Below are 144,179 nucleotides of genomic sequence, written 5' to 3'. Positions count from 1 at the left end.
GAAATATTTAGTGATCTATTGTTTGAATTATTTGAGGAACAGATTAATTGTGCATCCAGCGCGTATCTTCTGTGCAACTTTCCCATAGCTATACAGAGGAGAGGTGTAATCCATTGTCCCACATAAGTTTTTATTTTTTTTCTCTGCCTCATTTCCTTTGTTTTTCTTTGATAATATTGTGCCTGCCATTCTAGGATTATATGTGTTCATTTAAGGCTAGGTGTGACTGGTAACTCAGGTCAGGAGTTGGGCATTGTGGGGTGGGAGTTTTAGTGTTGTATTATAATGTGATTTACTGTGTTCGGTAATGATTGCTCATGATTTTCATATCACTATTAAAAATGTTGATCACAAAAAAATAATGTAGCATGACCTTGTAAGTTGCCTTTTGTAAGGGGGTCAGCTAAATATATAGTACAAAAATGAAAATAATTGTTTACAAAGCACACATCAGATATCCACTTCTGAGAGATCATCAAATATTTTTAAAATGTGCAAGTTTCCTAAAATGATTTTTGTTGTATATAATGTGTAAAGCAACATGTTTAAATAAATGAAGGCTAAATTTTGCATCAAGACTTTGAAAATGTAGAAGTTTCTGTGTTTGGACTTAAAACTTTCAAAATTTTAAAATTTTTATTTCAAGTCATTTTAGATGCTACTAGATAACTTTGTGTAGTGTACCATTGGTAAAAATACTTTTTGTGATCTCATTAATTTCAATGTATAGTTACATTTTTAAGATAGTAAAAACGATTCAAAACTTTCTGTCTGAGCAGCAGGCAACATGCTACTGGAAAGAACAAATTATCATTCTGAGGACTTTTTATTACTGCTACATTAGAATTGCAGAGTTTGAGACAGATCGTATGCAAAAATTACTGCATTGATTAAATTATTCTTATGAAGAAGAAGAAGAATAATTTATGAACTTTATGGGACTATATACTATGTCAGTTTGTATTTTTTTTGTATGAGGAAGATGACTACTTGGAGAATTCAGTTACTTTCCCCTCCTAAAGCTGACCTTGGAATAGTATTCAACATGAGAATTTCATGCCTAACCTGGATCTGCTAAGACCTTGACCATATAATTAATTTCAAGAATGGTGGTGGGTGGGATTGTTAGATAGATAGATAGATAGATAGATAGATAGATAGATACTTTATTAATCCCAATGGGAAATTCACATTCTTCAGCAGCAGCATACTGATACAATAAATAATATTAAATTAAAGAATGATAATAATACAGGTGAAAAAAACAGACAATAACTATGTATAATGTTAAATATTAACGTTTACCCCCCCTGGTGGAATTAAAGAGTCGCATAGTTTGGGGGAGGAACGATCTCCTCAATCTGTCTGTGGAGCAGGACAGTGACAGCAGTCTGTCGCTGAAGCTGCTCTTCTGTCTGGAGATGACATTATTTAGTGGATGCAGTGGATTCTCCATAATTGATAGGAGCCTGCTGAGCGCCCTTTGCTCTGCCACAGATGTTAAACTGTCCAGCTCCATGCCAACAATAGAGCCTGCCTTCCTCACCAGTTTGTCCAGGCGTGAGGCATCTTTCCTCTTAATGCTGCCGCCCCAGCACACCACTGCGTAGAAGAGGGCGCTCGCCACAACTGTTTGATAGAACATCTGCAGCATCTTATTGCAGATGTTGAAGGACGCCAGCCTTCTAAGGTAGTATAACCGGCTCTGTCCTTTCTTGCATAGCGCATCAGTATTGGCAGTCCAGTCTAATTTATCATCCAGCTGCACTCCCAGATATTTATAGGTCTGCACCATCTGCACACAGTCACCTTTGATGATCACTGGGTCTATGAGGGGTCTGGGCCTCCTAAAATCCACCACCAGCTCCTTGGTTTTGCTGGTGTTCAGGTGTAGGTGGTTTGAGTCGGACCATTTAACAAAGTCATTGATTAGGTCCCTATACTCCTCCTCCAGCCCATTCCTGATACAGCTCATGATAGCAGTGTCATCAGCGAACTTTTGCACATGGCAGGACTCCGAGTTGTATTGGAAGTCCGATGTATATAGGCTGAACAGGACCGGAGAAAGTACAGTCCCTTGTGGCGCTCCTGTGTTGCTGACCACAATGTCAGACGTGCAGTTCCCAAGACGCACATACTGAGGTCTGTCTTTAAGATAGTCCACGATCCATGCCACTAGGTATGAATCTAATCCCATCTCTGTCAGCTTGTCCCTAAGGAGCAGAGGTTGGATTGTGTTGAAGGCGCTAGAGAAGTCTAGAAACATAATTCTTACAGCACCACTGCCTCTGTCCAAGTGAGAGAGGGATCGGTGTAGCATATAGATGATGGCGTCTTCCGCTCCCACCTTCTCCTGATATGCAAACTGCAGAGGGTCAAGGGCGTGTTGAACCTGTGGCCTAAGGTGGTGAAGCAGCAGCCTCTCCATGGTCTTCATCACATGTGATGTCAGAGCAACAGGCCGAAAGTCATTCAGCTCACTAGGACGTGATACCTTTGGGACTGGGGTGATACAAGATGTTTTCCAAAGCCTCGGGACTCTCCCCTGTTCCAGGCTCAGGTTGAAGATGCGCTGTAGAGGACCCCCCAGCTCCGATGCACAGACCTTCAGCAGTCGTGGCGATACTCCATCTGGACCCGCTGCTTTGCTGGCACGAAGTCTCCTCAGCTCTCTGCTCACTTGCGCTGTTGTTATTATGGGTGGGGATGTTTTTCCTATGCTGGTATCAGCAGAAGGATGTGTGGAGGGTGCAGTACTCCGAGGTGAGAGTGAGAGTGGGTTAGGGTGGTCAAACCTGTTAAAAAAGTTGTTCATTTGGTTTGCTCTCTTCACGTCTCTCTCAATGGTGGTACCCCGCTTCGAGCTGCAGCCAGTGATGATCTTCATCCCATCCCACACTTCCTTCATGCTGTTATTCTGCAACTTCTGCTCCAGCTTTCTCCTGTACTGCTCCTTCGCCGCCCTGAGTTGGACTCGGAGTTCCTTCTGCACGCGCTTGAGCTCATGCTGATCACCGTCTTTAAAAGCCCTTTTCTTCTGATTCAAAAGGCCCTTGATGTCACTTGTAATCCATGGCTTGTTGTTAGCATAGCAGCGTACTGTTCTTACTGTAACTACAATGTCCATACAGAAGTTGATGTAATCAGTAGTGCAGTCAACAACTTCCTTAATGTTCTCATTATGGGATCCCTGCAGGATATCCCAGTCTGTAGTTCCAAAAAGTTCTCTCAGAGTATTCTCAGCCTCCGGGGTCCACTTCCTGAATGATCGTGTGGTTACAGGTAGGACTCTAACTTTTGGTTTATAGTGAGGCTGAAGCTGAACCAGGTTATGATCTCCTTTCCCAAGCGCAGGCAGCGGGGTGGCGCTGTATGCGTCTTTAACGTTTGCATACAGTAAATCAATAGTCTTATTTCCTTGGGTGTTACAGTCCACATACTGGGAGAATGCAGGCAATGTTTTGTCCAGCGTCACATGGTTAAAGTCTCCAGCGATTAGCACAAGCGCCTCAGGGTGCTGCGTTTGTAACTTAGCAACAGCGGAATGGATGATGTTAAATAAATAAATAAATAAATAAATAAATGTTGCAGTTGATTTGAGCCTCACTTGTGAGAGTTTTGTATCGTGATGGTCCAGTTGAACGTTTTGCATTCAAAAGGCTGAAGCACTTACGGCAACATTTTAAAAAAACATCTCACTTGGAGGGTTATATGAGAGGGCAATAGCTTGCCATGTTTCAATCCAAATGAAATAAAGTGTCCCTCTAAGTGGATATTGCTTAAGTGTTTGTCCGTTCTACCATGCTTTTTAACTCACAGCTTACAGGAAAAACTTGGAGGTTGGTGGCAGGATTGGCAATCCAGCCAGTGTAAAAAAAACCTCACACTGTTCCAGTGTGGTGCTGAGGTGTCACCCATTGTACGGCTACAGTCGGGTCCCAATCTGAATGGTTTGTCATTTGGTGAGTGCAGCAACTCACTGTAACAAGTGCATGAACCCCATCCTTTGTATGCTGTGCATGTTTGCATTCAGGTCCATTAGCTATCATCTGCTTTCATCAAGTTATTTATTAACACATTCACAATGTGTGGAAAATAAGGTTAGTTTAAAAATAAATCTTTGCTTACTGTCTGCATAAAACATTAATCTATGGTTTAGTCTGAAACGCTCAGTTGGTTGTGACTAGAATGTGAGTGAATATTAACAGCGATTATAGTCATTAATAAGAAATCTTCTTAGAGAAGTCTAGCTTTAGCATGGAGCTATGATTCCTAGGCAGACTGGATCGAACACTAAATATACCATACTTTGTTTCATTTTAGCAGTGTATGATCAAAATGAATGAACTAATAAAATTATTTTTATCAGTGAAAAACATTTATATATATATATATATATATATGAAGAGGGCACCATGGCGGATGTTTGCAGACCAACCACAAGCGTTACCTGGTAGGTAACCACCCATGCAATCAGATTGTGATTCAGTCTACGAATGTCATGAATGTAAGTACCCCGCACTACCTGTACATGCCGTCAAATAAACGAACCACACGCCATGGCGCAATGTAAAGAGGCTTCGCCTCTGACGTCCGAGGTTTGATCCCCTAGAGGGGGTGCAGTGAGTGTGTATACTAATATATATATATATATATCTCCTATTCTGTGTTTATTCTCCTTTACAGTTTTCTGCATCCCGTCAGTAATGACTCCTAAAACATCCAGTAATCAATCCATCCATCCATCCATCCATCCATTTTCCAACCCGCTGAATCCAAAGACAGGGTCACGGGGGTCTGCTGGAGCCAATCCCAGCCAACACAGGGCACAAGGCAGGAACCAATCCTGGGCAGGGTGCCAACCCACCGCAGGACACACACAAACACACCAAGCACACACTAGGGCCAATTTAGAATCGCCAATCCACCTAACCAGCATGTCTTTGGACTGTGGGAGGAAACCGGAGCGCCCGGAGGAAACCCACGCAGACACGGGGAGAACATGCAAACTCCACGCAGGGAGGACCCAGGAAGCGAACCCAGGTCCCCAGGTCTCCCAACTGCGAGGCAGCAGCGCTACCCACTGCGCCACCGTGCCGCCCACATCCAGTAATCTTCATCCTAAAACTATAATAATAGATAAAATCTACCAAATTAAACAAAATGTACACACACTGTAGTTGAAGTCCTGATTTAAATGCTGAACATAGTAAAATACTTTGCTGTAAATATTTAAACATTATTTTTTAAAACAGCAATATTTTTGAGAATTGGTCAACATACACGTGCAATACCCACAAATATTTGTTATACTGACTTTTAACTAGTAAAGATTAAGGAATGTATGAAAGTATACTATTGTATTAAATTTCTGTTCTGTTCAAAATTAGGAACAATAAAACATTTTACACATTTGGTGTGTCTAATAGATAAACCAAATATTTCTAATTCATAAAATGCACACTTTTTTCATCAAGTGTCTTCTCCAAAATATGCGAGAGCAATTTGTTTCATTGAAGAGTTCCTTTATTTGACACTTCTTTTACTTCTCCTCACATCATTAAAATTGAATTAAAGAAGTTAATTGATTTAATGGACAGATTTTTTTTTTTTTTTTGCAGTAAAAACTTTTCTTAGTCATTTAAGTAAACTACAGTAGATTCAAAAAGTATTTGGACTCCTTCACTTTCTGCACACTTTATGGTGTTGTTGATTTAATTTTAATGGATACATTTTGCATTTTTTGCCTATCAACAATCCAAAGCCCGTAATCACAAATTTATTTAAAATCAAAAATTGAAATCTCACATGAATACAAGTATTCAGTTCAGTAATTTGAAGAAGTCCCTTTTCCAGCAATTACAACTATGAGTCTTCTTGGGTAAGTCTCTACATCTATGCACACCTGGATTTAGGCAGTTTATCCCATTCTTATTGTCAAGCTCAGTTAGGTTGGATGGAAAGCACCTGTAAACTGCCATCTTCAGGTCGCTCCGCAGATGTTCTGTGTTCATTGTCTCCCCAGACCATCACTGACCCACCTCCAAACTGGTCATGCTGAACGATGTTACTGGCAGCATAAGGTTTTCCATGGCCTCTCCAGACCCTTTCACGTCTGTCACATGTGTTCAGGGTGAACATGTTCTCATCTGTGAAAAGCACAGGGCGCCAGTGGTTGACCTGCCAATTCTGGTATTCTATGGCAAATGTGAATCGACCTCCACAGACAGTGAGCACAGGGCCCACTAAAGGACGTCGGGCCCTCAGGCCACCCTCATGAAGTCTGTTTCTGATTGTTTGGTCAGAGACATTCACACCAGTGGCTTGCTGGAGGTCATTTTGTAGGGCTTTGGCAGTGTTCATCCTGTTCCTCCTTGCCCAAAGGAGCAGGTACCAGTCCTGCTGATGGGTTAAGGCCCTTCTACAGCCCTGTCCAGCTCTCCTAGAGTAACGTCCTGTCTCCTGGAATCACTTCCATGCCATTGAGACTGTACTGGGAGACACAGCAAACCTTCTGGCAATGGCACATATTGATGTGCCTTCCTGGAGAAGTTTGACTACCTGTGTAACCTCTGTAGGGTCCATGTATTGCCTCATATTACCAGTAGTGACACTGACTGTAGCCAAATGCAAAACTAGTGAAAAAACAGTCAGAAAAAAGGAGGAGGGAAAAATGTCAGTGGCCTCCACCTGTTAAACCATTCCTGTTTTGGGGGTCGTCTCATTGTTGCCCCTCTAGTGCACCTGTTATTAATTTCATTAACACCAAAGCAGCTGAAACTGATTTAATAACCCCCTCTGCTACTTAACTGACCAGGTCAATATCCCAGAAGTTTCATTGACTTAATGCTATACTCTGATTAAAAAGTGCTACTTTAATTTTTTTGAGAAGTATATGTACAGTATGTATGTATGTACAGTATATGTATATATACACACACATACAGTGCATCCGGAAAGTATTCACAGCGCATCACTTTTTCCACATTTTGTTATGTTACAGCCTTATTCCAAAATGGATTAAATTCATTTTTTCCTCAGAAGTCTACACACAACACTCCATAATGACAACGTGAAAAAAGTTTACTTGAGGTTTGTGCAAATTTATCTATAATAATAAAAGGCAAAGCCCTCACTGACTGACTGACTGACTCACTCACTGACTGACTGACTGACTGACTCATCACTAATTCTCCAACTTCCCGTGTAGGTGGAAGGCTGAAATTTGGCAGGCTCATTCCTTACAGCTTACTTACAAAAGTTAGGCAGGTTTCATTTCGAAATTCAAAGCGTAATGGTCATAACTGGAACATATTTTTTGTCCATACACTGTAATGGAGGAGGCGGAGTCACGTATCGCGTCATCACGCCTCCTACGTAATCACGTGAACGTAATCACAAGGAACAGATTTACAGCACGAGTCACACGCGGGAACGAAGGTAAATGACGTTAATTTTTCAGTGTCTTTTAATACTGTGTAAGCATACATATTAAAACATGTGCAATTAAACGTGTGCATTTACGGGGTGATTTCTCAGGCTTAAAAGCTCACCTTTTATCAAACGTGGGAACAAAGGTAACTGACGTTGTTCACTGTCTTTTAATACTGTGTAACCATACATATTAACACATGTGCAATTAAACGTGTGCATTTACGGGGTGATTTCTCAGGCTTAAAAGCTCGCCTTTTACTAAAAAGGTAAATGCAAAACTATTTTCAATCAGTTTATTGAAACGCTCCCGTTAAGGATTGCAATAACATATTCGCGACATAAAAGAACGAAGTAGGGGGAAATGGAGGAAGAGCCGCAAACGGCGAAGAGCAAAAAATAAATTAAACAATTGAGAACGGAGCGAGTTAAGCATACAAGCATGTTCATAAAGGAAACAAAGCACGGTGTAAAACGTAAGTTTAAATTAAGTTTATAGAAACGCTCCCGCTGCGGATTGCAATAACATATTCGCGAGATAAAAGTTTAATGAGAAGACACGAGGTATAAACGAACCACACGCCGTGGCGCAACGTTAGGGGCAACAGTTTCAACCATTCTATGATCTGCTTCTCGCAACTGAAAGATGGCACATGGCGGATGTTAGCCGACTTGCTGACCGCAACGTTAGGGGCTTCAACTATGGCGCTGACGCCACATCTCAGTGCCAACACTTTGCAGACTCTACTTAAAAGACACGCCCTCCTCACTGGACAGTTAAAAACACCAATCAAACTAACGATGACATCAAGTATTACCCAATCAAAAGTAGGAAAGGAGGCATCTTCATAAAATGCGTGTGGGATGATTTGCATGAGACGCTGCTTTAAAAAAAAAATGATAAAAAAAATACGGGATAAATCCCGTCCAGTATTGATTCAAAACGGGACGCGCAATTTCATTCTCAAACGCGGCACGATTCCGTATTTTAAAGGACGGGTGGCAACCCTACAGGGCCAGGTAACCACCCATACAATCAGATTGTGATTCAGACTAGGAATGCAATGAATGTAATTACCCCGATCTACATACAAGGCGAAAGTCTTGCAACATTCAAAGATGATGGTTTGGGATAAGTACACCATACAACATAAAAGAGCTTATGAAGCCTTGAACCGAAAAAAGCAAGATCTCAGAGATCGTAAAAAAAAAAATAGGAGGTAATGTCGTTTTACTCGCTGTAGATTTTAGTCAAACATTACCAGTTATTCCACGAGGGAGACCAGCAGATGAACTCAACGCGTGTTTAAAATCCATGCTTCTCCCACGCTCGGTTATATGTCGCGTGTTCTCGGGTAGGTGCATCAAAAAATGTATACATTTAAGCATGTAATGGGCAAACAAAAAATTATGTATACCCGAAGGCACTGCAGTAGTACTTAATGTAACTTTACTTCTTAAATGTTAATGTTTTACTGTTTAATAATTTATACGCTTCTTATATGTTGTTCAAATTCTTTTATCAAAATACCACTGACAGCGCAATGCACGATAACATGGAGTGAATACACCATACGCATCCGCCCATGGCTGCCCTGCTGTGCGCAGATAGGAGTTGATTCTACAATAAAATAAAATAAAGATAAAAACAGTAAAACAATCATCACCCATAAAGCGTGTGTGTGTGTATATATGTGTATATATATATATGTTGATATGTGGATGTGTATATGTATATATATGTTTGTGTGTGTGTGTATTTTATATATATAAAACACAGCAACACTCATAACAATGACAACACAATTACATTGACAATCATGTTACGTTATTTTTAAAATGTTTCCTTTTTTTTTTCATAACCTCTTTAACACACTACTTCTCCGCTGCGAAGCGCGGGTATTTTGCTATATAATATATGTGTATATGTATGTATGTATATATATATATGACAGCAACACTCATAACAATGACAACACAATTACATTGACAATCATGTTACGTTATTTTTAAAATGTTTCCTTTACTTTTTCATAACCTCTTTAACACACTACTTCTCCGCTGCGAAGCGCGGGTATTTTGCTAGTTAAAAATAAAATAACTGAGAAAGCACATGTACATAAGTATTCACAGCCTTTGCCATGAAGCTCAGAATTGAGCTCAGGTGCATCCTGTTTCCCTTGATCATCCTTAAGATGTTTCTGCAGCTTAACTGGAGTCCACCTGTGGTAAATTCAGTTGATTGGACATGATTTGGAAAGGCACACACCTGTCTATATAAGGTCCCACAGTTGACAGTTCAGGTCAGAGCAGAAACCAAGAATGAAGTCAAAGGAATTGTCTGTAGACCTCCGAGACAGGATTGTCTCGAGGCACAAATCTGGGGAAGGTTACAGAAACATTTCTGCTGCTTTGAAGGTCCAAATGAGCACAGTGGCCTCCATCATCTGTAAGTGGAAGAAGTTCGAAACCACCAGGACTCTTCCTAGAGCTGGCCGGCCATCTAAACTGAGCAATCGGGAGAGAAGGGCCTTAGTCAGGGAGGTGACCAAGAACTGGATGGTCACACTGTCAGAGCTCCAGAGGTCCTCTGTGGAGAGAGGAGAACCTTCCAGAAGGATAACCATCTCTGCAGCAATCCACCAATCAGGCCTGTATGGTAGAGTGGCCAGATGGAAGCCACTCCTTAGTAAAAGGCACATGGCAGCCCGCCTGGAGTTTGCCAAAAAGCCCCTGAAGGACTCTCAGACCATAAGAAAGAAAATTCTCTGGTCTGATGAGACAAAGATTGAACTCACGTTTGGAGGAAACCAGGCACCGCTCATCACAAGGCCAATACCATCCCTACAGTGAAGCATGGTGGTGGCAGCATCATGCTTTGGGAATGTTTTTCAGCGGCAAGGACTGGGAGACTAGTCAGGATAAAGGGAAAGATGACTGCAGCAATGTACAGAGACATCCTGGATGAAAACCTGCTCCAGAGTGCTCTTGACCTCAGAATGGGGTGACGGTTCATCTTTCAGCAGGACAACGACCCTAAGCATACAGCCAGGATATCAAAGGAGTGGCTTCAGGACAACTCTGTGAATGTTCTTGAGTGGCCCAGCCAGAGCCCAGACTTGAATCCGATTGAACATCTCTGGAGAGATCTTAAAATGGCTGTGCATCCACGCTTCCCATCCAACCTGATGGAGCTTGAGAGGTGCTGCAAAGAGGAATGGGCGAAACTGGCCAAGGATAGGTGTGCCAAGCTTGTGGCATCATATTCAACAAGACTTGAGGCTGTAATTGCTGCCAAAGGTGCATCGAGAAAGTATTGAGCAAAGGCTGTGAATACTTGTGTACATGTGATTTCTCAGTTTTTTTATTTTTAATAAATTTGCAAAAATCTCAAGTAAACTTTTTTCACGTTGTCATTATGGGGTGTTGTGTGTAGAATTCTGAGGAAAAAAATGAATTTAATCCATTTTGGAATAAGTCTGTAACATAACAAAATGTGTAAAAAGTGATGCGCTGTGAATATTTTGCGGATGCACTGTACATACTAGGGGGCTCTGCCCCCTGCTTGCTATGCTCGCCCACCCCCATGTTTGGTTTACCGGATATACAATACAATACAATTTATTTTTTTGTATAGCCCAAAATCACACAAGAAGTGCTGCAATGGGCTTTAACAGGCCCTGCCTCTTGGCAGCCCCCCAGTTTCGACCCTCTAAGAAGACCAGAAAAAACTCCCCCAAAAAAAACCCTTGTAGGGAAAAAATGGAAGAAACCTTGGGAAAGGCAGTTCAAAGAGAGACCCCTTTCCAGGTAGGTTGGGTGTGCAGTGGGTGTCAAAAAGAAGGGGGTCAATACAATACAATCAACAATACATAGAACAGAATAAATCTATCCATCCATTTTCCAACCCGCTGAATCCGAACACAGGGTCACGGGGGTCTGCTGGAGCCAGTCCCAGCCAACACAGGGCACCAGGCAGGAACCAATCCCGGGCAGGGTGCCAACCCACCGCAGGACACACACAAACACACCAAGCACACACTAGGGCCAATTTAGAATCGCCAATCCACCTAACCAGCATGTCTTTGGACTGTGGGAGGAAACCGGAGCACCCGGAGGAAACCCACGCAGACACAGGAAGAACATGCAGACTCCACGCAGGGAGGACCCAGGAAGCGAACCCAGGTTCCCAGGTCTCCCAACTGCGAGGCAGCAGCGCTACCCACTGTGCCACCGTGCCGCCCAGAATAAATCCTCAATACAGTATAAAAATAAAAATTCTAGAAGTACGGAGTAGAATTTCACATTAGATGATATCACATAATATGATTTGGATTTGTTTTAAGTCCTGGAGACCTCATTCATCAAGCTGCCTCCCCCATTTTGCCATTCCACATCTGAAATAGCGCTAATCCAATGAAAGGACCCCTCATTCCCACGTCCCCATTCATCAGGGATGACTTTACCTTAGGCAGGCAATCTACAATTTAAAGAGATTGTTACTTTCTTGGGAATTGTTACATATGCATTATTTTCATTTTACTTTAAAAACTTTTGTAAAAACAATACTTGTCCTTTATTTCTGGCCACGTGCGTGGTTACATCTCTTTCTTGCCAGACATATAATGCTGCTCGTGTTGTGAAGTGGGGGGGGGGTGTGGGAGGGGCATCTGAACACACGCTAAGGATATGCCTTTGGATCATTTGCTGTCTTTCTGCTGCTTGCGAGCTGTCTTTTCTGCCTGTCGCATGTTGTTGTTTTAAGAGCTGGGAGCACATGATGCTTGTCTGCCAAAAGCAATCCAACAACTTTTTTATTAGATGTCTGTGGACTCCTTTTAAATGATGGCTCACTGCCTGGTCTCGCGTGACGTTGTAAAAACAATACTTGTCCTTTATTTCTGTCCCCGGGCGTGGTTAAATTCTTTTTTGCAGGACGTATAACGCTGCTTGCGTTGTCGGGGGAGGGGGGGGAGCTGCTGTCGCGCTGCCCTTCAATCTTTTTAAAGCCTGTACAGCCGCTGTCCTTTTTGCTACGGCCCTGGGACAATCTCTTGGGACAAAGTCTCATGTTTACTGTCCCCGCGAGATGCACCATGGCGGGTCTTTTAAATGTCTTCGGAGAAGATCACGTATCATCGCATTGCTTTTGCTTTCCAGGACAGGATTTTTTTTTTATAATAGAGAGACATATATATGGTAAATCCCTCTTTATCCAGTCAATGGAGTCTATTCTAGCAAAACTAGATAAAAGAGAAGAAATGGCCCTGGACCAGCAAAAAGCTTATCGCATAACATAACATACTCTAGTTGACTAAAAACAAAATTCAAGAGGATAAATTCATTAAGTCAGTGCACACCTACATATACTGTATAAGCATTGATTGAGGCAAATTTAGCAAAAAACTCTAACAAACCTATAAATATTGACTATTGTGATTTAAACTGATTTATATTTTTGTGTCATAATATGTTAGTTTTGAGGTGTGTTATGAAGTATCACTCCTTATCAGAAATCTTATTTTACATTTGTTTTAAATTTCTTTGTAGCTCTAACAGTATAAACATATTCTATTTCTTTGTATAGGGTCTTGTTCTTGGTGTTTATGACAAAGAAAAAGATGAAAACAGCTTAAAATTTACAGAAGCAGGAGAGGCGTTTGATAGGTCTGTCTCAGGAAGGCTTCGTGAGCTCCTAACAGTGTGAGTAAAGGAAGTCTTTTATTTAAATAAATTACTATTTTTGTTGGAATCTTTGGTTATGTTTTTCATTTTTGCACTTTGTCTCTGAGATAATAAATTATCGGCCTTATGAAATACTGATGAGATAGGTACTGCTGTTGTGACTGTTGTTCCCCAATGTATTTATCAGCGATATGCAGTAATAGTGTTGTTTCTTCTAGGGCAGAATTTAGGGTTTGTAGAAAGCATCAAACTGAATCAAACATGAGAGCAATTCTGTAAATGCAGAAATGCCTACAAGATTTTTGAGAGCAGAGGCAACCGAGGTTACTTAAAATTTACATAGAAAATGTAGAAGCAAGCCAGGAAAGTAGTGAGAGTGACAGTGTGGTTGGACTGTTAAGAAGATTTTATTGTATACTGCAGTGTTACTTTGATAGACGTCTTATCTAAATAATATGTCCTCTAAATCCTTAATTTATAGAATATTGTTTTGTGATAGTGATCTGAAAAAATTCTTATGTTAACTGTTGATGAAAATCATATCCATTGTCATTGTAGAACAGATTACATTTTTCATAGTTTAAAACAGTTTCATTTATATTTAGATCTGGACCTGCACTGACGCAGGGGAAAAGTCGCGTTTTCCATGCTGTGCGCCAGGTAAGCACTACTTTTTCTTTTTTATCTTAACTTTAGAATCAGGGTAGAATGCAAATGAAACAACTGCACAGTTAGTAATAATATCTGCTAACATACACTTGTATTAAAAAAATCACAAAAGATATGAGCAGTATATGGACTAATATGAAACAATCATATCTTCTTGAAATAAACTATTGTTGAAATCTGAGGAAACTCCTACAGATGTAAAGAGAATGTGTAGGTAAACCTTCATGGACATTGTTAGGAGTCCACACATTCTAGTAAAGAAACTGTTCCGGGACCCAAGTCCAGGTGCCTGAAGCCATGAGACAGCACCAATAACGTCTACAATTATGCCGTCTAGACGGGAATAATAATTCCAAAAAAACAATATCTATTTTGTATATTGTGGGCATGCATGGAGTTCATATAATAATGCTTGCCTCCATTTAAAACACATTTTTATATTTTATTTTCCTCTACTTTTGGAGCATGTTTTGCTGAGGTCAGTATTAAATTAATTGTGTAGTTTTTTTTATATAATTTGCTGAAGTACTGTATTACAGGTTTTGCATGAATCAATCTGTAAATTTAAGGTTAAAAATTTGCAGTGTGTTTTGCACATTACATAGCTAGTTTTTTTTTTTTTTTTTTACTCTTATTTACAGGACTTTCCAAGTGTGGCTGTTGTTGGTCTTGGTAAATCTTCAGCTGCATTTTGCAGCCAGGAAAACTGGGACAGTAAAAAAGTGAACATCCGTAATGCTGTCTCAGGTAATTTTACTGTGATCTTTTTATCTTTTACATGTTTTATCTTGTTGGAACTTGCAGCAAGGATAAATTGTAGATTTCTCTCATGTTATATGTTTTTTTTCTGATTTTTCTGAAGTTGCAATACATTATTAAAATACATTTACAGCTTTCTTGTGACATCTTAGAGCTAATATTCTCCTGTTATGTTTGGCTTTGGTATACTTTAGTTTGGTTAAAGAATGTAAACAAATATGTAACATGTATACAAGGAAGGAAAGTTTTCAGTGTGACCTTTTTAAAAGGAACAGCAGTGAAACCAAGCAAATTTTATTTACAGCGCCCTAATATATTTGTTTTAAAGTTCATAAAATTTTTCAGTGTCACTCCATTAAAACATTTTGTCTGTCCTGTGCAACCACTATTCCTAGCTAACTTGACATCATTAAAATAGCATGTCCCATGAAGATGGACCTTCACATTGAGGAGTAGGTGGCAGTAACACAGGGCCAGCAGTCACTTGTGGCACCTTTTTAAATCAAGTTCAAGCAAGTTCAAGCACTTTATTGTCATTGTGTAACACAACGAAATTACTTTTTGTGACAGCCCCGAGGTGCATTTAAAGAAAAGTCAAATAATTTCAAATATGTCATATTGCTCAAAATACAGCAGCATAAATTGTTATTGCACCTGTTAATGAATAGTTCATTACATATTCTACAGTATATTGTAATACATTAGTATATTGCACATTACCATTATAGCTTATTGAACATGTTCAATTTAAAAATGGTTCTTTGACTGAGGAGATTCAGAGTTGAGAAAGTTTATGGCAGATGGGAAAAAGCTATATTTTAGTCTGTTTGTGCGTACACGGATTGACCTAAAGCGTCTGCCTGACGGGAGGAGCTCAAACAAAGAATTTCCAGGGTGAGTTTTGTCCTTGAGAATGTTTTTGGCCCTTCTCACACAGCGAGTCTTATACAAGAGTTCGAGTGATCCATGGTTTTGCAGAGCAGCCTTTTCAACCCATACAGTGTGAGCAGAGGCATTGCCATAAAACAGAAGGGAGATAGTTCCCATCATTCATTGCTACTTTCCCCAATGACTTCCACAAATAGCAAACCAAAGCTGCATAATATGAACTGTGGATATGTGGAGCTTTTTAGTCATATAATCAATATGGACTACATTGTAAAATATTTTATACATAATCGCGCCTCAACTAAATTGGGCCTTATATTTCTTTTTTTGATATTGGACAATTACCTTGCTTCTGATTTATTTGTTGTTTGTAACTTGAGATATAATGATGTATAAGTAGTTATGAAATGCTACTTAAATTAATCCTAGTCTTTATTCATTCATTAACTAGAGATTCTCCTTGGAACAGTGAATATGATGATGCTTCCTTCTAGGAGTGAACTTTCTGGGAACATTCTGGGCCCAGCATGCACGGGCCGTGCTCATGTCTAAATGTTCATAAAAAGTGAATTTAAATGACCATGGATGTTCAGTTTAGTGTCTGCTATCTGAAAGTGGTTTTGCTTGAAGACAATTAAGGCCATGTTCATTGAAAAGCAAGGAAATAATAATTTTATTCTAATAGGAAAATACATAATTAGCAGAGCAGAAAATACATTGACTCTTGATGATTATATGTGCTAATGTTTCATCCCAAAATAGTGTATATTACCATTCATTTAATCAATCTCTTTAAAATTTCAATTAATTTTCTGACCCGTTTAATACAAGTCAGGGTCATGATAAACTGAAGCATGTCCCATAATAGGATTTGGGAGAGAAAAAAGGGAGTACCTGGGAATAAATCTAAATAGAAAATGACTGCCTAAATTTGAACTTTGCATTCTTTAGCTGTGAAGCCAAGCTATAATGCATACAACTATTTGCCAACAATTTTGATCTTTGTAGAAAAAATACACTTTGATAAAAAATATTTTAAGAATGTGTGTGTGTTTTTTTTTTTTTTTTTAATAAGTATATCTAAATTTCTGGTTCTGTTTTGGGAATAACAGTTGGGTGCCGGCAGCTCCAAGATTTGGAAATGCCTACAATTGAAGTGGATCCTTGTGGCGATGCCCAGTCAGCTGCAGAAGGAGCTATATTAGGTCTTTTTGAATATGATGAATTGAAGCAGAGAAAGAAAACTGTTGTTGCAGCACAGCTTCATGGAAGGTAAAAAATAATGGTTTTGGAATGCTTGCTGGTACAGTTCTAATACATAAATACATTTTTAAAAATTACATACAGTATCATAATGCACAATCTTGTATACATTTTATGTCAATTGATCTGTTTTTTTAAACAGATATATTCCTCAATAAGTATTTGTATATGTGTGAAGGAAATTTTATAGCTTTTTGTATATACATAGTAAAAAACATTTTTATAGGTGTGTGTATGTGTGTGTGTATGTATGTATGATTATATATATATATATTAATATAATATTGTGGGAATTATGGGTCCCTGTCGACCCCTAAACCGCAGACAACATGTTCTGACACCAGGTAAAAGTCCCAATATTAAATTTATTATAATAATAATAATGTGCACAGAGCACCTCCACTCCCACAATACTCAATAATAAATCAATAATCACAATGCAATAAACAATCACAAATCCTCTACTCCCAGCAGCTCCGTTCCACACCCTTCCAACTCGGCTCAGTCTGCTGGGGTTTCCCATAGTCCTTTTATATTCCTTGACCCGGAAGTGTTTCTGTCCCTCAGTCCATGTGATTTCATAGCACTTCCACGTCAGATGAAAACTTCTTCTTTTCTTCAGCCCGGAAGTACTTCATTCCTTCCGTCTCTGTGATTAGGGAGTACTTCCGGGCTATAAAAAAAACATTGTCCACGATGCCCTGCTGGAATTCTGGGCACCTCCATGTTGCAGGGAGGACTCCATCTAGTGGCGTGGAGGTATTGGCCGGGATAAGCTGCTGGCCATATATCACTAATATATACAGTACTGTGCAAAAGTTTTAGGCAGGTCTGAAAAAATGCTGTAAACAAAGAATTCTTTCAGAAATATAAATGATTGTTTATTGTTATCAATTTACAAAATGCAAAGTGAGCAAAAAAAAGAAAAATCTAAATCAAATCAATATTTGGTGTTACTACCTTTTCCCTTCAAACCAGCATCAATTCTTATAGGTACACTTGCACAAAGTCATGGATTTTGTAGGATTATAGTCAGGTGTATGATCAACCAATTATACCAAACATGTGCTAATGATCATCAATGTCACACGTAGGTTGAAACACAGGCATTAACTGAAACAGAAACAGCTGTGTAGGAGGCTTAAAACTGGGTGAGGAACAGCCAAACTCTACTACCAAGGTGAGGTTGTGGAAGACAGTTTCATGTCATGGCAAGATTGAGCACAGCAACAAGACACAAGGTAGTTATACTGCATCAGCAAGGTCTCTCCCAGACAAAGATTTCAAAGCAGACTGGGGTTTCAAGATGTGCTGTTCAAGCTCTTTTGAAGAAGCACAAAGAAACAGGCAACGTTGAGGATCGTAGACGCAGTGGTCGGCCAAGGAAACTTGGTGCAGCAGATGAAAGACACATCAAGCTTATTACCCTTCGAAATCGGAAGATGTCCAGCAGTGCCATCAGCTCAGAACTGGCAGAAACCATTGGGACCCAGGTACACCCATCTACTGTCCGAAGAAGGCTGGCCAGAAGTGGTCTTCATGGAAGAGCTGCAGCCAAAAAGCCATACCTCCGACGTGGAAACAAGGCCAAGCGACTCAAGTATGCACGAAAACATAGAAACTGGGGTGCAGAAAAATGGCAGCAGATGCTCTGGACTGATGAGTCAAAATTTGAAATATTTGGCTGTAGCAGAAGGCAGTTTGTTCATCAAAAGGCTGGAGAGTGGTACAATAATGAATGTCTGCAGGCAACAGTGAAGCATGGTGGAGGTTCATTGAACGTTTGGGGCTGCATTTCTGCAAATGGAGTAGGAGATTTGGTCAGGATTAATGGTGTTCTCAATGCTGAGAAATACAGGCAGATACTTACCAATCATGCAATACCATCAGGGAGGTGTATGATTGGCCCCAATTTTATTCTGCAGCAGGACAATGACCCCAAACATATAGCCAAAGTCATTAAGAACTATCTTCAGCGTAAGGAAGAACAAGTAGTCCTGGAAGTGATGGCATGGCCCCCACAGAGCCCTGATGTCAACATCATCAAGTGTGTCTGGGATTACATGAAGAGACAGAAGGATGTGAGGAAGCCTACATCCACAGAAGATCTGTGGTTAGTTCTCCAAGATGTTTGGAACAACCTACCAGCCGAGTTCCTTCAAAAACTGTGTGCAAGTGTACCTAGAGGAATTGATGCTGTTTTGAAGGCCAAGGGTGGTCACACCAAATATTGATTTGATTTAGATTTCTCTTTTGTTTATTCACTGCATTTTGTTGATTGATGAAACTAAATGATTAACACTTCCATTTTTGAAAGCATTCTTTGTATACAGCATTTTTTCACACCTGCCTAAAACTTTTGCACAGTACTGTATGTGTGTGTGTATATACATATATATGTATGTATATATATATTATATATATGTATGTATGTATGTGAATGTATGTATATCCATCCATTTTCCAACCCGCTGAATCTGAACACAGGGTCACGGGGGTCTGCTGGAGCCAATCCCAGCCAACACAGGGCAAACGGCAGGAACCAACCCCCGGCAGGGTGCCAACCCACCGCAGATATGTGTGTGTGTGTGTGTATATATATATATATATATATATATATATATATATATATATATATATATATATATATATATATATATATATATATAATATATAACTAGCAAAATACCCGCGCTTCGCAGCGGAGAAGTAGTATGTTAAAGAGGTTATGTAAACATATATATACATATCTACATATACACATATCTTTGGTTTCCTCCCACAGTCCAAAGACATGCAGGTTAGGTGCATTGCCGATTCTAAATTGTCTCGTGTGTGTGCGCCATGCGGTGGGATGGCACCTTGCTCGGGGTTTGTTTCCTGCCTTGTGCCCTGTGTTGGAAGGGATTGGCTCATGTATTTAGGATATAGCGGGTTGGATAATGGATGGATGGACATTTGTATGCATAGCCCCATTTGCCCGTTTTCGTTTTTTTTCATTCTTCAGTAATATTTAAGCAAACCCGGAGCTTGTCAGTTCAAATCCTGGTACTGACACCACTGTGTGACCCTGAGGAAGTCACTTCACCTGCCTGTGCTGCAAAAAACCAAAGTAATGTAACAAATTGTACCTCAGATGTTGCAAGTTTCTGGAATAAAGGCATAAGTCAAATAGATAAATATGTATTATACACATAGGAACTATTCATTTATTTTCAGTTAAGTCATCTGTAGCAAACCTTTATAAATGAGGGTTTCTCCTTTTTAGATAGTGCAAACTGTTTCTTCTTCATTGAGGTTTTCTCTTGGAGAGCTTTTTTCATTTCATTGAAAATTAAAGCAGCAGCTGCCAAAATATGTAGCTTTCTTATTAATTTTTCAACATTGTGTAAAATAACTTTATAAAGTAACATAAAAGGTTTAAATACTCGTTATCCTTTTACACTAAAATATTACTAAAGAGATACAAAAAAGGTAAAATGCATATGTTGTTTTTCTTTAAGGAGATTAAATATTACTGAAGAAAGGAAAAAAAAAAAACTAAAACAGCCAAATGGGGCTATGCATACGAACTTAAAAGGTTTAAATAAAACAGAAATATATACCTTTTATTTTTACTTCCTTAACTTGTGGAGGGTGTATCCTGTAGCAAAGCCCTAAGTTTTTTCATGAAAGCCCGTTTCAGTCATTAAGTCTTAAAAAGAGGTGTAAAGATATTGACAATAAGCTATGCAAACCCACCAAGACATGAAATCGTTTAAATCAAGGCGCGAGTCGAAAAACACCATCCGATACTATTAGTTAACGATTAACACATTTCTATATGTATTGTAAGCATACAATACAACTGATAATATGTTGCGCTTATTTATCTGGTGTACCGACATTTTTCCGCGTTTAACGGCTGAAATCTAACGTGGTTTGTGCCCTTCAGAATGAAAACGGTTAGCATTTACCTTTTTAATAAAAAGCGAGCTTTTAAGCCTGAGAAATCACTCCATAAATGTACACGTTTAATTTTTGATCACTTCAAACAACTGAACTATCCAGAACATTTCAGGCATACATCCAGCATTCAAACTATGTATAAAAAGCACAACTGTTAAAGGAATTCAGCATTTCTTAATTGAAAATGTTCCTTTAATCCTCAACATGTCTCAATGAGTCGTTCTGGTGGTTTTACTTGACATTTTGATATTCTGGTTAATTGTGTTTGCAGTTGAGATGTTCTTTCCTGATTTATACTTGTTTTCTCGTTAATATTTGTTTCGCTGGTGTTAGTGCTCTGATTAGAGGTTATTGGTCCTTTGATGTCTTGACGGTTTCTTCTTAGAACAGCTCCTATTACGCAATTCCGTCACATACTGGTCTATTGTTTCTCTGCTTTTCTGGAAACATGTAAAAAAAACTTGTGCCGCTCAAACGTCACATTGCGCTTTGGGTTGCAATACGTTTCGAATTTTTCAACAATTTTGTTCAATTTCATATTGTCGCCATCTTCTTCAAACTGAAAATTGTTATACACCTCTAGCGCCTCTTCACCAATTACATGTAGAAGCATAGACGCTTTAATTTTTTCACTTTTCCTATCTGCTTCAATCGCAGCAAGATACAACTCGAATCTCTGTTTAAATCTTTTCCAATTTTCAGCTACATTTCCCTTTAACTGGAGATTTGGTGGGGGCTGTAATCCTAACATTTTTTTTTGTCTTTTACTAGAACGTCTTAGCGCTTTCTGATCACGTTTTTGGGTTACTAACAGACACGCGACTCGTTCAAAAGCTGAACCTCTTCTTCACATTCCTCTTCCAATCCGCCACTTCTGACACCATGTAGTGATCTTGTTAGGTTCGTAGTTTAATCAATACACAGGATTGAAAGATATAATAACTTTTTAATAGACAGACTTTAGAGACATTTACTGTACAAGTTACTAATCGTTCTTTAGTTCACGCCCATTCTCCTACTTGCATCGGCATTCACAGGCATTACTAATCATTCTGTAAGTATCCCTTAATAGACCTTACTAATCAACTATCATTACAAAATCCAACGTGGTTTGTGCCTTTCAGAATGAAAACAGTTAGCATTTACCTTTTTAATAAAAGGCGAGCTTTTAAGCTTGAGAAATCACCCCGTAAATGCACACGTTTAATTGCACATGTGTTAATATGCATGCTTACACAGTATTAAAAGACACTCAAAAATTAACGTCATTTACCTTTGTTCTCGCGTTTGATAAAAGGCGAGCTTTTAAGCCTGAGAAATCACCCCGTAAATGCACACGGTTAATTGCACATGTTTTAACTCTTTTAGGGCGGATGTCGACTTTTGTCGACAGGAGGGGTTGAAGGCGGATGTCGACAAAAGTCGACATCCAGGGATAGAGGGCGTCAATCAGCTGTTAATAGCGACAAATCTCACTGTCACGTCACAGGCATTCCCTCTGTGCTTGGAGGAATGCTAGACTCGTTGACTCGGCAAATAAACATTGCGTGTGCGTGAGTTGCGAAATGTAAACAGGCAAGATGGCACCGACATGTGAAAAGGCAGCGAAGCAAGTGCAGAAAAGAAAACACTCGCATTATGCGCATTTGCGCATTATCGCGGAGTCGGACTCTTGATTTTTCAGAATCGGACTTTATTGGCAGTGATCAGGAGATCGAGCAAGAGAGTTAGAAGCAGGCATCAGCTGGTCAGACACCAGCCGATGCCGTGCCAGCGGATCTGCTGCCAGTTGCGTGCCTTCGCGCAGCCGATGCATCTACAGCAAGGTTCGCATGCGATAAATACACAGACATTGATCCGTTGAGAGCTGATCTGGCTACCGGAGTTTACAAGACGGCATGGCTTGCTGTTGGACACGGCAGATCACCAGCTGCTGTACTTCAGGCTGCTCTCTCCTGATGCTGCTTTTCAGCTACTGTCAGACGAGACAAACAGGTAGGCAGAGATTTTTTTTGAATCGCGGGCTGCGTTTGCATCGCATTCTCATTTTTCAAAGTGGAAACCCACAACGAAAGACGAGATGAAGCCCGCTGTGGCATTACAAATAGAGATGAGACAGAACTGGTGATATAACTTCAGGGAGCATTGGTCCAAACGTGTTTTGTCCCCTGGTGGCTTAGGTACGTGCTGCTGCAAAGTTTTATTCACTTCTGTAATAAACAGAAGCAAATCCCATGGGGTGAGCCAGGCTATAATGCCATACATAAAGTTCATAAAGTTTCAGAAGATGAAAAGAGGTGACAATATGGTTTTCATGCTGGCAGAAAACTTGGTGGCAGTGGCATGGCATGATGGCAAATGGGTGACTTGTCTCTCTACAGTACACACTAACAATATATGTTAGAAAGTGCAGCAACAGACAATTGAAAAATAGGCACCAAAGCAACACGTATTGTAAGGAGTGCAATGTGGCAATGACTGAAATTGGCTGCTTTGAGCGAGATCAGACTTTGCTGTGTAAAATGTATGTGATATGTATGTGAAATCATAGAGTATGCAGGCTCATACAACATGCAAGACAGTAACATTTGTCAAAAGTAAATATTTTTTGTTGATTTGATATGTTAAACAATTGCTTTGTGTTCTTTTTAAAAAAATTTTAGTTTTTGGAAAAATATTCAGCCCTGGGAGAAAAGAAACAAAAAAAAAATTAGCCCTAAAAGAGCTAATATGTATGCTTACACAGTATTAAAAGACACTCAAAAATTAACGTCATTTACCTTCGTTCCCGCATTTGACTCGTGCTGTAAATCTCTTCCTTGTTTTTAGTTCAAGTGATTACATAGGAGGTGTGATGACGCGATACATGACTCCGCCTCCTCCATTAGAGTATATGGACAAAAAACAAGTTCCAGTTATGACCATTACACGTAGAATTTCGAAATGAAACCTGCCTAACTTTTGTAAGTAAGCTGTAAGGAATGAGCCTGCCAAATTTCAACCTTCCACCTACACGGGAAGTTGGAGAATTAGTGATGAGTCAGTCAGTCAGTCAGTCAGTGAGGGCTTTGCCTTTTATTAATTAGTATAGATATATACACAGTGGGGCAAAAAAGTATTTAGTCAGCCATCAATTGTGCAAGTTCTCCCACTTAAAAAGATGAGAGAGGCCTGTAATTTTCATCATAGGTATACCTCAACTATGAGAGACAAAATGAGAAAAAAAATCCAGAAAATCACATTGTCTCTCACCCCGTGGGGTCAAAATGATCACAAGAACGGTGAGCAAAAATCCCAGAACCACACGGGGGGACCTAGTGAATGACCTGCACAGAGCTGGGACCAAAGTAACAATGGCTACCATCATTAACACACTACGCAGCCAGGGACTCAAATCCTGCAGTGCCAGACGTGTCCCCCTGCTTAAGCCAGTACATGTGCAGGCCCGTCTTGCTAGAGAGAATTTGGATGATCCAGAAGAGGATTGGGAGAATGTCATATGGTCAGATGAAAAAAACTCTACTCGTCATGTTTGGAGGAGAAAGAATGCTGAGTTTCATCCAAAGAACACCATACCTACTGTAAAGCATGGGGGTGGAAACAACATGCTTTGGGGCTGTTTTTCTGCAAAGGGACCAGGACGACTGATCCGTGTAATGGAAAGAATGAATGGGGCCATGTATCGTCAGATTTTGAGTGAAAACCTCCTTCCATCAGCAAGGGCATTGAAGATGAAACGTGGCTGGGTCTTTCAGCATGACAATGATCCCAAACACACCGCCCGGGTAACGAAGGAGTGGCTTCGTAAGAAGCATTTCAAGGTCCTGGAGTGGCCTAGTCAGTCTCCAGATCTCAACCCCATAGAAAATCTTTGGAGGGAGTTGAAAGTCTGTGTTGCACAGCGACAGCCCCAAAACATCACTGCTCTAGAGGAGATCTGCATGGAGGAATGGGCCAAAATACCAGCAACAGTGTGTGAAAACCTTGTGAAGACTTACAGAAAAAGTTTGACCTCTGTCATTTCCAACAAAGGGTATATAACAAAGTATTGAGATGAACTTTTGTTATTGACCAAATACTTTTTTTCCACCATAATTTGCAAATAAATTCTTCAAAAATCAGACAATGTGATTTTCCGGATTTTTTTTTTTCTCATTTTGTCTCATAGTTGAGGTATACCTATGATGAAAATTACAGGCCTCTATCATCTTTTTAAGTGGGAGAACGTGCACAATTGGTGGCTGACTAAATACTTTTTTGCCCCACTGTGTGTGTGTGTGTGTGTGTGTGTATGTATATATGTATATATATATATATATATATATATATATATATATATATATATATATATATATGTATATATATATATATGTATATATATATATATATATATATATATATATATTGCTATTTTAGACCAAAGGATTTCTTTTAGCCTCACCTAAATGATGTCGTGAATTTGAGCATGTGATAATTGTACTTTGTTTCTAACTTTCCTATGAACTTCTCACAGTCTATAGGATGATTAACTACTTCTTACCTGCCACTTCTGATGTATGTCAGTATACTCTTAGGAATGTCTTTGTATAGTCAAAGTGGATATATAACATACCATACCATTTTCTAAGCCAGCTTAATCCTGAACAGGGTTGTGGAGGGACTGGAGCCTATCCGAGCAGGCACAGGGGGAACACACTTAGGCACTCACCACACATCCACTAGTGCGAATTTAGTGTTGCAAGTCCACTTAGTCTGGTTGACTTTGAACTGTTGGGGGAAAGCAGAGCACCTGGAGTAAACCCATACAAAAAAGGGGTAGAGAGTGTGTGTGCGTGTGTGTGTGTATTTGTATGTATGTATAAACTCTAAAGTATGTGTGTCCAGTTCCTCTGAGCAATCTGGTCAGTATGGCTTTTGTGGGATTGGTCAGTTTTACTTTGGTGACTGTGGTATAGCGGGTCCACACCTCCTGTCAATAGGGCCGGTTTTAAATAATCGCTGCGCTTGCAGCTTAGCGATGGGGGCGTGGTGGTTGTGTGGCTGAAGCGGTTCCAGGGGAATTTGTGATGTGGGCGTTTCTCACCTAAGTGCACAGGTGAGAAACCATCTGCATCTGTAATTTTTCCCGGGGGCTGCTGATTTCCACAGCTGCCACATCCTCTTCATAAATATGTTCATATGAACATGTCCTGTATAATAAATAGACTGAATAACAACATGTTTGAAAATGGTCAAATCTAGACTTTTGCTCTGTTTTAATAATAATTTGTTTCAGCTGTGGAGGATCATTATATTATTATTCAGAGATGTATTGTAAAACTTCTGCCTGTCTGCTAAAGGTTATTAATAATGTTTTCTTGTAGCTCTAACACTGAATCTTGGCAGAAGGGAGTTCTTTACGCTGAAGGACAAAATTTTGCCCGATATTTAATGGAATCGCCAGCAAATCACATGACACCATCATGCTTTGCAAACAAGATCCAGCAGAGACTAAAGTCTGTGCCTGATAAAGTAGAAGTCCACATCAGGTACTTTTTATGTTTTACTACTGAACTGAGCTTTTCTCATCCAAAGCATTAAAATATGCTGGATTAAAAATGTTTACAGGTGGATGTACAAATCACATTTCATTGTTTAGCTTATGTAATTTAAAAGGAACGAAAAACACTTTAGTGCTAAAGTACATACAGACCAAAACATTCAAAATAATGGATTACACTTTTTGTAAGTACCAGCTTCAGAAATACACAGGCCTGACAAGGATATGTAATTCAACACAAACAGATATCTACAACAGGTGGAATATCTAGTACATAGAAAGAGGCAGCTCCCTTGTATATTCCATGAACAATAGGAATTCTGCTATGCTCGTATGTGCAGAGACTGCCTCTAAGCACTGCAAGCCAAACGCTTCTTGGTGATGTTGGCTGAGCTTTCTCTCACTCACCTTTTGTGAAGCTCCACCATTATAGACCTACCCTTTAATAACAACAGTTTGGATTGTAATGTGAACTGTTCAGCCTTTGGAACTTCTAATTAATACAACTGTAAACCTGCTTTATCTAAAATGGTCTTGACAGTAATAGTAGTAATTTCAGTAAGGTGAAAAGGAATTGTGTTATGCCATTCCATGCATAAAGCAATGCAGGTATAAATTATTTTTGGTGCCAAACAAAAAAAAAAAAAAAAGTTTACATTAGAATTTGCAGTGTGGTTTGTTTTGTTTTTGTTTTTTTTTAAGGTTCAAATTTCTAACCATGATGTAATGTAAAGAACTTTGTGTGCACACATTTAAATAGCAACCAAATGTGCATTTAAAGGATATATTTGTTAATGCCACATATACACTGCAGTTCTGCAAGTTACTTTGTGTTTTTGCTATCTGCACATACATTTTTATTTAAAAAAAATATTACTGATAATCTGAAAGAATGATTCAGTATATGCTGTACCCACTAAAAGTGTTTTTAATTACATCTCTTCATCATGGTTTCATTTACAATTATATTACGCTACATTATTTTGTTAATTTTGTTTATTTATTCAGTTCTTGATTTTCTGAAAAAATTAATTAAAAAATTAAACTTCAAAAATATTTCCTATTACAGAGTTCATTGGCAATGTCTTTTTGTATGTAGTGTTTACGTTTAATATTTAAATTCCCATTTAGAATGTCACTAGTCCTTTTTATTTTTAAGATTAAAAATTCAAGTTGATCTTCATATGTGTGTGGTGGTTTTTTTTTTTTTTTTTTAAAACAGGCCAAAGTCTTGGATAGAAGATCAACAGATGGGTTCTTTTCTAAGTGTGTCAAAGGGTTCAGATGAACCACCTGTGTTTGTTGAGGTTCATTACAAAGGGGCAACCAATACAAAGGCTCCACCATTAGTATTTGTTGGCAAAGGAATAACTTTTGACAGGTAGGACTAATACAATTCTCAGGCCACCTTAAAGTATATACATGTGATTTTTTTTACTTGAACCACTTTGTTACTTCAACTTCATTATTGATGAGGTGTTTATGCAGTTTTGAGTGGTTTAAGTTCAGATTCAGTATAAGTGAGCATATAGGCCTGCACATCTTCACTTTAAATACACATACACTATATACAGTATTTCTCTATGTGTGTGTTATATAATAATAGCATAATTTGTCATGGATTTTTAAAATTAAAGTTTTAAGCCTTTTTAGCAATAGTATAAATATCAATTGGTGTAAAGAAATACCACCAAATTGATGATTAAAGCATTTTATAAACCATGCCATCCACCATGTGGGGTCTCTGTATGAAAAAGTAATTGTCTCTTACTACCTGTATCATTTTAACTGCAGTGTCACTGAGAATAACTTGTAGGTCCTTCATCTGCTGAGAATTAGCGTTAAAAAAAAAAAAAAAAAAAAAAAAAAAGCCTAGAAATTCTATGTCTGGACCTACCACAACATCGTGGTTTACCAGTGATTTTAAAAAAATAGTCTTTCATCGTCGACTAAAAGTATTCAAACAGGTCTCCAATGCACCAAATACATTAAACACTCCTGACTTAAAATCGTTCAGCTCTAAGTTTATTTTACTTGTCTTCTTTCATATTGTAAAAGTATGGGAGATTTTTTTTTTCATTTTAATTAATACTATTAAATGTTCAGTCAGTCATTATCCAACCCACTATATCCTAACACAGGGTCATGGGGGTCTGCTGGAGCCAATCCCAGCCAACACAGGGTGCAAGGCAGGAACAAATCCCTAGGCAGGGCGCCAGCCCACCGCTGATTAAATGTTCATCTCACCATTTTTTCTTTGTGCATATCTTAAGCTTTGAAATGATCTGTCTTCAGCTTCCAGTGTAACATTTTGGACGTACTGTATGTTTGACCACTTATTTGTAATTGTCAGTATTACTCTTATTTTTTGTCTTTTAATAAAGCATTTATTCATCCATGTTGTATGGAAGATTATTCGTACCAAAATTAAATGCAATCAAATGTGTTAGCTACGTTGCAGTGTGATGCATATGCATGTTGGATTGAATTTCAATTTGGCATGAATTATCTTGCATAATGTAGGCCTTTTCTTTTGCATTTTAAATTTTGTTCTACAAAGATATTTGTTTTAAGGCTGCAATGTGTCCCTAAAGAAAAAACATTCCTGTTATTTGTATTACAGTGATATTTGTTACCTCATTCTGATGTGGTGTTGTGTGTTTTTTTCCTTTTGCAAATGTATTGCCATGTTTTAGTGTGCATTTCTGCAATTCCAAAGAATAGATTAAAACTAACCATGTTGTAATCCCCGTTGCCAAAAGTTTAAGGACTTGTGTTTCTTTGTTTGATCTGTCAGGGTTTTGTACTGTATCTGGCACAGGACAAACAGTGTGAGGCAGTAAACATTTGCCATAAACAATTTTTTTTTAAATTACACAGGATCTTCTTTGCTGCATATGTAATTATGTTCAGGAGGTTATTGTTTAATTTATAAAAATTACTTTGCCATTGGCAATAGATCATTAACAGTGTTCCTTTGAAGCATTATACCCCCAGATATATTGGTGTACGACACATAGTATGTTTAAAACATGATTCCAGGTTTTATATTTAGATAAGTTAGTATGGCTTAGTCTTCCTTAGAGTAAGAGGATCTTAAGCTCAGTCCTGGGAAACCGCAGTAGATAAAAGTTGTTCTTCCATCTAGTTTCACATTTACTTATTTTTACTTTCTGTTGATCTCATTGTTAAATTAACTTGCCTTTTTTGTGCTTTTAGTCAGTTTTGAGAAAAAGGTTGTTATATTTGTAAGAAATTGTAAATCTCTATTTTGTAGTGTTTTTTTCCTGAAAAAGTTGGTTCCTTATTTGTAAATTGGAAATATTTAAAATTAACAACCAACAGGACAAATATCCCGTCTTAATCTCTGTGTAACAGACACGTGCTTTACACATTCCTTAGAAAGTGTAACAAACAGCAGTTTCAGTTTTTAAGTGCCATAAAAAGGCAGACACAGAAAAATGATTGTTTTCCTGAAATAAGGCATTAGTCAATTAAAGTCAGAAGTTAGTTGGAATGAAAATCTACAGCCATATCTGTTTTCCATCACTGAGCTTTAATCATTCAGCCATTGTTTGATTAATTAAACCCTTGCTTTGTTCTCTTTTGCACCATAATTATACCTTTGTATTTATTAGTGGTGGAATTTCCCTGAAGTCTTCTAAAAATATGGATGCAATGAGAGCAGATATGGGAGGAGCAGCCACTGTTTGTTCATCAATTGTTACAGCAGCATCTCTGAAGCTGCCCATTAATATTATAGGTATGAGTTATATAAATAATTAACTTTTCCTTTTTAGTTATATTTTATGTGTTTAGTGTAAGTTTTGAAGATTGTGCTTTTGTAGCTGTGTTACCTTAGCACTTTTTATAAGATTATTTTCCAGTTTAATATTGCATTTAATATAGTTCTTGCTTTTTTGTCAGATTTTGTATATGTTCAGTTTTGTTAATTTATTTTCTGAATATATGTGAAAACTTTTTTTGCAGTAAAAAGTATAACACGTTGGCTGGTTTAAATATGTTCAAAAATTGAGGTTTTCATATTACTTATTAATTACAGAGGTGCTTAAACACCTTCATTCAGAGATAAATATTGTTTAAAGATGAAAGAGGAATTTAATCATGTTAAAATCAATCTAAATCCTGTGAACTAGCATTCCAAAGACATTATGATTGGTTCTGTAATGAGTACATATCTTCTTTGTTGTTTAAAAAAAAAAAAAAAAAAAATTACTTATAGTATTTTTCTTAATGAATGTAAATTGAATTATTGAGGACATTGAGACTGTTTTACATGTGTTTCAATAACCCAGATATTCACAGAAACCCAGTTTCAAAAATGCCATGTATACCCTTGTTCCTGTTAATCAGGGGTCTACAATCACAGTCTTGGAGGGCTGCAGTGGCTACATGTTTTCCTTCTAGCCAGTTTCCTATTTAGGACTCAGTCCTTGCTGATAATGAAACTTGGTATTTAACTGTATGCCTTGTTAGTGCTTTCATTCATCCAAGACAAATTTTAGTTACATTGTAGATCAAATGTCCTCAATTACAATCCTGGAGGACTGCAGTGGGTGCAGGTTTTCACTTCAACTAATTCCTTAATTATTACCCAACTAGTCATTTAGCCCGTTATAATAACGGGCGCTAGAACAGTAGTGCATAAGCATTAGTAGGAACAGTCTATATTAAATGGCAAGGGACTTTGACCTCATTCTTTTTGTTGGTCGTATTTTTCTTTCTTTCAGCCTTTCTTTTGTTGATGTTTACTTGCTGAGCTGACTGTTCTTCGTGGGCTGCCGCCATGTATTGTGTGTCCTTAATTTTCTGTGACAGTGATACTGTCTTGTACGGCTGTATTCAATAAGGGCGCACACAAAAAGGCGAGCTTCAAAAAGGTGACCTCAATTGAGCGCGCCTTTATTCGCTGTGCCCAATTGAGGTCGCCCTTTTGAGGCTCGTCTTTTTGTGCGCACCCTTATTGAAGGATACCGTCTTGTACGTCCGCTGGCTTGTACATCCGTAATATACCTTTAATTTTCTCTGGCGGTAATACAGGCGTGCGCGTCGGTAATATGCCTTTAATCTCCTCTGACAGTAATACTGGCTTGTATGTGGCTGTAATATGCGTCACTGTATTGTGTACCTTTTAATTTCCTCTCGCAGTAATACTGGTTTGTATTTCCATAAAACGCCTCTAACTTTCTCTGACAGTAATATCGCACCGTGCTCCGCGCATGCGCACTTCATCAGAAGACACCCACACACGGACACCTGGACGCACATAGGGATTTTATATATATATAGATTATTTACTGCTAAAGCTATATGTTTTTTGGGGTTAGTTTAGTTACATTGCCTGTTATAATCCAGAACCCTTAATTGCTTATTTTAGTTTTTAGCAGCTGCATTTATGTTTTAATTGTTGCCTGTTTTCTTAACCAGACATTAGTTTATAATGAAATGTAGATAACCAATAAACCAGCCACTCTTCACCTACCCTGTTTGCTTTTAAACTTGTGCATATGCACCATGAAGTATTTGTGTTATAAAAATATTTAGAAATAAATGAGAGGGGTATTAGAAGACCATTCAGTATAAAACTGTTCTGGTCCACAAAACACATAGGTAATGTTTTCGGAGAAGGAAACTCTGTACAGTGCAATTAAAATTTGTCTCGGATAAATGAAACCACTAACAAGGCATATACTGTAGTTAAATACCAAGTTTCATTATCAACAAGGACTGTCTTCTAATTAGGAAATTTGTTAGAATGAAAATCGGCAGCCAGTGCTGCCCTCCAGGACCATGATTGAGAACCCCTGTGTTAGAGAAACTGGGATATTGGTCTCTGAGAAATTGGGTTAACACACATATATTTCTCCACGAGTAACCTGGTCATGTGTCCTTGTAAACGTATATGGGCCCGGAATTTAATAGCAAGTGCTGGCTACTCAAATGTGCAGTTTTTCATGTGAAAGAAGAAAAAGTAACTTGCTGTAGTGCATTACATTTTATAATAAGTATAATTAACTGTGTAACATATTTAATTATCATTCTAATTAATGAGCAATGTAACTAAATTACTTTTAAAATTAATGTTCTCCACACTACTTGAGAGACACAGGCCCTATACTTCTTTTCAGATTCATGGTGGCCATTAATGATATTTAATCCCTTTTTATGATATTGAAGCATTTTGCTGAAGAAAAGTTCCTTAAGTGGATTCATACGTAAACAGGGGTTTTTAAGAAACCAGGCTTAATTAAGTTATTCACCCTATCCTGATTTTGGGTGTTCATGCAAACACTCTCTCTGCTGATTTCTGTATTGAGTTTAGTTTCATTAAGTTGTATTTTTTTCAGGTCTTGCTCCCCTATGTGAAAATATGCCTAGTGGCAAAGCTAATAAGCCAGGTGATGTCGTTAGGGCAAAAAATGGAAAAACAATCCAGGTATGCAAGCATCCTTTCAGTGATATCACATCTTCTCTGCTTTGACTTTATTTGGGTATTTAGTAAAGACTGGAGTTGAAAAGAAATTTTCTGTTCTATGGTTAAAGTTTAAGGTTTCTTTATTTAGTCATGTTTACACAAGAAAACATGAAATTTGCCTTCTCAGTTGCATCTAATAACAGACAGAATGAAATAAAACAAATAGAAACAAGAAAGGTTAAGGTAAGGCAGTTGGATAATACATATTTACACCAAAAAAAAAAAGTATGTAGCCTTTTTGCAAATTAATGTGCAAAATGACTAGTAAAATCAGAAATTTCTTACCCAGTCTCATCTTGTAGCTTTAAAAAAATAATTATATAAGGACTCCTCTGTTAATTATGTATACAGTAATCCCTCCTCCATCGCGGGGGTTGCGTTCCAGAGCCACCCGCGAAATAAGAAAATCCGCGAAGTAGAAACCATATGTTTATATGGTTATTTTTATATTGTCATGCTTGGGTCACAGATTTGCGCAGAAACACAGGAGGTTGTAGAGAGACAGGAACGTTATTCAAACACTGCAAACAAACATTTGTCTCTTTTTCAAAAGTTTAAACTGTGCTCCATGACAAGACAGAGATGACAGTTCTGTCTCACAATTAAAAGAATGCAAACATATCTTCCTCTTCAAAGGAGTGTGTCAGGAGCACAGAATGTCACATAGATAGAGAAAACAATCTCTAGCAAACAAATCAATAGGGCTGTTTAGCTTTTAAGTATGCGAAGCACCGCGGCACAAAGCTGTTGAAGGCGGCAGCTCACACCCCCTCCGTCAGGAGCAGGGGGAGAGAGAGAGAGAGAGTGTTTGTTTTTCAGTCAAAAATCAATACGTGCCCTTCGAGCTTTTAGCAGCATGTCGTTTCAGGAAGCAGCTGTACAAAACATAGCAACGTGAAGATAATCTTTCAGCATTTTTAGACGAGCGTCCGTATCGTCTAGGTGTGCGAACAGCCCCCCTGCTCAATCCCCATACGTCAGGATCACAGATAGTCAGCGCAAGAGAGAGAGAAAAGTAAGCAATCTAGCTTCTCAGCCATCTGCCAATAGCGTCCCTTGTATGAAATCAACTGGGCAAACCAACTGAGGAAGCATGTACCAGAAATTAAAAGACCCATTGTCCGCAGAAATCCGCGAACCAGCAAAAAATCCGCGGTATATATTTAAATATGCTTACATATAAAATCCGCGATGGAGTGAAGCCGCGAAAGGCGAAGCGCGATATAGTGAGGGATCACTGTATATAAGCATGTATTATTTTCTTATTCTTATTCTTGATTATTCTTGTCTAGATTTAATTTTCTATTGTTTGTTTTTAGTTATTCCTTTGACATCTTGTAAAGCACTTCGAGCTACATCCTGTATAAAATGTATAAAAATGTTTTTTGTTGTGTTAAGAACTACTTGTCCAACTTCTGTTTTGATGAGATATTCCTTCAAACTCTTTTTATATTTTAAAGGTTGATGATACAGATGCTGAAGGTCGGCTGATACTTGCAGATGCTCTTTGTTATGCACATTGTTTCAATCCCAAGGCCATTGTCAATGTTGCAACTTTAACAGGTACCCACTTTCTTAACTAATAATTTCCAATCCTTGCCTATTGAAATTGTGTGTCAGTTCTGGTTGTTGTTGTTTTGGTCTACATTTATAGATATACTTTTTATGAATTAATATAGTGGTACTGCAGAAATATATAGTTTTTTTTTTTTAAATCAATGATAATATACACTTTGTAGAATACAGATTAAATATGTTGCATATTATCCTGACTTGATAAAAATGTTACTGTTCTATTTTACAAATCTAAATATACTGTATATTTCCTGTCAGAGCTGAACACAATCAGATATAGTGCCAATGTTTGACATTGGAGTGTACCTACCTTCTCCTTGGCCAGAATTGCATTTTTTTTATTGATTTTTAAAGTTTGTCCTGTTTCACTACTACGTAGTCGGAGCCACAGGGGACAGCTAGTTATACAGTAGTGTAAATAAAAACAATATATGCTGTATCAGTAACTGTAAACAAACAATATTCACTGATCAAATATAGACTTGATTTTGCTGTTTCAATTCACTTTTCATTAATGCAGTGTTGTCTAGTATTGTTTCTTATCCATGAGCATTTAGAGATTATGTAGACTCTTGACATTAAGTCTGACACAACATTGCCAGTGTTAGGACTTGGATTTGAAAACAACATGTTTTTCTATAGTGTATTTTAATACAGGATAAGTAGCTCAAAGTACTTTACAAGATATGAGGAAAAAATACTAAGGATGAATAAATAAAATACTTATGCAAGTTTGTATTCATTTCATAAGAAGCACAATTTGTAGTATAATAAATTGATAACAATATTTTTTTTCTGCCTGTTGTCTACCTCTGAAATGTAGTCTGATCTGTAAAAATATCCAGATTTTGTGTAGTCCAATGTTATTTTACCAATTTACTAAAAGTATAGCTTGTTTCTTTTTATTTATGGTATAGTTGGCAGTATTTGTAGAGACTTGCTCTGCAACGGATGGTTTTTATTATTTTATTAGTTTTATATATTCTCATTAAAAAATACTGTATTCTTGATTTCTTAAGGTAAATATTAGACTCCTGTGCTGCCTAGTGTTCAGATATACTGTATATCGAGTGTCACTCGATATAATATTTCAGGGGTGTTAATGAAAAACTAGTGTCAAAAAGTACATTTTAATTGTTCTAGATCTAAATGGTATCTTTTATTTTTTTTTTGTAATTGTGTGGGATTATGGGAAAGCAAGCTGAGGTTTTTACTACAAATTGAACATTATCATAACAAAGCTGCCCATTTGTAATTTGCTGAAGTACGTAGGTAACCATTGTTGGTGTCATTTAAAGTCGTATGAACTGATATGCCTTTCTCTTGAATAACTTATTTTAGATATTGTTAAAACATTTAAGGTGGTTTAGACAAATGTTTTTGCTAAAACATTATGAGTGTTTTTAAAAACAAATCTGGCCAAACCAAGCATATATAGATAAGTACTGTAGAATGAAAATCTATGTGATTGCAATATTCCACCATACAAACTGGATTTTAATATGCATTGGGCATTTTACAATAGCAGATTATAGTATAGGTAGTTTGTTAGCTTTCAGGTGGGTTTTGGTTGCCCCTGAGTGCATTATGCAGGGATACTGGAACAAAGAATAGGATCCTGTGTAAAACCATGGAATGTCACCCCAAGATGCTAGAAGGCAGAAACTCATCAGTTGCCAAAATTCGTGCCGCAACTCCAAGAGAGAACCTGAGGCCAGGCTAAAACTTTTCAAGAAGGCGCCTGCAGCCTCTATATGGGGAAACCTGGGATTAGGCTGCTTATTTGGGGGTGGCCTTGGGAAGCACTATCCTAGCAGGTTGTCAGTACTTATCCAACAAATCATTTGAGGGGACAAACTTCCCATGGTTTCCCTATAGTAAGAGAAATGAAATGAAATGGTTCCAGGCCTCGGCTAAAAAGTTAGCTTAGTAGGTTAATTGAGGTGGACGTGCCTATTTACCTAATAGGCAGGCCAATTAGGCTGATATGTTTTGTTATTTATTTGTGTTTTGTATACTGTCTGTATTCATACTCCCTTGGAGTATTTTTGTTAATAAAGTAGACATTCTTGTTTACTCTTTTTGCTTCCTCAGCATGTAGGGCTGGTAAAAAGTGTCCCTTTCTTTTTAGCATTGTAGAAAGTCACGTTAGAGCATCAGTCTATATTCAATTTGTTAATGTATGTTTTAAAAACCTTGCAATATAAATATAACCACAAATCAGAAAACGTTAGGATAGTATGGAAAATGCAAATAAAAAAATTATGTGATTCTTAAATTTACTTTTGAGTTTTATTTCTTTGCAGACCGTATGAGCCCAAGATATTTCATGTTTTGTCTGGTCAGCTTCATTTCATTTGTTAATATACATTCATTCCTGCATTTCATGTCTGCAACACATTCTAAAAAAGTTGGGACAGGGCAAATTAGGGCCAGTAATGATGTAAAATAGTTAATGATGTGATTTCAAACAGATGATGTAAACAGGTGAAGCAGTACTCGCAAAAGGCTGTCTTTGCAAAGATGGGTAGAAGATCTCAAGTTTGTCAACAAATGCATGAAAAAATTATTGAAATGTTTAAAAACAATGTTCCTCAAAGAAAGATTGGAAGGGATTTGCATATTTCTCTCTCTACAGTGCATAATACCATTAAATGATTCAAGGAATCTGGAGGAATTTCAGTGTGTTAAGGGCAGGGGCACAGCACTAAGCTGAACACCTGTGATCTCCAATCCCTCAGAAGGCACTGCATCAAGAATTGACATTTATCAACAGGTGATATAACCACATTGGCAAGAGATTACTTTGGCAAACCTTTGTCAAGCACTACAATACAGAGTAAGATTCACAAATGCCACTTAAGACTTCTCTTTTACACAATAAAGCTTTATGTTAACCATGCCCAGAAGCTGCATTGACTTCTCTGGGCTCAGAGGAATCTGACATGGACCAACACACAGTGGAAACATGTATTGTGGTCAGATGTATCAGTATTCCAGATCTTTTTTGAAAGAAATGCACACCATGTGCTCTGGACCAAAGGCAAAAAGGACCGTGCAGACAGTCCAAAAGCCAGAGTCTGTCATGGTATGGGGTCTTATCAGTGCCCTTGGCATAGGTAATTTACACTTTTGTGATGGCAACATTTAATGCAGAAAGTACACTGAAATTTTAGAGCAACATCTGCTGCCTTCAAGACGACATTGTTTCCAGGGACATCCATGCATTTTTCAACAAGACAGTGCAAAATCATATTCTGCACACATTACAAAGATAACGCTGCAGAAGAAGAGGGTACGGGTACTGGACTGGCCTGCCCACAGTCCTGACCTTACCCCAGTACAGTGTGGAGAATATTGAAACAAGAAGTGCTACAGCGTCACCATACTGTCGCACACCTTAAGATGTGTTTGCAGGAAGAATGTGACAAAGTAACACCTGAAAAGCTTCATCACTTGGTATGCTCAGTGCCAAAGCATTTTTTAAACATTTTGAGAAGGAGTGCAACAGTACAAAGTGGTGAATGCTTTACAATCCCAACTTTTTTGGAATATGTTGCAGGCCTGAAATGCAGGAATGGATATATATTAACAAATGAAATGAAGTTGACCAGACAAAAATGTGAAATATCTTGGGTTCATACTGTCTGCAATAAAATAAAAGTCAAAGTAGATTTAAGAATCACTGTGTTTTTGTTTTCTGTACCATCCCAACTTTTTCTGATTTGGGGGTTGTAAAACAAGATGAATAATGCAATAAAAAAGAAAATGATAGAATAATAAAATTCAGACTCCAACATCTATGAATTCTGAGAAGTACAGATCAATCCAGTAAAACAAGGTGAAGTCCTGGCATTAATGTAGATCATAAGCATCCACTGTTTACTCTTTGAGTAACCTGACAAACAGTTTTATCAAGTAAAAATCTAAAATATTTTTATTTATTTATTACTTAAAATCTAAAACTATTAACAACCAAGAAGGACAGGAGTAAGATTTGACACACCATTGTATGTTGTGACAGAAATACCATTAATCCAGTTCTTGTGCCTGGGGCCTCACTGAAGGATGAAATTTCATCTTGCCTTAGACCTAATCCAAGATTCTGAGCATTAGTAGCCAAAATAAATAGCTGTATAATTTTTAAACAAATGGTCAATAATTATATCCACTTTCTTGGTATTTGGTCCCCAGTAATACCTTCTATACAAAATTGCTTTGTTCTCATTGTTAGGTGCTATGATTGCTGCCTTAGGCTCTGCAGCTGCTGGTGTCTTCAGCAACTCAGACTGGCTATGGGATCATCTGAGGGAAGGTAAGTACCAGTTTGCATGTGTATAATTTTAGTATATTGCAAAAACAGTGGAGAGAAAATGTGTATAGACAGCATAATGAAATATAAATGGAAACAGGTTGATTGCATCTTAATTAAATTAGAACTCCCTGTATTTATTCAAAGATTTCTTTAACCAGTTAGACATGCTTACCTTCTTACTATTTGCAATAAAAAGTAATTGTGACCAGGTATTTAATGTAAAGGAAAAACATACAAATGAAGACAAACATGGAATGAAATTAGAAAAAATAGGTTAGGATAATCCATCCATCCATTATCTAACCCAACTATATCCTAACTACAGGGTCACGGGGGGTCTGCTGGAGCCAATCCCAGCCAACACATGGCGCAAGGCAGGAAACAAACCCCAGGCAGGGCGCCAGCTCACCGCAGAGATTAGGATAAATGTTTTTACAAAATAATGGAGATGCCTTCCTAACTGCCACTGATCAGTTTAACTAGTTTTGTTTTGTTTTTCTGCATGATAGGTTTGGAAATATTCAATTTTTTATGATACTATAAATGTGAACTGAGTTGCACTGACATTTGACATCTTCCTAAGCACATTTCAGAATTAAATTAGAGAAGTCATTTTCTGGATCATCTACAGTGAAAACTACAAAAATATTTTCTGGTCTCAGCTGTCAGCAAAGGTAGTGTTTGGAAAAAAATCTAAAGGATTAACCACATTATTAAAGAGCACTACAAACATAAAAATGAAAGAAAATTATTTACTTAAATGACCTTCTCTTGTTAAAAAAAAATCAAATCATGAATTGCATGGTTTGTTTATTTAAATTGTGTAAAATTGAGGATTACACAATTTTGTTTTTTTTAATTTAAATACAGTTTGCATAATTTTTGAAGTTCCATTAATGGCAAATGACTGCTCTTTTGGTTTTTTGTGAGTTTTTTTCTCTCTATTATGAGAACAAAATATTCAGCAAACAGTTTATTTAATAAAAGAAGCTACTAGTAATAGTTTGTTTAAGATAGTAACTACTAATTTTGACCTTGCTGCAGAGATTCTGACACAAAATGCTAAGTTGATGATTAAGTCAAGTACCTGGGTTCATTTTAGTTTTCACACTAGGGGGCTCCGCCCCCTGCTCGCTCCGCTCGCCAACCCCTGGTGTTGGGAATGACAAAGAGCGTGATGTATGAATGAGATATAGAATAGTGTGAAGGTGTAGATGATGCAAATAGAAAGCAAACAATAAAGTGTGTGGCACAGTGTAAAGGTTTATTGGAAAATTTCTTTGTACATGCCGTTTAAGTGTAAAAGGTAATTCCAGGTCAGAACTTGTAAGGTCAATGAAGATGGTTATTGTCGTGATCAGAGTCAAGTTTGTCAGAGCTTAGAAAGAGTTGTGTCTCTCCAGGAAGTAATGCAATGACTTGGGTATTTATGTTTTCCACATTAATATTTTTTGGACATAATATAGTGTGTTGTGTTAAAAGGGGCATTTGGTCTAATGAGATTGCTGTTCCAAATCTGTCTGTAACTAAGTCGTCGCAGATAAAGGCTTGAGGAATTGTAATAATATCTGAGTGAAGTCCATCTGTATTGGTGAGTGTACCATCTCCCAGTTGTAATAAGCAATTGTTATGATCTGGATCTGGACATCGCATGTTTTGTACTAACTGTATCTTTTGAAAGCAATGCCAATTGTCTGCGTATTTTAAGGTGCACTGAACAATAGCTGAGCGCATGGAATGTGGAACAATAGCTAAGCACTGTCTAAAATCTCCTCCTAATAGAAGTACCTTTCCTCCAAAGGGAATATTATTATTCATAAACGTTTGTAGAAGTTTATGAATGGTGTTGAGTAAGTGAGTGGATGCCATTGTACATTCATCAATAATTAACAGTTTTGCAAGACGGATGTCACGTGCAGTGCCACTGTTAATGTTCATAGTGGATACCGATTTGTAGGATCTAATGCAGTTCATAAAGATTTCACTTTCAGGTACATCGTTAGTTAGAAGCTTCTGTAGATATTCAGGATATGAATGTAAAGGAGGCAGTCTAATTTGGACCCTTTTGATAACAACGTGTAAATTCATTACTTGTATTGCCAGTTGTTTCTTCAGGGAAGTTAAGTGAATGACAATGATTGCAAATGACATTCATTAATCCCAATGAATTTTCCTGAATAGTGGACTCATTATTGAACGCGTTGTCAGCTAACTGGCGCAAGCGTTTAGCAGGTGTCTGTCGTTGATGTCTGTGACGTGTATCTTTTGCTTGTGCCGTTTGAGAGTCGCGTCGTTGCATGTCCATTATTTGGGATGTGTTGTTTTGGAGGTGTAATCGATTTGCCTGTGCTGTGTGAGAAGCCCGTTGTAGTTTACGGTGTGCATTGTTTGTATTGAGCCTTGCCCGTTTTTGTATGTCGGTCAGTTGAGCTTTCTCTTTTTGGAGCCTTGCGTGCTTGTTTTCCAGCAGTCCAGATGCACGGTGTAGACGTCTGCATTTATTTATTTTGTCCCTTCGCTGCCGTTTCTGTATGTCTGAGACGGGAGGTGTTTCGTTTTGAACCCGTGCCTGTTTCGATGCAGTACTGTGAGACGCGCGCTGCATGCGTCCACGTTCAGTGTGTCTGTCCATTTGGGGTTCGTTTCTGTAACTGTGTTAGTTGAGCTTTGCGTTTTTGGAGCCAAGACATTTTTTCTTCCAGAGTTTGAGAAGCGCGTTGGAGCCGACGTGTATTGTTTTTTTTCATGCGGGTTCGTGTGTTTGGTCCCGTTACTCGAGCCGTATCGTTTTGTACCCGTGATCGTGAATTCATGAATTGTTTGTTCTTCAGCGTTAGAAATATGGATAAGTAATAAGGAGGATCGCACTCACTGTTAATATGGAGCCTTTTCTGCGGTTGAACGGTTAATAGTGCTTCATTGTAATGAGATCCACCTATGCTGCATAGTGTGAATTGTGTTCTGGTCCCGTTATCCGAGCCGTATCGTTTTGTACCCGTGATCGTGAATTTATGACTTGTTTGTTCTTGAGCGTGATAAATATGGATAAGTAATAAGGAGGATCGCACTCACTGTTAATATGGAGCCTTTTCTGCGGCTTGAACGGTTAATAGTGCCTTATTGTAATGAGAATCCACCTATGCTGCATAGTGTGAACATGTTGAGATGGACGTATGTTTAATACGGACGGGTTCATTTAGAAATGGGCTTGTGTGTCATTTGTTATTTATGTTACTGTGGTCGAGGGTCTTGAATCGTCGTTTTTGTGTACAGTTTCGTGTGCTTATGGGCCGTAGTCTGTCCCGTTTCGTGTCCAATGGGCTTTGTGTTGGTGCCTTGCGGCTTCTTTTTTTTTGTGTGCTAGGGCTTGTTGAAATCCTCCTCTTTGTGTGTCCCGTTTCGTGTGCAACAGCGTCTGACTCCTTTTTTCTGTGGTCTGACTCCTTTTTTGTGTGCGCGATGCCTCATTTCTTATTTTATGTTGCATTCCATCCGGTTCCCATTCTCGGTTAGTAATGTGGATTGTTACAGGGCAAAAGGAACTTGATATGTGAATATGCAAAACTACTGCTTTTACATTTGTATTGTAATATATATCACTGTTTGGCTATTTAAAATTGCATTGAAAATGTAAAATATCTGTAGTTAATATTATGTTGCAGGATTTAGATGGTCATTTCATCTTTAACATCACTTTCAGGAAAATACTTTTTATTTTTACTTACTTTCTTTATACTTCATATTCAAGAATTTAATCATCCAAAAATTCAGATTATTTTTTTTTTTTATGAATCTTGACGTTTTTAGACCTCCCCACTATTTTTGGAATTATGTGTGTGTGTGTGTGTGTGTGTGTGTGTGGTGTATGTAAACACAATAACCTGAGTACGCTTTCACTTAGGTCAACCAAATTTTGCATACAAGTATTAGGTACAAAACATAGATTTCTACCAACGTTTCAGCTATTTCCACTAACCAGAAGTGGTACTTTTTTATTCATGCAGCTGCAGAGTCCAATTTATTCAACCTTTTATAATAACTGATCAATATATTATTAATTTGATTTGATTTGTTGTTGATGGTTCTTTAATGTATATAATATAAAAATATAATCATTGTCTTGAGGTTTACTCCTCAGATATTCATCCAGATATCTGAATATATGAGAAAGTTTAGGGGAGACTACTCCCGAATATGTTTAATTAGGTAACTTCTCTGCAATTATCCTTGAAACCGTGAGCTTTCTTTCACTTGAGAGGGTGTAGTCTTCTTATTCTCAAATGGAAAAACAATTCACATGTGTCATCTCAACTAGAATTTGATGTACATTTCTCTCCTCAAGCTCCCAGTAGTATTTTTAGGCTGAAGCCTACTAAATATAGATATTGTGTACTCCAGTTGATGTAGTGCATCTCCAATTTTACAAGAAGTTTGTGTAAAAGGTATTGGTAGCTAGTTTAAAAAGTTTATAAGGTTTTCACGATTGTTCACACACCTGAAGTGGGCAGTTCCATATCACCATTATGGGCTAAGCATGACTGAGTTATGAAGTAAGCCTATCACTACATCTGTAAATGAAACCATCTGTTCCATACCTGATTCCACTAATGGTCCAGGTAAATTCAGTATTCAACTGTATACTCTATATTTTAAATTGCTGTAAGTGTAATGTATGTCTAAATTTATTTTAGGCAAGTGTTGTGACGGGAGACAGAGTTTGGAGAATGCCTCTTTTTGAACACTATTCCAGGCAGATGACAGAATCACAGCTGGCAGACCTTAACAACATTGGCAAAGATCGTGGGTCTGTATATATATCATATTTAAAATCTGAAAATGCATTAGTTATTTTGGTGTTTTGTTAATTACATACTTGAAAGATTTAATCTGTTAGTGTAGCATGTTTTTGCTAGTATTCATTTTTCTCCTTACTAATAGCAAACAGATTTTCTGCCAACAGAAGGGGGCAGATCCAGAAGTGAATTACTTAGTCTCCTCCACAATTATTGGTACCCCTGGTAAAGATAAGTAAAACAAATGTTAAAGAAAAAAAATCACCTTTTGATGAATTACTTTAATCTCACACTGAACATAACACTGAAGGAAATTTATTCTGAGAAAAAGAAATTCCTCATTAAGAAATTATTTTTAACAAAAGTACATGTGCCATGATAATTGGCACCCCTGCATTTAATACATCATATAACCTCCCTTTGCTAATAAAATGGTACTGGGTCCTATAATATCTTATAAGGTGGGAGCTTTGGGCACAAGTCAAGAACTACCCTAGGTGGACCACTGATCCATCATAGGGCTACTCTCACACACATATATGCTCCCATGTAGTGAGACCCATATTTACTGATGTTTAACTAGTATAAAATATGGATATTGCCAAGGCTGTCCACTGCATTTAAAATAATACATTTTGTATTTGTAGTTTATCCTTTAGAAAATTAGTGGTGCTACAGAGGGCTCACCTCTAGCTGCAGTGCCCACGGAGCCCAACAGGGCTGCTCCAAACTGCAACTCCCGTCATACCCTGCAGGGATCAATGGTGATGTAGCAACCCAGGGAGGCTGCCCTCTAGTGTCTCAGGAAGATAATGACCCCAATATGGGGTCCTTCCACCCAGCTGGTGTCCCAGCCACATAGTGGCTCCTGGCCATCTGTCACAACCTGTAATATATTAGCCCATTAAATAAATCGCTCTTCATTTTCTGTTTCACATGGTTTTATTCCTACTATTAGCCTATGGCTGTTCCACCAGCCCTCTGCCACTTCCATCTGAACTCTTTCTCTTCTGATGCCCACTGATAATCTACCTAGAGCATGCTTTAAAATGGAATACTTCTCTCTAACAGCCCCTGCTTATAAATACTGGCATTCAAAGTGGCTTTCCAGTTACCAGTTTGGGTTCCTCTTGTCAGGTCTGGCTATTATTCAGTGTTATGCCAATCCATATACATACATTATCTTTGTGTTATTACTATACATTTTGAAATATATATATAATAGAGAGAGAGAGATCATTTACTTTGAGTTAAAGTTATGATCAGAAAGCCTGTTTTTATTTGCCTTATGTTGTTGTTTTTCATATTTTTTAAGAATTGAAAAAAATAGTAATTTTTGAACAATTCCCAGTGAATAACTAGAAATAACACAGTGTAAGTTAATAATTTTTAAATAAGTTGAAGAATAATGCAATTTCAGGTTATTGACTTTTAATAGTAATTCTGTAGTTTTGCTCGACATTAGCTTTTAAGGTTGCAGTCTGTTAATATTGTAAAGGTGATTAACACTAGTTGACCAGACAAGTTTTAAACTTTGACATTACTATATGTTTATTTATAGGTCAGGAGGTGCCTGCACTGCTGCTGCATTTCTAAAGGAGTTTGTTACAGTTCCTCATTGGGCACATGTGGATATTGCAGGTGTTATGACAAACAAGGATGAGGTGCCCTACCTGCGGAAAGGCATGACTGGAAGGCCAACAAGGACATTAGTGGAATTGGCAGCTCGTCTGAGCAGTGATTTCAATTAGGATTGTATACGTTTGGCAATAATTGAAATATATGGAGATGTTTTGAAAATTGTACTGTGAACCTTTATTACAGATAATTGAACAGTTAATGATGTAAAATGTTTTTACTTTATTCTTTGCAATGAAACGAAGAATCTGAAAATTTTAATTATTCCATAATATCATATCAAAATTCACCCATGTTGAGGGCTTGATCAATTTCAGTTTTAGACTTGTCAAACATTTATCACTTCTTCCTTTAATAGTTAGGTGCTAACATGACATCAGGACAAGATGTCCTGTCATTTTAATTGACTTTTCTAAACCCTTGATCATTATTTAAAGAAACTAGACATATCCCCTAGGAGTTCACATGCCTTCATTTATGCATTCATACATCAGTTTTCCTAGTCTACTTGATCTAACTCTGAGACAAAAGGAGTCTAACCTGGTGGTATTCCTCAAAGCATGCTTATGACATTGAGAGTTAGCTAAATAAACCTGGCTTTATCTAGCCTAGTCCTAAAATCAATTGCTCAGTAGGTTACACTAATGTAATATGTTTCTCATTAGCTCAAAATCGGTTTAGGCAATCCAGGATTATGTGTGCACTTGTGATATTTAAGCAGCCTCAAAAAATGATCATGGCATAAAAACATGCAGATAGAAGTGTAAGATCTACAGATAGAGTGAGTGCCTGTGACTTTAACTGTGAAGCCAGTGCAGTGTACAGTGTATTATAGGAAAGCTTGGAAAGTTAGACATTAGTCACCAATCATTCTGTTTATCTTTTTTTTTTATTGATGTCAAGTAGAAGAACATATAACCGCAAAGCAGAAGTGTTTTCATCACCTGAACAAGATGTAATACATGAGTTGTACAAATCTTTAATAAATGAAAAAAGAAATATGTCAGCTGTGAAAGAGGCTGTGTGTCAGACTATAACACACTGAGTAAATATCTTAACTACATTACAGTTCTCAGTTTGTGTACTGGATAATTAAATACTAATGGTGTTATTCAAAATTAAAAGTTACTTTTGAATTGCCCATTTGGTTTATAAACTTAATAGTTTGTAAATGTCATACTTAAAGCATTGTCAACACTGTATTCAGTAGCAACGTGAATGGTGTAACGCACACTTGGCAGCTAGTGAAGATTTAATAGAATGTATTTCAGAATGAATAGAATATCACAGCCAAAAAGAAAGTTGCAGTTTCTGGCGCTGGTTTGGGAGGAGGAGAAGGGTCCTTTTTTCAAGCCTTGCTGCTGCTTAACAATTTGCCCTGGATCAGAATAACTGATGGCACAATGCAACTGGACATACCCATCAGTGTAATTTTAAAAGGTGCTTGATTCTGTGGAATGATTTTCAGTTTACATAGCCTCCAGTGGAGCTGGTGGTGCCATTATTCATGCATGAGTGCAGTCTATTGCACCTTTCACATTTGGGAAGTATAAAGTACAGTGTCTAGTATGATTTGAGGTTTATTTGTAACTAGCTATGTTCCCTGGTTTTAACCAGGAAACTTTGTAAGACAATGAGCCTCAGCTACATAAAGTGCCACTGATTAATCAGTTGTATCAGAGGTGCTATGTAATTAAGTGCTTTTCTGTATACAATATTTGTACTTTTTTTTCTTCTTTTCAAAGGACAGGGCAGTGTGGTGTAGTGGTTAAGGCTTTGGACCTCGGAGTTTATACCCTGAGGTTGTGGGTTCAAATATCATTCTGACTATGAGCAAGTCACTTCACCTGCCTGTGCTCCAATTGGAAAAACAAAAGAAATGTAACAAATTTGTATCTCTCTACATTCTACATGAGCTCCCACTTCAATGAGATTCTCAGTGAAACACACACACACACACACCATGGTTGATCGTACAAGGTATTAATTTATGGCATTTTTTTGCCTTGTTCGTTACATTCATATAAACATTTGCTGCTACTTATTGTCTGAAGTTTACTGACCTACAGTTGGTGCTTTCAAAAATTAATGATTTCAACTCCCAACTCCATGGAGTACACCTACCTGTGTATAACTAATTCTTTATTAGTGTTTGTATGTGCATATAGTGTGGAATTTTTGTGTGTGTGTGTTAAAGATATGACATAATTTAAATGTGATATTATTGGTTATTGTCATTTTTCAATGGACATTGTAGCTTTTAATGTTTTACTCTTTTATAATGAACATACCAGAATAATTTGACAGCAACATTAAATATGCTTATATAAAAAAAAAAAAAGATTTTCCAAAGTTTTTGTTTTGTGTTGAATGTGAGTTTGATGTGCTCTCCAGCCATAACACTAAGGTGAGCTTCATGTTTAGCATGGTATGGAGCAGCCCAAGATGTTTAGGTGCTTTGGTTACTGAGTGTGAGTTACCCAAATTTTCTTTGGAGGAAATGCAAAATGGCTGAAGTAAGCCAAACTTGTCAACATATATGAGGCTTGCGCACTTAGCTTGCTTTGTGGAATACCCCTGGCTGTCAAGAGTTGGAGGCGCAATGAAATAACTGTTCCAGGATTTGTATTTTTGTTATTTTAAAAGTAACATCATTGTCTAGTGGACTACTAAAGTTGTCACAGAATATAACTGTCTTTTTATCACAAGAAATCTATTCACTTTCCATATGTATGTTTTCACAGTAATCATAAGAAATATCTTTGTGTGTGTTTCATTCATACTAAGTCAAAGAAGAGAATTATAATCTGAATTTACTGATAACTGTATATTCATTAATGAAAAACAGCAATATTTGCCTCATCAAAAAAATTATGTCTTTCTAGAGAGGATTGTGTTACCAGATTTCTGTCCCTTCACTTTTAGTTATTGTAATTCCATTTTAGCAATGTAATACTTCAGGGATGCAGGAACCTTCTCCTGGACTGGGCCTGCTCACCTGGTAATGGCCCCAAAAGAAGCTACGTGAAGCTGCCATGTGAGGTCAGTCCCATCAAGAAGAGGGATGAGGGTCAGGTGTAACTTCAGTTGGAATACAGGCAAGAGTGGGACATACCTTGGCATCTTTTTTGCTCCATATTTTGCACTTTAATTTTAATAGGATGTTACTCAGGCTTTTCTTGATACTTCTACGACATGTTTAGAATTGTATTGATGCCTTAAAATTGTAATTTACTCAATTGTTTTTAACATTGATTATTAAAAATATATTACCGTAGGTTTGTATATCACAAAAATGTAAATTACTCAATGACTTGTAATTTACAAACTCTGTTTATTTTTTAACTTCCTATTAATACTGTTTTCAGTTACCATTTGCAAAGCAACTATTTCATTTGTCTTTTTGGCTGTCTGTACAGGTTCTGCACATGTAAAATTATATTACTCGCAACTATGGTAGTCTGCGCCGTGTAGCTCCACTGGAATTTAATTTAGTCTCTTCTGCTACAACATCTTCTAAAATGACTTTTGTGGCTAGACACCCATGTTTATTTTCTTACTTTTGCAAAGCAATATATTATACAAATAGCTTTCATATATTTACAAGAAGTGCCTACTTGATACTAAAACGTATATCTTAAGAAGTCCATCAAGCGTAAACGTTGTAAAGTACTAATCAGAAGTTTCTTTTTCATATAAACTTTACCATCTTGTATATTCACTGCAATTCCTCTGTATATGGTGTTGATCTGAATATGAATATAATCAGTTATTTTATAGTGCCTTCAGTAAATAAATCCATTTATAAGTTTTTATTTTGATGTGCTGCAAGGCGTTAAATATGATTTTTTCCATTGCTGAATAATGTTAAAATGAAATAAAAGATTTAGATATCTTCAGACACACTGTGGTCTAATCTTGGCAGAGTTGGTTAAAATTTGAATTGAAGAATGGGCAAAACATTCCATAATTTAAATGTTCAAAGCTGACACAAGTATACCCAAGAATACTCACAGCTGGTATAGCTGCATTAGACTGTACAAAGTGCTGAATCTGGGTTAATACTTTCATAAATGAAAAATGTAAGATGTTCCTTCTGGAGAAATTACTGTTTTAAAAATAAAAAAATGATTTGTAAATGTGCTGAATTTATTGTGTTGGTAAAGAGAAAAGAGAAATTATTTCAACTCATTCAAAATCAGTGGTATAAATAGGAACAAAGTATAAAATAATCATGGGGGCGGTTCATTCTTCCTGAGTAGAAATATATCTAGATATAGTGTACTTTTGTGTAATTGGTTCTAAAAAGTGGCATTTTCCTTGGCATGATAAAGCAGACATTGCATGTTACCAACCCTGCTGAAACAAGAATCCAGAACACTGATGGGAGAATTTGTAAACTGTCGGCAAAATCCTTCTAACATGGATTGAGTAAATGAAACAAAGCTCAGTTTCACAGAGCTGCATTCTGACAACAGTGTTGTTAATCAAGGTAAACGGAGAAATACAGTATGTTGTTGTTTTTGCCCAGTAATGTATTCTGTTCCCAAGTTATTAAGTTTATTTTAAGGTAGTCGGAAAGTAATTAAGTCTCAAGGAAAAACTTAGCTTTTACAGAAGCTCAAGAAATATTATAACAACAACAACCCTCCTCAAATACACGGAAAGAATGCAAAAAAAAAAAGATGTCACAGTGAGGCATTATAAAGGCTAATTGGTAGATATGAAAGAGACCCAGTAGCATTTCTTAACACACTTCTGCCAAATAATTAATTGCCTAAAATTACTTAATAATTGCAGTCTTCCTTTTTCAGCTTCCACCATTTGATCCTTGGCTCTGCCCTCACTCTCTCCTGTTCTTGATCTCCAATGTTATCCTACAGACCACCATCATATGCTGCCTAACTACGCTTTCCCCTGCCACCACTTTTCAGTCTACAATCTCCTTTAGACTGACCCTCCTTCAAAGAATGTAATCTACCTGTGCATCTTCCCCCACTCTTGTATGTCTCCCTGTGTTCCTCCCTCTTCTTAAAATACGTATTCACCACAGCCATGTCCATCCTTTTCACAAAATCCACTACCATTTAACCTCCTGCATTCCTCTCCTGGACACCATCCCTACCCATCACCCCCTCATCTCCTCTGTTCCCTTCACCAACATGTCGACTGAAATATACTCCAATCACCACTCTCTCTCCCTTGGGTACACACTCAAATATTTCATCGAACTCACTCCAGAAATCTTCATTCTCATCCATCACACTCCCAACTTGCGGTGCATATGCACTAACAACATTTATCAACACTCTGCCTGACACTCTTTTCACCTCCAAAACACTCTTTGACATACTCTTCCTCCAGGATAACCCCTACGCAATTTCTCCTCTCATCTACACCATAATAGAACAATATGAACCCACCTCTGATCCACATAGCCTTACTATGGCAGGTTAAAGCTGTGCTCTCCACACTGGCACAAGCTGGACTTCGCATTAATCCTAAAAAATGTTTTTTTGGATTAAAAGAAGCCAAATATTTAAGCTGCCTGGTGGGTGGGGGTACTGTTAAACCACAATGTTCCAAAATTGATGCCATCATAAATTGGCCCTGTCCGATGACTAAGAGGCAGGTTCAAGCATTTCTAGGCTTAGCGGGATACTATCGCCATTTTGTACCTCGTTTCTCTGAAATTGCCCCGCCCTTATCTAATTTAACAAAGAAAAGAGCACCTTTAAAAGTGGTATGGGATGATAAGGCTGATACTGCATTCGGTGACTTAAAATTGGCCCTTACGTCAGCACCTGTTTTGAAATCTCCTGATTTTTTTTTTCCTTTCATACCCCAGACCGATGCATCGGACACAAGATTAGGAGCCGTGTTGAGCCAATGCGTTGATGGTGCTGAACACCCCATTATGTACCTCAGCTGGAAACTGCTGGACAGGGAGCCCAGGTATGCCGCGGTGGAGCAAGAAGCCTTGGCGATCAAATGGGCTATCACACAGTTAAGGTACTACCTATTGGGTCGGGAATTTACTCTAGCGATGGATCATGCTGCTCTACAGTGGATGTCCCTTCACTGGGAGTCTAACCCCACCCCCGAGTCACTAGGTGGTTTTTGGACCTTCAACCTTATCGTTTTAGTGTTGTTTATCGTAAAGGTTCCTTGCAGGCCAACGCGGATGCTCTCTCCCATATCCACGACGTCTCGGTGCAGGTCGCCCGACCCAGTGGGTCTGGGCTGAGGGGGGGGTCATGTTACACACGTGCGAATTTAGGAGGCAGTCAAAAAGCTAAAGGTGAGTGAAATATCGCGAGACAAGGGGTTTGTCACGTGGTACTTACCTGAATCTCTCATTCTCTCAACAGGAAAACCGAGGAAAAAAAATTACATTAATTTCCGGGTTCCAAATGACCACCATGAAGTCACTTCCGGTGGCCCCATCATGACATCACATCCGGCACTATGAATAACTCCACTTCCAGTTCCTCCAAAATGACGTTGTTTCCGGCTCCTGCATTCAACATCATTTCCTGCCAACCATTTCCTCTACCCATATTTCCTTCTGTATAAAAACGCCATTTTGCTTCATATACTTTGTCAAATGTCCTAATACAGTACTTTTGATCATTTACATTGCTTACTTCGCTTTATTTTTGTCCGTTGGACAATATACGGGGACGGTCCCCAAAACTTTATCTTTGTGGATCTCTTTTCTCGTGATATTTCCACTATATAAATATCAGTGCATTCAGAAAGTATTCACAGTGCATCACTTTTTCCACCTTTTGTTATGTTACAGGCTTTATTCCAAAATGGATTAAATTCATTTTTTTCCTCAGAATTCTGCACACAACACCCATAATGACATGAAAAAAAGTTTACTTGAGGTTTTTGCAAATTATATAAAAATAAAAAAACTGAGAAATCACATGTACATAAGTATTCACAGCCTTTGCTCACGATTTTGTCGATGCTACCTTTGGCAGCAATTACAGCCTCAAGTCTGTTGAATATGATGCCACAAGCTTGGCACACCTATCCTTGGCCAGTTTTCGCCCATTCCTCTTTGCAGCACCTCTCAAGCCTCCATCAGCAGGTTGGATGGGAAGCGTCGGTGCACAGCCATTTAAGGATCTCTCCAGAGATGTTCAATTGGATTCAAGTCTGGGCTCTGGCTGGGCCACTCAAGGACATTCACAGAGTTGTCCTGAAGTCACTCCTTTGATATCTTGGCTGTGTGCTTAGGGTCGTTGTCCTGCTGAAAGATGAACCGTCGCCCCAGTCTGAGGTCAAGAGCGCTCTGGGAGCAGGTTTTCATCCAGGGATGTCTCTGTACATTGCTGCAGTCATCTTTCCCTTTATCCTGACTAGTCTGCCAGTCCCTGCTGCTGAAAAACATCCCCACAGCATGATGCTGCCACCACCATGCTTCACTGTAGGGATGGTGCCAGGTTTTCCTCCAAACGTGACGCCTGGCATTCACACCAAAGAGTTCAATCTTTGTCTCATCAGACCAGAGAATTTTTCTTTCTCATGGTCTGAGAGTCCCTTCAGGGTGCCTTTGGGCAAACTCCCAGGCGGGCTGCCATGTGCCTTTTGCTAAGGAGTGGCTTCCGTCTGGCCACTCTACCATACAGGGCCTGATTGGTGGATTGCTGCAGAGATGGTTGTCCTTCTGGAAGGTTCTCCTCTCTCCACAGAGGGACCTCTGGAGCTGCTGACAGAGTGACCATTGGGTTCTTGGTCACCTCCCTGACAGGTATAGACAGGTGTGTGCCTTTCCAAATCATGTCCAGTCAACTGAATTTACCACAGGTGGACTCCAATTAAGCTGCAGAAAACATCTCAAGGATGATCATGGAAACAGGATGCACCTGAGCTCAATTTCGAGCACGGCAAAGGCTCTGAATACTTATGTACATGTGCTTTCTCAATTTTTTTATTTTTAATAAATTTGCAAAAACCTCAAGTAAACTTTTTTCACGTTGTCATCATGGGGTGTTGGTGTGAAGAATTTTGAGGAAAAAATGAATTTAATCCATTTTGGAATAAGGCTGTAACATAACAAAATGTGGAAAAAGTGATGCGCTGTGAATGCTTTCCGGATGCACTGTGTATACGCAGGTGCTGGTCATAAAATTAGAATATCATGACAAAGTTGATTTTATTTCAGTAATTCCATTCAAAAAGTGAAACTTGTATATTAGATTCATTCATTACACACAGACTGATGTATTTCAAATGTTTATTTCTTTTAATGTTGATGATTATAACTGACAACTAATGAAAGTCCCAAATTCAGTATCTCGGAAAATTAGAAGATCAATTAAGACCAATGCAAAAAAAAGGATTTTTAGAAATGTTGGCCAACTGAAAGGTATGAACATGAAAAGTATGAGCATGTTACAGCACTCAATATTTAGGTTGGGGGCTCCTTTGGGCCTGATTACTGCAGCAATGCGGCGTGGCATGGAGTTGTCAGTCTGTGGCACTGCTCAGGTGTTATGAGGAGCCCATGTGCTCTGATAGTGGCCTTCAGCTCTTCTGAATTGTTGGGGTTCTGGCGTATTGCATCTTCCTCTTCACAATACCCGACAGATTTTCTATGGGTTAAGGTCAGGCGAGTTTGCTGGCCAATCAAGAACAGGGATACCATGGTCCTTAAACCAGGTACTGGTAGCTTTGGCACTGTGTGCAGGTGCCAGGTCCTGTTAGAAAATGAAATCTGCATCTCCATAAAGTTCGTCAGCAGCAGGAAGCATGAAGTGGTCTAAAACTTCCTGGTAGAACGGCCGCGTTGACCTTGGACCTCAGAAAACACAATGACCAACACCAGCAGATGACATGGCACCCCTCAAACCATCACTGACTGTGGAAACTTTACACTGGACCATCACACAATGTGGATTCTGTGCCTCTCCTCTCTTCCTCCAGACTCTGGGACCTTGATTTCCAAAGGAAATGCAAAATTTACTTTCATCAGAGAACATAACTTTGGACCACTCAGCAGCAGTCCAGTCCTTTTTGTCTTTAGCCCAGGCGAGACGCTTCTGACGCTGTCTCTTGTTCAAGACTGACTTGACACAAGGAATGGGACAGCTGAAACCCATGTCTTGCATACGTCTGTGCGTGGTGGTTCTTGAAGCACTTACTCCCGATTCAGTTCACTCTTTGTGAATCTCCCCCACATTTTTGAATGGGTTTTGTTTCACAATCCTCTCCAGGGTGCGGTTATCCCTATTACTTGTACACTTTTTTCTATCACATCTTCTCCTTCCCTTCGCCTCTCTATTAATGTGCTTGGACACAGAGCTCTGTGAACAGCCAGCCTCTTTAGCAATGACCTTTTGTGTCTTGCCCTCCTTGTGCAAGGTGTCAATGGTCGTCTTTTGGACAACTGTCAAGTCAGCAGTCTTCCCCATGATTGTGTAGCCTACAGAACTAGACTGGAGAGACCATTTAAAGGCTTTTGCAGGTGTATTAGATTAATTAGCTGATTAGAGTGTGGCACCAGGTGTCTTCAATATTGAACCTTTTCACAATATTTTAATTTTCCGAGATAACTGATTTTGGGACTTTCATTAGTTTGTCAGTTATAATCATCAACATAAAAGAAATAAACATTTGAAATCATCAGTCTGTGTGTAAATGAATGAATCTAATATACAAGTTTCACTTTTTGAATGGAATTACTGAAATAAATCAACTTTGTCATGATATTCTAATTTTATGACCAGCACCTGTATATATGTTGTCAAATAAACGAACCACACGCCGTGGTGCAACGTAAGAGGCTTCGCCTCTAACGCCGAGGTTCGATTCCCCGAGAGGGGGTGGCTGTGAGTGTGTAAGCTTGGATGAGCCCAGAATTAGGGCGAAACACGTTGTCGCATACTCTTTGCATTATTTGACAGTAAAAAATTTGCAACATATATATATCTCCTATAGAAAACTATATTGATGTAAACCACTTTTTCAGAAGCTGTTCTGCAAGCAGAAGGGGCTACAATGGAATATTAGGAATACTTAAATAAATAAACGTTGATAAATACTAATGAAAGTAGTAAAACACATGTTTAGGGTTGTGTATTATAAAAGGGAATAATTTAGCTCTGATGATTTATTCAAAGTTTAAAATTCTAATACGTAATACGTTTATAGCCCGTCTTTAAGGTGACTTGTTAAATGTAGGTGACTGTTTCATTTGGACATCGAGTAAACAACAACAGTCACATACAGTAATCCCTCGCTATATCGCGCTTCGCCTTTCGCCGCTTCACTCCATCGCGGATTTATATGTAAGCATATTTTAAATATATATCGCGGATTTTTCGCTGCTTTCGCGGGTTTCTGCGGACAATGGGTCTTTTAATTTCTGGTACATGCTTCCTCAGTTGGTTTGCCCAGTTGATTTCATACAAGGGACGCTATTGGGAGATGGCTGAGAACTACCCAACTTACTTTTCTTCTCTCTCTCTCTCGTTGCGCTGACGTAGGGGGTGTGAGCAGGGGGGGCTGTTCGCACACCTAGACGATACGGGGGACCTCGTCTAAAAATGCTGATAAGATTATCTTCACGTTGCTCTACCGTTCTGTGTGCAGCTTTTAAGTATGCTGCACGGGTGCTTAGCATACTTAAAAGCTCAAAGGGCACGTATTGATTTTTCTCTCTCTCTCTGCTCCTGACGAGGGGTGTGAGCGGCCGCCTTCAACAGCTTTGTGCCGCGGTGCTTCGCATACTTACAAGCCAAACAGCCCTATTGATTTGGTTTCTCTTCTTCTTGAAGAGGAAGATATGTTTGCATTCTTTTAATTGTGAGACTGAACTGTCATCTGTCTTGTCATGGAGGCACAGTTTAAACTTTTGAAAAAGACAAATGTTTGTTTGCAGCGTTTGAATAACGTTCCTGTCTCTCTACAACCTCCTGTGTTTCTTCGCGCAAAAATCTGTGACCCAAGCATGACAATCTAAAAAATAACCATATAAACATATGGTTTCTACTTCGCGGATTTTCTTATTTCGCGGGTGGCTCTGGAACGCAACCCCCGCGATGGAGGAGGGATTACTGTATTTGTTTTAATCTGACAGACTTAATCAAGTATAGCCCACACTTAAGTTTACGTCAATCCATTAAAATTAGGCGGACACAAATTTGTCTTCATATGTTCATTGAAATGTTCTTCATATGTTGTTTAATAACAATAAATATCTCATATCCAAACTGTTATGATCATTATTTTCAAAACCGCTAATCATAAAAAACGGTGGTAAAAATATACTGCACTCGACAGAATGCTATAGTGTAAGATACTGGCACTAGTAGACTACCGTCGCAGATGTACTTTACGAATATACACTTCCATTTCTTGCAGTCACTTTATCTTGACCGTCCAACTTAGAAATTATCTTACACGTCTACCTTTAGAGATTACTCCCACCTTACCTTTTAAAATATCCATAAGGCAACTGGCTAAAGTGGGACATGAATGACAAATAACGCTGATTGGAGATTTGCTGAATAAAAAGGTGATTGACCGCGACGTTTATAATTTTCAATTGGCTGATAAATGACTGACGTACATAAATTTAATATTCGATTGGCTGAAGTCGAAAATGCTATATCACGCCTATTTTACTCGGGTCTGCAGATAACATAGACATAGAATTACTAGACGCCTCATGACCAGCAGCAACGTACGTCAACGTCGCTGCCATATTGCGAGTGGCACTGCTATGGAGTCAAGTAATGGATAAAGATGCCTCACGCATGTGCTGCTTGGGATTGTAGAAACCGCTGTACGCTCCAAACCAGATCACAGGGATTACATTTCATAGGTAAAGCTGAACAGTTGTTTTGGTTTATATTTGGCCATTAGAAAATCCCGTTTTTATAATCTTAACTTAGCTACGACAGGCTAAGCTAGCAAAGCTATGCATTTATGTGCTTAAGTGAGCCTCCAAACAACGTTTTGGCTAAATGTATTTAGTCACTAACTATGTAGATTGTTGTTAGCTGTTAACATTTCTCAAACTTTGAAAGTTTCCCAAAGAAATCCACCTCAGGAAGCAGTGGGAGGTAGCCCTTAGACGGAATTTTGAGAAAGCTGTCCTGTAATGTGTGCAGTGGTAGTTTGGCTAACAGATGCTGTACCGGCATCATATATCAAATTGCTACCACTTGCCTCACATTAAAAAAACAAAGGAGGTTTGATGATTCCTTCTGAGGGTACAGTCAAGGTGGTCAAAGTAGCTGAGCGTATTATCCGACAATCGACATTAGGGCAAGGTGGTCAAAGTAGCTGAGCGTATAATCCGACAGTCGACATTAGGGCAAGCTGTCAGTGTATCTTTGATCAATCAGTTTGTTCGGGCTGAGACTGGTTCAGATGATGTGTTTTTTTCTCCAAGGAGCACATTGAGGAAACACAGTTTGAAATTGACAACCATCATTTTATGCTCATGTCTTTAGTTGTGTCCGTCTTCTACAAACTAAGGCTGCACCATATTGCCAAAATGAATACTCTCAAATTACAGAGTGGCGAACACACAGAAAAAGCTATGTAAGGCAGTTCTGTTTCATGGATTTTAGATCCTATCCTGTATATATTTAAGTAACCACATTGTGTGTGCGTGTGTGTGTGAGAGAGAGAGAGAGATTTGAGAGAGGAATGAGTGAAATGTTTTCAGAAATTAAAGCCAATTTGTACACAAAATTGTTTATTTTTGTCATTGAGTGTTTCATTTCACTGTTAAAAGAAAGACAAACAAAGGTAACTGGCAGTAACAGTGCAAAATTCACAATTGGTTTGCCAGTTTGAAAAGATAAGTTTTGAGGGTAGTTTTAAAATGTGTTATTGAATCGAGCTGACGTATATGAAAGGGAAGAGAATTCCAGAGTTGAGGAGCACCATGAGAGATGCTCGAGCTCCCATAGAACAGTCTGACGTGTGGTACAGAAAGTCGAGCTGCAGATGAGGATCTGAGTGAGCGTGGGTCTGTTGGAGATCAGTGAGGTTGTGGAGAGCTTTAAATGTTAAGAGCAGTATTTTGTATTGTATTCTGTAGTTAACAGGGAGCCAATGAAGTTGAGAGAGAATAGGTGTAATATGTTCAGTGGATTTAGAACAGCAGGTTATTATCCTGGCAGCAGAATTTTGAAGAAGTTGTAAACGATGGATACGAATTTGTGGGATGCCAGATAGAATAGCATTACAGTAATCTATACGTGAGGTGACTAGAGCATTAACCAATACTTCAGTATTGTGTTGCATAAGAACAGGACAAAGTCTAGAAATGTTTCGGAGATGGTGAAGGCAGTCCGAGAAATGTTACTTATATGGGAGGAATTATTTAATAATAATAATTATTATTATTATTTAATAATTGCCATTATTAGTGTATAAATGGATATAAATAATTGCATTTAAACGATTCGCCAAAATCTGTTGTATGTAAACGATACTGTTTTAAACGTTATTGTTTTTTCATCAGAAAACCCAGTTTACACGTTTATATGTATTACCGGTAGTTTAAATGGCACTTTTGCAACTCGCAATATGGCGTACGCGCTGATGTACCGTGTGAACTTGGCAACACAGTGAATACGGCGTCTATCTATATATATCTGTGTGCAGCAGTATCTACTTGTCTACTTGGTCAGAGAAGGACAGAAGGACGGCCGCTCCAAACGTATCCCGTTACGTCACGACCTAGCTGGTGAACGCCTACTATAGTGCTACTGCGCATGTACAAGGCTCAGTTTTAAAAAAAATATGGCGTCTTCTTTGAGTGGTATGTTTTCGGCCCAACAACCACCAGGACCATCACTTTCAGGAGCCCCTGGGCAAGCCGGTTTGTTAGCAGCTGGAAACAGAGGTCACAGCAACACTCTTGTTGATGATCTTGAGGCGTCTTTTGAGGTACCGTACCAAATAAGTGATTTAAGTTAGTCAAATTCACGACTGAGTCATCGCTGTTGCGAATGATTTTTGGATTTGTGGGTTGTGGAAAACATATTTTTACGAGAAATATATGCAATCAGGATATATCCTAATATGAATGGTAAGAGTTTTAAAATTCATACGCCGAATCCGCACACGTTCGATTTTGTTTTGTTGTAATAGCTGTTGTTAAAATTTTTTTGAGTTTTTCGTCTTTGTTCTACTGTACATTATCACTGCGCTTAGCGTGGAATAATCGAGCAAGAACTCTTTGTCCAGGTATAAACAGGGTGGCATAATAAAGTGCCGTTATTATTTCTGCTGTATCCCTTGCGATTGCTACCCAAAAGTGTAATCAGCCACTTTATTCTTGTGTAGTGTTCTCATGATTTTATACCTCCGTCCCTTACGCCGACGAAATTATGTTACCTGGCAAAGTGTCGTTATGTTAGTGTACTATGATGAACCGACGACCAATTCAGGGTTGGTCCCAAACATGTAGTAGTTATATATTAACTTAATGCGTTATTTTTTGGCAGCAGTTTCAAGTAGACTGGACTAAATTGTGTCATCCTTGGATGATGCTGCATTAAGACTGAAACCGTGTTTCACGTTTTTTTTGGGGGGAAAAAAAAAAACAGTAGTCATTGACGAGGTACTATTGTTTATGTAAAGAACCAAAGCAGTTCGAATTGCCAGCACATGATTTTCACAGAATAAACTGTTGTAGTGGTTATGTTCGTTATTTGTGTTGCTCTAAGTGATCCCATCTAGTGTTCTCAATATGATGTAGTGATATTGGAATGTGTTGTTTCCAATATGTAATGTTTACCTAAACTTAAATAGAAAATACCCAAGAACAGCAAGTAGTGCAAGAGCATGTATAAATAGCAGGAAATAACCATAGAATATGCCTCTGAGATTATGAGAGAGAGGGACAGATTGAGCACTGACAAAAATTTTAAAGTTGTACTTGATTACCATAAGTAATCACCAGTAAGTATATGTGAAATGCAAAATGACTCTGATCCTTCAACTATTTACGTTGAAAGGGACAGGGAAGAAAGAATACTTTAAAATATTACTCAGGCACATAGTCATTTTTACAATATCAGGTGTTTTCAGCAGTAAAGCTAATACTGTACCAAGAAATATAAAAGTAGGTATAAATTTAGAAAAAAAGTAAATGTAAAAACACATTTAATTTTTCACCAGTTTGTAGACTTTTATATGTTCTGCAGCAGAGATACAGCCAACTGAGTAAATTTATACAGGATAAAGTTTTCTATTGCATCATTGTGAATTTCCCATTGGGATTAATAAAGTATCTATCTATCTATCTATCTATCTATCTATCTATCTATCTATCTATCTATCTATGTTATGCAACAAGATTTTTCAACTACATTCTGCTTAGGTGTGGAAAGTGTAGAGTGTAAAAATGTCCCCCCCCCCCCCCCCCCCACCAAAACATTTCTCTCTACTGGGTTAAAGACCCCTGACATATCTCCTGACTGCTAAAGTTCTCTCCAAGTGCCGTGTCTGCAAAACTGCAAATGCTTTTATGTCCACCTCTCCAGGTAGTCCTGGCCTCCTCAGACAGGTCTTGATCACCCGAGGAGCGTGTCTGTGTCGGGTCTGAACTCGGGGGCTATACACTGAATTTCCACAATGCACCAATTAAAATAAGTATAATTATCAAGTCATTCATGGTGATGAACAATTGAGGATAGTATTTATGGAGTTCTAGCGCAAGTTTTAATGTTTGCCTATTTAAGAGATGCTTATTCTTTCAATTAAATGAGTTTTCAGCAGCACATTCACAGTCGACAGTCATTTTCAATGTTTCATTTTTTTTTCCCTCATGCTATGCCAATTTGAGAATTAATACATTGGCCTTGTTTTCTTATTACCTTTATTCAACTTGACTGTTAGGAATGCATTCAAATTCAGGTTGTACTTGCTAAAGTATTTTGTGATTATGCTTGTACAGTGGAACCTCTAGATACGAGTTTAATTCGTTCCAGAACTGAGCTTGTATAGCGAATTTCTCGTATCTAGAACAAACTTCCCCATTGAAAATAATGGAAATCCAGTTAATCTGTTCTGCACCCCAAATATATTAACATAAAAATCAATTTTCCTAACAAATAACACTGATAAATTATATATACTGTAGTCTACCTTTAATAAATAACACTGGTAAATAATATAACTGATTATTAAAAGAATCAAAACAGGTGTCCAAAGTGCAGTAGAGCATTCAATAAATCTTTAAATAAATAATCCTTAAAACAGTTGTGAAGTGGAGGTTTAAAATACACAAGAATAACAATCCTTTAACACGAGGTTAAAACGTCAACAAGAAGCAGTCTTTAAAAACAGATGACAATCCCCGGTGCTTCTTCTCTGTTAGCATCTCACCTGCTTCTCCCATGCGGGCTCTGCAACAGGCGAGACACTCTTAATGCAGCTGACCTTCTCTACACCGTCCTGCTTCAGCTGTTTGGCTCGCCTGTTCAGCTACACGCGAGCCTGCACTTGCCTGCCTTCTCTCTCTCTCTCTCTCTCTCTCTCTCTCTCTCTCTCTCTTTTTCTTTTCTTTTCTTTTACTTTTTCTCCCCCTTAACCGGCTCGCGCTTCTCTATATATGCGGGGAGGACATGGCAGCTGCAGCCCATCAGCCACAGGAACAATCATGGATGTGGGCAGTTTCCCACCTGTGCACTTAGGTGAGAAACGCAGACACCGCAGATCACCCTGCGGCTCGCTACAGCTACCACGCCCCCTCGCTAAGCCGCGAGCTATACCCACAGCCTGGCTCGTTACGCGAACCAATGCTCGTATTTAGAGCTGAATTTTTCGCTCATACTTTCCTCGTATTTTGAATTTCTCGTATACAGAGGTGCTTGTATCTCGAGGTTCCACTGTATTTTCTTCATGATATGTATTAATTTTATAATTACACATTTTAATGTTAGATGCAGTTCATTGCGATTAAGTACATACATTTATGCGATTAATTTTTTTTAATTGATTCTCATACTATCTATATAGAGAGATGTGTGAGTCACTGTCTTGCACCTCAAAACGCAAGGCAGAGTCTCAGTATTTTAGGAAAACTAGCTTTATTCAGCTTGAAACAGGAACAGTACGGTTATTTATTGTAACATGATCTACCACTCTCCTATACACAAGCACAGCGATCAGGTAGGGTGGGGTTAGTGGCCAAGTAATACTGTTCCCTGCATTTATAATGTTCCTTGCATCATCCATCGATGACAGGTGCTTACAGCGTGACTACTATCGGCTCGAATTTACTAGTGGTTGCCCCTGCAATGGGTAAGCAATTTTCCTCAGATGCAGCGATTGCGTTTCGGGATGCACTTTGGCGTGTCATCATGTTCTGGGGGGGATGCTAGGTCCCAAAAGAGTTTAGAAATCTTGCAATATATAACAATAATATTGTGTAACTGTATCATATAATGCCAAGTTGCCTCGCTTACCAACAGAAACACTATCTTCTGTTTAGTTAAAAAGCTGAAATTTGGCAGGATGGTACATTTAGGCCAGTATTTGTCCGCTAAGAAAGGTAATTTTGATATACCTGCGCATAACCTGTTCAGAGAACGATTTTAAGATAAAAAGGCCCCAAAAGATTATATAGTTCATACAGGTTTAAATGTTGGAGGTAAAACAGAAACAAAGGGAGGAAACCTTTTTTTTTTTTTTTTTTTTTTTTTTTTTAATGACCTTAATAATTAGTTCAGAACAAACTCTGCAGTGTTCCATCTCTAGATGAATTGGACATTTTTGAATATTAATTAAAACTAGGGGGCTTCGCTCGCCAACCCCCCTGCCAGCGCTATGCGCCAGCAGCTTCGCATCTGTGGATTTCACTTTTCACCAAACAACAAAACTTTTAATTCTCGTGGATAGGCCTCTTCATTGGGAAGAAACACTACTTTTCCCTGATGGCAACACAAATTAGACAATCTACAAGTCTCCGACTTAAAGTTTAAAGCCAAACAATATCTACATACTTCTGTTATATCACTTATGTCCATATATTCGATCTCTTTTCGCTTTTACCTTTTCGTCAAAATTGCATTGAATTTTGATTCCTTGTTTGGAATTATATTGTGATAACACAATGTATAATTGCCCGTGAGTGAATATCATTTCTTTCTCTCTACATGAACTGTGTCTGACAATAGCATTCACACAAATTAGAAATGATTGAACCGTGTGCGTATTTGTAAATGTTTTAGATGTGGGCAGGACTTTTCCAAATCTCTTTGCATAAAGTCTTGTCTCGTGGGGCTTGAAATTTTCTCTCACGTGATTTCACTTTTACCAAACAACAAATCTTTAAATTCTCGTGGATACGCCTCTTCATTGGGAAGAAACAGTACTTTTCCCCTGATGGCAACACAAATTAGACGATCTACATGTCTCCAACTTAAAGTTTAAATCCGAACAATACATTCAGTCTGTTTTTGCTGTTCCGTTATTTCACAGAGTAATAATTTCCGTTTGTTTGCGCTAATTCGATCTTTACTTTCATTTTTTTGAGACTTTCGAGTTTTCGTTCTTCCATTATCTCTAACCTTCTCTGCATGTGTATCTCGCCAACTTTTTTGAATTCTTTATGGCGTTCTACTTTGTCATCTACTCTTTGTCTTTTATTTCCGGCCCTGGGTGTGGTTAAATCTCTTGGCACAAAGTCTTGTCTTGCGGGATGTGAAAGTGACTCTCTGAGAAAGTCACGTCTTCTCTCTCTCTCTTCCCAAGATTTTTTTATTATGATAGAGAGATATGTTGTTGCTTTCCTATTGAATTATGGAGGGTGCATTTTGGTTCTTCTAGTTATGCAAAATAAGTCCAAGCATTAACAGTGCACCATAGGAATTCATTGTGAGCTTATTTCTTCATAATTTAGCAATTATGATGTCACCATCTGATGTAAATTTAACATTATCTGAGTGATCAGCAAATATCTTCCACTTAAAATAGCCTTAATGTTGTACAGTCATAATACTTTCAGTCACCTCCAAAATTATTGGCAACCCCAGTAAAGATGAGTTAATAAGGCTGTAAAAAAATAAATAAATAAATAAAAATCACCTTTTGGTGAATTATCTTAGTCAGTCATTTATTTTTCAACCCGCTATATCCTAACACAGGGTCACAGGGGTCTTCTGGAGCCAACCTCAGCACAGGAACGCAAGGCAGGAACAAACCCCGGGAAGGGCACCGGCCCTGCTTGCACTAAAAAAAGAGTCGATCAGCCTTTAATTAAAGTAAATTGTAAGAAAAAATAATTCCTCATCAAGAAATAATTATTTTTAACAAAACCCCATGTGCCACGATTATTGGCACCCCTAGAAATTCTTATGAACAAAGTGTAAATCAAGCCTTTTTCCATTTATATCTGACATTTTTAAATTGATTAGAGTTTGTTGAAACTTTCAAGGAGAAATTCATGACTTACTGTTTTACCAGGATATATGTATGAGGTGGCACGGAGGCCATATTCCCTGATTTATTTATCAACATGGTAAAGATCACAGGAACCAATTTAAATGAGAGAGAAGTGTGTTTACCTTAAGTCGGATTACAGCTATAGTATAAAAATAAATTGCTAATTGCCTGTAAGTTTCCATATTTATAGCTAGGGCAATAATAATAATAAAGTTCAAATCAACTGGAACTGTTACCAGCTTGCCTGGGCCAGGACCCAAGTTTTTCTTGCCCCATGTAGTGTGAGCAGGTTTTTTTTTTTTTTTTTAAATCCCCAATGATCACTGTTGGAGAAATACAGAAAAAAGTAGTATCTTGGGCTCCCCAAGTCTCCGAAACTACCATCAGGCACCACTTCCATGCCAACAGATTATTTGGAAGGTATCTCAAAAGTAAGGCTTTCATGTCATTTAACAACAAACATAAACAACTGGAGTTTGCTGAACACTACTGGAATTTTTAAACCATGTTCTATGGTCTGACAAAACAAAAATTGAGCTGAAATTCCCTATATTCTCCAGCCTTGTAAGATCTTATAGGAGACTTAGACCTGTTTTATAGGGAAAAGTTTTAAATGCAGGAGTGCCAGTAATCATGACATGTGTAAGTGTAAGATGAAGGTAATTCACCAGAAAGTGAAACTGTTTTAAAACCCTTTTTACACCTCTTTATGTGGGGTGCCAGTAATTGTGGCAGGGACCATATGTCCTAACAAAGTCAGATGCCTAGATGGCATTATTCACAATTAGCGTCCAGTGTCTGATAATTTTGGATAATTTTAATCAACAATGATATGTACGATGCACAATATTATGAAAACTAATGAAAAAATAGTTCTGTTCCTTTCCAGAAATATTAATTTTCTAGCCTTGCCTAAGGTCATCTAGAGCAGTGGTCCCCAACCTTTTTGACAGCAAGGACCACTTTAGTAGATGCAAATTTTTCCACGGACCGGTCGTCTTGGCTGATCGGGGGGCAGTTTTATACACAATTTACATAACATTTCTATTATTATTAAAGTTATTAAGCAGTTCGCATACGTTTGCAATCTGAGATTTTTCTTCTTCTTTTGCATATAACAAAGACATATGCTTTACATTTGCCATTCCAACAGATTGCACATCACAAACATTAACACTGCTATCTTTTTTTCGTGTCTGCCGTTTCGATAGGAGGGTGACAATGAGTTAAATTCCAATGGATGTTTTTCAAATGTTGACAAACAATAAGCAAAAAGTATCACTGAAAACCACAGACAACAAAAACAACAAAAATAAAAACAGTACGAGGAAAGTTCGAAGAAAGAGATTTTTTTACAATGTTTCTGTTTGGGGATCGTTGTGCAAATGTGCACAACTGAGCTGCGACCACAAAAGCATCTATTGAATGTACTTCGTAGTAACGCGATTTCTATAGACTCATGTCATATGGTGAAACTGTCAGGACCATAAAAATACTTTGTTGTAATACTCTCTCACCTCAGTCTCTCTCCTCTCTCTGCGCCGCTGCAAAGCCCCATCCGCCAAGCATTCTGAAAAGTCTGAGTGAGTCGCCGTTGCCGGCAGTTCTCTCGCGGACTGGGGACCCCTGATCTAGAGGAGTACACCATATTATTATTATTATTGATAAAATATAGAAATTCTCATTACTGTTTACAAATGTATAAATGCTAATCATAGGTATGTGACTGAAAGAATGCAGTCACTGATTATTTTATGTATTTTTTATTTTTTTTCCTTGCAATTTTCAGGCTTGTTTTGCATCCCTTGTAAGCCAGGACTACGTGAATGGTACTGATCAGGAAGAAATTCGAACAGGTAGTGTTTTGAAATGTTTTGTTTTGTGTTAATGATAATAAGTGTCATTTTAACAAATATCTTTTTTTTTTTTTTTTTTTTTTTTTTTTTTTTATAAAGGTGTTGACCAGTGTATACAAAAGTTTCTAGACGTTGCCAGACAGACTGAATGCTTCTTTCTGCAGAAAAGATTATTACTCTCTGTACAAAAACCTGAGCAAGTTTTAAAAGAGGTAAGTATGTAGTTGGATGTATTGCTGTGGTATACAATTCCTCTGTCTGTTTAGGGTCATCATTGTCATGTCAGAAGAACAGAGTGACACTCATACTTGAATGTGCTAATTAACATACACCATATAATCTTTCTCAAACCTAATGATTAGTGCATGTAACAGTCCTACCTTTAAAATTGGTCTGCTTTCATTACCAGAAAAATCACAGGACACAGTTTACAGCACTGCATCCAATTAGGAGGTATACAAATTTAGCAGATTTTGGAAAGATTGCATTCGGTATTATTCTTTCTTAGGTTGTTATGTAAACGTTTAGAGAAGGCAGCACAGATAAGAAAATGCATCAGTACCAATGATTAACACCGCACATTGTTACTAACATGTTATCAATCATCAATCTTCTTCAGTTTCTTGTTAAAAGTATTCAGTTTGTTTATATATATATATATATATATCTATATATATATATATAATACATAATCAAGCTAAAGTACCAGTTCCTGGGGTGGTTTGTCACGTGGTGGGTGTGGCAGTGCACTATATCAGTTCATTCTTCCAACCTCTCTCTCCCTCCCTCTCTCTGACTCGGTCGTGTGCTCTAAGCATCTTATTTTTGTGCCGAGTGTGAAGCTTTATGTAGTTTGCCTCATGTTTATATTGCCTTTGATGCTTACATTAAGATAATGTGTGAATGTTTTTGGGAGAGATTTTTATTTTCCTCTTCTGTGATTGCCAGGCAAATTCGTAAAGCTTAGGCACATTTGCATATTTAAAAAATAATTGTTTACATTTGAGGAATTGTTTAGTCCTCACTGAATACCATTGTAAAATGCAGTAATGCTCAGAATGTTTTGTTGTGCAATTATTTTTAAAAAGCCAGTAGATTGTATCTTTTACATTTGAATTAAATGGTTATTTTTTTTTCTTTGTTTTAGGATGTATCAGAATTGAAAAATGAATTACAGAGAAAAGAGACGTTAATTCAAAAACATCTAGGCAGAATACGTCACTGGCAACAGGTGCTTGAAGACATCAATATACAGCATAAGAAGCCTGCTGAAATGGCTCAGGGTCCACTGGCTTACCTAGAACAAGCTTCAGCAAACATTCCTGCCCCAGTGAAACAAAATTAATGATGAAAAAGGAAGTGGACTTTTTTTTTTGACTTAAACTGTATATTTTTTGTATCTTTTATATATTAAAGTAAAAAGCAAATACTTTTCCTGTGTGATGATGTTGTGTTCCTCACCTTCCTCCATTCCAACCCCAAGCTTAAAAAACAATCTATGGAACCTGTAGAATGGTGAATTAAATAGTGTTTTAGGAATTGTTTATTCAGTGTTGGATGATCTCATGTGTCAGAGACATCTTTAGACAGTCTTGCATGCACAGCATGCTTCAGATCTACTCACAGATTTTCAATAATGTTCAGTTACTGGTACTGTGAGGGCCACTCATACCTTCAGTTTTCATTTCTTGGAAGTAGTTCACGGTGGATTTTGATGTATGCTTTGGATCATTGTTCTGTTATAGAAGCTAACCTCTTTTCAGCATGCGTTCCTTGATGAACTGCATGACATTTGCATCCACAATTTTCTGATATTGAGTGGAATTCATTCTTAACTATATTTTGCGATTTTCCCTGTGCAACTGGCTGTCGCACAACCCCAAAGCAATAATGGATCCACCTGCATGTTTAATAGCTGGGAAGATGTTATTTTCATGAAGTGCTTTCCTTCTTTTCCTCCAAGTACACTACCAGTCAAACTTTTTAGAACACCTCAGTTTTTCTTCACATTTATTCAGTTGAATTGCAATGAATGACCTGAAATGGTGAAAAGATGAGCAGTAAACTGCCAGAGGTTTAAATTTAAAGTTTAGGTTGAAAAACTGAAAAAAAAAATGAAATTTCAGAATATTACAAATGGGCCTTCTTCAGGAAACAACTAATAGGTTGCAACCTATAGATGTTTTGCAACAATTAAAGTAAATTAAGCCATGCTAGTTGAAGCAAACAGTGTGCAGATGTCCCAACTTCTGTTGATTACTTTAAAACCCTCTGTCTGGTAGTGTGGTGGGAGCTGCATGCCTGCATTTTGTCTTATTACTACAGACAATGTCACAATGCATACTGTACAATAAGCACAAATGCTATACAGTTTACTGAAAGCCATAGTGAATTGTGGATTATAAACAGTAATGTACTAGAAGAACACAGTAAATACTCCAAATCCATTACTATATAACATGTCTTCATGAGGTGCAGGCATACCTGAACATATTGACATACTCATTTGTGGTTTTTATCCTGATCAATAATTCAGAAGAGAAATATTCTGTAATTTGTTATTTTGTTTTTATGTGTTTATCTGGTCCAGTACGAACACAGACAAATATAGGTGCCAACCTGGCACATTCTGCTGTATCAATAGCATTCAGTGTTTAACTGTCACTCAATAGGTTAAAATGCACTTGCCACTTTTATTTTTACTTGTATGTAATAAGAGGGAAAGCCATATTTAAACTATAAAAGATTTTTGCCTTCAAAGCTCAACTACTGTATCTTAGTCAAATTTAGTGGGAAACTTTGTATGCCTCCTACATTTAAAGCAAGGAATAAACAACACTGCAGCTCTTTCACTCTGGCCCTATTCCGTTCAAATAGTACATTATAGACCTGGTTCACTGTTACCAAATTCCTCTTCCAAAGCCAGTTAATAGTAGCCAAGCTCACAGTGCTGATATTTTAAAAGACATCATTGTCTTGAAGGATTTTCTCTTATATGTCTTTCAGGCAGAGGGCATCATTGTCCAGAACCATATTACAATAGCAATTTCCTGTTCAGCTGTAAATTTTGCCCATCTGCCACCAGCATATAGTCTTGAGTCATGAAACACGTTAGGAAAATCATTACCGACCCCTGACTCCTGCACATCCAGGTCACAACCTTTTTGAACTCTTTCCATCAGCCTACTGTTATAAATTTACATATGCCAAAAAAACATACAAGACCAGTTTTATCCCTACAGGCCATCAAGCTCAGAAATAGTTAATTTCATCCCCCCAGGCATCCCAGAGTCTTGCAGTAGTGTTCAGTGTTTATTTCAGCAATTGCACTCTGCACTTTGTACGCATATATATATATATATATATATATATATATATATATAACTTTTTTTTTTTTGTTGTGTTTATGTCAATTATATAACTTGTAAATGGAGAGCCACCAAAACCAGAGTCAAATTCCTTGTATGGGTGCGTATAAAGGCCAAAAATTCTGATTCTGATTTCAACCCTGAGACTTGAGGTTTGGAAAAGACAGAGAAAGAGCAGAGAAGACCAAGACCAATTTGGGCTTTAGCTGATGGACCCACTATAAGCTCCTCCGTTTTATTTTGATTTAGATCAAGAAAGTTATTAGCCATCCAGGATCTTAATTCAGACAGACAGTTGTAGAGTTGATTTGTTGTAGAGTTGCAGACAGGAATATAAACCTGAGTATAATCAGCATAGCAGTGAAAAGCAATGTTAAATTTCCTAAAAATTGCTCCAATAGGGTTAAGGTATATGGAGAATAAAATAGGACCCAAAATGGATCCCTGAGGAACACCATATTTAAGAGGAGCAGTAGATGAAGAAGAGGAATTAAAAGTCACTGAAAAGTGTCTATCAGTTAGATATGACCTGAACCAGTTAAGAGCAGCCCCTTTAAGCCCAACAAGATATTCAAGCCGTATCAGCAATATTTCATGGTCAATTGTGTCAAAGGCAGCAGACAGGTCAAGGAGGAGAAGGACTGCCGCATCACCTGAGTCAGTAATAAGAGAGATGTCGTTGAACACTTTCAGGAGTGCCGTTTCAACACTATGATAACGCCTAAAGCCAGATTGGTAGATCTCAAATAAATTATTGGAGTTAAGGTGATCAACCAATTGATTATAAATAATTCTTTCTAGAATTTTAGCCACAAATGGCAGTTGGGAAATTGGACGAAAATTAGCTAAAACTCCAGGGTCTAATTCTGCCTTTTTAAGACTGGGACGGACTGCAGCATATTTAAAAAATGAGGGCACAACCCCCGAACTAATAGAATCATTGAAGATGGCTAATAAGGGTGGGCCCAACACATCAAAGGCTTCCACTAAGAGACGTGGTGGTATAATATCAAGAGGACTGGGGGCTGGTTTAAGGGTGTCAATAGTTCTTTTTAGCTGTGAGAGTGAGACTAGATCAAAGGATTCTAAGACAATGTCATGATTAACAGTAGAAAGTTCATAGCCCGTTTCAACAATGCCACGGCAGATAGTATCGATTTTGCTGACAAAGAATGGTAGAAACTGGTCACATGAATGAACAATGCTATTTGATCCCATCGCAGAGTAGGGGTGAATGGCCGCATTAATTGAATTAAATAAGACCCTAGGATTCTTTGAATGACGGGATACTAATTCGGCAAAGAAGTTTTGTTTCGTTATCTTAACTTCAGCCTGGAAATTGAAAAGAGAAGTACTAAAAATCTGTTTAGAGACAATCAGTCCATCTTTTTTCCAAAGCCGTTCAGCAGTTCGACAGGCGCGGCGCAGTGATCGTGTATTTTCATTTAGCCAGGGAGCAGGTCTACCCTTATTACTGCGTATCTTGGGCGGAGCAATTGAGTCTAAAATCGTTTTACAGGAGGAATTAAATTTTACGACAGAATCATCGATACCATTATTTTGGTCATGCACATAAAGACTAGAGAAAATTGTTTTAAAATCAGATATAGGCCTAATAGAAGAATTTAAAAAGCGGGAGCAGCGTGGGGGACAGCTATTATTAGGGACATCGACAGTAATATTCAGGTCTATCATTATAGAAAAATGATCAGTAAAAGAAACATCACATAAATCAATATTATTCACTGAAATATCACGAGTTAGAACGAGATCGAGGGTGTGACCGAGAGAGTGGGTTGGCGTATTAATATGCTGGATAAAATCAAATGAGTTCAATAGTGATAAAAACTTGTTGACCAAAGGTTTCGATTGACAACAAACGTGAATGTTGAAATCACCAACAATAAGAACTTTGTCATGAGAGAGGGTGATATCAGCCAAGAGATCAGAGAATTCAGAAATGAAAGTATCATTAATAACAGGAGGTCTATAAACTACGGCAAACAGTAGAGAAGGGGAGCTGCACACTTCGAAAAGTTGAAGTTCAAAGCTGCTAAACGGACCCCTTGTAAGGCTCCGACACAATGACACAAGAACATACTTTTAAAAATAGTGGCACCGCCCTTCCCCCCGACCCCCCCCCCCCCCCCCCCCCCCCCCCCCCCCCCCTGCTGTCTTGAAATTGTGAAATTAAATCCGGTGTCCAGCGCCCATGAACCAGTGATGGAGTCCTGAGCAGGTGAAGATGGGTCATAGACGACTCGTAGGCATCGGGAATCAAAGCTCTGGGACTTGAGTCGGCGTTGTTTAACAGCAATTTCGGCTCTTTTCCCACGACGGCGGCGGGTGCGTTTGCGTCTCCGAGGGGCATTCAATTCACTGATACAGGTGAACACCGGCTTCCAGGTGAAGAAGTCAGGAGATGAATAAAACAAAGGTGGAGGTTCACAAAAAAATCCAACCAGGAGATGAAAATTGAGAGGAAAGCAAGCCAGAAAATATGTTTAGTAAAGACTCACGATCATAGGACAGTGGCCGTTGGTATAAACTAAAACATAAAAACAAAGTTAAAACATAGACTAGAGAGACAAGCAGACGGCCAGCCACACCAGTCGGCGCCATCTTTAAGAAGCATAATACAATTTAAACTTAATACAATTTGCCACCTTCGTTATGGGTTGGCCTACTTTTGCCCCTGTAAGCAAACATACACATACATACACCAAGATTCTAAACGAATAAGTGCCGTATGAATGATGCATGCTTGTCCCATCACTCCTTGTGTACCTGAGATTCCCCCAACTTGTCCTATTACAAATGACCACCTTAAAGAAATGTAATCCCTAATAGCAAAGCTGCAAGCAAGTGGTACCGCAAATAGTATTATATCATCAGTAGTGTGGAATATGGAAGAATTTGTTAATGAAATGCATTTAAAATTAAGGAGGACGTTTTGGCTTCACTTACATCACATAATATAAATGTATCAGATATAGAATCATCCATTGGAAGTATATTGATAACCCCTTCAGTAGTTTAAATTCAGAAAGGAAACGAACAAGTTAATTTCTGCATGTTAAAAATACATTGTTTGGTTTAATATTACTGTACATAATAATTGGGATAGTTAATTTTTTTGAGAAAAGAATAAGGCATTGATGGTTGTTCATATGTAACAAGTCTTTAGTTAATGTTTCAAATAAGATAAGAGTAATGGTGTGAATAAAAACTGTTATTGTGTAGGCCTTTTTTTTACTCTTTCTGTAGTTCTGTAGTTACTGTGAAAACTATTATTCTATGCACCAGTAAATTAGACAAAGCTAGTGAAAGCATAACTATGTTTTGATACAAGTAAAAAAAAAAACTCCTCACAAAACTGTACAAACCTTGTTATATGATTTATTGGACAATTCCTAGTCCATTGTATTTTGACATTATTGATGGAAATAGCTTGTTTTGTTAAGTACATTGTTATTGTATTTTATCTTATACATATGTAACTATTGTAAATAGGATGGTGGTCATATACTGTAATATTTTATTAAATAAAAGGTGTGAAGTAAAAATATGTCTCTAGTGTGGTGAAATGTCTTAAGATTGATACATTTTCTTGCTTACATATACAAATACAGCATATCGCTCATCAGTTCCTCTGGAATATGCGAGTTTGGAAATAGATCATTATTTATTCAGATATATAAAACAGTGTCATCTCTATCATCTTTTTTCCTAGTATTACAGATATTTAAGGCAACTATTAAATGTTATTTCTACACTAGAAAGTGAAATATGTAGCACCTAAATGTATTAATGCAACGCTAAGTAGTGTAATTTCTTAACTCGGTAAGGAAATAGATTTACTATAAAAGATTGCTATTTCTACACTACACAGGGTTCAAAAAGTTACATTTTAATGGTGTGGAAAATTATATTATTTCTAAAGTGTAAATTTTACACTTTCCAGTGTGGCGCCAAATGTACACTGGAAAAGTGTAAAATTTTACACCCATTGATTTGCCGTGTTGAAATCACCAAGAAGAATAACTGTCTGGGGAAAGTGAACTTAAGTAGGTTAGTAATTCAGTCAAACCAGATAAAAAAGACGCATTGTATTTCGGGAGACGATAGATAACAATAAGTGAGACAGGACCGGATTTTGTTATTAGCTTAAAAGCCAGACACTCGAAAGACAATGGACCGTCAATAGGGATTCTTTTGATGTTTATGTTCGATCTAGCAATTACTGGGACTTCTCCGCCTTGTCTTGATCTGCGAGGCTCTGTGAAATGAATGTATTCGGGAGTGGCGGGGTCACCTCCATGACAGATGTAAAATCATTTGGTTTTTGCCAAGTTTCTGTTAAGCATAGCAAGTCAAGGTTTAAGTCTGTAATAAATTCTGATAGCCGTCAGAGACAGAAGTCTTACGCCGCCGTCGCCTTGAATAATCTGCACATGGGAGGACTGAAACCCAACCTGCCTGCCGAAAGGAAACAGAAAGTGGTCCCCCGAATCCTGGTTTTCCCGGGTACCCACTCACTGGAAGCCACCGAGGAGGCATGGCATCTCACGTGTTGCGTGAAAGACGCTCTATTGGTTTTCAGGAACCGCCTAGTCCTCAGGAGGGAAAGGATGACAATCCAGGACTGACGCAGATACATCCGCAGCCTCCACAGAGACTATTCTATCCTGGACTCCTTGAAGAACTGAGGATATGCAAAGCCACCTCTCCCTCCAAGAGGTTTTTTAATGTAACCTTTGTTTTACTGCAGCCCTTGGCAAAGCCCCCTCCTTGAGGACAGGCCTTTAAAGACGGGGACCAAGTCGAGACTGCAATAACTTGTAAAAAGTAATAGAATGTGGAACACTGTATTGAATGTAGTGAATAACCAAATGTTATCATGGATTGTAAGATTGTAAAAGGTTGTGTTTTTTTATATATATTACCTATGTATATGTAAATAAGGTGTAGTAGGTAAGGGATAGTGAAAGACTGTATTAGACTATAGCTGAATACAGTTGTTTCTATTTGAATTAGATAGATAGATAGATAGATAGATAGATAGATAGATAGATAGATAGATAGATAGATAGATAGATACTTTATTAATCCCAATGGGAAATTCACAATTAGTAGTTATAGATTGTAAGACTACTTTACCCAAATATATATGTAAATAAAGTATATTTAAAAAAAAAAGAATAATGATAGCACCAGTGCTTTGCCATTAAGAGGTTTTGAGTTAAACAGTGCAATATTAGCCAGTGTGGGTTCGTAAAGCACAGATCCATGACCAGAGTTTATTTGAACATATTGCAGATTTGGCACACTGACACTCCTATTTCCAAAGCCATGAGTAGGACGGCATATTCCTCAGCAAATGCTGCCGGTGAACTTTCCATTCGCAGCCCGGCTGCGGCGGCGGCGACCTGACCCGCGATGTAAATATTTCGGTCGCCGCACAATACCATTGTCTTTTAGGACAATACAGTCTCTTTGTAACCTGTTCTGTAACAGTTGCTCCCAAACAATTCCCCCAGACTGATGTTTAATAAATTATGTTGACTTCTTTTGTAAGTCGCTTTGGATAAATGCATCTGTTAAGCAAATAAATAAACATTTAAATGTAAATCCGAAATGAGCTGTGCACACAAAAGTAAACAATACTAATGTAACGCAGAGATCTTTCCTAACAAAATAAAATATGAATGCATACAACGTGAAAAAAGTAGTTTTGATCAATAATTTTTAGAAACATTGACAATATCACTTCACTTTTCCATGCTCTCAAAGCAGAAAAGCTAAACAAACGATGACGTTATGCTCAACACCTCCCGTACCGTTTGGTAGCTATCGGCCACAGTAGAAGGCTTCTTTTCTTAATGAACATGTGACTCGATTATAGCCAACCACAGAAGACTCAGCTATGGGCTGACTAATGAGTGAATTTGTCGCTTTCAAACTGGACGCGGGGTGATTATAGACTTAGGAAGTGGTGAAAATGCTCCGATAGAGTGGGTATTTGTTGTCTTTACCCTTATTTGGTAAGTTGAAATCTTATGTGATGTTTTTCGATTGTATGAGAGTTTTAAATAATAAATATCATTGGATATAGTAACATTTTAGACGTGGTGGAAATGTCGTACGTGTTCTGTATCTATTACATCCTGAAACATATTTTAATCCGTCTTATCATCGATTTTAAACTCATCTTCAACTTCTTTGTTCTTCACTGTCTTTTCTATCGTCCCTGTGTTGCTATTCATTGCCCTTAACAGAATCTTTACGTAGTTGAATTTCGAGTGGTACAGAGATTTTCATGTATCAATTGTTATTATTATTATAGTCAATCTGTCCGTTCATTTTCTAAACCCACATATTCGGAGCAGAGTCGAGTGGAAGCTGGAGCCTATCCCAGCAAGCATCGTGCGCATGGCAGGAGTAATACCTAGACAGAGTGCCAATGCGCACACAGTGAACTCGCATACACACAAGCGGGCAGTTTAGCATGAGAGTCCATCTAACATGTCAGTGTTTTGATTGTGGGCGGAAACCCACGGGGATCTCACACGACCAGAACTCCGGGTTTTTTGTTGCGAGGCATTTATGTGAAATGTCAAAATGTTCAGTTTTCTTATTCTTTGGGAACGTTATTGGTTATTTTGATTTGTTACATTCTAAAAAAGGTTTCAGCTTCATTCCAACCATATGCAGTCGAGATATTATCAAGTTCACTGTAGGTAGTGAACCAGTTTCAAGTAGCATAATTTTGTATCCTGGCATTTTCATTTTCTTTCTGTTCGTCATTGGAATTCTTGCACAGCTCACAATCTCCAAAATGATTTTCAATACCCTTTTTAAGTCTGAAGCTAATACTGTATCATTTCCTAGATTAAGTGCTTCAGAAATGTTGTAGTATTTTTGTTTTCCCCACGTATTAGAACAGCCTGGTAGTTTATCTGGTTTGACAATATTGAAATTTATTGCAAGTGCCAGGCAGAGATTTTGGAAGGTCTAGGGCCAATATTGCATTTATTTCCCTTTCCTTACAAATTTAAACAAACTGCGTTAATAAGGAATCCAGAGTGCTTTCTAAAGATGTAGAGTTTCAATGAAAATCTGTATCTAAAACTGGTAAATAAAAAGAAAAATATTGAAATGGGCATTTGGATGGAAGACAACTGGAAATGTGTATTATGGCTAGCATCTGCGGTCCTGTTTTCATTGTTGCAGATGATACTGATATTTGGTGTGTATTTAAGGAAGAAGCTAACTGAAGACCTGTAAAGTGTTTGTTTCTCACTCTGTAGACTCTGATGTACTTACTCTCTTAAGCAGTTGTGCATCTGGTCCTTCCCCCTTCTTTTGTTATCCTGGTTAGATCAAGTTTGTCAATTTCTTCTAAGACACTAATAGCCACCTTTGTATGAAATCTTATGTTTCTTGGCGATCCTATTTTCTCTCCAGCTGTTGCCATCAGGCTGCAGATTTAGGTTTCCAAAGGTAAAGAGCAACAGGTATAAGAAGTCTTTTATTTCAAAAGCTGTAAGCATTTTAAATTCTCTTACTAGCAGGGATGCTGCTAAATATTAAATTCTGTATTATTGTATTACGTACTTTTGAAAGTAATTATTCTTCTTTGTACTGATCTTGAGTGTGTATTTATGCAATAAGATTGGTTTCAAATTATGTCTTTGTTTTGGCTCTCCGTAACAGTGTCTTCTGTTTTTGTACTTTGCTGTTGCAAACAAATTTCCCTCTTGGATGATAACATTTACCTAACCTACTAAACCTGTAGACTGACATGTTTCTTTAGAAAGCAGGTTCACTTTGGCCATTTTTGAACCCAGAACTGAACTTTAAGAATGCTAGTACCTTACAATGCAAGTAAACAGTACAACAGGTTTTAGCAGTGCAAATTCAATTACAAATGTTTCTCTAATAACCAGTTAACTTTTAAAATGAGTAAGGATACATTAAGCGAGTTTACCATTAGGACACTAAAAGAACTACTTCTGAAAAGCAGGCTTTGCAGTCATATGTGAATAAGTTAAAAATCAGTCAGTTTAAGTAGTAATAGCCATTAGCAACACTGGTAATGTCTTGGATGTATTTTTAAATTAATTTAATGGTATTTTTCTAAAAAAAGTTATACATTTTTATGAAAAACATCATAATGGCTGACACGGTACAACACCTTAGTACTATGAAAAACATGGAAATTTATGCGTGTGTCTAAACTTTAGGCTTGTAGTGTATGTCTCTGCACTGCATAGTATCCATGTTTAAAATACAATGTTTTTTCATTTCAGTGTGAAAAAGGAGTATTACTTTGGCATTCACTTGCTAAACTTGTTATATATTATTTTTTTCAACAGTACATCGAAGTTTGCACCTAAGTGAGAGCAACAGCACTTTCTTTCATCTTTGTAAATGAAAATGAGTCCATTCAAGAAGAATGGTATAATGTCATTCAAGACATACGGAAAGCAAAAGCAAAAATCTGAAAAGTGGATTTTGCCAGATAGAAGAGCCATTTTTTCTTCCTCCTCTTCAGATATTTCATATAGTTTTGAAGAAGACAAGTGTCCTGCCCATGTAAAAACGTGAGTTTATTCTTGGCCCTTTAAGAGTCATTTGCTTAATTTGTGTGTTTTGGAAATATTATTAATTATTACATCAATGGACTTTACATTAATTAACTATTGGGTTAAGAGGATAATTGAGCCCATCTTGGATTACCATGACAGGAGAGTAACAAAACTTTAAGATGAGTTAACACTAACACTTTTTAGTGTTGCCTTTAAGCAAAAATTTTTAATTATCAGGAAATGACTATTAATTTCACTTTCATAAAAGGTTTCTGATGGTCAAAAAGTTTACCTTTTGTGTCTGCCCCAAGACACCATGTTCTAAAAATGTGGAACTATGCCTTATTAATTATTATTTTGTAGCAAAAGGCAATTAGTTGTGATGTTTAAGTTGGAATTTATTCATAAATTGTATTAATCAAAATCAATGATGGTGCCTTTTTAACTTCATTCCATTGAAATTGTAACTTCATTTACACTGTTAGAGGGTTTTTCCATTAACATTATACATTTTTGCAGGGCTTTAATTGTTTTATAATATTATTGGCCCTGAATATTTGTAGGAAATGTAATTCACATTAACTAAATATTTTGTGATAGAATTTAAAATATCTTTAAGGTAGTGCACAGCATCTACCATTATACATTGTATTCTCTGACTTATACTGTAACAAAGTTATTTTATATCAAAATAATTACAGCAGAAAGTAAAATCCAGTCAAATGATGAAATTGGAATTATAAAGAGAATATTACAACTTAATTTTACCTTAATTGTTTCTCCTCAAACTATACTAGATATTTTACCAAAACATTTTGCTTTTATTCAGGAGGAAAAAGGCAAGTACTGCCAAAGTCATTAAGCCTAAAGATAATGGCAAGTTACAAGCAGGAGCAATTCTGAGAGTGAAAAACAGGGAAAAAGATTTGGCTGAGGAAGTAATCCTGCACTCCAGTTCTGGAAAAGAGAACAGAACATACTCTTCAGGTTTGACAGTTATTGACAAAAGGTATTTGTTAAATAATAGTTTTCTATGTCATTTCATTCCAGTGAGTTGTGTATTTATTTATGCTAATTTATTGCCATTGGTACATATTTTATGATCCACACTCATTATGAATACTGAATAAAGGATGGGAAATTTATTAACATTATTTCTTGCTTTGTCAGTTCATAGAAGGGTTGCCTTGACTCTTGAATGATCAAAAGTAGCCTTTGAGGGACCTTGATAGCTGTTGGCATGTTTTTCTTAACAAGCATATGCAGTTCATATAAATGTCTTTGAATTTTATAATCCAATTTTATATAAAATTTGTCCTGATTATTATTGATTGTTTTAAAAATTGTAAATTCCATCATTTGGTTTAAAAGTTCAGTAAATGAGTTTAAAAAATGTAGTTCCTTTAAGTAAAATACACATAAATAATAAAAATTGAAAAATTACTAAGATAAATGTATTTGGTAAAATATTTGAAGGCTGATACCAAAAAACAGCTAATACAAAAATTTACAATAATGCAGGAAATGACCCATAATTTATAAAATGATATTAAATGTGAAATATGTTTGAAAATGTGAATCAGTTTGAAAAGAAAAAATATTTAGACATGAGCATCAGGAGGCTTTGCGCCCTTCAAACCAAGTTACCCTAACTATTCTATAACATTTCAGTAATTATTTTCCGCTCTGATGCTGATCTTTCTGATCGTAAAATATGATAGCAATTGACAAGAAGAATTCATAATTAATTGAAGAATTACAGTATTTGAGGGTTTCTCTAGAGTGCCTCTTTCTCTTGCACGATTTAGTTCAACAACTAATCGGCACATTGTCATCTCATAACAGGCTTAAGTTTCAGTATTGATGTTTTTCCGTCTTAAAGAAACTGACACACAGACACACATCATAGAGATGTTGATGTTTTCAGTATCAGGGGACTCTAAAACATCAAGATCCGTCGAAAACCAAAGATTGAAATTTTTGACTAATCTAAAGCTTTCGCTCCTCCCTCACAGACGATAGGTTATGGTAGGAGAGGGTGCAAAATAAAAAAGATTAATTTTTTTGTAGCATCCAGCCATTAATTTTTTTAACCTACTTTTGCAGTTTACTGTTAGTTTGAAAGAGCCTATATCAGCAGCATAGTGGGCAAAGCAGGATCACACCCTGGACAGGGCATCAGTTGATCATACGGCACACTGGCATCCATACTTGTTCATCCCGACATATAAAAATCTTTCAGCCCAAAGAAGCCTATAGGCTGAAGTAATTTTAATGTTATTGATTATTCATTTAAGATTTTGAACCAAATGAGTTATACAATTCAGAAAAAGTTTAAAATTTAGTTTTGTATTATGTGCATTTCCACTCATGAGCTATGTACACTATACAATAATTACACATATAGCATGAAAAAACATAAGCAACCAACACAAAATGTAATATTGACATATATGCAAGGAAATATCATACAAAATATATAGTACAATTTTTACAGAGCTCTTTAACTCCAAATACTAAATGTCTTAGGTTAGCAACATTCTGGAAAGGTCATTCCATAGGGAAATAATGGCAGTTTCATTTGCATAGAAGAGCTCTGAAAATAGTTCCATCAAGTGTTACTGTGGTCACTGAGAAGAGAGAGTAAATGGAAAAGATTCATCAACACTGAAACAAAAAAAATATTAGAATAATTAATTAAAAAGCAATGTGAAAATTTTGAGCTTGATTTTAGCAGCTAGATAGATCATTCCAGAGTTGAGATGTCTGCATTTTCAGATTAAAAGGAATACTATATACTAGTGCTGGGCGGTATGACCAAAATTCTATATCACAGAATTTTTCAAAATTATACCGGTTTCATGGTATTTAACGGTATTTTTTTCCCATGCATGAGTGGATGTTAACCACATTTTCCACTGCAATTACTGCAGTAGACTGGCTAAGAATAACCTATTCCACTGTCATGAGAATTGTACATTGTACAAAAAAATATTTTAATGTGCACACAAGTATTAATACAGGCTTGTATGGCCCCATAAAGTGATAGTTTTCAAGGGGTTTGTACTAATGAAGAGAAGGAATCATATTGCATGACAGTTGCAGTCAAAATATTCAACCATTTTATTGAACAAATTTTGCAAACAACTTAAACTAAAATTTTGACAACATATTTTCAACATCCAAAGAGGCATTTAGACTAAGTAAAATATCCAGAGGTGCTTGTCAAAAGTTGTATTGCACTGAACATGTCTTAGAAAAGGAATAAATAGTAAATGTTTTTTGTAAACCAACTACACTTTCTGTTAATGTTAACAATCTGTCTACTGATCTGTTAAAGTGACTTTTTAAACATCATTACCATCATTAAACTACATAATATTTAAACTAATAAATAATAACAATAAAATAAATAATAGTGCAACTTCCAGAAATAATACTATTACTTCAAGCCCAGTTTAATCATACAGTATTCATCAAATAAAAATAAAATAAAACAAGTGCAACTTGGTGATGACATCTTTACCAACTGAACCATCATTAAGGCAAATTGCATTAATATGGACCTTGCTTCAAGCTAAGCTATATACATAAAAAATAAAAAAATAAAAGGCTCCTATCAATTATGGAGAATCCACTGCATCCACTAAATAGTATCATCTCCAGACAGAAGAGCAGCTTCAGCGACAGACTGCTGTCACTGTCCTGCTCCTCAGACAGATTGAGGAGATCGTTCCTCCCCCAAACTATGCGACTCTTTAATTCCACCCGGGGGGGTAAACGTTAACATTTAACATTATACATAGTTATTGTCTGTTTTTTCACCTGCATTATTATCATTCTTTAATATTATTTATTGTATCAGTATGCTGCTGCTGAAGAATGTGAATTTCCCATTGGGATTAATAAAGTATCTATCTATCTCTATCTATCTAGCATTTATAATGCTGTTTGTGGTATAGCCCTACGGCAGCGTATTAGGGCCACGGTGAAGAAAAAAAAACAAAATATATGTTGAGAATAAAGTCGACATGTTTACTTTAATCTCGATGCATATAATGAGAATAAAGTCGACATGTTGACTTTATTCTCAACATTTTCACTTTATTCTCGCCGTTTATGTCGAGATTAAAGTCAACATTTCCACTTTATTCTCATAGTTTGTCACTAAAGTAGAATGCCGTAAACTAAACATCCAAAATCAATATTTAATTTACTAGATATTGTCAAACCCTGTCATAAATTAATGTAGCACATTAAATGCTTTGTGTTACGTGTTCCCCGACCCAGTTGTTGATTGCTATGCGCTTCTTAAACCGACTTCCTCTGCATTAAGAGGAGGTGTAGGCAGCAATCGCCGCACAGAATACATTCACTTCATGATATTCCTGCTGTCTGAAAATTTAGAATGTTAAGATAAATACTTAATACTTACTTAAAGCAGGTATTAGAAATGCACAGTAGTGTGGCGGTAGTGCTGCTCCCTTGCAGTAAGGGGTCCCCAGGTGTACGTTCAGTGTAGAGAACTTTATGGCAGGTGTGACGAGGCTTCAAAAAACTGGTATGTATGAATGTGTATCGCACAGGTTTAACTTAAATATTATGTAAATGTTGGGTTCGTGATCTGGTGGTCGGTGACACGAACACAGAATTCAGTGGATGTTCTTCTGAACGGACTTTCTTTATTGCATGCGTGCTGTCTCTGTCTGACATCTACCAAACCCCCAGTTCCTATCCTTCTTTTTTATTTCTCCACATAACCAATCACCACACGATAAATGTCTTTATGAAATTAAAACTAGTTGCAAACTTGGACCACGGAGTGTTCAGAACTTAAAAAAAATCTTCGTTATACATGTTTAATTATGCCAACCATTCAGGGTTGCGCCCATCCCAGCAAGCATTGCGTGCGAGGCAGGAGCAAATCCTGAACGTGCCGCCAGCACATTGCAGGGTGAATACGAGCAATACATACACTAGCAGGGTCAATATAATGTAACAAAACCCCACATCCTACATGACTTTGAAAGGAAACTGAAGCACGCTGAGTAACCAGAAAAACATGCAAATTCAAGGCAGGGAACACCCGGGACCCCCTATCTACGAGGCAGCAGTGCAACCTTCACACCACCGTGCCCCCACATGATTAATACATGCTTTAATGCATTTCATGATGAAAATGATATCAAGTATTCATCTTAGCATTCTAAATGTTCAGAGAGCAGGAATATCATGAAATTAATGTATTCTGTGTGGTGATCGCTGCCTGCACCTCCTCTTAGAGCAAGAGGAAGTCAGTTTAAGAAGCACATAGCGATTAACATGGCTCCGCGAACACTTAACACAAAGCATTTAATGTGCTACATAACTTATTATGGGGTTTGAGAAAATCTAGTAAATTAAATATTCATTCTAAGATGAAGTTTAGTTTATGATCAACATGTCGACTTTATTCTCGTCATAAGCGTTGAGATTAAAGTAGAAATGTCGAGAATAAAACCTGTCGTCACATTATTACACAGTATCCAGGTACATTGCACAATATTGAAAAAAATAAAATAAAACAAGTACAACTTGGCTGGCAGTATTATCCAGTTGTATTGAAACAGTATTCACACATTTGAACATAATGGTCCACATCCGACCTTTTAAAATCTAAGTATCTCCAGACCACAGACACAGCTCCTTTTTTCGGCAAAAGTTCTTCTGTGTCATCATGTTCAACTTTATTGTCTGCTACAGCTTCAGTTTCAGAATGTTCTCTGTCCATTTTCACTGTTCAATACCTCTACTAACGCATTTACTCTGTTGTATGCGTGTTTAGCGGTGCAGGAATTAAAAAGGTCCCTCCTTAAAACAGTTTTCCGCTGTACCACGTTCCGAACTTTGTTTAGGCTATTCAAACCGGTGTTGCGGTATACGAAAAATCCATATCATAACAAAAATAAAAAATGGTTTTTGGTATGAACCGGTATACCGCCCATCACTACTATATACACAATGGGGTTAGTACAGTATATTATACTATAGCTTTATGATCACAGTTTTACTAGATAAAATATAGTGAAATGGATAAAATACATACCCATTCATACTTTATTTTTGGTGAGGTGTTATACTAGAAAAGACAAAGTTGCATTAGTTGATTGTGCACAAAATTTGTGTTATCTTGACTTTTTAACATGATCCTCAATGTTAGAAAATATTATTTATTGTCTGTCATATGATTTTAACATTGGTATCACTCATCTGAGATAAATATCATTCATATAAAATTAATGGTTTTCTTAATGGATTTGTTTCCTCCAGAGAATTTGTTTTTATCAGCATGAAGAAGTCTCTGACTAATTCATTAAGTAATGCACTAGGAAATGTGACAATAGGAAGACTTTTCTGTTTCTTTACCTTTTAAAATATCAGTGTGTTTTAAATATTTTCCCCTTAATTTGTCTTTTAAGATACTGTACTGTTTAACGTGTCCTAAATGTTTATTCTGATTGTAGTGTCGGAAAGAATGACAACAGTCCATCAAAACAAGATTTTCCAGTTGGAGTGGCAGAAAAAATTGTAAACTTTTCTAAAAGGCCTTTGAGGTCTTGCAGGTGGGCCTTTTTTATTAACATGTTATATAATAACCACAACAGAAAAATATTACTTGTTTAGGTCTGTGGTACTGTGTCTCTTCGGAGAATCCTTGGGTTGTTGCTGGTTTGACTTTGTGATGAATGAGCAGTTGCTCATGGAGTCCCAAATGAGGCACATTACCTGCATTGTGAGGGAGCATCAGTTACGGCACTATGGCCATGTGGCTCGATTCCCCAAGGGTGATCTAGCTCGCAGGATCCTCATTATTGAGGACCCGAGTGGCTGGACCAGGCCAAGGAGACACCCACATAGCACCTGGCTGCGGCAGATAGAGGGTCATTTCCAGAGGGTGGGACTGGACCCTGTGCCTGCCCGGGGGTTTGGGGGGGGGGGGTAAGGGGGGGTGCCAACCAGGATCCTGAGCTGTTTCTGCTTGTGGTGGGTGCGGCAATGAACTGTACCAGTGCATGCTCCCCAAACTGACCTGAACTAGATCTGTAATATTACAATTTTTTTCTGGAATTTGACTTACATTGTACTTAAATGTAGGGGTGTGTGATATTGGCAAAAAATGATATCTTTATATTTTCTGGGACTTTGACGATAATGATAATTAAAGGATATCTTGCATCTTTTAAATATGTGTTTCTAAAAGTCTTATTGATCTAGCTAGGTCTTCTTAGTAGGATATTAATTATAGCTTACTAATGAGATTAATGGAAACAACAGTTAAGGAAAATGGGTCTTATTTACTTAAAACTGTAAGCTAACACAACACATTAAAATCACCTGTCAAAGTATTACTGAGATTAAACAGTGCAAGTATGAGAACACCATTTCAAAGTGGCCTGCAGGATTTATACATTGACCAACAAACTATTGTTATATGAGCATTTTAAACAGACACTTGCCCTTGATGTAAACAAGATATGAATCCAAAGGGGAAAAATACTAATCATACCGTAAAATCTTATAATGCACACTCGTGTATAATACTGATGTTGATTTAAACCAAAATTTTTAGGTTAAGAAAGAAATTCATATATAATGTGCACCTTTAACTTTTCAAGATTTTAGGGTGGATGTCGAGTTTTGTTGATATGAGAGTTGAGGGCAGTAATCAATTTTAAGCATTGAAAAAACTCACCGTTACGGTAAAGGTCTTTGCTTGGAGGAATGTTAGACTTGTTAATTTGTGATTGATGTCTAATCCCTGCTTGTGCGTGAGTAGCAAAGAGCAAAAAATGGCATCAATCTCTAGCGAGAGAGTAAGTGAATGTGCAAAGCAAAATACTCCTATGGACGCCATTTTTCGTATATTTTATTATTTTAAATTGGACTCTGACTTGTCGGACTCCAGTTTTGTGCAAGTGATCTGGATATCGAGATTTAAAACAAAAGAGAAGTACCGGCATCAGCTGATTGTGGAGCTGAACACATTTGTGTAGCTCATGTGCCTATGGCAACATTCACCTGGAAGGACTGCCACTTACAATGACAAGAGGTACAAACCAGAGTGCATTGCACTGTGACCTTTGTCTCTGCCGCTGTAGCCGGAGATGGCAAACACACAGTGAGAGTGGCTACAGAACCAGCAACAGACCTTTTATGTTCATTTATTTGTGAAACCATTGCTTTGTGAGCTTTTCAGAAAAGGGCCAGCAGCTGCTTGCCGCTTACTCCCACCGGTGTCGCTCTCTGTGCTGCTGCAGCCAGAGACGGCTAACATGCAGCAACAGCACACTGTATGTAGCAACACATGTTTTATGTTAATTTATGTGAGGAACTATTGCTTTGTGTGCTTTTCAGAAAACAGCCCGGTTGCCGTGCGCTTTAAACAGCCCCTGACCCCGGCCCATACGTCAAACAGATTTTTTTGTTTTTGCCTGATATTTACAGGACTCTGTACTTCTGGTGTGTTGACTGTGCACGCCTATGCGCTCAGTTTATGCACGCACACTAGTCTATCCTGTTAGGTTATATGAGACAGTGAATGCATGGACACTCAAGGTGTGTTTTTGTTTGTTTTTTTGTAAAGTGAGTTACATTCTCGATAATTTCATGTTACACATCGTTAAAACAACAATTAAGATATTATCGTAAATGGTACATATCTCACAGTCTTACTTAAATGTCTTTTTCCAATGACCTAATCATCAACACATTGTAAGCTGATGATGCTTTTATACTTGTGCTTACTTGGCTGATGCCCTTATCCAAGGTGACTTACAACATTTGAGATAAAACTGGTTGTTTCTTTTTGGTTTTTCAAATTAGGACACAGGCAGGTAAAGTGATTTGGCCATGGTCACACAGTGTCAGTAGTGGGATTTGAACCCAAAACCTCAGGGTTTGAATTCTAAATCCTGAACCACTGTGCCAAATTGCCTAAAAAACACTTTCAAATTACAGTATTTGTTTTATTAAAACAAAAAGGAATAGTCTAAAGCTGCATTTTTATTAAAACAGTTTTTCTGTGGGTTACATGGACTACATGAGAGATACAGTGTTCCAAAGTATGATTTTTTCACAAATGTTTCTTTTTGTTGACTTTATTTTGGAGAGATTTTAACTGCCTTTTTCTTTTTTTCCCATGAGTGAAATTATATAGGCACCCCATGCTTTCTGTTCATGAAATACTATGTTACTTTGTCTTTTCAGCATATTAGGAGTCCTATTTCTGTGGCTTTCAGTTCTACTTCCACTTCATGACTATACTATGAATAGTTTTGTTGTCTGAATAAGTGCTTGAAAGTACTGTGAACATTTTGTGTGCATGTTTCACTTAATCAAAACCGAGACAAAGGCTTTAATTGGTTTATTAAAGACAGTAAATTCGGTTGTCCGTATGGTCTTCAGAATTACCCATTTATTAATACAAAATACTAGCTTCTATAATTGCTTGTTAAATTTCTGTCTTAAGTTTCTTTGCTGTAATTTATCTTCACGTTGATTGCTTAAATAGGTGAAACGGTTGTATGGTTACGATGAATTTACTGCAAGTGTGCAGAAAATGGTCAAAATGGAGTATGTTAAGAAAAAGGAGGAAAGGGTCACTTTGAGTGTTTGCTGTGCAAACTTTAAAAGACTGTAGTTCCTAAGCATATTGTAGTCAGAAGGCGCAGAGTCATTGAGAAACTGTAACTGATGAGTTATGCACCAGCTGTAGTCTGTTCAGTGCGTCTTCAATGGATACTATAGGGATGCAGATTGGAATACTGTTTGTAAATGAGGAATACCAGTATAGGTTGAAGTGAGTTTTAAACAGCTTGTAATTCTATTCAAATTTAAAAGTTTTTAAAACTTCATATTTAGTCCTAGTCAGGAGAACACATGAATATTCATATTCTTACTTTAGTTTTATGTTGTTGTTCTACACATGTCTGCCGCCTTTTTGCCCATAAGTTAATAATGTCAGAATACATTTCAGCTGTTTATAGATTTTTTTTTTTAACAGACCATAGATAGATTACATGACATGCTCAGGGTCATACAGTGAGGCAGAAGTAGTAACTGGTCCTTATGGTTTAAAGCTCGTTGCTCTAGCCACTAGACCACATATACTATATGGTGATGCTGAATAAATCTGCTAACTTGAAATCAGTACACAGAAGTTTTATTTAAAATTTAAGATGCATATTATTGTTTTTATTAGTATAGTATTTATTCAGCGACTTGGGAGCATATCATAAACTAGCAGGTTCAGAATGAAGATTATTAAAGAAAATCATAAGGACATTGTAGTCAGCAATGTAAAGGGAGAAAGTTAAAAATTAAGATATTTTAATAAACATTAATAAAACCAAAAGTACTATATCTGCCCCTTGGATAAATGATTGCTCCACTCTCTATCTTTTGTACACAATATTTATTATTTGTCTCTTACTATTCAAGTAAGCATCATAATATTATTTTGTACACATTTTTTTACATTAATTTATTTTTTTAACTGTTTTTTTAATTGTTTCCAAATAATATTTTTCTTCTTAGGGTTAAAGATGCAAGACTACCAAGGAGTGCAAAGCAAAAAGCATTAGATCATATTAAAATGTCATCTGGATTTGATGACGTGAAAACTGATGAAGAAGAGGATCTTTTATATAAACAGAAAACATTTCCTAGAAGCAAAGAAATCAAAGATGTGGAAAAGGTTATCCAGTGAGTATTTTCTGAAATTTCCATTTTTAACATTCTTAATATTGTACACGCCATTTAGAACTAATACAGTATTTTATGTATTATGCAAAAAACAGTTATATATAAAAATTAAAAAGCATCGCACATAATTGTGCGTGTGTCTGTGTAGTGGGGGGTGCTTAAGAACACACACACAGACTGAATTTGATGGGAAAAAATCAATAATTAAAATAACACGGAATAAGAGGAGAAAATGATTTATATTTCAGGAAGGTCACTAACTCTGCTGTTTAAGTAGCAGGAATATCTGTGTCTCCGAAGGATGTATACAGTATAGTAGTATGAGGTAATTTCTTTTAAATTACTGCTGTTTAAGCATGGAGATACTTGGTTCAATGTATTTTTATAAAGTACATTTTGCACTTAATAACTATATACTTGAATAGTTCTAAAATCAACCGTATTTTTATGCCAGATCAGTTCACATGTTATTTCTTTTCTTTTCAATGGAAGAAAGGTTTTTAATGTGCCATTCAGGAAATCGGTCTGTAATTTCAATTTTATTTAAATATCCCCACTTTATTAATGAAAAATCCAGACATGCCATTCTAATTAGTTTTCTCTCATTTAGAGTCTCCTTCTAATGATACATTGTAGTTTAAAATTGACAGTGCATGAAGGTGAATAATCCAAATTGTGAATTAAGCTTGATGGTGGTGAAATGAAATGGACAATTATGCCATCCATAAGTGAAGAACTATTTTCACCACCCAGTAAACTTGCTAAAAAAAAAAAAAACACCAGCTTCACTTCATGACATTTCATGTAGGTTTTGGTTGATGATCTTCTCTAACAATGATTACCACTCTCAGCTATACGGTCTCATAGGGTGATCGAGTACTGTTAAGTTTTTATTTATAACATCTTTAAGCTGTATAAACATTTTTATAGATACACACTTGTTCAACGATTACAGCTTCTTGGGGAAAATGTTTGATTTTTTTTAAACCATTTAGATGTTTAAGTATTTCATTTTTTATCCTTTATTTATGCAGGCTATAGAACAGTTTTTCCAAACATTAATTTCCCTTCAATTCCTTAACTCATAAAATGAGTTGCTTTGCTACTTATTCTGAATGTTAAACTGCTCTAATACTTCCACTCTATGACTCTTCTGTGCTTTTTATTGCTTCTTGATTATGTAAAACATTCTATTGATAATAGCCATATTAACGTGTTTATTGACTTCTGTTTGTTGACAGTGTATTACTACTGTACATTGTGTATTCCTGGATCATACACATTATTTTGCATCACACTTGCTTGTATCCGACCTCATTCACCAGTTATCCTCTCACTTGCTGCAATTAACATCAGCAGAAAATAAGCAATATTTTCTTTAACACAGGTTATTTACATTAACATTGCTTGTCACAAACTTGTCTCGTGTATCTGTGTAAAGAAATTTTTTTTTGATTTAATGCAAATTTACTGTAACAAGCGTCCATCAGTGGCCTCCATGTTCTTGTTGAAGTTGACAGTAAGATAACAGTTTATTCCCACTGTTACATTCATAAGTTTACTTTTATTATTAAGTGGATTTAAAAATGGATAGATCTGAATAGATTTGTAGGATTATTTCTTTATTCTATCTGTTCAGATTTAGTTCTAAACATTCTACCTAGTATAATACTTAAATTTGATTTTTTTATTATGATTTATCCATTTTTACTATAAAGTGCTTGTTTCCCACCTGATCAGTACATTGTTAGCCTGTGGCTCTTTTCCATTTGCCCTTAAAACTGCTACAGTTTCCCCATCCTTAAAAAATTGTTATGATTCATCCATCCTTAATAATCACAAGGCTGTCCTCTCCTTAGGAAAGTGTTAATCTTCTTATACAGACATGTTTATGAGACCACTCTTCTGATAGTTGATAATGACCCCCTACTATCTGCAAATACTAATGATCTCCACATTTTTCTTCTTGATCTTAGTGGTGGAATGATCCTGTAAATCATAATCTACTTCTATTACTTTTCAATTCCTATTGTTATCACAGTGTTCTCTTGGTTCATATCAGTTATGAACAACACTTCATTTCACTTGAAACACACACATTTTTAACTGCCTGAATTACTCAAGGTGTGCAACAAGGATTAGTTTTTTTGTTTGTTTTTTATGTTTATTGTAACCTTTGGCTAAATAATGCTTGGTAATAGTTTCAGTCATCACTTTTATGCTGATGACATCCAGATTTATTTTTGCAGTAAGGCTAATACTGATCTGCTACTTCACTGTCTGACAGAATTAATCTCAAACTTAAGTAAGTCCTTAAATTCTATTTTATTCAAGTGAAATTATGGTAAAATGAGAGTTGAGTTAGTTGTACGCAAAATCCATGTGTTCAAGGGTATCAGACTCTAGTAATAAATACTGATGTTGTGTTTGTTAATTGTTAATATGCTGGTTATCCTGTAATATTGATGTATTACTGGAAAAGGAAACCTGGTGGTTGAATGGGGAAGTATAGTAGAGTATACAGAGGAAGAGGGTGGTGAAGACGAAGTGGGATAGTCGGGGAGATGCAGAAAGTAGACGAGTACAAGGAGGTAAGGCGTAAGGTAAAGAGGGAGGTGGCAAAGGCTAAAGAAAAGGCGTATGAGAGGTTGGACACTAAGGTGGGAGAAAAGGACCTGTACTGATTGGTCAGACAGAGAGACTGAGCTGAAAAAAATATGCAGTAGGTTAGGGTGATAAAGGATAAAGATAAAGGATATGTAAGAGGGAAGTGTGACAGTGGCGGTGAAGTCTTTGGTAGGAGTGACGGATGCATTCAACATTGAAGTGGGATTACATCAGGGATTGGCTCTGAGGCCTTTCATATTTGCAGTGGTGATTGACAGGTTAACAGAAGAGATTAGACAGGAGTCCACATGGACTATGATGTTTGCAGATGACATTGTGATCTGTAGCAAGAGTAGGGAGCAGGTTTAGGAGACCCTGGAGAGATGGAGATATGCTTTAGAGAGGAGAGGAATGAAGGTCAGTAGGAACAAGACAGAATACATGTGTGTAAATGAGAGGGAGGTCAGTGAAATGGTGAGGATACAGAGAGTAGAGTTGGCAAAGGTGGATGAGTTGAAATACTTTGGATCAACAGTACAGAGTAACGGGGATTGTGGAGGTGAAACAGAAAGTGTAGGCAGGGTGGAATGGGTGGAGAAGAGTGTCAGTAGTAATTTGTGACAGATGAGCATCAGCAAGAGTGAAGGAGTAGGTCTACAAGACGGTAGTGAGACCAGCTATGTTATATGGGTTGGAGACAGTGGCACTGACTTAAAAACAGGATACAGAGTTGGAGGTGGCAGAGTTAAAGGTGTTAATATTTGCATTGGGTGTTACTAAGATGGAAAGGATTACAAATAAGTAAGTTAGAGAGTCAGCTCAGGTTGGACAGTTTGGAGACAGTCATAGATGAGAGATTGCGTTGCTTTGGACATGTGTAGAAGAGAAATGCTGGGTATATTGGGAAAAGGATGCTAAGGATAGAGCTGCCAGGCAGGAGGAAAAGAGGAAGGCCTAAGAGAATCCATCCATCCATCCATTGTCTCCCGCTTATCCGAGGTTGGGTCGCGGGGGCAGCAGCTTGAGCAGAGATGCCCAGACTTCCCTCTCCCCGGCCACTTCTTCTAGCTCTTCCAGGAGAATCCGAAGGCGTTCCCAGGCCAGTCGAGAGACATAGTCCATCCAACGTGTCCTGGGTCTTCCCCGGGGCCTCCTCCCGGTTAGACGTGCCCGGAACACCTCACCAGGGAGGCGTCCAGGAGGCATCCTGATCGGATGCCCGAGCCACCTCATCTGACTCCTCTCGATGCGGAGGAGCAGCGGCTCTACTCTGAGCCCCTCCCAGATGACTGAGCTTCTCACCCTATCTTTAAGGGAGAGCCCAGACACCCTGCGGAGGAAACTCATTTCAGCCGCTTGTATTAGCGATCTCGTTCATTCGGTCACTACCCATAGCTCATGACCATAGGTGAGGGTAGGAACATAGATCGACTGGTAAATTGAGAGCTTCGCATTGCGGCTCAGCTCCTTTTTCACCACGACAGACCGATGCAGAGCCCGCATTACTGCGGATGCCGCACCGATCCGCCTGTCGATCTCGCGCTCCATTCTTCCCTCACTCGTGAACAAGACCCCGAGATACTTGAACTCCTCCACTTGGGGCAGGATCTCGCTACCAACCCTGAGAGGGCACTCCACCCTTTTCCGGCTGAGGACCATGGTCTCGGATTTGGAGGTGCTGATTCCCATCCCAGCCGCTTCACACTCGGCTGCGAACCGATCCAGAGAGAGCTGAAGATCACGACCTGATGAAGCAAACAGGACAACATCATCTGCAAAAAGCAGTGACCCAATCCTGAGCCCACCAAACCGGACCCCCTCAATGCCCTGGCTGCGCCTAGAAATTCTGTCCATAAAAGTTATGAACAGAATCGGTGACAAAGGGCAGCCCTGGCGGAGTCCAACTCTCACTGGAAACGGGTTCAACTTACTGCCGGCAATGCGGACCAGGCTCTGGCAACGATCATACAGGGACTGAACAGCCCTTATCAAGGGGGCCGGTACCCCATACTCTCGGAGTACCCCCCACAGGATTCCCTGAGGGACACGGTCGAATTCCAAGTCCACAAAACACATGTAGACTGGTTGGGCAAACTCCCATGCACCCTCCAGGACCCTGCTAAGGGTATAGAGCTGGTCCACTGTTCTGCGACCAGGACGAAAACCACACTGTTCCTCCTGAATCCGAGGCTCGACTATCCGACGGACCCTCCTCTCCAGGACCCCTGAATAGACTTTTCCAGGGAGGCTGAGGAGAGTGATCCCTCTGTAGTTGGAACACACCCTCCGATCCCCCTACTTAAAGAGGGGGACCACCACCCCGGTCTGCCAATCCAGAGGCACTGTCCCTGATGTCCATGCGATGTTGCAGAGGCATGTCAACCAAGACAGTCCTACAACATCCCGAGCCTTGAGGTACTCCGGGCGTATCTCATCCACCCCCGGGGCCCTGCCACCAAGGAGTTTTTTGACCACCTCGGTGACCTCAGTCCCAGAGATGGGGGAGCCCACCTCTGAGTCCCCAGGCTCTGCTTCCTCATTGGAAGGCATGTTAATGGGATTGAGTAGGTCTTCGAAATACTCCCCCCACCGACCCACAACGTCCCGAGTCGAGGTCAGCAGCGCACCATCCCCACCATATACAGTGTTGACACTGCACTGCTTCCCCTTCCTGAGACGCCGGATGGTGGACCAGAATCTCCTCGAAGCTGTCCGAAAGTCGTTCTCCATGGTCTCCCCAAACTCCTCCCATGCCCGAGTTTTTGCCTCAGCAACCACCAAAGCCGCATTCCGCTTAGCCTGCCGGTACCTATCAGCTGCCTCCAGGGTCCCACAGGACAAAAGGGACCGGTAGGACTCCTTCTTCAGCTTGACGGCATCCTTCACCGCCGGTGTCCACCAACGGGTTCGGGGATTGCCGCCACGACAGGCACCGACCACCTTACGGCCACATCTCCGGTCAGCTGCCTCAACAATAGAGGCACGGAACATGGCCCATTCAGACTCAATGTCCCCCACCTCCCTCGGGATGTGGGAGAAGTTCTGCCGGAGGTGGGAGTTGAAGCTACTTCTGACAGGGGGCTCTGCCAGACGTTCCCAGCTGACCCTCACAACACGTTTGGGCCTACCACGCCTGACCGGCATCCTCCCCCACCATCGAAGCCAACTCACCACCAGGTGGTGATCAGTTGACAGCTCTGCCCCTCTCTTCACCCGAGTGTCCAAGATATGTGGCCGCAAGTCCGACGACACGACCACAAAGTCGATCATCGAACTGAGGCCTAGGGTGTCCTGGTGCCAAGTGCACATATGAACACCCCTATGCTTGAACATGGTGTTCGTTATGGACAATCCGTGACGAGCACAGAAGTCCAATAACAAAACACCGCTCGGGTTCAGATCGGGGGGGGCCATTCCTCCCAATCACGCCCTTCCAGGTCTCACTGTCATTGCCCACGTGAGCATTGAAGCCTCCCAGCAGAACGAGGGAGTCCCCAGAAGGTATGCCCTCTAGCACCCCCTCCAGGGACTCCAAAAAGGGTGGTTACTCCGAACTGCTGTTCGGTGCATACGCACAAACAACAGTTAGGACCCGTCCCCCCACCCGAAGGCGAAGGGAGGCTACCCTCTCGTCCACCGGGGTAAACCCCAATGTACAGGCTCCAAGTCGGGGGGCAAAAGGCCTAAGAGAAGGTTTATGGATATGGTGAGCGAGGACATGCAGATAATGGTTTTAACAGAACAAGATGCAGAGGACAGGAAAATATGGGAAAAGATGATCCTCTGTGGCAGCCCCTAATGGAAGCAGCCTAAAGAAGAAGAAGAAGACTGGACTCAATATTTACATTTGAGCCTTATATATTTTCACTTACTAATACAGTAGATCCCTGTTCTACTGTATTAGAACCTGTCTAATAATTGTTAGCGGAAACCGCAAATATTCACTGCAATTTTTATGGCTTTTTTTGTGGCAATACTGTACTGTAGAAAGAACAGAAAGCAACTGTAGAGGAAAATGCGGCTTGGGATGGTGAAAGTAACCAATAGAATTTGAAACTGCAACTCCCAGCAGTCCCTGCAGTGTCTCTGATTGGTCTTTTGCTGGGCTGTTGGGGTCAAAGGATGTCAGCGTGGCTTTTAAAAAAGGGGCCGGTGACCAAAAGCAAAAAAAAAGTTTTTGTAATTTGTGTTTCAAGTTCTTGTCTGTCTGCCTTCTCTTGGGTTACCTGTACTTATTTGTTTTGTCCTGGATCGATTTGTGTTTGGCTTCTGGATTGTCTGCCGTCTGCCTGTGTACATGAGAACTGTAAGTGGATTCATGGTCGTCCTGCAAAGAAAGTGCTCCTGAAGCCATCCACCCGTCTTCACCATTTCAGGAACTAGCGGAAGGACTATCTATTTTCATCATTACTTTTCATCCGTTGCCGTTTTTCATGATTTACTGTGTGTTTTGTTTGTGCTTTGTTGTATTTAATGTGTAATCGCCATAAGGGTAACAGGGGTGGTATCATTGTTTTTATTTCTTTCATTTGTTTTCATTACGTTCTTTATTTGCTGTTTTTACCAGTTTGCTTTGTTTATGTCTCTGTTTTTGAGTGCATGCGGGTCGGGCCAAGGCTGGTTGTGTCCCTGGAATCTCCACCATAAAAATGAATAAATCGCCGTCTTCTCAATGGTGTGAATCTTAGCGGCACCAGACCGCTACAACGTTATTCATTTCTCCTTGCTGCTGATGGACTGTGATGCATCTCCAGCCGAGTGTTTTTATGTTTTCCGTTTTGTTCCTTTTAACCCTTAAACCACCACAACCGGCTGTAGTCGTTTCCCAGTGCCATTTGCGAGCATGCAGGAGCTGATCAGTCAGTGCCATACATTCGTTGAGCAGTCAGCTCATGACCACTGCCAGCCCCTTGTGAGCAGGGGGGCTGAATACACCCCTAGAAGACGCGGACACTCCTTAAAAAACCCTCTTAAAAACGCTGATAGACTACCTTCACATTGATCCCTTACTTGCTGGGCTTACTTGCGGCTGCTCTGTTGCGTGATATGCTTCTCGCACGACGCTACGCATACTTAAAAGCCTGAACAGCACCTGTCCTTTTTGGGTGATTGCTTTGTTTCTCTCTCCTCCCCCAGGCATCCTCTGCTGCAGTTGGGGGTCCCAATCCCGTTGTGCTCCCCTATGATGTTTGCCTAATCTTTAATCGAGAATTAACTGCATACTGAGCTCGTTTTACTTCGGAAAGAAACATGTTTGTTTGAAGTGTTTGAATAAAGTTCCTGTCTCTACGATCTCCTGTGTTTCTGTGCAATTCTGTTACCCAAGTGTGACATCCTGCAGCAGTTTGCAGCCTCACTGTCCCTGGGATTGAGCCAATGCTCTAGACTAGCCTGCAAGCATCAGCGCTTACCTCTGTGTGCTTGAGTGAAGCCAGTTCAAGCACAGTTGGCTCTGTGATTTACATCCATTCATCCATTAAGCACTTGTGTTGAATTTGAACATAATTGCGAGGACGAGAAAGAAACAGTCTTATACAGACAGCACTGCCATTTATTTGTTTACAATTCAAGCACTGTGTGGCATCCATCGCGTTCATTTGTAAAAGTGTTTTTTTTTTTCCTCTCCCTTCAATGCCCTGTTCACTCTCTGATGACAATGAGATAAAGCAGCCATTAATGAGGATGGGCTTTATGCATGGGCATACATGCTTCAAAAGTGACCCTTTTTGAGACCTTGAAAATCTGGTCACCCTATAAATTACCTTCAGTGTCACATTCACCTGATATCCATAATGATCGGGGGCTGTAATAAAGTTTGCCTTTCACCTCTGTTATTCATTTGTCATAACTAAACAGCTTTACAAGTCCCACTTCATGAAAATTACTATAGCCAGACATGCTCAAGCACAGAAGTGATTATAAAAGAGTTTTATTTATTTATTTGGGACATGTTAATTGGCACTTACAAATTGTCACAGTTTGTTAATACGGAGGGTGTTTGCGTATGTGTGTGTGAGTAAGAGTGATCCCTGTTCTACTATAAAGCATGTAAAGTACAAAAAGTGCAAAGTCAGAAGTGTAAAAAGTATAATAGTGACACAAATAATAATAAAGATGGATAATGATAAAATTAAATGAATAACAATAATAATAATGATGCTAATGCAGTATATACTGTCAAAATATGTCTTTTGTGTGGTATATGTTTGAATGGGGAAACTGCTTAGGTGTATGGTCATTTACCCAACACACTTAAGCATAATGGTTTGTTTCAACAACATTTTATTCACTCGCGACATCATCAAGAAATAACATCAGGTAAGTAAGTAGATCTTGCCTGTCAACGTTCACATTTTTTTTCCTGGCTACCCCAGAAAATCATAATGAGGTGGTGCTGATTTATTTAAAGAAGGGTCAACAAAAACCCAAACACAAGCGTAACTTTCAGATTCATCAGGATTACTTTCGGTTTCACTGTCTGTTTCAGTTTCACTACCTGAAGAAAGATTCACTTCTTCATCACTGTTCATATCACCGTCAAAAGCATGCAACACCTAAGCTGCGGAGAAAAACGTTTCTAATGAGTCACCATGAGGCTATGAGAAGATGTGTCTACACTGTTGCCCAGGTAATGCTCGGGCCTGACGCTTATGTAAGACACACCTATACTGCTGCCCGAGTAACACTCGGAACTAATGCTGCTAGCACTTTTATAGCCCGAATAATCCTTGGGGCTAATACTTGCGCGAGATGTGAATTTATAGTTGCCCAGGTGACATTCAGTACTAATGCTTTTAACACTGTTTTCATAGCCCGAGTGATGTTCGGATCTAACGCTAAGCAGGTTAAATAGCTGAAATATCTCCACACTACCGAATTCCTTGGACCCTTCCTTTCAACAATGCCCTCATCTTTTGAGACTTTGAGTCCGTTGGGGTGTCTTCTTTGGTAATGCTGATTTTTGTTTTGTTAATATTTTCTGTCGTCATTTTCTCTTATCTTGCTCCCACTCCTAACATACTGGTCTGCACAGCTGCACATGTTCTGCTGCCAGCTGCTGCCACTATTACACTCAGTGCTATGTGCATCAACCTAACCTGATGTAGCTGTAACTCTGTTCTAGCCACATGATCGGTTCGGCACTATTCTCATTATCATTGGCTTTTTGTGTTGTCTGTCAAAATATGGACGGGATGAGTTCTATCGACGTTGTGTTGATCATGTCTTAACTTTTCCTCAGTAGAAATATATTTCATGATAATTATCTTTACCGTTTTATTGTCTAGCCCAAAATATATATAATCAAATTTCATATTATTCCTACTAATTATCTGTTGCAATTAAAAAGAATACATTTTCCTGTAAAATTGTGTCTTGCAATGACCAGCAACAAAAGTCAAATCACTAGGACAAGCAGAGACCCAGGCCCCTCCTGGACCCTGTGATCATCAGAGGTGTCTGTGTGCAGAGGGTGCAGACCTATAAAATACCTGGGAGTGCAGCTGGATGATAAATTGGACTGAACTGCCAGTACTGATGCTCGGTGCAAGAGAGGACAGAGCTGACTATACTTCCTTAGAAGGCTGGTGTCCTTCAACATCTGCAATAAGATGCTGCAGATGTTTTATCAGACGGTTGTGGCGAGTGCCCTCTTCTATGCAGTGGTGTGCTGGGGAGGCAGCATAAAGAAGGACACCTCACGCCTGGACAAACTGGTGAGGAAGTCAGGCTCTATTGTAGGAATGGAGCTGGACAGTTTGACATCTGTGGCAGAGCAACGGGCACTGACCAGGCTCCTGTCAATCATGGAGAATCCACTGCATCCACTAAACAGTATCATCTCCAGACAGAGGAGCAGCTTCAGCGACAGACTGCTGTCAATGTCCTGCTCCACTGACAGACTGAGGAGATCGTTCCTCCCCCACACTATGCGACTCTTCAATTCCACCCCGTGTAAACGTTAACATTATACAAAGTTTTTGTCTGTTATACCTGCACTTTTATCACTCTTTAATTTAATATTGTTTTTTATCAGTATGCTGCTGCCGGAATATGTGAATTTCCCCTTGAGATTAATAAAGTATCTATTTTATCAAATTGATCTAATGCAGGAATGTTTAAATTCATGGACAATTGTATATAGCATGTTCAAGATTAAACAGCTCAATTGATGATGATGTCTTCTTATTATTACTACTTATTTTTTGATTGATGTCTTTAATCAAGGCAACTTACAACATTTGAGATACAATTGGTTACATTACTTTTGCTATTACATTTGGAGCATAGGCAGGTGAAGTGACTTACTACTTACTCACGCAGTGTCAGTAGCAAACCTTGAACCAACAACCCCAGGGTCTGAAGTCCTAGGTCCAAGGCCTTAATCATTACACCACACTATCTGCTAATAATATTAGTCCTTGGTTTAAAAAAAAAACAAAACTAATATTGCATACACAAAGGCACTTAGTTACATAGTACTTGTGATGCACCTGATTAACCAATGGCAGTATAACTGAAGCTCATTAACTTTGAAAATGTCCTGGGCAAAGCTGGGTAACACAGTGAATAATGAATAGAGTCCAATTTCAGGTCAACATCCAATTTTTGGTGTCTGAACGGCATGGTAAAGGTTGTTTTGAATTATTCATTATCAATCCATATGGTTATGGAGCATGGGAGGATGCATTCATTGACCATTCTATAAAACTTGGACTGCGCATTTGAGCTTTTTTTGATAAGCAAAGTTATGTTTTCATCCTGACTTAGAGTGTGGTTAATAGCGGTGACAAGAAATTTAAATTATTCCACTCTTTTGATTGTGCCACAATTTAAGAGTCTTAAGTTCAGAGTCTCTCACTCATGCCTGCCCAATTTCATTCTCTGACATGTTTCTCAGAAAGTCAGAGATACTGAGGCATGTGGCATAGCTCAGGTTCATACAGAATATTTCTGAGTAAAGAAGGTCTGATAAGATTCTGGCAAATGGTGAGTGACAATTTCACAAATGAAATCCTGGGGTAAATACCCAACGAGTCCAAATTGTACAAAATTTAGAGGAGTTCAACTGATATGTTGGTAGAGTAAACAAGTTGAAGGGATGAAGAAAATCTGTGACACACTTGAGATAGATAGTAAAGAATTAGATATTTAATTGTTTATATTGTTCCTTTATATGAGTGCCACTGTTCGGTTTAGAGACTGTGCTTTCTCCCTCGTCTACTGATGGCTCGCTGGCAACACATTGCTGGCTGTGGTGTATTTTCAATTGGTTGTCATAGTTCAAGTAATTTTTGTTATTGCCTCCTACTAGTGTTTTATGACTACTTGCTTTTATCAGAAATGTGAATGATCATTTATTGTATTTTTTTGTTAAATCGTTAAGTTTTTCTCATTTGCTGTGTCATCATTTATTCTCTTAAAAAGTACTCCATAAAATATTCTTACATTCTGTGCTCAAGGAATTAAGCTGTTTTGTATATAAAATGTAGTGTTTACTAATTGCTAGGTGCTTTTGCTGTTTAACCGCTTAGGCACAAGGTGTCCCTCTGGGGAAACAAAGTTGTTTGTGTATGTTGCAGTAAACACATAAGTCAAATGAAAGCAGTAATGGTATTTTTCTTTCAAATAAATAAGTACTTTCTTTGTTGTCTGTTCTCTTTCGTTATTAAAATATGTGATTTACACACATACCCTAGGATATGCAGCAACTTCTTTATACATTGTTGCACACAAAGCTCGAGTCAGATTCTGAACACAGTTTTGACTCTATTGAGAGTGACATATTTCCTCAACGACTTGATACTACACTTGATTTGTAAGTACTGCTTTTTGTATTACTTTGAAGTGTCGAGGCATACAGTTTTACAGTTCAAGCGCCATGGGTTCAATTACCATACCTGGACACTGTCTGCTGCTCATTCCTCCCTATTTTTACTGTGCTTAATGTTAGTGCAGTGGTCTTTCAATTTCAACTTGTTTCTTAGCATACCTGTGAGTACTGATAAGATGTACTTGAGCCCCTTGAAAGTTAATGTGAGGACCCCTCCTTTTGATCAAATGTCACTGTATTACACCACTCACATCACTGTGTTGTGAGCACATGAGAGAAAGAAATGTGTAAACAGGTAATGGCTTGTTCATCAAATAACCAAACCCAACCTACAATGCTTGTTTTGAGATATTGTTTGTGCAAGAAACTAATTGTTTACAAAAAAGAACACTAGGCGTCCAAACCGGAAGACACCTTATGCTAAATGTTATATCTTTGCAGTGCAATGGAATGGGAGATCAAAACTTGGTACAATGATAGCTGACAGATTGGGACTGATTGATTACAGGCTCGTTAATCATCAAATGTCTTGGTTATATGGTGTAAAAGCCATTTTCTTGGAGAGAAATCCCTAAAGTACTATTTTATTGTGTTTTATGTAGTTGAAATTAGTGTAAACAAAGTTTTTTTTATTCCTAAAAATACTTTCTTTTAAAGTAGCATTTGAAGAATTGTACTTACTCCTCCTCAGACATTTGCAGCTCCTTTATTATATATTTCCAGAGTAATGGGCATTTACTTTTGGTTATGTAATATTGGTACAATATTTACAATAACCATGTAGGTCATAAGGGTTAAACTGAAGCATTTTATTTATAGCATATGCCTTCTAAATGTTGTTTACTTCTGTTTCATTCTGAGCACCTAAGCCTTCTCAACACTATTGGCTTTCAAATAATGCAACCTGCTTATTCTGCACCTGCTGTGCATTTTTATTTATATAGTTAGATGTTACAGAACAAGAAAATTACAGTATTTGCAGCGTGAAGATAAATAGATGAAGATATGCATTTTTGGCTTTTTTTTTTTTTACCTCAAAACTTAATGTTTAGTATCACTCTTTTCTTTACTCAGAAGGATAGAAATAGTGTAATAAATGAAACAATGGGCTGTATTCTACATGGGTTTGAAGTTTCTACATCTGATGCATGCTGATGCTTAACGGTTACCCAGTCTACAGTGCATATGTTATTATAGCTGAAGGAAATATGACAGATAAAGTTTGATTGTGGCTATATTTTTACAAGGTTTTTATAAATCTCTCCCCCAAAAAGCAAAAGCATAGACCAAAAATAGCACGAATCCAGCACCTATCTAGTAATTGGTAGTTTATTTTCATGTTGTTGCTTTAATTCTTTTGTACTGGCTATTACACAGGTGCCAAATCATGTATGCTTTTTGATTCACAGTGAAGAAAAAGTGCAATATGATTTGTTTTGTAAAATTTTTTGTATGGTTTACTTGTATTAAGACACATTAAAAGTTGTATTCTTTTTTTTAAGGTCTGATTCTTCTGTGTTTGTGCCTCCTACACCATTGCAAAGGTTTGTCACCAGACGCAGGAAAATAGTAAAACGTAATAAAACTGCTGCAAATAAAGGCCCATGGGACTCGGCATTCAAACAGGTAAAGTTCTCCCTATTAAATTCTATTTCATGTGGGTTGCAAAATATGTGTGTATTATACCTTCTTGTTTAGTGAAACACAGTCATATTGAAGTTTTTTTTTTTTTTTTTTTTAATTTATGAATAGCAATTTTGAATAGGACATGTACAGCCATATTTTTAACATTACTGAGCCACAAGATAACTATTTTTTATATTTTATTTAATTTTAAATCAAGAAAGTAACAGAGTATACAGTCCAACAGATCAAATTTACTGATCTTATATAACAACCAGTAACTTCAAAGTCAATCTAGAAAAAAACACCAGAGAATTTTTAAAGAAGAAAACCGAGAAAAAAAAATTAAAACCCCAACTGAGAGAGAGGAGAGACAAGAGCAAAGGAAAAAAAAAACTTTTTCCTCCTATATGAATGCTTATTTAATTTTTTTTTTTCATAACTCTTGCCATGTTTTAAAAAGTTTTTTTTTACAGATCATCTAAGGAAGATAAATCTACATGCTAGTAGTATGGTATAGGCTATTACTATCAATTGGTTCTTTTCCACCTTAAGCCTGTCTGGGAACACTGCTGTTAATGTGTTAGGAGTTCTTATAACACCAAGGCTGCCTAATAAGTGTTTATAGATTTTGTCCAAAATTATGTTAATTTGGTACGTTCCCAAAACGTGATCTTGGAGCTAGACTACAATACTTAAAAGTTGAATCTTGCCCTGGATACATTTTTGGAACCATTTTCAATGAGATAAATGTGTTTTATGAAAAAGTTTAAGTTGAATTATTGAGTGCTTTGCACATACAGAGCTAGAACATACTCTATTTTTGGCTTAATTCCATTTTTTTTTTTTTTTTTTTTTAAAGATTTTAATTGAAAGCTCCTTTTCCCAATCTACCTTAGGATCATTGAAGGGAAGATCATTTCATTTGTTTTTATATATTGTTTGTGTCTGAGTCTTCATGAACTTAGTATTGCTTCTGGAATATTAATAGTTGAAAGGTCTGGAAAATTGGGTAAGCTTCTTTTAACAAAAGTTCTAATTTGAAAATAGTGGAAAAATTGTGTTGCTGGAAAGTTAAATTTGAAGTGTAATTGTTCATAAGATGCAGAAATGTTATCTATACAGTTCTCTAAGTGTGTTAATCCTAAGTGTTTTCCAAAGGTTATATTGTGTGTAAGTTTGAGAAAGTTGAAAAAGGTAATTTTCGTGTAGAGGAGCAAAATATAAAAGCTGAGCTTCCTGGTCCTGTATCGGCCCCATATTCTGAGTGAATGGTGGACAAATGGGTTATTGGTGTATTGATAAGTTAGTATTTACTGCAGCCCAAATCAGGGCATATAAAGAATAAGAGTGAGATTTACTTTCCATTGCTGAATAGGCTAGTGTAAATGAATTCATTTGTGTTAGGTAGTGCCATGACACCTTCTGCTTAAGATCTTTGTAGAGTTGGCTTTTGAATGCTTGGACATCTCAAATTCCAGATAAATGAGGTTATAATTGAATCTTCCTATTTTAAGAACGATTTGTTGGTGTATCTAGGGAGGCTAGATGTTTATCTTGATAGTATTGATTCTCCCTGCTAAGGTGAGATGGAAGGTAGACTATCTGTTAACATCTTACTTATTTTTTTCCCCAGCTGTTACCAAAATTATGTTGAAAAAGATCTTTATAGTTACTTGTGATGTTTATCCCTAGATATTTAACCTGTTTTGATAGACTGTCCAGTCTAGTATGTTGTATTAGAGAGTTCACTGGAAAAAGCATTCTTAAGCATTAATTAAAATTTGTTTTAAGTCAAGATGTCTTTTGAAATTCTGCTATTGTGTTAAGAACTAATAGTAAATATATTTGTGGGTCTGAAGCATTAAGTACAATATCATCTGTATATAGTGTTATTTTCTGTTTGAGTGCTTTTTTGATAACCCCCTTTATCTCTGACATAGTTTAAAAATGAACAGTAAATGGCTATTGCTTAAAGCAATGGTGATAAAGGGGACCCTTGTTGAGTGCCATGTTCTATTTTGATGTAGTTAGTCATTTTGTTGCGGGGAACTGAGGAGTCTGGACTGGTATAAAGTACTTTTATCCATGCCGATATACGTATATGGGCCAAACCCGAATTTATGTAATTTGACTTTGTCAAAGGATTTTCTGTGTCCAAAGACAAGGTCTCTGGTGTGAAGTTTCATTTTCATGTAATTTCATATTACATTAAACAGATGCTGAAGATTTAAAGCCAAGTGCCTGCCTTTAATGAATCAGTTTTGGTCTTGTGATATTATAGAATGAAGCGCTTTGTCCATTCTTCTAGCTAAAGCTTTGGAGAGAATCATAACATCATTATTCAGATATGGAATTGATCGGTATGATGCCCAATGTAGCAAGTCCTTACTTTTGTTTGGAAAAGCAGTGATTAATGCTTGATGAAAAGTTTGAGAAAAAACTTTGTTGTCTCTAGCTTCTATGAATGTTATTACTGTAATAGTAATGTAGTTACAGTTTTTATATACAGCACTGTGCAAAAGGTTTAGGCAGGTGTGAAAAAATGCTGTAAACAAAGAATGCTTTCAAAAATGGAAGTGTTAATCATTTATTTTCATCAATCAACAAAATGCAGTGAATGAACAAAAGACAAATCTAAATCAAATCAATATTTAGTGTGACCACCCTTTGCCTTCAAAACAGCATCGATTCTTCTAGGTACACTTGCACACAGTTTTTGAAGGAACTCGGCTGGTAGGTTGTTCCAAACATCTTGGAGAACTAACCACAGATCTTCTGTGGATGTAGACTTCTCACATCCTTCTGTCTCTTCATGTAATCCCAGACACACTTGATGATGTTGAGATCAGGGCTCTGTGGGGGCCATACCATCACTTCCAGGACTTCTTGTTTTTCTTTACGCTGAAGATAGTTCTTAATGACTTTGGCTGTATGTTTGGGGTCGTTGTCCTGCTGCAGAATAAATTTGGGGCCAATCATACGCCTCCCTGATGGTATTGCATGATGGATAAGTATCTGTCTGTATTTCTCATCATTGAGAACACCATTAATCCTGACAAAATCTCCAACTCCATTTGCAGAAATGCAGCCCCAAACATTCAAGGAACCTCCAACATGCTTCACTGTTGCCTGCAGACACTCATTATTGTACCTCTCTCCAGCCCTCGACGAACAAACTGCCTTCTGCTACAGCCAAATATTTCAAATTTTGACTCATCAGTCCAGAGCACCTGCTGCCATTTTTCTGCACCCCAGTTCCTGTGTTTTCGTGCATACTTGAGTCGCTTGGCCTTGTTTCCACATCAGAGGTATGGCTTTTTGGCTGCAACTCTTCCATGAAGACCACTTCTGGCCAGACTTCTTCGGACAGTAGATGGGTGTACCTGGGTCCCACTAGTTTCTGCCAGTTCTGAGCTGATGGCACTGCTGGACATCTTCCGATTTTGAAGGGTAATAAGCTTGATGTGTCTTTCATCTGCTGCACTGTTTCCTTGGCCGACCACTGCGTCTACGATCCTCAACGTTGCCCGTTTCTTTGTGCTTCTTCAAAAGAGCTTGAACAGCACATCTTGAAACCCCAGTCTGCTTTGAAATCTTTGTCTGGGAGAGACCTTGCTGATGCAGTATAACTACCTTGTGTCTTGTTGCTGTGCTCAGTCTTGCCATGACATGAAACTGTCTTCCACAAACTCACCTTGGTAGCAGAGTTTGGCTGTTCCTCACCCAGTTTTAAGCCTCCTACACAGCTGTTTCTATTTCATTTAATAACTGTGTTTCGACCTACGTGTGACATTGATGATCATTAGCACCTGTTTGGTATAATTGGTTGATCGTACACCTGACTATAATCCTACAAAATCCCTGACTTTTTGAAAGTGTACCTATAAGAATTGATGCTGGTTTGAAGGTAAAAGGTAGTAACACCAAATATTGATTTGATTTAGGTATTTCTTTTGTTCGCTCACTTTGCATTTTGTAAATTGATAACAATAAACAATCATTTATATTTCTGAAAGCATTCTTTGTTTACAGCATTTTTTCACACCTGCCTAAAACTTTTGTACAGTACTGTATATGTATATATATAATATACACACAGTAGAGTCTCGCTTATTCGACCTATGCTTATCCAACATTCTGTATTATCCAACGTTCCACTGCAAAAAAAAAAAAAACTGCATCAATCGGCTACAAGAACTGCAAGTTGCGAGCATGACCGTAGTCTATATTTTGTTGCCAAGTTCTTTTTTTCAGTTAAATTTTTCTGTTTTGTTGTAAAACATGATTACAGTGGATTATGTGGCCAGCCCTCTCTGGTGTGTGTGCGTGTGTCTCTCTCTCTCGCTGGCGTGTGTGCACGCGTGTGTCTCTCTCTCTCTCGCTGGCGTGTGTGCACGCGTGTCTCTCTCTCGCTGGCGTGTGTGCATGCGTGTCTCTCTCTCGCTGGCGTGTGGGCACGCGTGTCTCTCTCTCGCTGGCGTGTGCACGCGTGTCTCTCTCTCGCTGGCGTGTGCACGCGTGTCTCTCTCTCGCTCGCGTGTGCACGCGTGTCTCTCTCTCGCTCGCGTGTGCACGCGTGTCTCTCTCTCGCTCGCGTGTGTCTGTCTCTCTCGCTCGCGTGTGTCTGTCTTGCTCGCGTGTACGCGCGTGTGTCTCGCTCGCGTGTGCGCGCGTGTGTGTCTCGCTCGCGTGTGCGCGCGTCTCTCTCGCTCGCGTGTGCGCGCGTCTCTATCTCGCTCGCGTGTGCGCGCATCTCTCTCTCTCGCTCGCGTGTGCGCATGTCTGTCTCGCGCTCCTGTGCGCCTGTGTGTCTCTCTCGCTTGCGCACGTGTGCGCCTGTGTGTCTCTCTCTCCCGCTCTCTCAATGCACAGGGAGAGACTGAACACGTGCGGAAATCATCGGCGTGCACAAACCGAAAGGGAAACTGGCTTGTTCGTATACCGAGTGTGTGGTCGTGAACAGATGCAAAAGTTTGGCGAACTTTTTGGTCATAACCCGATTTGTACGTGCACAGAGACGTTCGTGAACCGAGGTTCCACTGTATTAGATTCGTAATGTGTACAATTATAACATAGTTTGACATTTAATAGGCTTTTTCTTAACACCTCCCATTATCCGACATTTTCGCTTATCCGACGTTCTGCCGGCCCATTTATGTCGGATAAGCGAGACTCTACTGTGTATATACTGTGTGTGTGTGTATATATATATATATATATATTCACGGCATTCGAAGTCTGTGTCACAATCTGTTAGTGTGGGTGGTTACCTACCAGGTAACGCTTTGTGGTTGGCCAGCAATCTGCTAACATCCGCCACGGTGCCCTCAGTTTGTGAAGAGCAGATCATAGAATGGTTGCAATAGTTTACTGTCAAATAAATGCAAAGAGTACACGACACGTGTTTCGCCCTCATTCTGGGCTCATCAGGTGTACACACTCCACTGCACTCCCTCTCGGGAATCGAACCTCGGACGTCAGCGTCAGAGGCGATGCCCCTAACGTTGCGCCACGGCGTGTGGTTCGTTTATTTGACAGCATGTAGATCGGGGTAATTACATTCACAGCATTCGAAGTCTGTGTCACAATCTGTTAGTGTGGGTGGTGTCGTGTACTCTTTGCATTTATTTGACAGTAAACTATTGCAACCATTCTATGATCTGCTCTTCACAAACTGAGGGCACCGTGGCGGATGTTAGCAGATTGCTGGCCAACCACAAAGCGTTACCTGGTAGGTAACCACCCACACTAACAGATTGTGACACAGACTTCGAATGCCGTGAATGTAATTACCCCGATCTACATGCTGTCAAATAAACGAACCACACGCCGTGGCGCAACGTTAGGGGCATCGCCTCTGACGCTGACGTCCGAGGTTCGATTCCCGAGAGGGAGTGCAGTGGAGTGTGTACACCTGATGAGCCCAGAATGAGGGCGAAACACGTGTCGTGTACTCTTTGCATTTATTTGACAGTAAACTATTGCATGCATATATATATATATATATATATATATATATATATATATATATATATATATATAAAAAATACACATACATATACAGTGCATCTGGAAAGTATTCACAGCGCATCACTTTTTCCACATTTTATTATGTTACAGCCTTATTCCAAAATGGATTAAATTCATTTTTTTCCTCAGAATTCTACACACATCACCCCATAATGACAACGTGAAAAAAGTTTACTTGAGGTTTTTGCAAATTTATTAAAAATAAAATAACTGAGAAAGCACATGTACATAAGTATTCACAGCCTTTGCCATGAAGCTCAAAATTGAGCTCAGGTGTATCCTGTTTCCCCTGATCATCCTTGAGATGTTTCTGCAGCTTAACTGGAGTCCACCTGTGGTAAATTCAGTTGATTGGACATGATTTGGAAAGGCACACACCTGTCTATATAAGGTCCCACAGTTGACAGTTCTGTCAGAGCACAAACCAAGCATGAAGTCAAAGGAATTGTCTGTAGACCTCCGAGACAGGATTGGCTCGAGGCACAAATCTGGGGAAGGTTACAGAAAAATTTCTGCTGCTTTGAAGGTCCCAATGAGCACAGTGGCCTCCATCATCCGTAAGTGGAAGAAGTTCGAAACCACCAGGAATCTTCCTAGAACTGGCCGGCCATCTAAACTGAGCGATCGGGGGAGAATGGCCTTAGTCAGGGAGGTGACCAAGAACCCGATGGTCACTCTGTCAGAGCTCCAGAGGTCCTCTGTGGAGAGAGGAGAACCTTCCAGAAGGACAACCATCTCTGCAGCAATCCACCAATCAGGCCAATATGGTAGAGTGGCCAGACGGAAGCCACTCCTTAGTAAAAGGCACATGGCAGCCCGCCTGGAGTTTGCCAAAAGGCATCTGAAGGACTCTCAGACCATGAGAAAGAAAATTCTCTGGTCTGATGAGACAAAGATTGAACTCTTTGGTGTGAATGCCAGGCGTCGTGTTTGGAGGAAACCAGGCACCGCTCATCACCAGGCCAATACCATCCCTACAGTGAAGCATGGTGGTGGCAGCATCATGCTGTGGGGATGTTTTTCAGCGGCAGGGACTGGGAGACTAGTCAGGATAAAGGGAAAGATGACTGCAGCAATGTACAGAGACATCCTGGATGAAAACCTGCTCCAGAGCGCTCTTGACCTCAGACTGGGGTGACGGTTCATCTTTCAGCAGGACAACGACCCTAAGCACACAGCCAAGATATCAAAGGAGTGGCTTCAGGACAACTCTGTGAATGTCCTTGAGTGGCCCAGCTGGAGCCCAGACTTGAATCCGATTGAACATCTCTGGAGAGATCTTAAAATGGCTGTGCACCGACGCTTCCCATCCAACCTGATGGAGCTTGAGAGGTGCTGCAAAGAGGAATGGGCGAAACTGGCCAAGGATAGGTGTGCCAAGCTTGTGGCATCATATTCAAAAAGACTTGAGGCTGTAATTGCTGCCAAAGGTGCATCGACAAAGTATTGAGCAAAGGCTGTGAATACTTGTGTACATGTGATTTCTCAGTTTTTTTTATTTTTAATAAATTTGCAAAAACTTCAAGTAAACTTTTTTCACGTTGTCATTATGGGATGTTGTGTGTAGAATTCTGAGGAAAAAAATGAATTTAATCCATTTTGGAATAAGGCTGTAACATAACAAAATGTGGAAAAAAGTGATGCGCTGTGAACACTTTTCGGATGCAATGTGTGTGTGTGTATGTATGTATGTGTATATGTATCTATAATAATAAAAGGCAAAGCCCTCACTGACTGACTGACTGACTGACTGACTCACTCATCACTAATTCTCCAACTTCCCGTGTAGGTGGAAGGCTGAAATTTGGCAGGCTCATTCCTTACAGCTTACTTACAAAAGTTAGGCAGGTTTCATTTCGAAATTCAAAGCGTAATGGTCATAACTGTAACATATTTTTTGTCCATACACTGTAATGGAGGAGGCGGAGTCACGTATCGCGTCATCACGCCTCCTACGTAATCACGTGAACTAAAAACAAGGAAGACATTTACAGCACGAGTCACACCCGGGAACGAAGGTAAATGACGTTAATTTTTGACTGTCTTTTAATACTGTGTAAGCATACATATTAACACATGTGCAATTAAACGTGTGCATTTACGGGGTGATTTCTCAGGCTTAAAAGCTCGCCTTTTACTAAAAAGGTAAATGCAAAACTATTTTCAATCAGTTTATTGAAACGCTCCCGTTAAGGATTGCAATAACATATTCGCGAGATAAAAGAACGAAGTAGGGGGAAATGGAGGAACAGCCGCAAACAGCGAACAGCAAAAAATTAATTAAACAATTGAGAACGGAGCGAGTTAAGCATACAAGCATGTTCATAAGGGAAACAAAGCACGGTGTAAAACGTAAGTTTCAATTAAGTTTATAGAAACGCTCCCGCTGCGGATTGCAATAACATATTCGCGAGATAAAAGTTTAATGAGAAGACACGAGGTATAAACGAACCACACGCCGTGGCGCAACGTTAGGGGCAACAGTTTCAACCATTCTATGATCTGCTTCTCGCAACTGAAAGACGGCACATGGCGGATGTTAGCCGACTTGCTGACCGCAACGTTAGGGGCTTCAACTATGGCGCTGACGCCACATCTCAGTGCCAACACTTTGCAGACTGTACTTAAAAGACACGCCCTCCTCACTGGACAGTTAAAAACACCAATCAAACTAACGATGACATCAAGTATTACCCAATCAAAAGTAGGAAAGGAGGCATCTTCATAAAATGCATGTGGGATGATTTGCATGAGACGCTGCTTTAAAAAAAAAATGATAAAAAAAATACGGGATAAATCACGTCCAGTATTGATTCAAAACGGGACGCGCAATTTCATTCTCAAACACGGCACGATTCCGTATTTTAAAGGACGGGTGGCAACCCTACAGTGCCAGGTAACCACCCATACAATCACATTGTGATTCAGACTAGGAATGCAATGAATGTAATTACCCCGATCTACATACAAGGCGAAAGTCTTGCAACATTCAAAGATGATAGTTTGGGATAAGTACACCATACAACATAAAAGAGCTTATGAAGCCTTGAACCGAAAAAAGCAAGATCTCAGAGATCGTAAAAAAAAAAATAGGAGGTAATGTCGTTTTACTCGCTGTAGATTTTAGTCAAACATTACCAGTTATTCCACGAGGGAGACCAGCAGATGAACTCAACGCGTGTTTAAAATCCATGCTTCTCCCACGCTCGGTTATATGTCGCGTGTTCTCAGGTAGGTGCACCAAAAAATGTATACATTTAAGCATGTAATGGGCAAACAAAAAATTAGGTATACCCGAAGGCACTGCAGTAGTACTTAATGTAACTTTACTTCTTAAATGTTAATGTTTTACTGTTTAATAATTTATACGCTTCTTATATGTTGTTCAAATTCTTTTATCAAAATACCACTGACAGCGCAATGCACGATAACATGGAGTGAATACACCATACGCATCCGCCCACGGCTGCCCTGCTGTGCGCAGATAGGACTTGATTCTACAATAAAATAAAATAAAGATAAAAAGACTAAAACAATCATCACCCATAAAGCGTGTGTGTGTGTATATATTTGTATATATATATGTTGATATGTGGATGTGTATATGTATATATATATATATATATATATATATATATATATATATATATATATATATATATATATATATGTATATATATATGTAGATATGTATATATATGTGTATATGTATATGTATATATATGTTTATATGTGTGTGTGTGTATTTTATATATATAAAACACAGCAACACTCATAACAATGACAACACAATTACATTGACAATCATGTTACGTTATTTTTTAAATGTTTCCTTTTTTTTTCATAACCTCTTTAACACACTACTTCTCCGCTGCGAAGCGCGGGTATTTTGCTAGTATATATATATATATATATATATATATATATATATATATATATATATATAATATAATATGTCAAATTCCATTGGATAGCCATCAGGGCCAGGTGTTTTCCCACTTTGGAAAGAGTTAATAGCATCCAGTGGTTTGTCATGTCTTTCAGCACTAAGGGTATCAAGCTCATTCCTTAGATTGTGTCTCGTCTTCTCAAAATTGATTAGAATATCAAGACTTACTGTATGCTTGTAGTACTCCTTAAATGTGTGTTTTACATTTTTATGGTCTGTAATATTATCTCTAGCTGCATTAGGTGGGTGGGTGGGTGTTTGTGTGTCTGTATTCTTAACATATCTAAAATGGCATTAAGTTAAATGCTGAGCCAGTCTTTTATAAATATTATCAATGGCATATTAATATTTTTAATTGTGAAACTGGATTGAATGAAACATGCCATCCCAGTAGTGCTCTAGAATTAAACTTGAGTAGTTTTGTTCTATGTAATGTATACTTAAGCTATAGTTGTCATGTGTATATGTGGGGTGTCATTGGCAATTTAAACCTTTCCTTAGTTCTCTTAATAGTGGAATGGCTGGATTTGTAATTCCAGCCAGTGGTTCATGTGGAAGGGAGCATCTACATCGGAAGGCCAAATAAACTGTAAGGGGAGGAGACCAAGAAGGGAAGAGAGGTCCAGATCAGAAGGAAGTGTCAGACTTAATAGAGGGACTTAATAGAGGAGCTACACTACCCACTAAAGTTAGGTGAACCTTGGTTCATATCAGGAAGAAGCATTTTCTTTTTCTTCTGTGTATGGTAAATTCGGGAGAGGACCTGAAGGGCCAGAGTAAGGGACAGCGTTGGTGTGATCCTATAAAGGATCATTAATAACACTTGATGTTTAAAGGACTCTTGTTTTCATTAATTCTTTCCTTACAGTTTTTATTTGTGTGGTAGTGGTTTATTTTGTTGAGTGTTTTGTTTCGTGATTCATGTGTGGTGGGGGAGGGGGGAGTGCTACAGAGTGGTATTATGTATACTGAGGGTTTTGTTTTGAATGTTTCCTTATTTACATTATAATATCATTTCTCATTTAACTGTACATTTGCTTCCATTGGAGTGCTTCTGTACTTGTAGTCTAGTAGGAAAGTAGAGCTGGTCGCTCGCACCCTGGATTATTTCTTTATTTTTTTCTTTCTTTGCTGCCATTCTAGATTGGCAGCACATAATATAATCTTACTGGTTTGGGGAACCTTACAAGTTTATTGGGAGTACTTACTTGCCACTTTACATAAACTTGGGTTTGGTTATGGCGTCTTGGAGTACCTTTAAGTGAGTTGCTTATTCCACCACATTTTTATAAGGGGCATTTCTGAGACTATTTTTTGCCTATAGCGATCAAAGTATATAATGTTTTCACCCTAGACAGTTAAAATATAACAGACATACTGGCTTAGGATTAATATTTGTTTGTGGAGAGTATACAATACATTTACACTAAAAGTTCAGGGAATTCCAATGAATGGATTTGAACTATCCAAAGAAAAACTTTATTGCAGGCATAGTGGTTATTCTTACTGCGCCACAGTCCTGAGATGTACTGAGTATCTAGGTATGTTCAGTGCCCTTGAGATGGTTTTATACCTTTCTACAGAGCTGTGGCTCTCTATAATTGTTTTCCAGACTTGTTTTGAATTCTCAGTTATCATTTTATTTTGCACATTGTTGTCCCTGTAGGCCGTTAACACAGGAGATCCATTCATGTTATATGCAAAATGTGTGAGTTGGTAAGGAAAATTATACTGCACTTTAGGTTTAATTTACAGAGGTATGATTTTAATTTTTTTCTCGTTTATACATTTTTTGAAATTATTTTCTTTTGATTTGGTTTGGTTAATACTGTCTTCTAGATTATCCAGAAAAACTCTTACCTCAATATATTGAATGTTGATTCTGAGACAAAAAAATGTAAAAACAGTTTTGAGGTCTGAACACTTTGTCAAGCCACTATTAATATATGAAACCATGTCCTGATCTTGATTTTTTTTTTTTAATTTTTGAACTGCACTGTCTAGGAATACTTTCTGCCTTTGTGTTTTTCTAAGATGCTCTTGGCAGGAAATAGTGGTACTGGAAAAATAGATGAAAGGACGATATCAATAGGAAAGGAGCATATTGTTAAGCTACTGTACTGCTTAGAATCTAAAAAAAATTATCACAGTGTATTAAGTTATGCAATATGACTATTTGAAATGTGAATATTTACAGTATGTAATTAATAAAGTTTTCTGCTATTTTATAATCATATTACTTTTTTATCACAAAATGTACAGCATATGAAAATATCACCTCTGATACTTTACTATTTTGATTGGTTTGTACAGTACATCAGGCATCCCTTCTTAGCTTTGCAAAAATAAACTTTCTTTGGTATCTAGTAGCGATACATATTTATTTGGATTTACTTTCATTTTTTTCCTCCCATTAGTTCACTATTGATTAATTACAAAATCTGTAATACTTTTAAATATTATTATTCTACAAAATGATTATAGTGCAATACCTGCTATACTGAAATGCATTAATATAATCTAAAATAATTAAACATTTTTCATGTTGTTCTTACAGAGCATATCACATTTCCTGGGATCCAGTATGAAAGAATCTATACCAACTTACATTCAGAAGAATACATCTGATTGTCCAGTCAACCTAAGTTCAGAAAATTCAGTAGAAGTGTGTAGTTTCCAAAGGGAAGTAAACAAAGAAATGTTTGATCTAAACAAGACTAGATTTAAAAGTCCCATTGAGAGAGTATTAACAAAAAGAGCTTTCAAGCGACCAGTGGTGTGTAGTACTCCGTCTGTTGTATTAAAATCTGGTCAACAAGTCAATGAGCCCTCCCTAAGTGACATTTCATTTGGCAATGATGAGAATGAATATATGAAATTCAATGGAAATATGATTCGTAGACAAAGAAATAATTTGAAAAACACTGGGCATATTATGTATCCTGAAGAGCAAAGCCCAGCTTCTATTTTAAGAAGTACAAAATCTACTTTGGAAATAATTTCACAAAATGGACATTGTAGTTTTTCTAACATAAGTCAACTTTCCAAAGATTTATTTTCAGATGTTTCTAGTAGTTTTATAGAGTCCCAATCTGAAAGAGCACAATTAGAGGAGAAAACTGATAAAGGTGATAACCACCGACCTTTGGGTTCTGAGAAATATCTGGAAAGCCACTTGGACTTGGCTTATAATTCCAAATGTAGACTTTCTGCATCAGAACCTGTTGTGTGTTTTGAAAGAGGTGATACATTTAATTTTATTGAGAAAAATGCATTGCAACCTGTCATCTTGTTGGAAAAACTTGATAAATCCCAACTTACGATAAACCAAAAAGAATTGTCCAGCAAGTCACTAAAAACACAACACGAATTCCATTCAAGAAGCAGTACTGAACATTTGTATTCCGTCATCGATGATTCTGTTGATGGTCTGCTAATATCAAATGAAAAATCAAATGTACATTTGCCATTGCCTGCTTCAACAACTGCACAGGAATTAAAAACACAATCCACCATTACTGTTTCTTCACAGGTGGTTAAAACTAATGAGAAATTAGGGCTTGAAATGGATCATTTACCTATATCACTTCAGCACAATTCTGACACAACTGATTTTGTAAATTCTGGCAATAATATGCAGGATGTTAATTTGATCAAAAGGCGTTGCCTCTCTTTGCAGCCTGTGGTTTTGCTGGAATATGCGAGTATACCACCATATCTCATCAAGCAAAACGTAGGCTGTGAACAGGAGCTGGAATCCAGGCAAGGCAGAATGTCTGGTTACATTGAAAAGCAACAAGACATTTCTAAAATAGATCAGATGGCATTAACAAATAGCAGCATCATGGACAATCTCTCTGGATTTAATTCCTTAATTTCTGAAGAACTGTTTATAGATTATACAGGTGACCTTGTAAATGGTGAATCACTGGAGAAAAATCTAGCAACCAAATTTATCAACAGCTCAAGAGGAAAACTGGCTGCATGTAAACGTCTAACGTCACAGCACCCTATTTCTGCACTGAATGCTTCTCAGCATACAAATATGGGTTCTTCCCAAGTATCAAATTATTTGTCTTGCAGTAAGCTAGAAAAAATAGCTCTTGAAGATGTACTAAAAGAGGTTACCAAGGAAAAAACTAAAACTGTTCGCAAAGTTTGTGTCAGTGGTTTTAGTGCAAACCGCTGGAGCAAAAATGATCGGAAAAAGAAAAGAAAAAAAACATGGAAAAGCAATGTTTCTTCAGCAAGCAATGCCAATTTTTCTTTGACTGATTTTGGATTAAAGAAATACCAGAAAAAGTCAAATTCTGAGGTAAGCATTTTAGTACCAAAAATATTTTTAAGAGAAAAATTTCTAAGGTACAGGCAAATAAATTTCAAATTGGGCATATCAGCTGTAAACTTAAGTTTAAATTTATGTAAATTTGTACCAAGATGGCAGCAGTGTATGTGGCATGTCATCTACCGCTCTCTTTTTTTGCTTATGTTTTTGTTGTTATTTTTGTGTGTGTTATGCAAAATGTCAACTCACTACTGGTGTATGATCCCCAAACACTTCTGGAGCTTCATTTGTCTGCTGTAAAACTTGTATGGTTCAAAAACGGAGGACGAGATTACCCTCCTCCTCAGCTCCTATCTGAAATACCAGTATTCCTCTACCTTGCTCCAGGTCCACCTCGTTGGAGGAAGCGTCACAAACGCTGAGGTAAACGCGGCGGGCGGTTGGTGAAGTTAAAGGCCTGTTTGGCTCGATCTCCCAAAGTTTTTGTAGCTCAACATAGATCGGCTCCTCACCTTTTTGCATCATGGCACTCCTGGGACCCTGTGGACTCCTGGCTGGTACCTGTTTTTGGCTGAGATCAGGTGATGCCACCTCCGCTCCCCTGCCCACTTCACCTGCACTTGGGAGGAGCGAATCTCCAAAATTTGCGGCCTCTGGCGCGCGCTCCGCTCGCTATTGCGGCTTCGGACCCGGCTCCCATCAGGATAAGTCTAGTGAACGCTAGATCTGTAATGAACAAAACTTTTATCTTAAAGGATTTCTTCGCATCTCATGGATTGGATTTCCTCTGGTTGTCTCCCGGTGAGTCCAGCGCCTTCTGTGAATTGTTGCTGTGTGGCTGCTTGAATTTTAACAGTGGTTTCTAGCTGTTTCTTTCTTCAGCTTTGAGTCTTTTTGAGTTTGGTCGTTCTCCTGTGCTGCTCTGTGCGGTAGTTTATCATCCACCAAAGTATAATAAGGATTTTATAAGTGACTTTTCTGATTTCTTGGCAGAATTTATGCCAAAATATGACCAAGTTTTAATTGTTGGGGATTTTAATATTCTTGTTTATTGTACTGATAAGCCTTTGGTGAAGGACTTTTTAGCTTTAATGGACTCTTTTAGTCTAATTCAGTCTGTAACTGGTCCCACTCCAGAATGTGGGCATACGCTGGATCTTGTCTTTTCTCGCAGTGTATCTGTTCTTAATCTGGAAATTGGTGAAGCAGTGCTTTCAGACCATATGCCTGTTTTATTTGATTTTGTGCCTCTCTGTCAATTTGCTAAACCGTACGCACCTGTTCAGCGTAGCTGTGCTCTTAAATCTTCCACTGCTGTTCATTTTTCTGCTGTTTTTAATTATGAAGTGACCTCACATCCCTTGGTATCTTCCAATACCGAAGAGGTAACACTTCAATTTAATTCTGCTTGCCAAACTTCTCTGGACTCTGTGGCACCATTAAAAAGTAGGCAACTAAAGCCCTGCTCAGAGCCATGGTTAAATGCTAATACCAGTGCCTGTAGATGGGAGTGCAGGAGAGCTGAGCAGAGGTGGAAAAAGGACAGGTTGCAAGTTTCTTTTGAAATTTTGAGAGAAAGTTGGTTGTGTTATCAGAAAGTTTTGAAAGATGCAAGATCAAAATTTTTTTCTGAAGTTGTTGGCTCTAACTCTCACAACCCCCGTATACTTTTTAACACATTGAGTTCTGTTCTTAATGTTCATGAACCTGTCTATCTGGAAGCTTCTAGGGAAACTTGTGATAAATTTCTTTACTTTTTTTTGAAGAAGGCTGTAAGCACTAGGGTCTTCTCATGATCCATCCATTTTAATATCATATTTGGCTTTATTTAACCACTTCAAGCCTGTCACTCTCCCCTTTTTAAAGCAGCTGGTTTCCAGTATTAGCCATCTGGCTCCCCCCTTGATGCTGTCCCTCCTCGACTTCTTAAGGGGGTCTTTTCTACCTTGGGTCCTTCTATTCTTACAATTATTAATACTAGTTTAACCTTTAGTGTGGTGCCTAAGAATTTTAAAACATGCTGTTGTGCAACCTCTGCTGAAATAAACTGGTCTGGACCACTCTGTTATGTTTAACTTTAGGCCTATTTCCAAGCTACCTTTTTGTCCAAACTCTTGGAAAAAGTCATCTATACCCAACTGACGTCCTTTCTGGATGAACATGCAATTCTGGAAGTGTTCCAGTCTGGGTTTAAAACTCACCACAGCACTGAGTCCTCTCTGTAAAGGGTTTTTAATGATACTAGCTAACCCGCGGCATAGCATACGCTGCATAATTATGTATTGATGGGTGAACACTTCCTGAAAGACACAGTTGTCCAAATGGGGTAGGTTTGAGGATACGACTGTAGGTGAATGAAAAGATGGAACTCTGGAGAGGGCAACATACAATTGTCCGTGACTGACAATTGGAGGACCGCCGTTGCACGCTCATTCAGCGATTCACATCCGTGACAAACAAAGTGTTTTACACGCTGCATACAGCGATTCACATCCGCGACAAACATGATTTTTCTTAGATGGTCCTGTCGCGTCCACCCTCGCACTCGAAGCATACACACTGCCTGGTCATTTGCCCGCTCGCAAGAGCAACTCACAGAGACCCAACTCTAAGACCATGGGATACCCCTCGCAAACTATTTTACATGCTGCATACAGCGATTCACATCCGCGACAAACATACCTCTTCTTAGATGGTCCTGCCACGTCCACCCTCGTTCTCGAAGCGTACACACTGCCTGGTCATGTGCCCGCTCGCAAGAGCAACTCACGGAGACCCGCCCACCAACTCTAAGACCATGGCGTGTAAACAGTTTGCGATGGTGGACGCGGTCGTGCATCGTAACCGAAAAGAATAATGAAAAGTCAATGTTGCTCAGAGGTGCATGTGGAGTGTAGCATAGACGAACGCGAATGACGCCCTGTTTTGTGAGTTGCTGCGTCCGAGTTGGTGGGCGTGCCTCTGCGAGTTATCGTTGTATCCAATGACGCCGTGCTTTGTGAGTTGCTGCGTCCGAGTTGGTGGGCGTCGCTCTGCGAGTTGTGGTCGTATCCAATGGTCTTAGAGTTGGTGGGCATGGCACCGTCCTGCGTGCTCCATGGGTGTCTTGCTTGCGCTGGCGGCTGCTTAGTGAATTATATATATAGATTCTTTTAACAGTGGACCACAGGGCTGGTTTCTGGGACCTCTTCTATTCTCCTTGTACCTGCTGCCACTCGGCGCTATTTTCCAGAAACACGGTATTTCATTTCATCTTTATGCAGATGACTGTCAGGTTTATTTATCTCCGAAGATCCAAGGTCCATGTTTTGTCTAGCCCCTGCTTGATTGCCTTATTGACATAAGGAGTTGGATGGCATTAAATTTTCTAAGTTTTAATGAGAACAAGACAGAAGTCATGCTATTTAGACCCAATGGCACCAGCGGGACCTCCTGCATCGACCTTTCCACTGTGGCTCAATTTGAGAAATCCATGATCACAAATTTAGGTGTGAAAATGGATTCCACTTTAAAACTTGATAGCCAAGTGAATGCAGTGGTAAAATCTTGCTTTTTCCAGTTGAGGCGGCTGTCAAAAATCAAGCCTGTTTTGTCTAAACGCAACCTTGAAATAGTGATACATGTTTTTATAACGTCTCGTCTAGATTACTGCAATGCACTTCTTTTTGGAATTAGCCAGGCCTCTATTGCTCGCCTACAGCTGGTGCAAAATGCTGCTGCTTGATTTTTAACTGGCACAAGAAAGCATGAGCATGTTACCCCGATTTTGGCTTCCCTTCGGTGGCTTCCAGTTTGTTTTCGAATCCATTTTAATATCCTTGTATTTGTTTTTAAATCCTTTAATGGTTGTGCCCCATTTTATTTATCAGAACTGCTACACCCTTATGTACTGTCTCACTCTCTCAGGTCAGCAGACCAAATGCTTTTACGTGCTCCTAAGACACGATGCAAATTCCGAGATGATCAGGCTTTTTCAGTTGCAGCCTCAAAACTCTGGAACGATTTGCCGTTTTACATTAGGCAGGCTCCTTCACTAGCTGTCTTTAAATCTTATTTAAAAACACACTTTTACTCTCTGGCTTTTATCCCAGTATGATATGTTGGGTATCTGTATGCTTTTTATTATGAATCTCTTCAGCTCTTATGTGTTTCTGTTTCATTTACCCTTTGGTTATTGTTTGTCTGATATGTTGGGTTTTAATTGTACAGCACTTTGGTCAGCCATGATGTTGTTTTTAAAGTTCTTTATAAATAAATAAACACAGAGTGCTCATTCTACATACAGAGAAGTTGATTTGTGGAAGAAAAAAACAGGAATAGTTCATAATTTCAAATCAGATGTTATTTATTTTTAATGCCTGATTAAAAATTAGGTTGTATTTTTAAAAAATGAATGAGAAATGTATAACATTGTATGACTGATATAGAGTATATATTTTGTGTTTTCCACTTCCTGGAAGCTTTTATGTAAGTGGCTAGTGGCAACAAAACACCACATGAATGTTCCTTTTTGGTTTTCATAATGTAGTTGGAGGTTAAGTCACTTGAACACATTCATTTTTATAATACTTTTAAATGTGCTTTGTTAAATATGTGAATGTTTTGGAACTGGTATATTAATTTCAAGGACACAGTAAAAGTGTTAATTTCAATTCAGTGTTAGTTTAGATTTTTTGAACCCTGTAATGGATTGTGGGTCCATTCAGGGTTAGTTTCTGTTGTTAAAGTTTAGATCAAGGATCAATATGCCTTGTTATTGGTTTTAGAACTATTGACTATTTAAAGGAGATGCTTGACATCTTTTTAAGTGGCTTAGACAGACACTATTATTTTACAGGCCACTGCTTTTGTTTTTAATGTGGCCTGCTTGCTTTTCACTTGCCTTGTTCCCTATGAACCAAGGACGAGTAAACAAACTTTTGCTTTGGGACATGGTGGTTCTGCTGGGCCTTTTGACTCGCCAAATTCTAAACAATTTCTGCAAACCTTCAAGGCCCTTAAACTTAAAGAAAACTAAGTAAACTTTCTAGTGCATAAACACCTTAAACGTATAAAAATGTTTTAAATGGCATTTAATTTTATATATTAAGGCTTATGAATATATTCTAGATGATCAAGTTGAAAGCAAGCTGCATTGTGTTAGCTAAGATAGAGCTATAAATGAGTTTAAGAGTTGATTATCAAAGCAGCCATTTTCATTCAGCCCTAGCAGCTTAGCCCTTATCAGTTAAACTGTGTGCTGCGCTTACCAGCATAGCTACCTATGATTTTAGTCTTACTGGATGCTGGTTCAACAACCAATTACTAATTGAACTGTTCAGTTTCTCATATGTGGGTCACCATGGTTCCAACTTAATGATGAGGACTGGTCAATTAAAAGGTCTCCAATATTTATTACATCAAGATTAGGAATGTGAGAAATGTAAAACGTGTTCAGATGATGGTCATCTCCAGGCCACGCAGCAAGTACGACCTTCGAGCCCTAATGATTGTTATGAAATGATTGATTATTAGGGGAAAGGAGTTCACAAGGCAAGGTAATTGTTATGAAAACAGGTACAACATGAGGTCATTATTATGAAGATAACATATAAAGTGGATGATGAGAAATGGGGATGTTTTGTGATTACAACTGAAATAAAAATGAGCAGCACCCAATCCACCGGGCTCATTTCATGACCTGAGACGGCTTTATATGCTCTGCAGTTTTTTCGGAAGATTTCTACACAACACTATCTTGTGGCTGATGCTGCTAGGTTAGACAATAGCGCCATGCAGCACTGAAATGGAGTAAATGGGTTTAACAATGCTCTGTTGTTAGATCTTTTTTTTTTTTCTTTCATTTTTTTTCTTTTTCTAATAAATCAGTCATTGCATTGGTTTGGGGTCCACAAAATGAATAGTTACCTCATCAGTAAAGAAATGAATCTGGCAATGTTAATGATATGTGCCCTTTTTGTTCATCTTGCCTCATTTAGCTTGAGATTGTCATGTCTTTTATGAACACAAATGATGCTGCATTTATATACTGTTGGGCAGAAGAGGGAAGTTTGATGTGAATGACTTTTGAAGTGGGAGCTCCCTGTGGGACATTTTGAAAACAATCATGCTACCCAATTGCCCCTAGTTTTAATGTAACATGGACCTTTCACCTTATTTAATAAGAATAAAAATACAAATTAATAACCAGTTTGGCCTGAAATGGCATTTTTGGTGGTCAGCTTGTATTTGGAGAAATTTGAGACACTGTGTTAACTTTGATTTTTATTTTCACAAAGTAAAATTAGAGCTTATTGTTAATCACTTAATTTGTAGAATGAGTAACAAATAAACCACAATCTTGGGTTTCTCCCAAAACACCAACTGGTTATTCATCTAAGGCATTTGTGCTCATAAGAGGTACTTGTAGACTGACATGTAGCCAAAAAGATTATAGTTCTAATCTTAGATGTGTGTTCATTAGAAATTGCCTTTAAAACCTTTGAATTTGGATTATAACTTACAACTTTACTTGGATGACTGGAAGCTACTGTCTGAAGTTGAAATAATTTTCATCTGTTCGTTTTTCTTCATAAATGTTGACATGTAAAACTGTATATTAATTAAATATTTATTGGATTTATACAGACCACACTTGGTGACTGTTTTCTGAATATCAAGGATGTTTCACTCATGGCCACTCCAAAGAGCTTTGGTTTCCAGGCATTATTAAGTACACACAGCTGGTCAAGGCTCAAAGCAGCACTTTCTATACACAAGAAAAAAATAGGTATGTTTGATTATTTCTTTAACTTTGCTTTTGAATTTATGAAATGCATGCATTTATGACCGTATCATGATTACTTTGTAACATGAAGAAAAAATACTGGAATATTTATGATTTTTCCACTGTAAGAAGAGTCTTTTTTTTTTTTGTTTTTATTTGTATGCATTTCAGTTTTATGCTACTTTCACTAAGCAAACGGATGGATAATCATATTACAAATAGAGAAGTACTGTACATATAATTTCCTGTACATGTCACTTTGAAAGTCACAATTTGTCTCATCTAAACATAAATAACAAAAGACAAGCAATTCAGGAATACTTGGGTACTGTAAATTTATAGAAATCCTAACTTTTGAACAGTATAAATTTGAATGTTTCTTTTGTCTAAGAAAGTAGGAATTGTAATTTTGCTTCATAAAGACAGTGCAAGATGTATCAAAAAAAAAATAACTGGTAGACATATTTAAATGCGTTTTAATGAAGTCTTTTTTTTTTCTTTTTTAACCTTGTTCAGTTTGATGCTTATTTATTATTAGACCATGACATGTGCAGCATTAGAAGTTTAAAAACAGCAATGACAGCAGACAGTTTCTTAATTCGTGATACTGTGCAACAATTTATCACATTCAGATGTACCATACAGTGTCAAATTAACTTTGGACAATGGTTTCAGTGCAATTTATAGAATCACTAGCCATGTTACTTCTTAAAGACTGATAATGTCAAATATTTTAAAATGTATTCTCTCACTTTCTGTACGTGGTGTATCTTCATTGCCTTTCCTGAGTATCCTTGTGTGTCTGAACCTCTCTTGACCGGCACTCCCTTTATTTAGCTTGTTACCGTAAAGCTTGCTTCTCATACTCCTTTCAAGATGCCTTGATTGCCTCCTGTCCACTTTCATACTTTCTGTCTTTGAAGGTGACTCTTGTGTGCCTCTTTCGCCTTTAAAACTCAATAGTATGTCTCACACTCGCAGCACTTCCTTTGTTGATTATGTCATGAAAGTTAAACTGACTGATCAGGTTGCTCGTAGGGATGAGATACACACAGACCTTAGCACTTTATTACATAGATGACTTGAGAAATTATATGTTTCTTTAGACATCTCTGCTCTTTTAGAAGTCAGGAAAACATGAGACAGTTCTTTAAGCTACTGAAAAGATGTCATATTTTTAACTTCCTTCATGGTTATTTTATTTTAAAGCAACGCTTGAGCATGCAATTAAGAGATGTGTAATATGTTTTTGTGAAAACAAATCTTTTCAATACAGAAGTCTTGTATAATAAATGTGTTGCTTAACTTTTATGCTGAAATGATTACTCCTTAACTTAAACTGTGAAACAAATTTGAGCTTAAACTGAACAACTTTCTAAAAGTATACCTTCCTCCCTCAGCTTGCAACAAGGTTCAGCAACATGTAGTCTTTCCTTTACAATGCTGAAGGTTACCACACAACAGCTGATCTTACTCTGCTGGCTCCTTTTTATTGTTTGTTTTGATATGAAATGTGAATGTTCTCAGTGACAATGATTTGCTAATTCGAGAGACACCTGTATTTTCAGGTCAACACCAAATGCAAGTCTACACAAACACGCAACTTCACAAAAACTGATATTATGCAAGATTGCACACAACTACAGAATTAAAGTTATTTTAAAGAGATTTTGTGGAGAAAAAATACTCAAAAGATCCTAAAATCCTTAAAAGTACAGATTATAGAATATAGATACAACAGACACCATATAAAAAATAGTTTGCTTTTTAATAGTCCTCTTCAAAAATATGCATATCCTAGAAATACAAATAAAAACTTTGCATTGTAATTCATATCAGATTCCTCAGGCGTTGTTGAGTACTGACAAGTAGTCATTTAATACCATACAAAGATGTGTCTTTTGTTGGCTATCATATACGTAAATAAATGCAATCGTGAATTTGTATTTATTTAGGGACAGTAAGTTTGAAAAGCATCTGGATGAAGTGAATGTAAAAACTGCTATTTATGCTAGTTTTCCGTTCAACATTTTTTTTTTCCACAGATCTGTTTTAAATCTGTTTGTATGTCAGAATTGGTGCTTATTGTAATTTTATGTGAACGGTGCCTCCACATAATGTTTGTAACCTGTTTGTGAATATCTACTTAAAACATTTTTGCTACATGTGAAGTCATTTCACTAATCAGTTTAATGTATCCAGATATTGGTATGGCATTATTTTTTAAAAACATGATCTTTTATTTTTCAGCTGTTTTTACTCCAAAGAAATTGAACCTTTCCTGTCTAGATACAAGTACAAATCTTTTAAAGACCAACTTTGATCTTACCGCAGAATCTTTGAGCCATTTCTCTGGAAACATTTCTTTATTGGTAAGTGCACAGAATACCTCAACTGTAAATGAAACTATAAATTTAAGATTTGTGTTTGGCTTTAGGTTACTCTATGCAATATATAATTTAGGGATTTTTAAAAATTACACACCAAGTCTACTCATACTCTTCCCAGTGTTTCAAAATTGTTTAGTACTGTATGTGCTATTATGTTCATCCTCACTTTTCCATATTTCCTTTTTTTTTGGCTATAATATAAGTTTGAAGGTGCCTTTACAAGCATCTTTCAATGTGCTTGGCTTCACAGTAAACAAGCCAAGTATAAGATTTAAAAAATATAGTAGAGATTTGAGATAAATTATTTAAAGTTCGAATTCTCTTCTCTCGGCACACACCTTTAATGAACACTTGCATGATTAAATATGTTTTAAGTATCTTTAATGTTATATAGATTAATATGGAGCTGGCTATACAGAACTTTGTTTGTTAATGTCTAAACTCTACTTTCTACTTTAACATTTTTAAATTTAACTATTGAAATAAATTATTGGAACATACTTTGCTTAGGGTAGCAGTGCAGAGCAGTCAGTCTATGTGCAATTTGCAGGTTCTCCCCCATTTTAGGGTGGCACAGTTGGGTAGTGGCTAGTGCTGCTGCCTTATTATACTGAGAGTAGGTTCAAATCTTGTCTCTATAAGCTATAGTATGCCTATTCCTCTTATATGCACGTATTCTGATTAATTTATTTTCTCTCTTGTAGTAAAGTGCATTTTAGTTTGATTGGTAACTCCGAATTTGCCTGATGTGCACCAGGCATTTTAGTGGTGATTTCCTGCCTTATTTCTTATATGGGATAGGCTCAGGCTGCTCTCAACTATGAATTAGACAATGTTGGTACAGAAAAATAACAACTAATATGGAAATAATGTTCTGTATGTAATAGATCTGAATTTACATACATATCTCTCTTAATCATTTTTGTTTTAATACACAGAATTCTCCAAACAGTATGTGTGACATCTCTGATGCAGAAAAAGTCTATCATGAATGCAAGCAAGAAGGCCCTATATCATTTGAAGAGTGCTTATCATCAAACAAATTGAAGCAGTGTAAAAAGATTGGTGAAGGAGCTTTTGGAGAAGTGTTTTGCACAACCAATAACAATGACGAACTTGTTGCTTTAAAGGTAACTTTTAAAGCAGTTCAGTTGTCACCTAGAGTGGCACTTGTAGTAATGAGCTCCATTATAACTTATTATAACTTACTGTGCACACCCTAATAACTAGTATTTAGTTGAAGCACATTTTGATTTTATTATAGCACTCAGTCTGCCAGTTTGGCACATCTGGGCTTGTAATTTTTGTCTACTCCTCCTTGGTAAAAATGTCCAGATCTGACAAATTATAAGTGCATCTCCTGTGCACAGCTCTCTTCAAGTCACCCTACAGATTTTCAAATGGATTAAGGCCTGGGCTTTGGCTGGGCCATTCCAGAACATTGATCTTCTTTTGATGAAGCCATCACTTTGTTGATTTTGATGTTTGCTTTGTGTCATTGTCATGCTGAAAGACGAAGTTCCTGTTCATCTTCAGCTTCCTAGCAGATGCTTGAAGATTTTGAGCCAAAATAGACCGATACTTGGAGCTATTCATGATTCCATCCACCTTGACTAAAGCCTTAGTTCCAACTGAAGTAAAGCAGCCCCAAAGCATGATGCTGCCTCCACCATGCTTCACTGTGGGTATGGTGTTCTTTTAATGATGTGCTGTTATTTTGCACCAAACAGGAGAGTGTACCGTTTTGCAAAGTTTAGTCAGGCTTGGATGTTTTTCTTTGTGAGAAAAGGCTTTTGTTTTGTTGCCCTACCCAACAACCAGACAAATGAAAAACATGAGTGATAGTTGTCAAATGTAGTGAACAACCAGTTCTTGCCAGGAAATCCTGCATCTCCTTTAATGTTTCTGTAGGCATCTTGGTGGCCTCCTTGGCCAGTTTTCTCCTTGTCTTGTCATCAGTCTTGGAGGGAAGACCTGATCTTGATAGAGTCACTGTTGAGCCACATTTTTCCCACTTGTTGATGACTGTCTTCCCCATGCTCCATGGGATGTTTAATGGTTTGGATACTTTTTTGTACCTGATTGATTCCTTTCAGTGATGAGAGCCCATTCATGTTTTAAAAGCTCTTTGGATCTCTGCATAATCCTACAGGAACTGGCAAACTTTATCTGAGCTCAATCAGAGCCACTTTAATTGATGTCAACTGTATACTGACTACTATTTCAGTTGAGATTTATTGTGATTGGTTGATTCTGAACGCAGCCAAATCCTTGATTATTAAAGGGTATTCACACTAATACAACCAGGCTTTTGTATGATTTTTTCCTTTTTTCACTAAAGTTTTTGATTTGTTTTCATCTGCTTTGTATAGATTGCAATTTTGCGATGAAGGTGGAATTTCTGACAGGATTTTATCTTGGTTTCATTTTTTTATTACCCAAAGTCTGGGATTTTGTAGACCTTTTATATCCTGTTTATGTGCATGTATATTTATATATATATGTGTGTGTGTATGTATGTATATGTATATGCTCTGTATGTATATATGTGTGTGTGTAACAGTACTGTCTCTGATTTCAATTCAGATCATTCCTATTGAGGGAAAGGATATTGTGAATGGAGAGAACCAGAAGATGTTTGGTGAAATCCTACATGAGATAATTATTTCCAAGTAGGTTTTGTTTTATATTTTGTTTTCTTTAATAGTAGTGGATTTAAGATGTAACAAGTCCTAGAGGTGCATATTGTACACATCTTTGAAAACCTTATGTATCTCAATTTTTTTTTTCATATATTGGAAATGTCACATGCTCCAACTGTAATGCAAATAGAATCGCTTTTATTAAAATACTTCAATGAAAGGTATAACTTGTGTTGTTCAAATTTTGCTGTACTTGTAACAAGATACCCAATGTCAGCCATCTTGACAACAGAAAAATTGAATCTGATTGGAACTCAAATTGTTCTCCTTGGCTGCCATACGTCATCCACCGTATAAATTCAAGATTATTTTTGAGTACTAAAAGACAGTAAAATTGTTAGTTGCTTGACTGACCAGCATGAAAGCCATATCAAATTGTGTGTTTCAGCATGCCTCTTTCTGTACTGTTGACTAAGATTAACAGTGTCATTCTAAGACACTCTGTTACTATACTCCATTTGTTTCATCAAGTTCCATGATAATGTTTCTGACCATCAGTCACTGACTGAATGTTTTTTGGATGGTTATCCTTTCTTTATGCACACACAACTTTGTTTTGCGTGAAAAATTGGTAGAGTTGTGGATTATGTGCTTCCGCTGCGCCATCATGCTACCTTCAAAGCAGCTTAATTCTTCTGCTCATTCTTCCTTTGAATCATGCACAGGTGTGTATACCTGTAGTAAATAACATTATCTGCTACTAATATTTATTTTGCCTTTATTCCAAGAGTACTTAGATATATCTATTTTACTTTTTAATATTTAGGATTACTGAAGTTAATTTGTCGTACACTTAATACACTGCTAATAATATTAATCACTCATTGAATTATCTGTGCCAAGATAAAGGTTTTGAAAAAAATCTGTATTGTAGCACAGTGCTTTTGGAAAGTTGTAATGGACAATCTGTTCAAAACAACTTGGCTTTTGTTTATATTTATTCTATTCTGTATTTCATAGGGAACTAAGCAGCTTGAAAGAAAGAAAACACAATCGATCAGATGGTTTTATAACTTTACACAGGTATGTGTTACTTCATCACTTTTATGTTTCATTTTATGAGCTATGAGATATGTAATACTTGTTGGAAGTTGACATCTGCTATTATAACATCTTTATTGCTGTTGTCACAGAAATATCTTTTGCTTGTTTTTCCAACATGGTACCTAAAATTTTACTTGAACTTTAAATTTAGCAATTCTAACTTTATATATTTATAGCTTAGCTATATTAGTATTTTGTCAGTGCACTGTTGACATAGACTTAGTTAAAATAAAAAAAAAGATGTCAAGCTCTTCCAGGCCCTTTGACCAAATGTAACACCTTCTTTTTGTTTGTATAGTTTTTCTCTAATAATATTTGTAAGAATGTTGCTAGTGTAGAATTTACTATTTAATTTTTAAAATTCATTGTCAAGTGTAGCATTGTCTTATTTATTTGTTTATTTTATTCCTTAGTCTGCATTGTGTTAAGGGATCCTATCCTGAACCCCTGCTTAAGGCTTGGGATGCATTTGATAAAGAGAGACAATCTGAAAATGATCGACCAGGTACAATATACATATGTTTAAGATGATTCCAGTATTTTTAACAGATTATCATTTTACGTTTTGTACATCCCAAGGCTGATGAAATATTAAGATAAGAACACAAGTATTGCTAATACTGTCTATTGACCAAAAATGAATGTGTTAAATTCTAGTGTATGTGTATACTGTTAGAAAATTACTAAACTGTCTTCACAGTTTTAATTCATGAAGAACTTTATTGCCTCCCAATATTTAATGCACAAACTAAAACTGAGGAAAATAACTATTCGAAAAACTAACATCTCAGTGCAGAATTAAATTGAGTATTGTTGTCTTGAATTAGTAAAAGGCATTAAGCTTTGTACACAATTTATTTAAAGAAAGGAAAAAAAACCCTGACAAAATAAGGTTCAGTCTATTAAAACAGGTAATCTGTTGTAAGGTAAATATTAAACCTAATAAACAAGTGTTGCTATTTTGTGAGTTAATATTTTTGTAGATGATTATACCACATTTTTATTTATATAAAATGGCATTCTGATCTGTAAAAATCAGATTATTAAAAAGTGTGGTTGTTGGATGTATACTGTAGTATCTGAGTGTTTAATTTGCATTTTCAGCGTCTTCTTCAGCTATCCACACCAACTGTACCGGTCAGAGTTGGGTATTAATAATATTCTGCTCTCCATGCTACTAAATTTAGTCAACAAAGCTCTGTATCTCTTCTACTAAACAAAGAATGAAGCTTGCTACCTCTTCAATACATAGCCATGGAAATTCTCTGGTGAACAGTCCTAGGAATTTCCTGGGGTTTATTTATTTGTTAAATACCACAGAGATAAAGTAATTTTATGGGTTGATAGTGTTTATACATAAAATTCCCTGGTAAGGAAGTGGGAATCCTGAAAGTTAATTTTGGTTATGTCTAAAGGAAACTATAATAGAGCAGCAACAAGTGAGTATTTTTTTTCTGTGGTTTATTTATTTACAATAGAATCTGAAAGAAGTTGCACAGATTTAAGATTCCGCTGGTTAAACAGTGCATACCTTCAATTCCAAAATATCACTGTTGAAAATTGCATTCGTAAGCAAATACATTATCGTCTATTCAGATTGGTCCAGTTATGGTTAAACCTATCAAAACAAGCAATTTCCGAAAACGAAACAAGTCACTGCCTGAATCTTTTGTAATGGCTGTTTTGTCATGTGATTTTCTAAACTGCTTAATCCAGACCAGGGAAATGGGGGGTGCTAGAGCCTATCCCAGCTAGTAAGGAGCGCAAGGCAGGACAGGGCCTTATTTAGCATAATCAACTCGCTTAACCTGCATGTCTCTGGACAGTTGAAGGAAACCCCCCTCAGACACAGGTAGAACAGGAAAACTCCACAAAGGGAGGACTCGGAACACAAACCCTGGTCTCATTACTGTGAAGCAGCAGTGCTATCATTGTGCCACCATGCCACTGATGGTTGGTTTGTTTATTATGAATAACATACAAACAATCATTATAAACTTGCTTTCAATCCTTTGAACATGATTTGTAAATTACCCTAACTTAATGACTTTGTTTTCTCTCTATTATAATAAAAAAAAACCTTGGGACGAGACAAGACTAATACTGCGACTTACAACTATTTTCAAACAAGACCGCGGTCATCAGGTGCAATTCAGCACTTAACCTGGGCAGACACCAATCTATTTAAGGACTTACTTGTGAACACACACACACACGCTTATGAAGATCCAGTTTAGAATCACCCATTCATCTAAATATGACAGCAAGAAACGATGAAGTCAAACGAATTAATGCGAAAATTGTCGATCGGTTACATGGCAAATTGATTAAATGCATATCAATAGACTATGCTGAAGCAGTTGGTGGTGATCGTGCAGAAGATGAAAACATCAATTTACAATATCCTGTCGAATATCTACAAGTGTTAACACCATCCGGTCTTCCACCAGCCAAATTACTGTTAAAAGAAGGATGTATCTTAATGTTATTTCGTAATTTATGTATGAGTGATGGAGTATGCAATGGATCAGAATTAATTGTATTAAAAATTGGTCGAACAATTCTAACATGTAAAATTTTAACAGGCGACAAGAAAGGTAATGTAGTACATTTTCTGCGAATAACATTAGGCACAAAAGCAGATCTTGATATGCCATTCATATTAAAACGTTTACAGTTTCCCGTGAGAATCGCTTTTTCTATGACAATTAACAAATCACAGGGACAAACATTCGAAAAAGTCGGATTATTTATTAGTGAGAAAAAAAATGGGCAGTTATATGTTGCGTTGTCACAATGTAAATCCAAACATGGAATCAAAATTCAGTGCGATCTTGAAGAAAACATAATTCCAAGTATTGTTTTAACTTAGGTTTTAAAGTAAAAGTGAAAATAATGCATATGTAACAATTGCCATGAAAATAACAATCTCTTTAAATTGTATATCTGGTTAACCAAACCCGGGGGTTGGCGAGCAAAGCGAGCAGGGGGCAGAGCCCCCTAGTAAATTAATATAAGATTGTAATGAGTACATCTCCTTTCTTGCCTAAAGACCAATTCAGGATCTTCAGTTCGTAAAGCATGTGTGTAAATTATTTTTAAAATTTAACTCAAGTTTTACTTGATATACAAATGATTGGAAAAGCTGATTGATTCGCCTAGCAAGATATTATCCTAGAGATTTTAGAGTAGTTTAATTGTTCTTAGATAAGCATATTACCAGTGCACCAGCATGCTGTTAGACATTAAAATGTTTTACACTAATGACTTCTGTATAAAGTTCTTAATCATATTGAACCATGTGTTTTTCAGTAAGTAGCAACAAAGATTAAAATACGTTTGATTTATTTTTCAGATTTCTTTGGAAATGACCAGTTGTTTCTGGTACTAGAATTTGAATTTGGAGGGAGTGATCTTGAAAACATGCAGAAAAAAGTAAGTTGATATTTTGGAGTATTAGGCTTGCTTTTAATTTGAAGAGGGGACACTATATAAGCTGCAGAGTGAAGAAAGCCACCTTATTGTATTTCAGTTTTGCTGGTAAGTTTTATACAGCACTAGCAATGTTTTAAATGATATTTAATGTATATTATCTGAATATTTGAAAAAGTATAGCAGCAGTGAAGAGCATTATCCATACATGTTGAGGCTAATAATAAAAAACTGTAAGCTGAGGGCCTCTTCTTGAAAATAATTTAGGTGCTCTCAGTTGTTTTGATTTGGTACTAATTTCATAATCACTGTGAAAGGTTTACTCGGAGTTTCCTTGATAAGATTCTAACAAAGCTGCAGATACAGTATATGCAGTGGGAGTAATTTTTGGTTGTTCTTTTAAAATATCATTTTGTACAAATGTGGGCTTGATATTGCATAACTAAATAACTGTCACTTAAATCTTGTCAATCAATGAAAAAGGTGAACATTTCCAATGTGTGTCTCCAACAAATTTTGACTGGTGAATTTATTTTTGAACTTTAGGACCCACTTTCAGAGTCTTTTTAAATAATATTATTAGGGTGCCTTTAGTGTTAGATATGCCCTTTTGGTTAATCTTAATAGTATAAATTATTCACCCCTCTTCCAAACCCACTTATCTAGAGCAGGGTTGTGAGAAGGCTGGGTCTGTTTCAGCAATTATCAATCCCTGTACAGGGTGCCAGGCCATCACAGAGTGAACACACACACACACACACACACCACATCAGGGGCTAATTTAGCATCACTAGTTCACCCAACCTGCATTGTTTTTGAACTGTGAGAGGAAATTGGAGCACCAGAAAGAATACGCTAGCTATACACGGGGAGCACCTTGGATGTGAACCTTGGTCTCCTTGTTCTGAGCCAGCGGCATTACCACTAGCTCACTGTGCCATCCTGTATAGATTATAATACCTGTAATACCTATTAGTCAAAATTACAGTCCATGGTGCAAATGCACTCGACATGTTCAGATATATAGAGGCTTCTTTAAGGATTGTATAGTACCTACAGCTCTTGATATGAAGTAACACTATTTCTGTCTTACTAGACTTTTACACAATCAGGATTAAATACAGTAATTGCATCTAATCATCATGGAAATTTAGATATGTTAGATGTGCCATAATGTTTTTCTTTCCTTAATTAAATATCATCATCTGATACCCCACTGAATTTTCAGTGTTTGCAAGTTATGTGGGATTTCAGTTTTAACATACAGTGATATATCTGCTTATGGAACATATCAATGTGGTCTAAATGGTCCTAATTTACTTATATGAAAATATTTTTAAAGAGTCTGTAAATATAAAAGTGTTCCTCATGTTTTCATTTTTTTAGCTGCCTTCACTGATTACAGCAAAGAGTATTTTGCATCAAGTTACTGCAGCCTTAGCTGTGGCTGAACAGGCTTTTTGTTTTGAACACAGGTAAGAAAAAATATTAAATTGCAAAAATGAATATCTATTTTTCAGAAATGGTTTACCTTATTTAATTATACATAAAAGTCAAGGCTTCCATTTTGTAAGTAGGAACTATATTAACAAGTTTATTTTATTTTTGAGAATCAATTGGTAATTTCTATGATATCGATAGGAGATTTTTCAACATAATTTGCCCCCAGACTGCATTAGGAAGATACAGTAAATGGTTTGTTAGACCAGCAAACTCACTTTTCCTTGTTGTAGGACAGAGTGACATTGTCATTTTTGAATTTGGTATGCAAAGTGAAGCTGCATCTCTCAAACCTGAGCAATCTTTGACTGCACTCTTTAATAAAACGTCTCTCAGCTAAGGGGTGAATTTCATTGTGGAACTGCTCGAGTGGTCCTCTGTTTGTCTGATAAGGCAGTATCAATCAAAATGAAATGATTCAGTTGATTGTGCATCCTAGGCACATAAGGTGTAAGTCCCCGGCATGTTTCATCGCACAGGGTCTCATTTATAAGACTTTGTGTGGTGGACAGAGTGAAAATATTTGTACGCCAAATTTTTTTGATTTATAAAATCTTGTGTACACACATTTGTATGCAGTGTACCTCTATAAATGACAATCATCTTGTAAATGTGCATACATAAATGCTCCTCAAATCCAGCCCAGTTGCCATCCTGAAACAACCATGTATGAACCATGCTACTCAGCCTCATATACTGTATATGTAATGAACAGATTCACCTGAGACTACGGCAGCAAGAAGGGCCTTGGTCAGGGAGGTGACCACGAATCCAATGGTCACTGTAATAAAGCTTCAAAATTCCACTCTTAACATGGGTGAACCTGGGAAAAGGGTGACCATCCCAGCAGTGCTTCAGCAATCAGTAGTTAATAGTAGAATGGCCAGACTAAAGCCACTATTAAGTAAAAGGCATATGCTAAACAGTCTAAAGAACTCGGAGCATGAGGAAAAATATTCACTAGGCTGTTGAAACAAAAACTGAAGTGTTTAGGCAGAACTCCAAGCAGTATGTCTGGTGAAGACCACTGTTCCTCATCTGCCTAATACCATCCCTGAGTTGAAGCATGGTGGTGGCAACATCATATCATGAGAGTGTTTCTCAGTGGCAGGAACAGGAAGACTTGTCAGAATTAATGGAAGGATTAATGTGGCCAAATATATAGAGGTTCTTGAAAAAACCTTTTCCAGAGTGCACATAAACATACAGCCAAGACAACACTGGAGTGGCATTGGTACAAGTCTGTGACAGTTCTTGAGTGGCCTAGCCAAAGCCCAGACTTAAACCCCCTTGAACAGTTGTGAAGAGACCTAAATCTAATGGATCTGGAGAAGAATGAAATAAACTGGTCAAATCCAGGTGTGCAAAGCTTGTAGAGACTTGCCCAAGAAGACTTAAAGCTATAACTGCTACCTGAAAACATGTTTTCTCATTGCCATCATGAGTTGCTGAGTATACACACTGATGAGTAAAAATTGCAAATTTATCCATTAAAAGTAATGCATACTTTGTTTTGTAGATTTAAGATGAAGAGGTCTGACTATATCTTGAACCCATTGTACATGCTTACCCTTTCTCTAATATTTGTGTTACGAATAAATTGTATTCTCTTCATTGAAGCAAGTGTTGAAGAGTAGTCTGTGCAGCTCATAAAAAAGAACTTGTGTTAATTTATGAACAGCACTTTTCTGAAATTAATCCAAGCTAAATTATTCCATGCTTTTGAAAGTTTTTCTGGTAATTCATTGATTTTTTGTTTCAGTATTTGCTACTGAACTGATAGTAAATACTGCTGATTGAGGAAGCCTGTAGTTCTTTAAAGGGATCTTCAAAATTTTTATTGAAAATATTATGGGTTAACACATTTCTTCCACTAAATGACAGTAAGTCTAATGTTTGTGATATTGCCCAGTGCTAAGGTTAAAGGACAATATCCCCTATTGACAGTTCTTTTTGTCAGTTAAAAAATGGGGGTTCTCAACCTGTGAACAGCCCACACTAGTTAATAAATGTTACTGACCCATTCACAAATCATTCGCTCATTTCTCTTCACATTTCTATCTAGTCAATGTTTAACACCACCTTATATGTACCATAATCTCTTGTGATTTGTGTGTCTGTCTTTGTCTCCTGTTAGGCAATCATTATGTCAGAATTTTCTTTCTCCTTTTTACGATGCTTTTAAATGGTTATAATAGAACATTCAATATATATATTTTTTACTTGATATAAAGTATTTCAATTGTTTAACTCCCTTTAAATGATTTGTTTTGTTGAACAGAGATTTACATTGGGGAAATATACTTGTGAAGAAAACCAACAATGTGAAAGAAGAATACATGTTGAATGGAACTAAACGTAATTTAACAACTCACGGCTATCATGTGAATTTGATAGACTACACTCTATCTAGACTGGAAATAGGTTAGTCGGTCAATACCTAATGCAATACCTTATACAAGTTCAGATTAATTAACTCACATTTGAAGCAAATTTTCCACTGAATGTATATAGTTGTAATAACTTTATCCTCTAATCTCAATTCATTATTTTAAACAAAGTGACAAGTACAGGCAATTAAAGACTTCACGGTTACTGACAATTTATGTTAGCAAACATCGTTCCTGAAATAAAGCTCTTAGCATTATTGATAAAGTTATGATTATGATTTTGATACTTTTTAATAACTTGTAGTTTAGTGCCAGCAGTGTGGTAGAACACACATTAAGGTAGAAGTAGTGATGCTTGTATTTAGTAGATGGCTTATGGCCATTGCCCTTTTTTGTTTTTATAGTATATGTGTGATGGATCAGTTTGAGTTAAATGTGTTTATGCTACACTACAATGCAAGTAGTAAGCAGAGTAGTTTTAAACATTTGTTGTGTACAAACTGGCAGCAGTCACAATTTTTTGTCAGCATGTTTTGATAGAAGGCAGAGATATTATACACATTAGTGCACTGTGTTTACTGTTAAACATTTTATAAAGAAAATTGAAAATCAGGTGTTTGTAACTCAATTTGTTCATTCCATAGATGGATTAACAGTTTCCTGTGATATTTCATCTGATGAAGCACTTTTTATGGGACAAGGAGACTATCAGTTTGACATTTATAGAAAAATGAGGAAAGAAAATAAGTAAGCGTTGAACATGTTTAAGTCCATTTTATTGAATTATTTAAGTTGGGCATTTAATTTTAAAATGATGTACTGTACATAGTTATTAGTGTATTAGTGGAGGTAAAAATATAACTGCAATGGTGTTGACTCATAATTTCCAGGTTAATGAATACCATATATACTCGTGGATGAGTCCGGACTTGATTTTACCGTAAAATTTCTGCTATTTTATAATGTCAATCATATAAGTCGAATGCGGAAAACTCATGCTATTGGTCCAAGAGATTATGATATGCTAGCACCCACCTGAGAGAGTAACCACGGAGCCACTGCCTATTTTTTTGCATGTGGGTGTGGCAGTGCGCTGTATCAGCCTAACCTCTTTCTCTCTCTCGCACTCTCTCTCTCTATTGTGCCTACGTGACCACACGGTAATACCTGATCTATTCTGAAGCAACGTTTGCACTGTTTTGTGTTTTTCGTATCTCATACCCTTATACACCTTTATGGTAAGAGCAACCCTTATCTACAATGGAGCATTTAATCAGATGAAAATATGAAGCAGGTTTTAAATTAAACGTTGTTGAAGTAGCGAAAGAAATTGGTAACTGCGCTGCTGCAACAAAATTCGATGCGTCTGAGAAACTGATGCGAGATGGATGAGGCAAGAAGATTTTTTTAACAGGCATAAAGTTGGGGTCTGATTTTATGATCGATTTTTCAGGTTTCAAGACCCAACTTATATGCGAGTATATATGGTAGTACTTGCAAAAATATACAGCTCCTTCTTTTATTGTCTCACGAAATTATAGAATGATACATTTAAAATTTTTAATACTTCTGTTTTATTCAAAATTTTTAAATGTGAGCTACAAAATCTAAAGTGAATTTAAATAAGAAAAAGAAAAAAATACCTGAAGAATCCCTTAGTTTTTCGGACTGATGACATTGGCGTTTCCTTTTAGAAATCCCCATGGTCCAGTGTGGGTGGAGGGAGTTTTTGCCAAGTCGTTAGAAATGTGCTGCCATGTCTGCTTTGGCTCTTTTCAAGGATTTCCATTGATCCTCAAGTGCAGACTTTGGCTGGTCCAGTCTAAACCATGTTCTAGTCAAGGGACAGTTTTAGTTTTTCTATTCTTTAGAGTTTGCTTCCCGTAATTTAATCCAAACGATAACAATGTTGAATGCTACCATAGAGAAGTTACTACAGTACCATATTAATTTGTCTGCTTATTTTTAAGAAACATTTCTTAATAAGGAGACCAGTCTGTTTGCATTTGTATCTGCACTGCTAATGCTAATAATCAGCATTTGGATGCACTTAAGGTAGCAAACTGTACAGAAATGGGTAAGCTAAAAGGAAAATAGGCAGAGAAACATTAGAATATAAGCAGTGGCAAAAATATAAATATGTATGAATTTCTTAGAAATAGGCCAGATAACTCATCAATGTGAGCAATTAAAACTAGGAATGGTGCACTGATACTGAAATTGATTGGAATAAAAACCTACAGCCTTGAGGGTCCCCCAGGTCTGGACCTGAAAACAACTACTGTGGCTCTTTGGTTTGCTTCTTCTGGTTAATTCAGCATATTACAACCAAAAAACTTTCAAGGAAGTCTTTAGGAACAGTGGATTTGAATTAGGGCTACTAAGAATCACTTCAGAAATTGTTAGATGAAATCCTTCTACTTGACTTGGAATGTGATTGGATAAATCGGAATACAATTGTAAACCTCTTTCCTAAAATCACCCATGCACATTTCAAGGAAAAGGTGTCTGTCTTGAGTTGTGTCAGTTTCAGCCATTACATAAACAAATGTTGAAACTTTGTGGAGATGTTCTGGTATCTACTGTAGTGTATATTGCTTTATTTAACCATCAGTCATTTGTTACCATCCTGATCAATCTAGCTCAGGGTCCTGGGAGGGCAGAGACGGGCAGCGATTTGTGTGTATTGGACGTCCATCTGTTTATTTTGGTTCATCTCCACTGTGTAGTTGTAACTAACTATGATGTGTGAATGAGTGCTAAATATTTACAGTATGTCCTTTATAGCACCCCAAGTCTAGAAGACAGCTACATTAAGCAAACTGAGACTTCCATGCAGCTGCTTTATAGCACCCCATGTTTATGGCTTTACCCACACATAGACAGCTGCCTCGAGCAAACAGACGTGCTAGCTTGGCATAAGCTGACCACACAGATGTCTTCAGACCTGAGCGTCACTCCACACATGTGCCCGCTCTCTGCTCAGCTTGTGAAAGTTGTCCCTCCTTAGCTACTAACCCCTGTTGGAATATGACAGTGGACAACAGAAGGTGCTCTTATCACTATACTTTGGCCCACCCAAACAATGTAAACTTTATTTTAGTATAAAGCATTGGTAGCAAAAATGGGAAATGTATTTTAAAAGTGTTGTTGAAAGATACTTATCATGATGATAATGAATCGCTTCAAGACTAGGTAAGCTGCTCAAGTGTTTCTTCAGTCTGCAGAGGTTTGTATCTCGCCAAGATCAGTGGGAACACAAAAACGTTTTGTTGTCTGTTTCTATGCAGCATGCCTTCTAAACTTGAGGGCATCTGTCCATGTGGAATTAACAATGAGGTCAGTAATTATCTGTCATGTTTACATTATTAACCGAAGTAGTTTTCCCAGGCTGTGCTAATCTTAATCACACCAAGCTGATAAGGAAGGTTGTTTTATTATTTTTCACATTCCCAAAAAAATGCATCTAACAACCCAGAGACCTCTCTAAATGAATAATGTAAAAGATTCAGAGTTTAAATCCGTGCCTAGCAGTGTACACTATATATCATTTAAAGAGGCAAAGCATCAATTAAAGATTTTAATACAAGAGTCGGTTTGAGTTGGAGACGTTTAATGCTGGGTAATCAGCCTTAGTTTTATTGCGGTTTGTTCAGTTTAGACATGTTGGTGTGTTTTTGTTTTGTTACAAATCACATGCCAAAAGCAGCACTTGTCGGATTCGAATTGAGGGCTCTTCTCATCTTAATGATCTGAGCTGCGCGAGGAAGTGCCAGCAAAGCCAGGGCAGGGTGGCCATGCATACTGAACACACAACGGCCAGGAATCCCGCTGGGTGTCAGGTGTGAGCCGACATGGCTACCCATCGCACAGCCACATGTTTATAAAATATGAACAGCCTCATTGTCAAAATCGGTAGCTTTTATTATCTATATTAGTTTTGCTCTTTTATTTGAATATAGACAATTGATCTTCAATTCATTAAAAGAAAGGTATGTTTATATTTGTACACGATGGCTAGAATTTAGATGTAACTGACATCTTCTAAAAACAGCATTGTATAATGGAACTTTTGTTTTTTTGGTGTACTAAATGACGTATGTTTGTTTCTTGCAGTAACAGCTGGAGTGAATACCACCCTCACAGTAACGTCCTGTGGCTGCATTACTTAACAGACAAATTGCTTCACTTAAACTACAAAACAAAAGCCCGAACATCTGCACTAAGAGCTCTGAAAAAAAGTATCGAGCAGTTCTACCAAGATGTCCTCAAATACGAGTCGGCAATGGATGTCTTACAGCACAGTAGCCTTTTCCAAGAAAGCCAATAAAATGGGCACTCGATGCGGTGCGGCTTTTTTCCGCTCATTAAAAAAATTGGGCCCATATTATGTCGTTCACAAATTCTGTTTTGTTTGTTACTTTTTACTTTGATCATGGATATTTTGCAGATACTTTGCAAAATATCAAATAAAGCAGATCATGTAAAATGACGTGCTGATACTAACGGGTCTACTGTCCAGTGTAAATGTCTTGTATACAGTAATTAAATATTTTTTAGAGTTTTAATTTGAGGTTTATTTTTATTAAATTATCCAACCTCCTTATTTTCATAATTGTTTCATTAATAAGTCATTTTCATAATCATATTTGGTTTATGTTTTAACTATTTACAGTACTTCATGTATTACCAACAGTGTAAGTTTTCATTTACTTTGATATTGTTACTAATATTTTATGCACTTAATTGAATTGTTTTATAGATTTTTAAAGTGTTGGCCTTCTTTTATATTTTTAAAAGTATATTATTACGAGGTTCAATTATTAACATTTGAGATGATTAAATATACAATCATGAGATCATCATAACATATGGACTTAAGGTTTCATTTAAAAAGTATAGACAATGGTATGTAATAAATAAATTTTGACTTTACAGTAATTTATTGAACAAAATATAAATAGATATGCTATTTCTGTCTGCAGAAAAGCACATCCACCCCAGGCTATACTAGCTTGGCGCCCCTGACGGTGGGATTGCTGCCGACTTCGACTGGGGCAGAGGTTTTCCCCACTGCTCCACTCGGAATGGTTTCAGCTGTGTGATGGTTGAGGGATGTCTTGTGTTTCAGACTTCCCACAACATCTCGATTTGGACTCTAACTTGGCCATTCCAAAACCTTCCTTTTTTTTCAGCCATTCCTTGGTGGATGTACTGTTATGTTTAGGGTCATTGCCATGTTGCAAGGTCCACTTTTGGTTGAGTTTGTCTTCTGAGAGATGGTCTGACATTATCCTCAAGCACCCTCTGGCACAGTGGAGAATGCATAATGGATTCTGTGATGGTTCAGTGGCTTTACTGTCATACCATCCATACACCATACAGTGGCAGAAAGTAACATTCCCTAGGGCCATCATGCAACATGTACATAGACACAGGACAAGTGCAAAACATGGCACTGTACATAGAAAAATAAATGAATGATAATAGGTAAGTGAGTAGAGAGTAATAATACCAGATTGAGAGCATGCACTGATGGTGTGTTGCTGCACTCATCACATGTTGAGCCCCCGCGATGGTGACCCAAGTGCAGTGGGCGACACCTCAGCACCACACTGGAACAGTTTGAGGTTTTTTTTATGGTGGCTGGAGTGCCAATCCTGCCACCCACCCCAGGTTTTCCCAGTAAGTTGAAGGACCTGCTTGCAGGGCTGGATGCAGATTAATGTCACACCCAGGATGAAGCAATCGCAGGTTAAGGGCCCAATGAAGTAGAGTCACAATAATAAATAATAACTTACACTTGTTACTACTGCTGATTTTTATTGTAACAAACATACTGCATATAAATAAGTTGCTAGGAGCAAATCAGAGGATGGGGGGGCAGCCCTGAATTCAGAATCTGGACAGCTAAGGTGTAGAAGCTGTTGCTGAACTGGTTCAGATGCTACAGTATTGTCACCAAATAAAAACTGGGACAAAGGGACCGTCAGAGGGGTGGGAGCAGGCCTTCACAATGCTGTGGGTTGTGCAGATGCAAAGCTTTCTAAAGGTGTCTTTAATGGAGGGCAGAGAGCTCTCAATGATCTTCTCTACTGTGTGCACTCTCTGTTGTAGGGCCTTAAGCTCAGAAAAAAAATGCAGGTCCCAAATCAGAGTCTGATGCAGATAGTCAGAATGCCCCCTGTAGAATGTGGTGAGAATGGGGGGTTGTGGGGTCGTAGGCCGGCATTATTCAGCCACAGAAGGAACTGGAGCCGCTGCTGCACCTTCTTGGCTATGGAGGTGGTATTAATTGATCAAGTAATGTTGGCTGCCCTGTGCACACCAAGGAATTTGGAGCTCTTGACCAATTCCACTTCCACTGTAGAGCCCTTAATGTGCAGTGAGGTGTTTGTTGCACCAGTCTGCCAATCGTCTTCTCTCCATTCTACAAGCAGACTTGTCTCCATTGCTGATGAGACCCATCACCATAGTGATGGTGTTAGAGCTGTAAGCAGCTAGACAATCATGAGTGAACAGAAGTGGGTTGAGTATGCAGTCCTGGTGGCACCAGTGCTCAGCGTGATGGTACTGGAGATGGTGATTCCAACACAGGCTGTCTGGGGGTCTTTCTATCAGGATGTCCCAGAACCTGT

The 144,179-nt window shown here is 37.8% G+C and overlaps 3 protein-coding genes across 3 annotated transcripts in view; all 3 read left to right on the top strand.

Moving 5' to 3' along the window:
• Positions 1-49,138, top strand: part of lap3 (leucine aminopeptidase 3) — a 51,412-nt gene extending 2,274 nt beyond the window's left edge. The window contains exons 2-13 of the mRNA XM_051928271.1: positions 13,019-13,134; positions 13,722-13,776; positions 14,427-14,532; positions 16,545-16,704; positions 26,007-26,171; positions 27,405-27,563; positions 29,821-29,945; positions 32,551-32,639; positions 34,139-34,241; positions 38,488-38,572; positions 43,265-43,372; positions 44,923-49,138. Coding sequence (XP_051784231.1) covers positions 13,019-13,134; positions 13,722-13,776; positions 14,427-14,532; positions 16,545-16,704; positions 26,007-26,171; positions 27,405-27,563; positions 29,821-29,945; positions 32,551-32,639; positions 34,139-34,241; positions 38,488-38,572; positions 43,265-43,372; positions 44,923-45,112 — 1,461 coding nt within the window. The 3' untranslated portion in view covers positions 45,113-49,138. The remainder of the gene's footprint in view (positions 1-13,018; positions 13,135-13,721; positions 13,777-14,426; positions 14,533-16,544; positions 16,705-26,006; positions 26,172-27,404; positions 27,564-29,820; positions 29,946-32,550; positions 32,640-34,138; positions 34,242-38,487; positions 38,573-43,264; positions 43,373-44,922) is intronic.
• Positions 49,139-58,758: 9,620 nt separating this feature from the next.
• On the top strand, positions 58,759-67,709 carry LOC114651803 (mediator of RNA polymerase II transcription subunit 28). The gene is made up of 4 exons (XM_028801776.2): positions 58,759-58,925; positions 66,220-66,286; positions 66,386-66,498; positions 67,434-67,709. Exons 1-4 carry the CDS (start codon positions 58,779-58,781, stop codon positions 67,629-67,631), a joined length of 525 nt encoding a protein of 174 aa, XP_028657609.1. The 5' UTR covers positions 58,759-58,778; the 3' UTR covers positions 67,632-67,709.
• A 7,876-nt stretch (positions 67,710-75,585) lies between these two features.
• haspin (histone H3 associated protein kinase) lies at positions 75,586-142,235 on the top strand. Its single transcript, XM_028801774.2, has 18 exons — positions 75,586-75,698; positions 78,033-78,260; positions 79,075-79,254; positions 84,749-84,847; positions 88,821-88,988; positions 102,930-103,053; positions 115,590-117,347; positions 123,945-124,086; positions 126,334-126,455; positions 127,412-127,603; positions 129,060-129,145; positions 130,136-130,198; positions 130,633-130,724; positions 133,575-133,654; positions 135,038-135,126; positions 137,433-137,575; positions 138,186-138,288; positions 141,658-142,235. The coding sequence occupies exons 2-18, from the start codon at positions 78,088-78,090 to the stop codon at positions 141,869-141,871; spliced, it is 3,828 nt and encodes a 1,275-aa protein (XP_028657607.2). The 5' UTR covers positions 75,586-75,698; positions 78,033-78,087; the 3' UTR covers positions 141,872-142,235.
• Positions 142,236-144,179: the final 1,944 nt, after the last annotated feature.

The sequence above is a fragment of the Erpetoichthys calabaricus genome, chromosome 5 (genome assembly GCF_900747795.2).
Source record: "Erpetoichthys calabaricus chromosome 5, fErpCal1.3, whole genome shotgun sequence".
NCBI lineage: Eukaryota > Metazoa > Chordata > Cladistia > Polypteriformes > Polypteridae > Erpetoichthys > Erpetoichthys calabaricus.
The sequence above is the reverse complement of the archived record's forward strand: the minus strand, read 5'-3'. Positions and strand labels throughout refer to the sequence as shown.

Bases quoted from the DNA above. Each gene is read 5' to 3' on its own strand.
- LOC114651803 (XM_028801776.2), top strand. From the start codon at position 58,779: ATGGCGTCTTCTTTGAGTGGTATGTTTTCGGCCCAACAACCACCAGGA. The intron at 66,287-66,385 runs GTAGTGTTTTGA...TTTTTTATAAAG, and splicing joins TCAGGAAGAAATTCGAACAG to GTGTTGACCAGTGTATACAA. The intron at 66,499-67,433 runs GTAAGTATGTAG...TCTTTGTTTTAG, and splicing joins CTGAGCAAGTTTTAAAAGAG to GATGTATCAGAATTGAAAAA.
- haspin (XM_028801774.2), top strand. From the start codon at position 78,088: ATGAAAATGAGTCCATTCAAGAAGAATGGTATAATGTCATTCAAGACA. The intron at 79,255-84,748 runs GTATTTGTTAAA...TTCTGATTGTAG, and splicing joins TTGACAGTTATTGACAAAAG to TGTCGGAAAGAATGACAACA. The intron at 129,146-130,135 runs GTAGGTTTTGTT...TGTATTTCATAG, and splicing joins CATGAGATAATTATTTCCAA to GGAACTAAGCAGCTTGAAAG.